General features: G+C 49.8%; 1 pseudogene; it reads left to right on the forward strand.

Annotated features, from left to right (window-relative positions):
• The first annotated feature begins 39018 nt into the window (after positions 1-39018).
• LOC147117667 (uncharacterized) lies at positions 39019-108009 on the forward strand (annotated as a pseudogene).
• Positions 108010-143220: the final 35211 nt, after the last annotated feature.

Consider the following 143220-nt stretch of genomic DNA (forward strand, 5'->3'; position numbering starts at 1 on the left):
CCAGGGGCCGTGTAGCCTGATCCTGCTCCTATTTCATGTGTCTAATTCTGTTAAATTCAGGAGATGGTTCTGTGATAGTAGATTGGCGGTTAGGATCAGATCAGCCATGATCTTATTAAATGGCGGAGCAGGCTCGAGGGGCCGATTGGCCTACTCCTGCTCCTATTTCTTATGTTCTTATGTTCTTATAAGCAATGGAAGGGGTGAAAATTGATAGGCAGGATGTAGTAGAAAGGCTGGGTATGCTTAGAGTGGATAAGTCGCCTGGTCCAGATGGCTTGCATCCCAGGTTGCTAAGGGAATTGGGGGAGGAGATAGCGGAGGGGCTTGCCATAATTTTCCAATCTTCCCTAGATGCGGGGGAGGTGTCTAAAGGTTGGAAAGTGACAAATGTGACATCATTGTTCAAGAAAGAGTTTAAGAACAATCCTAGTAACTACAGGCCGGTCAGTTTAACATCAGTGGTGGGTAAAGTTTTAGAAACAATAATCAAGGAAAAAATTAACGGGCACTTGGAGAGGTTTAAGCTAATTAAGGAGAGCCAACACGGATTTGTAAAAGGCAGATCATGTTTGACTAATCTAATTGAACTTTTTGATGAAGTAACAGGGAGAATTGATGAAGGGAATGCAATGGATGTTGTCTACATGGATTTTAGGAAGGCGTCTGACAAAGTACCACGGCTGTTAACAAAATTGAGGCTCATGGAATAGATGGGTCAACAGCTGCTTGGATAAGGAATTGGCTTAAGGACAGAAAACAGCGAGTTTTGGTAAATGGCTGTTTTTCAGACTGGAGGATGGTAGACAGTGGTGTTCCCCATGGGTCAGTGCTGGGGCCACTGCTTTTTTGATATATATAAATGACCTGGATATTGGAATACAGAGTAGAATTTCTCAATTTGCCGATGACACCAAACTTGGGAGTGTGGCAAACAGTGAGGATGATACCAATTGATTGCAACAGGACACAGAAAGGCTTGCAGAATGGGCAGACAAGTGGCAGATGGAATTTAATACAGAGAAATGTGAAGTGATGCATTTTGGCAGAAGGAAAAGGGAGAGGCAATATACACTTAATGGCACAGTTTTAAAGAGTGTGCAGGGACAGAGGGACATTGGAGTTAATGTGCATAGTACCTTGAAGGTGACAGGACATCTTTAGAGAGTGGTTAGCAAAGCGTATGGGATCTTGGGCTTCATAAATAGAGGTATTGAGTACAAAAGTAGAGAAGTTATGCTGAACCTTTATAAAATGCTGGTTAGGCCACAACTGGAGTATTGCGTCCAGTTCTTGTCACCACACTTTAAGAAGGATGTGAAGGCACTTGAGAGGCTGCAGAGGAGATTGACCAGAATGGTTCTGGGGATGGGGGATCTTAGCTACAAGGACAGGTTGGAGAAGCTGGATTTGTTTTCATTAGAGCAAAGGAGGTTGAGGGGTGATTTGATAGAGGCGTTCAAGATTATGACGGGTTTGGATAGGCTAGACGGGGAAAGGCTGTTCCCACTAGTTGATGGTACAAGGACTAGGGACAGAGATTTAAGGTTTTGGGCAAGAGATACAGGGAGGACATGAGGAAAAACTTTTTTACGCAGCGAGTGGTGAGCACCTGGAACTCGCTGCCGACGGAAATGGTGGAAGTGGAGACACTCAGGGCTCGGTTTTAATAGACCTGAGGAGGCGGATTTGGAGGCGGGTCAGCTGCAAAAATCAGACAAAATGGCTTCAGCCCCCCAGCCCGTCTCCATCCCACCCCCATACGATTTTCGTGCGTGTCTGTTCAGCTGCACCCAAACTGACCCGACTCCAACATGTAGTTAAGGCAGTTAAGAGCCTGTTAACTGCCTCAATAATCCTATTTTGATAGTGGTTTCCCATTTTCGTGCCTCTGGCTCCTGTTTCCCGTCTTGTCAGAAACAGTCCAGCTGCAAGGAGACAAATTGGTGGAGGACATGATCTGTAGTCATTATTGGTGCAGAACTTTAAAAGTGCTCCTGTAACATTGCTGTCATTCAAATGCAACAACTTTGTTGTTGGAGGTTTGGGATAAGATTTTGCAAATCTACTGACCTTGTGACTGGTCAAGCTGACACCCATCTGCTGTGTGAACTGATTGGAATAATTTCAGGCCACCTTGAGTATGCGCTTGCAATCTTCTTGCCTCAACTGAAATCTATAACAATGGGATGGGAACCATTTACATCCTCTCATCCTGGTCGTCAGATTCGGAGGAAGAGCAGCGCGGCTTAGTGCTGCCGGATGAACAAGTGGCTCAGCACACAGCCTCCTTGGAGGAGGATGACGAGGACGGGGACGGGAACGGGGACGAGGGTGAGGAGGCGGATGGGGAGTGACGCCTTGTGGGGCCGGATGTGGCCAATCCAGCAGCAGGCGACCTTATTGATGGCCGTCAGGCAAGGGGTGCACTCATCCATGCCAGATTCACATAAGCTAATGCTTCAATCACAGGTGGCTGGCACATGGAAATGAATATAAGTCCGACATTCTTAAACCCCAGGCATCATCTGTCCAATAAACGGTGGTTTAAGCTGAGTGTCACCACCAACATTCTACATGGAAATCGCCCTGAGCCCTCACTCTTGAACTTCCATTTCCCAGAACACAAAGGCCACACTTTCGGTGATCTCAGCAGATCATTAAACCTTTTTCCACACTGAACCCATGTGCGTCTGCACACAGACCTCGAACTCACCTCCTCAGCAATTTGCAGCCAAGTTTCCTTGGTTTGCTGAGGAGGCCTCCTTCCGTTTCCAGGGAAGAGGAGCTCCTGACGTCGTCGAACTCCCTCAACAAAAGCATGGAGAGAGCCCTCATTGAACCTGGGTGCAGCCTTAGTTTTTGGGGCTGCCATTCCTGCAGCTCCCAGCACCTTTAAGAGAAAAAAGCATTAATATTACTAAGCAAATGATTGGAACACATCTGGCATCTTTTTCATTTCATAGTCAGATAATAAAGCCATATATCAAAAAATCATGAATCTCGTTCTGGAATAATATGACCAGAACAGACGCTGTCAACTCCCCTTTCTATATAATAAAGCACCAAGCCATCCCAATGACATTTTTTGCAAAGGAGACATGGCCCCTTTAAATTTTCAAACAAACAACATGTCATCAGATGCGAGAAACTGACATGCTCCAAGCAATTGCCTGGAGGGACCTGCACGTCGGCCGTAACGATGCCAATGAAGCAAAAATTGGAAGTGCTGGGAGGCAGCAGCCGGGTGCGGGTCTGAAAGCTGTCGAGCAGCGGGCCCGCCCTCAACCCGCCTCCGTTATTAAAATCAAGCCCTCAATGTTTTCAAGGGGAGACTGGATAGACGCTTGAGGGAAATAGACTTGCAGGGCTATGGGGATAGAGCGGGGAATGGGGCTGACTGGATTGCTCTACAGAGAGCTGGCACGGACCCGATGGGCTGAATGGCCTCCTTTTGGCCGTTATGACTCTATGACCTCTCCCTTCCAAACCTTCTGAACTCTTTCTAGGATATCCTCATCCCAAAAGGTTTCTTGCAGACACAACGGGTCAGTGCCTTTAAAACACTGCAACAACTGTTGCAATTTCTTCTCACTCCTCAGTCCGTTCACATTAATCGAGATGTGCTTGATAATCCCCCCATCATTTAATCTCCTGCCCTTTCCTCCTCTCATGCTCCGTCCCAACTTTTCGGGCAGCTGTTGCTTTCTCCTGCAGCCTCCGGCTCTTTTCCATTTCCAGTTTGAACCTTCCCTGCAATTTCAGCCTCTTCCTTACATTAGGTTTGGGCCGAGGAGCCGCCCCTTCTCCCTCCTTCTGCCCCTCACTAACCTCTCCCTTTCCACACGATATCATCCCACCCCCCACTTCCATGTCTCTGTCCCCCTCTGACTCCTCACTCTCGAGCTCTTCTGTAACCTACTGTCCCTGCTCCCCGTCAGTTACATAATCTCCCTTAGAAAGTCTTCCTGTTATCACGGTTTCTCCAACAGTGCCGCATCCTTCAGCCTCATCTCCATCACTGGCCCTTGCTCCCCGTTTCTTTTCTCTCGGGGACAATGGCGCATCTTCACCTATCTTGCTCCCTTCTGGTGGCTTTGTCTCCCCGCTCCCATCCTGCTGCTCCTTTAAGGCTCCTGCCTCTTGCACCCTCTCCCTGTCTTGCTCCCTCCTGCTCCCCAAGATATCCGACTCCCCGTCTTTCTTTGGAGTATTTACACTTACACCGCTCCCACCTCCGCTCCCCCCAGCACACACCAGATTCTTTAGCGAGAGCCGAGCCGTATTATGGCTCGACTTTGCCCTCGAGCCTTGCTGCCCTCTGCTATCTTTGTCTTTTTCCACTGTACTCGGTGTGTTTTCCACCATCTCCATCCTGTTCTCTGCTCTGCAATTTTCTGCCTCTTCCTGCCCTCTTTTCTCCTTCCATTCACAGGCTGTGTCCTTCACCTGCTCCGCTCCTCCAGTTGCTCCACTCACACCTCCTGCTCCTTCTCCTTCTCCCATCTCCTCAGCACTCAAGGAGCTTCCTTCTGCCGCACACTCACAGCAGGTGGGGCCTTTCTGACACACCCCACAGCTCTCCGCCTTGCAGCTCCGAGCTATGTGTCCAGACTCGCCGCAGTTAAAACAGTACAAGTCTGGACAGCTTCTTACAAGATGGTCTTGTCCAAGACAATAATAACAAACCTTTACCTGGTTATCGTGCAGTACCCGGAAGGACTGCACTCCTTCCATTGTCTCGAATTTCATGTTCAACGGCAATGACCTCACCCCCTCTGGGAACCATACCTTTACATAATGGGTTCCATCTGCTACCCGCATTCCTGGATACTATCTCCTCTTTATTGCCGTACAAATTTTAATGTCCCACGACACCAACATTTTTATTAGCACATTGTTCTCTGTATAAACTGTCAGGCTTAAGAATTAGACCACCACCTCTTCAGAATATAGCAGAGATAACTCCAACCTTCAAACTCTGTAAAAGTCATTCCACCTCCTCTCAGCCAATGACCATCACCTCGAACCCAACATTCGGCTTTGGTCGGCAGGCAAAGCAGCTACCCTCAATGCAGTCCTCATGCGCCGCCTGGATAATATCCCAAGCCCGTATCTCTTTATTCTCGCAATGAACCATCACTGTGTTTTCTTTTCCAAACCTCCTGGAGTCCAGGCCCAAATCTTTGGGCCTTTTATTCTCCCTTCCCCCAACATTTTCTCCCCTGGTTATATTCATCCTGGGAATATTGTCCTCTGAGCGGCCCGGCACCCCAGGCCCCTCAGCAGCCATCTGGCTGCTGTTTATGGACCAAAAAGGCCCTAAAACCTGAAAAAAAATCCCACCAACTTTTTACAAACTCAGTTAAACTCCCTGCAGCAATCAAGCACCCAGCAGCACCTGCTCACTCCTTGCCCCTCCCACCTAGAAAGTGCTACCCACTGAGCCACCACTGACACCGGACATCAGGTGAAGAAAAGGTCATGTGTGACATATGATACATCCCCACAATCGAGCAGCCGATCGACACTTGATGTCAAGGCTCACAGATGAGTCACATGAGCGATGTACCCCTAACATGAATCCACATTTTCACGCGAGGGGGAACAGTCCAATGTGGTGCTCTAGTATGCTGCCAAATGCCACAGCAATATTTCATTCCCCCTGACCCTTTGTATTTACTGAAGAGCTTGCAAAATGTCACCAGCCTTTATCTGTTATGAATTTGTGTCTGAGATTCCTATTTATTCGCTCAGAAAAAAAAAGAATGAAAACTGAGCTGCATCTGCTTTATGATTTCTTCATTTACAGAGCGTTACCTAAATGAAAAATTGTCAGTTAGCTGAAATTAAATTGGAAAAGCTCGCCTCATTTCAGGTTGATGTCACAATGGAGCCATTTTATCGAACCTAAACAAACGCTTATTGTGCAGATAGTATTAATAACTTTTCTTTGGAAATTCCACTTTTCTTGCCATGTTTTAAGCCTAGCTGGCATTTTCTGCATCCAGCATTTTTACAGTGAACTCATTTATGAAAAAGAAAATTGCCTCTTATTGTGCTGTGTATGCGAGCTCCTCTTGCTTGCCTTGTTACAGATTAGTGTATTTGTGGGGAATTTTCCTCTCTTTTACACCCAGGGAATGTGGAGACCCGTTACACTGGGTCCTTGCCCCTTTTGCATTGCCCTGGGATATCCGCAGCTTCCCAAGTGGAGTGGAGTGGAGTGAAGTGGAGTGGAGTGAAGTGACGTGGAGTGGAGTGAAGTGGAGTGAAGTGGAGTGGAGTGGAGCGGAGCGGAGTGGAGTGGAGTGGAGTGGAGTGAAGAGTGGAGTGGAGTGGAGTGGAGTGGAGTGAAGTGGAGTGGTGTGGAGTGAGAGTGAAGTGGAGTGAAGTGGAGTGGAGTGGAGGGGAGTGGAGTGGAGTGGAGTGAAGTGCAGTGGAGTGAAGTGGAGTGAAGTGGAGGGGAATGGAGTGGACTGGAGTGGAGGGGAGTGGAGTGGAGTGGAGTGGAGGGGAGTGGAGTGGAGTGGATAGGAGTGGAGTGGGGTCGAGTGGAGTGGAGTGGAGTGAAGTGGAGTGGAGTGGAGTGGGGTGGAGTGAAGTGGAGTGAAGTGGAGTGGTGTGGAGTGAGAGTGGAGTGGAGTGAAGTGGAGTGGAGTGGTGTGGAGTGAGAGTGGAGTGGAGTGGAGTGAAGTGGAGGGGAGTGGAGTGGAGTGGAGTGAAAGGGAGTGGAGTGGAGTGAAGTGGAGTGAAGTGCAGTGGAGTGAAGTGGAGTGAAGTGGAGGGGAGTGGATAGGAGTGGAGTGGAGTGGAGTGAAGTGGAGTGGAGTGAAGTGGAGTGGAGTGGAGTTAAGTGGAGTGGAGTGAAGTGGAGTGGAGTGGAGTGGAGTAGAGTGAAATGGAGTGAAGTGGAGTGGAGTGAAGTGGAGTGGAGTGGAGTGGAGTGAAGTGGAGTGAAGTGGAGAGGAGTGGAGTGAGAGTGGAGTGGAGTGAAGTGGAGTGGAGTGGAGTGGAGTGGTGTGGAGTGAGAGTGGAGTGGAGTGGAGTGAAGTGGAGGGGAGTGGAGTGGAGTGGAGTGGAGTGAAGTGGTGTGGTGTGGAGTGAGAGTGGAGTGGAGTGAGAGTGGAGTGGAGTGGAGTGAAGTGGAGGGGAGTGGAGTGGAGTGAAGTGGAGGGGAGTGGAGTGGAGTGGAGTGAAGTGGAGTGGAGTGGAGTGGAGCCTTTATCTGTTATGAATTTGTGTCTGAGATTCCTATTTATTCGCTCAGAGGGGAGTGGAGTGGAGTGGAGTGGAGTGAAGTGCAGTGGAGTGAAGTGGAGTGAAGTGGAGGGGAATGGAGTGGACTGGAGTGGAGGGGAGTGGAGTGGAGTGGAGTGGAGGGGAGTGGAGTGGAGTGGATAGGAGTGGAGTGGGGTCGAGTGGAGTGGAGTGGAGTGAAGTGGAGTGGAGTGGAGTGGGGTGGAGTGAAGTGGAGTGAAGTGGAGTGGTGTGGAGTGAGAGTGGAGTGGAGTGAAGTGGAGTGGAGTGGTGTGGAGTGAGAGTGGAGTGGAGTGGAGTGGAGTGAAGTGGAGGGGAGTGGAGTGGAGTGGAGTGGAAGGGAGTGGAGTGGAGTGAAGTGGAGTGAAGTGCAGTGGAGTGAAGTGGAGTGAAGTGGAGGGGAGTGGATAGGAGTGGAGTGGAGTGGAGTGAAGTGGAGTGGAGTGAAGTGGAGTGGAGTGGAGTTAGGTGGAGTGGAGTGAAGTGGAGTGGAGTGGAGTGGAGTAGAGTGAAATGGAGTGAAGTGGAGTGGAGTGAAGTGGAGTGGAGTGGAGTGGAGTGAAGTGGAGTGAAGTGGAGAGGAGTGGAGTGAGAGTGGAGTGGAGTGAAGTGGAGTGGAGTGGAGTGGTGTGGAGTGAGAGTGGAGTGGAGTGGAGTGAAGTGGAGGGGAGTGGAGTGGAGTGGAGTGGAGTGAAGTGGTGTGGTGTAGAGTGAGAGTGGAGTGGAGTGAGAGTGGAGTGGAGTGGAGTGAAGTGGAGGGGAGTGGAGTGGAGTGAAGTGGAGGGGAGTGGAGTGGAGTGGAGTGAAGTGGAGGGGAGTGGAGTGGAGTGGAGTGGATGGGAGAGGAGTGGAGTGGAGTGAAGTGGAGTGGAGTGGAGTGAAATGGAGTGAAGTGGAGTGGAGTGAAGTGGAGTGGAGTGGAGTGGAGTGAAGTGGAGTGAAGTGGAGAGGAGTGGAGTGAGAGTGGAGTGGAGTGAAGTGGAGTGGAGTGGAATGGAGTGGAGTGGAGTGAAGTGGTGTGGTGTGGAGTGAGAGTGGAGTGGAGTGAGAGTGAAGTGGAGTGGAGTGAAGTGGAGGGGAGTGGAGTGGAGTGGAGTGGAGGGGAGAGGAGTGGAGTGGAGTGAGAGTGGAGTGGAGTGGAGTGGAGTGAAGTGCAGTGGAGTGAAGTGGAGTGAAGTGGAGGGGAATGGAGTGGACTGGAGTGGAGGGGAGTGGAGTGGAGTGGAGGGGAGGGGAGTGGAGTGGAGTGGATAGGAGTGGAGTGGGGTCGAGTGGAGTGGAGTGGAGTGAAGTGGAGTGGAGTGGAGTGGGGTGGAGTGAAGTGGAGTGAAGTGGAGTGGTGTGGAGTGAGAGTGGAGTGGAGTGAAGTGGAGTGGAGTGGTGTGGAGTGAGAGTGGAGTGGAGTGGAGTGGAGTGAAGTGGAGGGGAGTGGAGTGGAGTGGAGTGGAAGGGAGTGGAGTGGAGTGAAGTGGAGTGAAGTGCAGTGGAGTGAAGTGGAGTGAAGTGGAGGGGAGTGGATAGGAGTGGAGTGGAGTGGAGTGAAGTGGAGTGGAGTGAAGTGGAGTGGAGTGGAGTTAGGTGGAGTGGAGTGAAGTGGAGTGGAGTGGAGTGGAGTGGAGTAGAGTGAAATGGAGTGAAGTGGAGTGGAGTGAAGTGGAGTGGAGTGGAGTGGAGTGAAGTGGAGAGGAGTGGAGTGAGAGTGGAGTGGAGTGAAGTGGAGTGGAGTGGAGTGGTGTGGAGTGAGAGTGGAGTGGAGTGGAGTGAAGTGGAGGGGAGTGGAGTGGAGTGGAGTGAAGTGCTTTGGTGTGGAGTGAGAGTGGAGTGGAGTGAGAGTGGAGTGGAGTGGAGTGAAGTGGAGGGGAGTGGAGTGGAGTGAAGTGGAGGGGAGTGGAGTGGAGTGGAGTGAAGTGGAGGGGAGTGGAGTGGAGTGGAGTGGATGGGAGAGGAGTGGAGTGGAGTGGAGTGGAGTAGAGTGAAATGGAGTGAAGTGGAGTGGAGTGAAGTGGAGTGGAGTGGAGTGGAGTGAAGTGGAGTGAAGTGGAGAGGAGTGGAGTGAGAGTGGAGTGGAGTGAAGTGGAGTGGAGTGGAGTGGAGTGGAGTGAAGTGGTGTGGTGTGGAGTGAGAGTGGAGTGGAGTGAGAGTGAAGTGGAGTGGAGTGAAGTGGAGGGGAGTGGAGTGGAGTGGAGTGGAGGGGAGAGGAGTGGAGTGGAGTGAGAGTGGAGTGGAGTGGAGTGGAGTGAAGTGGAGTGGAGTGAAGTGGAGTGAAGTGCAGTGGAGTGGAGTTAAGTGGAGTGGAGTGAAGTGGAGTGGAGTGGAGTGAAGTGGAGTGGAGTGAAATGAAGTGGAGTGGAGTGAAGTGGAGCGAAGCGGAGCGGAGCGGAGCGGAGCGGAGCGGAGCGAAGCGGAGTGGTGTGGAGTGAGAGTGGAGTGGAGTGGTGTGGAGTGAGTTTGGAGTGGAGTGGAGTGAAGTGGAGTGGAGTGGAGTGAAGTGGAGTGGTGTGGAGTGAGAGTGAAGTGGAGTGAAGTGGAGTGGAGTGGAGTGGAGTGGAGTGAAGTGGAGTGAAGTGGAGGGGAGTGGAGTGGAGTGGAGTGAAGTGCAGTGGAGTGAAGTGGAGTGAAGTGGAGGGGAGTGGAGTGGAGTGGACTGGAGTGGAGGGGAGTGGAGTGGAGTGGAGTGAAGTGGAGTGAAGTGAAGTGGAGTGGAGTGGAGTGAAGTGGAGTGGAGTGGAGTGAAGTGGAGTGGAGTGGAGTGGTGTGAAGTGGAGAGGAGTGGAGAGGAGTGGAGTGGATTGGAGTGAAGTGGAGTGGAGTGGAGTGGAGTGAAGTGAAGGGGAGTGGAGTGGAGTGGAGTGAAGTGGAGTGGAGGGGAGGGGAGTAGAGTGGAGTGGAGTGAAGTGGAGTGAAGTGCAGTGGAGTGAAGTGGAGGGGAGTGGAGTGGAGGGGAGGGGATTGGAGTGAAGTGGTGTGGAGTGAAGTGCAGTGGAGTGAAGTGGAGGGGAGTGGAGTGGAGTGGAGTGGAGTGAAGTGAAGTGGAGTGGAGTGGAGTGGAGTGAAGTGGAGAGGAGTGGAGTGAGAGTGGAGTGAAGTGGAGAGGAGTGGAGTGAGAGTGGAGTGGAGTGAAGTGGAGTGGAGTGGAGTGGTGTGGAGTGAGAGTGGAGTGGAGTGGAGTGGAGTGAAGTGGAGTGAAATGCAGTGGAGTGAAGTGGAGTGGAGTGGAGTGGAGTGGAGTGAAGTGGAGTGGAGTGAGAGTGGAATGGAGTGGAGTGAAATGGAGTGGAGTGGAGTGGAGTGGAGTGGAGTGGAGTGGAGTGGTGGAGGGGAGTGGAGTTGCGTGGAGTGGAGTGAAGTGGAGGGGAGTGGAGTGGAGTGGAGTGACGTGGAGTGGAGTGGAGTGAAGTGGAGTGGAGTGGAGTTAAGTGGGGTGGAGTGAAGTGGAGGGGAGTGGAGTGGAGTGGAGTGACGTGGAGTGGAGTGGAGTGAAGTGGAGTGGAGTGGAGTTAAGTGGGGTGGAGAGAAGTGGAGTGAAGTGGAGTGAAGTGAAGTGGAGTGGAGTGGAGTGAAGTGGAGTGGAGTGAAGTGGAGTGGAGTGGAGTGAAGTGAAGTGGAATGGAGTAGAGTGAAGTGGAGTGGAGTGGAGTGGACGGGAGGGGAGTGGAGTGGAGTGGAGTGAAGTGCAGTGGAGTGAAGTGGAGGGGTGTGGACTGGAGGGGAGTGGAGTGAACTGAAGTGGAGTGGAGTGAAGTGGAGTGGAGTGAAGTGGAGTGAAGTGGAGTGGAGTGAAGTGGAGTGGAGTGGCGTGGAGTGGAGTGAAGTGGAGTGGAGTGGAGTGGAGTGGAGTGAAGTGGAGAGGAGTGGAGTGGAGCGGCGTGGCGTGCAGTGGCGTGGAGTGGAGTGGAGTGGACTGAAATGGAGTGGAGTAGAGTGGAGTGGCGTGGAGTGGAGTGGAGTGGAGTGGAGTGGAGTGGAGAGGAGTGGAGTGGAGGGGAGGGGCGGGGAGGGGAGTGGAGTGGAGAGGAGTGGAGTGGAGAGGAGTGGTGTGGCGTGGAGTGAAGTGGAGTGGAGTGGCGTGGAGTGGAGGGAAGTGGAGTGGAGTGGAGTGGAGTGAAGTGGAGTGGAGTGGAGTGAAGTGGAGTGGAGAGGAGTGGAGTGGAGAGGAGTGGCGTGGTGTGGAGTGAAGTGGAGTGGAGTGGAGTGGAGTGTTGTGGCGTGGAGTGGAGTGGAGTGGAGTGGAGTGGAGTGAAGTGGAGTGGAGTGGAGTGGAGTGAAGTGGAGTGGCCTGGCGTGGCGTGGAGTGGAGTGGAGTGGAGTGGAGTGAAGTGGAGTGGAGTGGAGTGAAGTGGAGTGGCGTGGCGTGGCGTGCAGTGGCATGGAGTGGAGTGGAGTGGATAGGAGTGGAGTGACGTGGAGTGGAGTGGAGTGGAGTGGAGTTAAGTGGAGTGGAGTGAAGTGGAGTTGAGTGGAGTGGAGTGAAGTGGAGGGGAGTGGAGTGGAGTGGAGTGGAGTGACGTGGAGTGGAGTGGAGTGGAGTGGAGTGGAAAGGAGTGGAGTGGAGTGGAGGGCAGTGGAGGGGAGTGGAGTGGAGTGGATAGGAGTGGAGTGACGTGGAGTGGAGTGGAGTGGAGTGGAGTGGAGTTAAGTGGAGTGGAGTGGAGTGGAGTGGTGGAGGGGAGTGGAGTTGAGTGGAGTGGAGTGAAGTGGAGTGGAGTGGAGTGGAGTGGAGTGACGTGGAGTGGAGTGGAGTGAAGTGGAGTGGAGTGGAGTTAAGTGGAGTGAAGTGGAGTGAAGTGGAGTGAAGTGAAGTGGAGTGGAGTGGAATGAAGTGGAGTGGAGTGAAGTGGAGTGGAGTGGAGTGAAGTGAAGTGGAGTGGAGTAGAGTGAAGTGGAGTGGAGTGGAGTGGACGGGAGGGAGTGGAGTGGAGTGAAGTGCAGTGGAGTGAAGTGGAGGGGTGTGGACTGGAGGGGAGTGGAGTGAACTGAAGTGGAGTGGAGTGAAGTGGAGTGGAGAGAAGTGGAGTGAAGTGGAGTGAAGTGGAGTGGAGTGCAGTGGAGTGAAGTGGAGGGGAGTGGAGTGGAGTGGAGTGAAGTGAAGTGAAGTGGAGTGGAGTGAAGTGGAGTGAAGTGGAGTGGAGTGGAGTGGAGTGAAGTGGAGTGGAGTGAGAGTGGAGTGGAGTGGAGTGAAGTGGAGAGGAGTGGAGTGTAGTGGAGTGAAGTTGAGTGGCATGGAGTGGACTGGAGTGGAGTGGAGAGAAGTGGAGTGGAGTGAAGTGGAGTGGAGTGAAGTGGAGAAGAGTGGAGTGGAGAGGAGTGGTGTGGAGTGGAGTGGAGTGGAGTGGAGTGAAGTGGCGTGGAGTGGAGTGGAGTGGAGTGGCGCGGAGTGGAGTGGAGTGAAGTGGAGAGGAGTGGAGTGGCGTGGCGTGGAGTGGTGTGGAGTGGAGTGGAGTGAAGTGGAGAGGAGTGGAGTGGCGTGGAGTTGAGTGAAGTGGAGTGAAGTGGAGAGGATGGAGTGTAGTGGAGGGAAGTTGAGTGGCATGGAGTGGAGTGGAGTGGAGTGGAGAGAAGTGGAGTGGAGTGAAGTGGAGTGGAGTGGAGTGAAGTGGAGAAGAGTGGAGTGGAGAGGAGTGGTGTGGAGTGGAGTGAAGTGGAGTGGAGTGGAGTGGAGTGAAGTGGAGTGGCCTGGCGTGGCGTGGAGTGGAGTGGAGTGGAGTGAAGTGGAGTGGAGTGGAGTGAAGTGGAGTGGCGTGGCGTGGCGTGCAGTGGCATGGAGTGGAGTGGAGTGGATAGGAGTGGAGTGACGTGGAGTGGAGTGGAGTGGAGTGGAGTGGAGTTAAGTAGAGTGGAGTGAAGTGGAATTGAGTGGAGTGGAGTGAAGTGGAGGGGAGTGGAGTGGAGTGGAGTGGAGTGGAGTGACGTGGAGTGGAGTGGAGTGGAGTGGAGTGGAAAGGAGTGGAGTGGAGTGGAGGGGAGTGGAGGGGAGTGGAGTGGAGTGGATAGGAGTGGAGTGACATGGTGTGGAGTGGAGTGGAGTGGAGTTAAGTGGAGTGGAGTGGAGTGGTGGAGGGGAGTGGAGTTGAGTGGAGTGGAGTGAAGTGGAGGGGAGTGGAGTGGAGTGGAGTGACGTGGAGTGGAGTGGAGTGAAGTGGAGTGGAGTGGAGTTAAGTGGAGTGAAGTGGAGTGAAGTGGAGTGAAGTGAAGTGGAGTGGAGTGGAGTGAAGTGGAGTGGAGTGAAGTGGAGTGGAGTGGAGTGAAGTGAAGTGGAGTGGAGTAGAGTGAAGTGGAGTGGAGTGGAGTGGACGGGAGGGGAGTGGAGTGGAGTGGAGTGAAGTGCAGTGGAGTGAAGTGGAGGGGTGTGGACTGGAGGGGAGTGGAGTGAACTGAAGTGGAGTGGAGTGAAGTGGAGTGGAGAGAAGTGGAGTGAAGTGGAGTGAAGTGGAGTGGAGTGCAGTGGAGTGAAGTGGAGGGGAGTGGAGTGGAGTGGAGTGAAGTGAAGTGAAGAGTGAAGTGGAGTGGAGTGAAGTGGAGTGAAGTGGAGTGGAGTGGAGTGGAGTGGAGTGAGAGTGGAGTGGAGTGGAGTGAAGTGGAGAGGAGTGGAGTGTAGTGGAGTGAAGTTGAGTGGCATGGAGTGGAGTGGAGTGGAGTGGAGAGAAGTGGAGTGGAGTGAAGTGGAGTGGAGTGGAGTGAAGTGGAGAAGAGTGGAGTGGAGAGGAGTGGTGTGGAGTGGAGTGAAGTGGAGTGGAGTGGAGTGGAGTGGAGTGAAGTGGCATGGAGTGGAGTGGAGTGGAGTGGCGTGGAGTGGAGTGGAGTGAAGTGGAGAGGAGTGGAGTGGCGTGGCATGGAGTGGTGTGGAGTGAAGTGGAGAGGAGTGGAGTGGCGTGGAGTTGAGTGAAGTGGAGTGGAGTGGAGTGGCGTGGAGTGGAGTGGAGTGGAGTGGAGTGGGGAGGAGTGGTGTGGAGAGTAGTGGAGTGGAGTGGCGTGGAGTGGAGTGGAGTGGAGTGGAGTGAAGTGGAGAGGAGTGGAGTGGAGAGGAGTGGCTTGGAGTGGTGTGGAGTGGAGTGGAGTGGAGTGGAGTGGAGTGGAGTGAAGAGGAGTGGAGTGGAGTGGAGTGGAGTGGAGTGGAGTGTAGTGGAGTGAAGTGGAGTGGAGCAGTGGAGTGGAGTGGAGTGGAGTGGAGTGATGTGGAGTGGAGCAGTGGAGTGGAGTGGAGTGAAGTGGAGTGGAGTGGAGTGGAGTAGAGTGGAGTGGAGTGAAGTGGAGTGGAGTGGAGTGGAGTAGAGTAGAGTGGAGTGGAGTGGAGTGGAGTGAAGTGGAGTGGAGTGGAGTGGAGTGAAGTGGAGTGGAGTGGAGTGGAGTGGCATGAAGTGGAGTGGAGTGGAGTGGAGTGAAGTGGAGTCAAGTGGAGTGGAGTGGAGTGAAGTGGAGCGGAGTGAAGTGGAGTGGAGTGAAGTGGAGTGGAGTGGAGTGGAGTGGAGTGGAGTGAAGTGAAGTGGAGTGGAGGGGAGTGGAGTGGAGTGGAGTGGATTAGAGTGGAGTGGAGTGAAGTGGAGTGGAGTGGAGTGGAGTAGAGTGGAGTGAAGTGGAGTGGAGTGGAGTGAAGTGGAGTGGAGTGGAGTGGAGTAGAGTGGAGTGGAGTGGAGTGGAGTGGAGTGGAGTGGAGTGGAGAGGAGTGGAGTGGAGAGGAGTGGCGTGGAGTGGATTGGAGTGGAGTGAAGTGGAGTGGAGTGGAGTGGAGTGGCGTGAAGTGGAGCGGAGCGAAGTGGAGTGAAGTGGAGTGGAGTGGAGTGGAGTGAAGTGGTGTGAAGTGGAGGGGAGTGGAGTGGAGGGGAGTGGAGTGGATAGGAGTGGAGTGGAGGGGAGTGGAGTGGAGTGGAGTAAAGTGGAGGGGCGTGGACTGGAGTAGAGTGGAGTGGGGTGAAGTGGAGTGAACGGTAGTGGAGTGGAGTGAAGTGGAATGAAGTGCAGTGGAGTGAAGTGGAGTGAAGTGGAGGGGCGTGGAGTGGAGTGGAGTGGAGGGGAGTGGAGTGGAGTGGATAGGAGTGGAGTGAAGTGGAGTGGAGTGGAGTGGAGTGGAGTGGAGTTAAGTGGAGTGGAGTGAAGTGGAGTGAAGTGGAGGGGAGTGGAGTGGAGTGGAGTGAAGTGGAGGGGAGTGCAGTGGAGTGACGTGGAGTGGAGTGAAGTGGAGTGGCGTGGAGTGGAGTGGAGTTAAGTGGAGTGGAGTGAAGTGGAGTGAAGTGGAGTGAAGTGGAGTGAAGTGAAGTGGAGTGGAGTGGAGTGAAGTGGAGTGGAGTGGAGTGAAGTGGAGTGGAGTGGAGTGGTGTGAAGTGGAGAGGAGTGGAGAGGAGTGGAGTGGAGTGGAGTGAAGTGGAGTGGAGTGGAGTGGAGTGAAGTGAAGTGGAGTGGAGTGGAGTGGAGTGAAGTGGAGTGGAGTGGAGGGGAGGGGAGTAGAGTGGAGTGGAGTGGAGTGAAGTGGAGTGAAGTGCAGTGGAGTGAAGTGGAGGGGAGTGGAGTGGAGGGGAGGGGATTGGAGTGAAGTGGTGTGGAGTGAAGTGCAGTGGAGTGAAGTGGAGGGGAGTGGAGTGGAGTGGAGTGGAGTGAAGTGAAGTGGAGTGGAGTGGAGTGGAGTGAAGTGGAGTGAAATGCAGTGGAGTGAAGTGGAGTGGAGTGGAGTGGAGTGAAGTGGAGTGGAGTGAGAGTGGAGTGGAGTGGAGTGAAATGGAGTGGAGTGGAGTGGAGTGGCGTGGAGTGGAGTGGAGTGGAGTGGAGTGGAGTGAAGTGGAGTGAAGTGGAGTGGCGTGGCGTGGAGTGAAGTGGAGTGGAGTGGAGTGGAGTGGAGTGAAGTGGAGTGGAGTGGAGTGGCGTGGAGTGGAGTGAAGTGGAGTGGAGTGGAGTGGAGTGGAGTGAAGTGGAGAGGAGTGGAGTGGCGTGGCGTGCAGTGGCGTGGAGTGGAGCGTAGTGGACTGAAATGGAGTGGAGTAGAGTGGAGTGGCGTGGAGTGGAGTGGAGTGGAGTGGAGTGGAGAGGAGTGGAGTGGAGGGGAGGGGCAGGGAGGGGAGTGGAGTGGAGAGGAGTGGAGTGGAGAGGAGTGGCGTGGCATGGAGTGAAGTGGAGTGGAGTGGAGTGGAGTGGAGTGGCGTGGAGTGGAGTGGAGTGGAGTGGAGTGGAGTGGAGTGAAGTGGAGTGGAGTGGAGTGGAGTGAAGTGGAGTGGAGAGGAGTGGAGTGGAGTGGAGAGGAGTGGCGTGGTGTGGAGTGAAGTGGAGTGGAGTGGAGTGGAGTGGAGTGGAGTGGCGTGGCGTGGAGTGGAGTGGAGTGGAGTGAAGTGGAGTGGAGTGGAGTGGAGTGAAGTGGAGTGGCCTGGCGTGGCGTGGAGTGGAGTGGAGTGGAGTGAAGTGGAGTGGAGTGGAGTGAAGTGGAGTGGCGTGGCGTGGCGTGCAGTGGCATGGAGTGGAGTGGAGTGGATAGGAGTGGAGTGACGTGGAGTGGAGTGGAGTGGAAAGGCGTGGAGTGGAGTGGAGGGGAGTGGAGGGGAGTGGAGTGGAGTGGATAGGAGTGGAGTGACGTGGAGTGGAGTGGAGTGGAGTGGAGTTAAGTGGAGTGGAGTGGAGTGGAGTGGTGGAGGGGAGTGGAGTTGAGTGGAGTGGAGTGAAGTGGAGGGGAGTGGAGTGGAGTGGAGTGACGTGGAGTGGAGTGGAGTGAAGTGGAGTGGAGTGGATTTAAGTGGAGTGGAGTGAAGTGGAATGAAGTGGAGTTGAGTGGAGTGGAGTGAAGTGGAGGGGAGTGGAGTGGAGTGGAGTGGAGTGGAGTGACGTGGAGTGGAGTGGAGTGGAAAGGGGTGGAGTGGAGTGGAGGGGAGTGGAGGGGAGTGGAGTGGAGTGGATAGGAGTGGAGTGACGTGGAGTGGAGTGGAGTGGAGTGGAGTTAAGTGGAGTGGAGTGGAGTGGAGTGGTGGAGGGGAGTGGAGTTGAGTGGAGTGGAGTGAAGTGGAGGGGAGTGGAGTGGAGTGGAGTGACGTGGAGTGGAGTGGAGTGAAGTGGAGTGGAGTGGATTTAAGTGGAGTGGAGTGAAGTGGAATGAAGTGGAGTGAAGTGAAGTGGAGTGGAGTGGAATGAAGTGGAGTGGAGTGAAGTGGAGTGGAGTGGAGTGAAGTGAAGTGGAGTGGAGTAGAGTGAAGTGGGGTGGAGTGGAGTGGACGGGAGGGGAGTGGAGTGGAGTGGAGTGAAGTGCAGTGGAGTGAAGTGGAGGGGTGTGGACTGGAGGGGAGTGGAGTGAACTGAAGTGGAGTGGAGTGAAATGGAGTGGAGTGAAGTGGAGTGAAGTGGAGTGGAGTGAAGTGGAGTGGAGTGGCGTGGAGTGGAGTGAAGTGGAGTGGAGTGGAGTGGAGTGAAGTGGAGAGGAGTGGAGTGGAGAGGCGTGGCGTGCAGTGGCGTGGAGTGGAGTGGAGTGGATTGAAATGGAGTGGAGTAGAGTGGAGTGGCGTGGAGTGGAGTGGAGTGGAGTGGAGTGGAGAGGAGTGGAGTGGAGGGGAGGGGCAGGGAGGGGAGTGGAGTGGAGAGGAGTGGAGTGGAGAGGAGTGGTGTGGCGTGGAGTGAAGTGGAGTGGAGTGGAGTGCAGTGGCGTGGAGTGGAGGGAAGTGGAGTGGAGTGGAGTGGAGTGAAGTGGAGTGGAGTGGAGTGGAGTGAAGTGGAGTGGAGAGGAGTGGAGTGGAGAGGAGTGGCGTGGTGTGGAGTGAAGTGGAGTGGAGTGGAGTGGAGTGGAGTGGCGTGGCGTGGAGTGGAGTGGAGTGGAGTGGAGTGAAGTGGAGTGGAGTGGAGTGGAGTGAAGTGGAGTGGCCTGGCGTGGCGTGGAGTGGAGTGGAGTGGAGTGAAGTGGAGTGGAGTGGAGTGAAGTGGAGTGGCGTGGCGTGCAGTGGCATGGAGTGGAGTGGAGTGGATAGGAGTGGAGTGACGTGGAGTGGAGTGGAGTGGAGTGGAGTGGAGTTAAGTGGAGTGGAGTGAAGTGGAGTGAAGTGGAGTTGAGTGGAGTGGAGTGAAGTGGAGGGGAGTGGAGTGGAGTGGAGTGGAGTGACGTGGAGTGGAGTGGAGTGGAGTGGAGTGGAAAGGAGTGGAGTGGAGTGGAGGGGAGTGGAGGGGAGTGGAGTGGTGTGGATAGGAGTGGAGTGACGTGGAGTGGAGTGGAGTGGAGTGGAGTTAAGTGGAGTGGAGTGGAGTGGAGTGGTGGAGGGGAGTGGAGTTGAGTGGAGTGGAGTGGAGTGAAGTGGAGGGGAGTGGAGTGGAGTGGAGTGACGTGGAGTGGAGTGAAGTGGAGTGGAGTGGAGTTAAGTGGAGTGAAGTGGAGTGAAGTGAAGTGGAGTGGAGTGGAGTGAAGTGAAGTGGAGTGGAGTGGAGTGGAGTAGAGTGAAGTGGAGTGGAGTGGAGTGGACGGGAGGGGAGTGGAGTGGAGTGGAGTGAAGTGCAGTGGAGTGAAGTGGAGGGGTGTGGACTGGAGGGGAGTGGAGTGAACTGAAGTGGAGTGGAGTGAAGTGGAGTGGAGAGAAGTGGAGTGAAGTGGAGTGAAGTGGAGTGAAGTGGAGTGGAGTGCAGTGGAGTGAAGTGGAGGGGAGTGGAGTGGAGTGGAGTGAAGTGAAGTGAAGTGGAGTGAAGTGGAGTGGAGTGAAGTGGAGTGAAGTGCAGTGGAGTGGAGTGGAGTGAAGTGGAGTGGAGTGGAGTGGAGTGGAGTGAGAGTGGAGTGGAGTGGAGTGGAGTGAAGTGGAGAGGAGTGGAGTGTAGTGGAGTGAAGTTGAGTGGCATGGAGTGGAGTGGAGTGGAGTGGAGAGAAGTGGAGTGGAGTGAAGTGGAGTGGAGTGGAGTGAAGTGGAGAAGAGTGGAGTGGAGAGGAGTGGTGTGGAGTGGAGTGAAGTGGAGTGGAGTGGAGTGGAGTGGAGTGGAGTGAAGTGGCGTGGAGTGGAGTGGAGTGGAGTGGCGTGGAGTGGAGTGGAATGAAGTGGAGAGGAGTGGAGTGGCGTGGCGTGGAGTGGTGTGGAGTGGAGTGGAGTGAAGTGGAGAGGAGTGGAGTGGCGTGGAGTTGAGTGAAGTGGAGTGGAGTGGAGTGGAGTGGCGTGGAGTGGAGTGGAGTGGAGTGGGGAGGAGTGGAGTGGAGAGTAGTGGAGTGGAGTGGCGTGGAGTGGAGTGGAGTGGAGTGGAGTGAAGTGGAGAGGAGTGGAGTGGAGAGGAGTAGCTTTGAGTGGTGTGGAGTGGAGTGGAGTGGAGTGGAGTGGAGTGAAGTGGAGTGGAGCGGAGTGAAGTGGAGTGGAGTGGAGTGAAGTTGAGTGGAGTGGAGTGGGGTGGAGTGGAGTGGAGTGGAGTGGAGAGGAGTGGAGTGGAGTGAAGTGGAGTGGAGTGGTGTGGAGTGGAGTGGAGTGGAGTGGAGTGGAGTGAAGTGGAGTGTAGTGGAGTGAAGTGGAGTGGAGCAGTGGAGTGTAGTGGAGTGGAGTGGAGTGATGTGGAGTGGAGCAGTGGAGTGGAGTGGAGTGAAGTGGAGTGGAGTGGAGTGGAGTAGAGTGGAGTGGAGTGAAGTGGAGTGGAGTGGAGTGGAGTAGAGTAGAGTGGAGTGGAGTGAAGTGGAGTGGAGTGGAGTGGAGTGGAGTGAAGTGGAGTGGAGTGGAGTGGCATGAAGTGGAGTGGAGTGGAGTGGAGTGAAGTGGAGTCGAGTGGAGTGGAGTGGAGTGAAGTGGAGCGGAGTGAAGTGGAGTGGAGTGAAGTGGAGTGGAGTGGAGTGGAGTGGAGTGAAGTGAAGTGGAGTGCAGTGGAGTAGAGTGGAGTGGAGTGAAGTGGAGTGGAGTGGAGTGGAGTAGAGTGGAGTGGAGTGAAGTGGAGTGGAGTGGAGTAGAGTGGAGTGGAGTGGAGTGGAGTGAAGTGGAGTGGAGTGAAGTGGAGTGGAGTGGAGTGGAATGGAGCGGCGTGTAGTGAAGTGGAGTGGAGTGGAGTGGAGTGGAGTGGAGTGAAGTGGAGTGGAGTGGAGTGGAGTGGAGTGAAGTGGAGTGGAGTGAAGTGGAATGGATTAGAGTGGAGTGGAGTGAAGTGGAGTGGAGTGAAGTGGAGTGGAGTGGAGTGGAGTGAAGTGGAGTGGAGTGGAGTGGAGTGGAGTGGAGTGGAATGGAGTGGAGTGAAGTGGAGTGGTGTGGAATGGAGCGGCGTGTAGTGAAGTGGAGTGGAGTGGAGTGGAGTGGAGTGAAGTGGAGTGGCGTGGAGTGGAGTGGAGTGAAGTGGAGTGGAGTGGAGTGAAGCGGAGTGGAGTGGAGTGGAGTGGAGTGAAGTGGAGTGGAGTGGAGTGAAGTGGAGTGGAGTGAAGTGGATTGGAGTGAAGTGGAGTGGAGTGGAGTGGAGTGAAGTGGAGTGGAGTGGAGTGGAGTAGAGTGGAGTGAAGTGGAGTGGAGTGGAGTAGAGTGGAGTGGAGTGGAGTGGAGTGGAGTGAAGTGGAGTGGAGTGGAATGGAGTGGAGTGAAGTGGAGTGGAGTGGAATGGAGCGGAGTGGAATGGAGCGGCGTGTAGTGGAGTGGAGTGGCGTGAAGTGGAGTGGAGTGGAGTGGAGTGGAGTGAAGTGGAGTGGATTGGAGTGGAGTGGAGTGAAGTGGAGTGGAGTGAAGTGGATTGGAGTGAAGTGGAGTGGAGTGCAGTGGAGTGAAGTGGAGTGGAGTGGAGTGGAGTGGAGTGGAGTGGAGTGAAGTGGAGTGGAGTGGAGTGGAGTGGAGTGGATTGGAGTGGAGTGGAGTGGCGTGGAGTGGAGGGAAGTGGAGTGGAGTGGAGTGAAGTGGAGTGGAGTGGAGTGGAGTGAAGTGGAGTGGAGTGGAGAGGAGTGGAGTGGAGAGGAGTGGCGTGGTGTGGAGTGAAGTGGAGTGGAGTGGAGTGGAGTGGAGTGGCGTGGCGTGGAGTGGAGTGGAGTGGAGTGGAGTGGAGTGGAGTGAAGTGGAGTGGCCTGGCGTGGAGTGGAGTGGAGTGGAGTGAAGTGGAGTGGAGTGGAGTGGAGTGAAGTGGAGTGGCGTGGCGTGGCGTGCAGTGGCATGGAGTGGAGTGGAGTGGATAGGAGTGGAGTGACGCGGAGTGGAGTGGAGTGGAGTTAAGTGGAGTGGAGTGAAGTGGAGTGAAGTGGAGTTGAGTGGAGTGGAGTGAAGTGCAGGGGAGTGGAGTGGAGTGGAGTGGAGTGACGTGGAGTGGAGTGGAGTGGAGTGGAGTGGAAAGGAGTGGAGTGGAGTGGAGTGAAGTGGAGTGGAGTGGAGTGGCGTGGAGTGGAGGGAAGTGGAGTGGAGTGGAGTGGAGTGAAGTGGAGTGGAGTGGAGTGGAGTGAAGTGGAGTGGAGAGGAGTGGAGTGGAGAGGAGTGGCGTGGTGTGGAGTGAAGTGGAGTGGAGTGGAGTGGAGTGGAGTGGCGTGGCGTGGAGTGGAGTGGAGTGGAGTGGAGTGAAGTGGAGTGGAGTGGAGTGAAGTGGAGTGGCCTGGCGTGGCGTGGAGTGGAGTGGAGTGGAGTGAAGTGGAGTGGAGTGGAGTGAAGTGGAGTGGCGTGGCGTGCAGTGGCATGGAGTGGAGTGGAGTGGATAGGAGTGGAGTGACGTGGAGTGGAGTGGAGTGGAGTGGAGTGGAGTTAAGTGGAGTGGAGTGAAGTGGAGTGAAGTGGAGTTGAGTGGAGTGGAGTGAAGTGGAGGGGAGTGGAGTGGAGTGGAGTGGAGTGACGTGGAGTGGAGTGGAGTGGAGTGGAGTGGAAAGGAGTGGAGTGGAGTGGAGGGGAGTGGAGGGGAGTGGAGTGGAGTGGATAGGAGTGGAGTGACGTGGAGTGGAGTGGAGTGGAGTTAAGTGGAGTGGAGTGGAGTGGAGTGGTGGAGGGGAGTGGAGTTGAGTGGAGTGGAGTGAAGTGGAGGGGAGTGGAGTGGAGTGACGTGGAGTGGAGTGGAGTGAAGTGGAGTGGAGTGGAGTTAAGTGGAGTGAAGTGGAGTGAAGTAAAGTGGAGTGGAGTGGAGTGAAGTGAAGTGGAGTGGAGTGGAGTGAAGTGAAGTGGAGTGGAGTAGAGTGAAGTGGAGTGGAGTGGAGTGGACGGGAGGGGAGTGGAGTGGAGTGGAGTGAAGTGCAGTGGAGTGAAGTGGAGGGGTGTGGACTGGAGGGGAGTGGAGTGAACTGAAGTGGAGTGGAGTGAAGTGGAGTGGAGAGAAGTGGAGTGAAGTGAAGTGAAGTGGAGTGAAGTGGAGTGGAGTGCAGTGGAGTGAAGTGGAGGGGAGTGGAGTGGAGTGGAGTGAAGTGAAGTGAAGTGGAGTGAAGTGGAGTGGAGTGAAGTGGAGTGAAGTGCAGTGGAGTGGAGTGGAGTGAAGTGGAGTGGAGTGAGAGTGGAGTGGAGTGGAGTGAAGTGGAGAGGAGTGGAGTGTAGTGGAGTGAAGTTGAGTGGCATGGAGTGGAGTGGAGTGGAGTGGAGAGAAGTGGAGTGGAGTGAAGTGGAATGGAGTGGAGTGAAGTGGAGAAGAGTGGAGTGGAGAGGAGTGGAGTGGAGAGGAGTGGTGTGGAGTGGAGTGAAGTGGAGTGGAGTGGAGTGGAGTGGAGTGGAGTGAAGTGGCGTGGAGTGGAGTGGAGTGGAGTGGCGTGGAGTGGAGTGGAGTGAAGTGGAGAGGAGTGGAGTGGCGTGGTGTGGAGTGGTGTGGAGTGGAGTGGAGTGACGTGGAGAGGAGTGGAGTGGCGTGGAGTTGAGTGAAGTGGAGTGGAGTGGAGTGGAGTGGCGTGGAGTGGAGTGGAGTGGAGTGGGGAGGAGTGGAGTGGAGAGTAGTGGAGTGGAGTGGCGTGGAGTGGAGTGGAGTGGAGTGGAGTGGAGTGGAGAGGAGTGGAGTGGAGAGGAGTGGCTTTGAGTGGTGTGGAGTGGAGTGGAGTGGAGTGGAGTGAAGTGGAGAGGAGTGGAGTGGAGTGGAGAGGAGTGGCGTGGCATGGAGTGAAGTGGAGTGGAGCGGAGTGAAGTGGAGTGGAGTGGAGTGAAGTTGAGTGGAGTGGAGTGGGGTGGAGTGGAGTGGAGTGGAGTGGAGAGGAGTGGAGTGAAGTGGAGTGGAGTGGTGTGGAGTGGAGTGGAGTGGAGTGGAGTGAAGTGGAGTGTAGTGGAGTGAAGTGGAGTGGAGCAGTGGAGTGTAGTGGAGTGGAGTGGAGTGATGTGGAGTGGAGCAGTGGAGTGGAGTGGAGTGAAGTGGAGTGCAGTGGAGTGGAGTAGAGTGGAGTGGAGCGAAGTGGAGTGGAGTGGAGTGGAGTAGAGTAGAGTGGAGTGGAGTGGAGTGAAGTGGAGTGGAGTGGAGTGGAGTGGAGTGGAGTGAAGTGGAGTGGAGTGGCATGAAGTGGAGTGGAGTGGAGTGGAGTGAAGTGGAGTCGAGTGGAGTGGAGTGGAGTGAAGTGGAGCGGAGTGAAGTGGAGTGGAGTGAAGTGGAGTGGAGTGGAGTGGAGTGGAGTGAAGTGAAGTGGAGTGGAGTGGAGTAGAGTGGAGTGGAGTGAAGTGGAGTGGAGTGGAGTGGAGTAGAGTGGAGTGGAGTGAAGTGGAGTGGAGTGGAGTAGAGTGGAGTGGAGTGGAGTGGAGTGAAGTGGAGTGGAGTGGAATGGAGTGGAGTGAAGTGGAGTGGAGTGGAATGGAGCGGCGTGTAGTGAAGTGGAGTGGAGTGGAGTGGAGTGGAGTGGAGTGAAGTGGAGTGGAGTGGAGTGAAGTGGAGTGGAGTGAAGTGGAGTGGATTAGAGTGGAGTGGAGTGAAGTGGAGTGGAGTGAAGTGGAGTGGAGTGGAGTGGAGTGAAGTGGAGTGGAGTGGAGTAGAGTGGAGTGAAGTGGAGTGGAGTGGAATGGAGCGGCGTGTAGTGAAGTGGAGTGGAGTGGAGTGGAGTGAAGTGGAGTGGAGTGGAGTGGAGTGGAGTGAAGTGGAGTGGAGTGAAGTGGAGTGGAGTGGAGTGGAGTGGAGTGAAGTGGAGTGGAGTGGAGTGGAGTGAAGTGGAGTGGAGTGAAGTGGATTGGAGTGAAGTGGAGTGGAGTGGAGTGAAGTGGAGTGGAGTGGAGTGGAGTAGAGTGGAGTGAAGTGGAGTGGAGTGGAGTAGAGTGGAGTGGAGTGGAGTGGAGTGAAGTGGAGTGGAGTGGAATGGAGTGGAGTGAAGTGGAGTGGAGTGGAATGGAGCGGCGTGTAGTGGAGTGGAGTGGCGTGAAGTGGAGTGGAGTGGAGTGGAGTGGAGTGAAGTGGAGTGGATTGGAGTGGAGTGGAGTGAAGTGGAGTGGAGTGAAGTGGATTGGAGTGAAGTGGAGTGGAGTGGAGTGGAGTGAAGTGGAGTGGAGTGGAATGGAGTGGAGTGGAGTGGAGTGGAGTGGAATGGAGTGAAGTGGAGTGGAGTGCAGTGGAGTGGATTGGAGTGGAGTGGAGTGGAGTGGCGTGGAGTGGAGGGAAGTGGAGTGGAGTGGAGTGGAGTGAAGTGGAGTGGAGTGGAGTGGAGTGAAGTGGAGTGGAGTGGAGAGGAGTGGAGTGGAGAGGAGTGGCGTGGTGTGGAGTGAAGTGGAGTGGAGTGGAGTGGAGTGGAGTGGCGTGGCGTGGAGTGGAGTGGAGTGGAGTGGAGTGGAGTGAAGTGGAGTGGAGTGGAGTGGAGTGAAGTGGAGTGGCCTGGCGTGGCGTGGAGTGGAGTGGAGTGGAGTGAAGTGGAGTGGAGTGGAGTGAAGTGGAGTGGCGTGGCGTGCAGTGGCATGGAGTGGATAGGAGTGGAGTGACGCGGAGTGGAGTGGAGTGGAGTGGAGTGGAGTTAAGTGGAGTGGAGTGAAGTGGAGTGAAGTGGAGTTGAGTGGAGTGGAGTGAAGTGGAGGGGAGTGGAGTGGAGTGGAGTGGAGTGGAGTGACGTGGAGTGGAGTGGAGTGGAGTGGAAAGGAGTGGAGTGGAGTGGAGGGGAGTGGAGGGGAGTGGAGTGGAGAGGATAGGAGTGGAGTGACGTGGAGTGGAGTGGAGTGGAGTGGTGGAGGGGAGTGGAGTTGAGTGGAGTGGAGTGAAGTGGAGGGGAGTGGAGTGGAGTGGAGTGATGTGGAGTGGAGTGGAGTGAAGTGGAGTGGAGTGGAGTTAAGTGGAGTGAAGTGGAGTGAAGTGGAGTGAAGTGAAGTGGAGGGGAGTGGAGTGAAGTGAAGTGGAGTGGAGTGGAGTGAAGTGAAGTGGAGTGGAGTAGAGTGAAGTGGAGTGGAGTGGAGTGGACGGGAGGGGAGTGGAGTGGAGTGGAGTGGAGTGAAGTGCAGTGGAGTGAAGTGGAGGGGTGTGGACTGGAGGGGAGTGGAGTGAACTGAAGTGGAGTGGAGTGAAGTGGAGTGGAGAGAAGTGGAGTGAAGTGGAGTGAAGTGGAGTGGAGTGCAGTGGAGTGAAGTGGAGGGGAGCGGAGTGGAGTGGAGTGAAGTGAAGTGAAGTGGAGTGAAGTGGAGTGGAGTGAAGTGGAGTGAAGTGCAGTGGAGTGGAGTGGAGTGAAGTGGAGTGGAGTGGAGTGGAGTGAAGTGGAGTGGAGTGAGAGTGGAGTGGAGTGGAGTGAAGTGGAGAGGAGTGGAGTGTAGTGGAGTGAAGTTGAGTGGCATGGAGTGGAGTGGAGTGGAGTGGAGAGAAGTGGAGTGGAGTGAAGTGGAGTGGAGTGGAGTGAAGTGGAGAAGAGTGGAGTGGAGAGGAGTGGTGTGGAGTGGAGTGAAGTGGAGTGGAGTGGAGTGGAGTGGAGTGAAGTGGCGTGGAGTGGAGTGGAGTGGAGTGGCGTGGAGTGGAGTGGAGTGGAGTGGAGTGAAGTGGAGTGGAGTGGAGTGGCGTGGCGTGGAGTGGTGTGGAGTGGAGTGGAGTGAAGTGGAGAGGAGTGGAGTGGCGTGGAGTGGAGTGGAGTGGAGTGGGGAGGAGTGGAGTGGAGAGTAGTGGAGTGGAGTGGCGTGGAGTGGAGTGGAGTGGAGTGGAGTGAAGTGGAGAGGAGTGGAGTGGAGAGGAGTGGCTTTGAGTGGTGTGGAGTGGAGTGGAGTGGAGTGGAGTGGAGTGGAGTGAAGTGGAGAGGAGTGGAGTGGAGTGGAGAGGAGTGGCGTGGCATGGAGTGAAGTGGAGTGGAGCGGAGTGAAGTGGAGTGGAGTGGAGTGAAGTTGAGTGGAGTGGAGTGGAGTGGAGTGGAGAGGAGTGGATTGGAGTGGAGTGAAGTGGAGTGGAGTGGTGTGGAGTGGAGTGGAGTGGAGTGGAGTGAAGTGGAGTGTAGTGGAGTGAAGTGGAGTGGAGCAGTGGAGTGGAGTGGAGTGATGTGGAGTGGAGCAGTGGAGTGGAGTGGAGTGAAGTGGAGTGGAGTGGAGTGGAGTAGAGTGGAGTGGAGTGAAGTGGAGTGGAGTGGAGTGGAGTAGAGTAGAGTGGAGTGGAGTGGAGTGAAGTGGAGTGGAGTGGAGTGGAGTGGAGTGAAGTGGAGTGGCATGAAGTGGAGTGGAGTGGAGTGGAGTGAAGTGGAGTCGAGTGGAGTGGAGTGGAGTGAAGTGGAGTGGAGTGGAGTGAAGTGGAGTGGAGTGGAGTGGAGTGGAGTGGAGTGGAGTGAAGTGGAGTGGAGTGGAGTAGAGTGGAGTGGAGTGAAGTGGAGTGGAGTGGAGTAGAGTGGAGTGGAGTGAAGTGGAGTGGAGTGGAGTAGAGTGGAGTGGAGTGGAGTGGAGTGAAGTGGAGTGGAGTGGAATGGAGTGGAGTGAAGTGGAGTGGAGTGGAATGGAGCGGCGTGTCGTGAAGTGGAGTGGAGTGGAGTGGAGTGGAGTGGAGTGGAGTGGAGTGAAGTGGAGTGGAGTGAAGTGGAGTGGATTAGAGTGGAGTGGAGTGAAGTGGAGTGGAGTGGAGTCGAGTGGAGTGGAGTGAAGTGGAGTGGAGTGGAGTAGAGTGGAGTGGAGTGAAGTGGAGTGGAGTGGAGTAGAGTGGAGTGGAGTGGAGTGGAGTGAAGTGGAGTGGAGTGGAATGGAGTGGAGTGAAGTGGAGTGGAGTGGAATGGAGCGGCGTGTAGTGAAGTGGAGTGGAGTGGAGTGGAGTGGAGTGAAGTGGAGTGGAGTGGAGTGGAGTGGAGTGAAGTGGAGTGGAGTGAAGTGGAGTGGAGTGGAGTGGAGTGAAGTGGAGTGGAGTGGAGTGGAGTGGAGTGAAGTGGAGTGGAGTGAAGTGGATTGGAGTGAAGTGGAGTGGAGTGGAGTGGAGTGAAGTGGAGTGGAGTGGAGTAGAGTGGAGTGGAGTGAAGTGGAGTGGGGTGGAGTAGAGTGGAGTGGAGTGGAGTGGAGTGGAGTGGAGTGGAGTGGAGTGAAGTGGAGTGGAGTGGAATGGAGTGGAGTGAAGTGGAGTGGAGTGGAATGGAGCGGCGTGTAGTGAAGTGGAGTGGAGTGGAGTGGAGTGGAGTGGAGTGAAGTGGAGTGGAGTGGAGTGGAGTGGAGTGAAGTGGAGTGGAGTGAAGTGGAGTGGATTAGAGTGGAGTGGAGTGAAGTGGAGTAGAGTGGAGTGGAGTGAAGTGGAGTGGAGTGGAGTGGAGTAGAGTGGAGTGGAGTGAAGTGGAGTGGAGTGGAATGGAGTGGAGTGAAGTGGAGTGGAGTGGAATGGAGCGGCGTGTAGTGAAGTGGAGTGGAGTGGAGTGGAGTGGAGTGGAGTGGAGTGAAGTGGAGTGGAGTGGAGTGGAGTGAAGTGGAGTGGAGTGAAGTGGAGTGGATTAGAGTGGAGTGGAGTGAAGTGGAGTAGAGTGGAGTGGAGTGAAGTGGAGTGGAGTGGAGTGGAGTAGAGTGGAGTGGAGTAGAGTGGAGTGGAGTGGAGTGAAGTGGAGTGGAGTGGAATGGAGTGGAGTGAAGTGGAGTGGAGTGGAATGGAGCGGCGTGTAGTGAAGTGGAGTGGAGTGGAGTGGAGTGGAGTGGAGTGAAGTGGAGTGGAGTGGAGTGGAGTGAAGTGGAGTGGAGTGAAGTGGAGTGGAGTGGAGTGGAGTGGAGTGAAGTGGAGTGGAGTGGAGTGAAGTGGAGTGGAGTGACGTGGATTGGAGTGAAGTGGAGTGGAGTGGAGTGGAGTGAAGTGGAGTGGAGTGGAGTGGAGTAGAGTGGAGTGGAGTGAAGTGGAGTGGAGTGGAGTAGAGTGGAGTGGAGTGGAGTGGAGTGAAGTGGAGTGGAGTGGAATGGAGTGGAGTGAAGTGGAGTGGAGTGGAATGGAGCGGCGTGTAGTGAAGTGGAGTGGAGTGGAGTGGAGTGAAGTGGAGTGGAGTGGAGTGGAGTGAAGTGGAGTGGAGTGAAGTGGAGTGGATTAGAGTGGAGTGGAGTGAAGTGGAGTGGAGTGGAGTAGAGTGGAGTGGAGTGAAGTGGAGTGGAATGGAGTGGAGTAGAGTGGAGTGGAGTGAAGTGGAGTGGAGTGGAGTAGAGTGGAGTGGAGTGGAGTGGAGTGAAGTGGAGTGGAGTGGAATGGAGTGGAGTGAAGTGGAGTGGAGTGGAATGGAGCGGCGTGTAGTGAAGTGGAGTGGAGTGGAGTGGAGTGGAGTGGAGTGAAGTGGAGTGGAGTGGAGTGGAGTGGAGTGAAGTGGAGTGGAGTGAAGTGGAGTGGAGTGGAATGGAGTGGAGTGAAGTGGAGTGGAGTGGAGTGGAGTGAAGTGGAGTGGAGTGAAGTGGATTGGAGTGAAGTGGAGTGGAGTGGAGTGGAGTGAAGTGGAGTGGAGTGGAGTGGAGTAGAGTGGAGTGGAGTGAAGTGGAGTGGAGTGGAGTAGAGTGGAGTGGAGTGGAGTGGAGTGAAGTGGAGTGGAGTGGAATGGAGTGGAGTGAAGTGGAGTGGAGTGGAATGGAGCGGCGTGTAGTGGAGTGGAGTGGCGTGAGGTGGAGTGGAGTGGAGTGGAGTGGAGTGGAGTGGAGTGAAGTGGAGTGGAGTGGAGTGAAGTGGAGTGGAGTGAAGTGGATTGGAGTGAAGTGGAGTGGAGTGGAGTGGAGTGAAGTGGAGTGGAGTGGAGTGGAATGGAGTGGAGTGGAGTGGAGTGGAGTGGAGTGGAGTGAAGTGGAGTGGAGTGCTTAAACCTGCAGCAGGTACAAGCAGGGCGAGCCCATGCAAATTAACTCTTGGGACCTGACACTTCCCCCACATTTTCCTCTCTTCATCAGTTGGACGCCCATTGGATGGCGCGTCCAGAGGAAGGTATTAAGCCTTGCGCCTGTTGGGCCCCACCAGAATGTAAGCCCCTCCTTTTACAGATTCAGCTAAAAGATCGTCTACACTGGAGGTCTTCTGGCTGCTGGTATTGGCCAGGTTATAGAGTCAATTTTGAGAGCAGTCATTATGCCATAACTATATTTTCAGATTCAATTACTTCTCTCAGGTTCCTATTGCAAAAGACATTCTTGGTTGCTACTTGTTACGTTTTTAAAAATTAATTCTCAGATATGGGCATCACTGGGAAAGCCGGCATTTATTACACATCCCTAGTTTCCCTTGAAAAGTCAGTCGTGAACCAGGCACTTCCTACCACGCTAATCCCCACACCCCGAATGCTGCCGACAGATATAGTGGGTGGAGTTCCAGTGGGATGTAGCTGGGTGCCCATTTTCTGCTGCCAGCCACTTGTCTTGCACCCCTACAACAGGCAACAAAAATCTAGCTTGCAACTGCTTGTTTACAATTCTTGGAAGTTGATTTTGACTGCCTTCACCTGTCGTAAATGGGGCAATAACAGCCTCAAGATGGGTTCGGTAGCATTTCCTCCCCATTAACACCAGCGATGCAGCCAGCTCCATTTTGAATGGGGCCTACTGTCGGGTATCCAAAGTGCCCGCCTGTTTCAGGCAATAGGCCTCTTTTATTATGGAAATCGGAGTCTTATGATGTAAATAGGCCCCCAATTATAATTTTAGGTCGGACTGGCCAGACGCCGTGCACACTCCAATCAATTCCACGGGTGAAGGAGCCAAAGAGGCCCACCAAAGGTAAGTGTTGAATTATTTCTGTGGGCCCCTGAGGAGCAGGAGTGAGTGGCTGGCCAGCACGCTTTGCTGGTCGGTCATCCAAAAGTCAAAATCGAGCCCTTTGCATCTTTATTACGGCTTTTCCTCTTAGTGTTATCTTTTTGGCCCGAAATTTCCTCAGAGCTGTTCCCGCGCCATTGTCGGAAGTGCAGCAAAAACCCTGATTACACATGTAAACGTCGTTTCCACCGCACTGCCAGCAAAGTTACAGCGGCGGAACAAAAGTAGCTCCAAGGAAATTCCCAGGCAAAATGTTTCCGTTTCAACCCATAGACTTGGTTGGCAGTGGTTTACAATGTTTTTGACTTCTGCGAAAAACAGCTGGGGAAAGGTAAACAGACTAGGAATTAGAATCACTATAAGGAACTTTTAAAGACATGGAACATTTTAGTGTAGAGATACATTCATCAAAATGTCACCTTACTTAAGTAACTAATGAAATGCAGATCTCTGACCCTGAAAGACATGCATTTTATGGTGGAGAATGTAAGTACATACATAATGTAGTGAAACATTGAGTATTAGAGATACTTATAGTGAGATTATTTATCACAATGCCGGAAGTTGGAAAACTAGAATATTTTTTAAAGTGCTTTTTTCAAGGACAAATATCCCAAATTATGGGACCACCTAAAGTTTTATTTGAACTCTGGGATATAATAGGAATCACCTACTGGTGTAAATCAGTTCTACATGGTTATGAACTGGTGCTTAGCCCATCAGAATGGTACTGTGCTAAGAGCATGCAGATGTTATGGATCAGCCTATTTCTCTACTTATTCACAGATATAGGTTCAGAATTGAGTTGGTGTAGAGAAAATATTCCTGCTGAAAGTGGAAAATAGTGTGCATGTTGCTGAAACTTGTTGCCTGCAATTCCTGTGCCATGTGGGAACTCCAGGACACTTCATGTGGAGTGGAGTGGAGTGGAGTGGAGTGGAGTGGAGTGAAGTGAAGTGGAGTGGAGTGGAGTGCTTAAACCTGCAGCAGGTGCAAGCAGGGCGAGCCCATGCAAATTAACTCTTGGGACTTGACACTTCATGTGTCCTGGATAACCACGTGCGCAGTAAGTGCTGTCAGCTGCTGGCGGGAGTCACTGCTGGGCATATGGGAGGCTGAGAATTTTTTGGATCGAACGTTCCAGAGGTGGCCACCCCGCAGTCAGAGAGTTCATGCAGCTAGTAAGTGGGTCGCCATCCGGCAGGGTAGGAAGAGGCAGTTAGTGCAGGAATTCACCAGGAGTGTTGCACTCACAACTGGTTTTCAGTACAGTGAGAGTGATGGCACCTCAGGGGAGTGCAGTCTAGAGCACATCCACTGCATTGTGGGGCATATAGCTGCACAGGGGGAAGCACAGCAAAGTGTAGAAATGCAGCTGTTATAGGGGATGCGATAGTCAGGGGGGATAGACAAGCGTCTCTGCAACCATTGACATGAGTCTTGTATGGTGTGTTGCCTCCCTGGTGCCAGGGTAAAGGATATCACTGAGAGAGTGCAGAATATTTTGCAGCGGGAAGGGAAACAACCAGAAGTCATGGTCCATGTTGGAACCAATGACATAGGAAGGAAAAGGGTTGAGGTCCTGCAGGCAGAGTTTCAGGAGCTAGGAAGGAAGTTAACGAGCAGGGCCTCAAAGGTAGTAATATCTGCATTACTCCCAGTACCACGTGCTAGTGAGTATAAGACTAGCAAGATAAAACAGGTTAACATGTGGCTGGAGAAATGGTGCAGGAGGGAGGGCTACAGATTCCTGAGGCAATGGAACCAATTCTGGGGCAAGAAGGACCTGTACAAGCTGAATGGGTTGCACCTCAACAGGGCTGGGACCAATGTCCTCAAAGGGAGGTTAACAATTGCTGTGACGGAGGGTTTAAGCTAATTTGGCAGGAGGAGAGGCACCAGGATAAAGTATTAGAGAGGAGATACAAGATGCACAGTGAGAGACAAACAGCATTTGAATAAAGCGTAGTTCAGAAATAGGAGGGATCAGACAGGGGGAAATGTGAGGCAGACTAAGATGGGTTTGGAGTGCATGTGCGTAAATGCATGGAGCATGGTAAATAAGGTTGATGAGCTGCAGGCACAAGTAGCCACATGGTATGATGACATAGTGGCAATAATGGAGGCCTAGCTCAAACAAGGAGAGGAATGGGGACTTAATATTCCTGGCTACAATGTACTGAAGAAAGATAGGAAGGAAAAAAAGGAGGGAGTGGCAATATTGATCAAAGAAACTGTTAAAACACGAGAAAGGGATGATGTACTTGAGGGTTCAAAGGCAGAATCTATTTGGTTAGAATTAAGGACCAATAGTGGAGCTGTTACGCTACTATAGGCCATCAAATAGTGGGAAGGAAATAAAGGAGCAAATTTTCAGACAAATTGCAGAAATATGCAAGAACTTTAGAGAAGTGATAATGGGGGACTTCAAGTATATTCTAATATAGCAGTGTAAAGGGCAAAAAGGGGGAGGAATTCCTAAGATGCGTACAAAAGAACTTTCTTCATCAGTATATTTCCAGCCAACGAGAAAGGAAGCAGAGCTGGATCTAGTTCTGGGGAATGAAGTGGGGCAAGTGGAGCATGTTTCAGCGGGATAGTATTTGGGAAACAGTGATCACACTATCATTAGGTGTAGAGTAGATATGGAAAAGAACAAGGAATAATCAAACATAAAAATACTCAACTGGATGAGGGCTAATTTCAGTGAGTTGAAAAGAGATCTGGCCCAGGTGGATTGGTAACAAAGATTGGCAGGTAAACAGTAAATGAGCATTGGGAGGCCTTCAAAGAGGAGATAGTTTGGGTACAGACTAGATACATTCCCACGAGGGGGAAAGAACATAAGAACACAAGAAATAGGAGCAGGAGTAGGCCAATCGGCCCCTCGAGCCTGCTCCGCCATTCAATAAGATCATGGCTGATCTGATCCTAACTGCCAATCCACTATCACAGAACCATCTCCTGCATCTAACAGAATTAGACACACGAAATAGGAGCAGGATCAGGCTACATGGCCCCTGGGCCCGCTCCGCTACCCACAGGGCCATGACCGATCCGAACCTAGACTCATGTCCAAATTCCTGCCCGCTCCCCGTAACCCTTAATTCCCTTTACTTCTAGGAAACTGTCTATTTCTGTTTTAAATTTATGTAATGATGTAGCTTCTACAGTTTTTTGGGGCAGCATATTCCATGGAGCTACCACCCTCTGAGTGAAGTAGTTCCACCTCATCTCAGTTTTGAAAGAGCAGCCCCTTATTCTAAGACTATGCCCCCTAGTTCTAGTTTCACCCATCATCGGGAACATCTTCCCCACCTCCACCCGATCCAACCCCTTCACAATCTTACATGTTTCAATAAGATTGCCTCTCATTCTTCTGAACTCCAATGAGTAGAGTCCCAATCTACTCAACCTCTCCTCATATGTCCATCCCCTCATCCCCGGGATTAACCGAGTGAACCTTCTTTGTACTGACTCGAGAGCAAGTATGTCTTTTCTTAAGTATGGACACCAAAACTGTATGCAGTATTCCAGGTGCGGTCTTACCAATACCTTGTACAACTGAAGCAATACCTCCCTATTTTTATATTCTATCCCCCTAGCAATGAAAGCCAACATTCCATTGGCCTTCTTAATCACTTGCTGCACCTGCATACTAACCTTTTGAGTTTCGTGCACCAGGACCCCTAGATCCCTTTGTACTTCAGTACTTTCCAGTTTCTTGCCATTAAGATAATAACTTGCACTACGATTTTTCCTGCCAAGGTGCATAACCTCACACTTTCCAGTATTGTATTCCATCTGCCAAATCTCTGCCCACTTACTTAGCCTGTCTATGTCCCCTTGAAGGTTTTTTATGTCCTCCTCACTCACTACTTTCCCCCCCATCTTAGTATCATCTGCAAACTTTGATATGTTACACTCGGTCCCCTCCTCCAAATCGTTAATATAGATTGTAAAGAGTTGGGGACCCAGCACTGACCCCTGCGGAACACCACTAGTTACTGATTGCCAGTCTGAGAATGAACCATTTATCCCAACTCTCTGCCTTCTGTTAGATAGCCAATCCTCTATCCATGCCAGAATATTACCCCCAATCCTGTGATTTTTTATCTTAAGCAATAATCTTTTGTGTGGCACCTTGTCAAATGCCTTTTGGAAGTCTAAATACACTACGTCCACTGGTTCCCCTTTATCCACCCTATATGTTACTTCCTCAAAGAACTCCAGCAAATTTGTCAAACATGGCTTCCCCTTCATAAAACCATGCTGACTTTGTCCTATTAAATTATGATTATCCAAATGTCCTGTTACTGTCTCCTTAATAATGGACACCAAAATTTTACCTACCACAGATGTTAGGCTAACCAGTCTATAGTTTCCAGCCTTCTGTCTACTGCCCTTTTTAAATAAGGGTGTTACATTAGCAGTTTTCCAGTCTGCCGGGACCATTGCCGAGTCCAGGGAGTTTTGGAAAATTGTTACAAATGCATCCACAATCCCTACCGCCACTTCCCTCAAGACCCTAGGATGTAAGCCATCAGGTCCAGGTGATTTATCCGCCTTGAGTCCCATTATTTTACCGAGTACCACTTCCTTAGTGATTGTGATCGTGTTTAGCTCCTCCCCCCCTTTAGCCCTCTGTTTGTCCAGTGTTGGGATATTCTTAGTGTCTTCTACTGTAAAGACTGATGTAAAATATTCATTCAGTGTTTTTGCCATCTCCATATTTCCCACCATTAATTTCCCGGTCTCATCCTCTAAGGGACCAACATTTACTTTAGCCACCCTTTTTCTTTTTATATAACTATAAAAACTCTTACTATCTGTTTTTATATTTTTTGCTAATTTACTTTCATAATCTATCTTCCCTTTCTTAATCAATCTTTTTGTTATTTTTTGCTGTCTTTTAAAGGTTTCCCAATCCTCTATCCTCCCACTAGATTTGGCTACCTTATATGCCCTTGTTTTTAGTCGAATACTATCCTTAATTTCTTTACTTAGCCACGGATGGCTGTCTTTTCTTTTACACCCTTTTCTTCTCAGTGGAATATATATTTTTTGGAAGTTGTAAAATAACTCCTTAAATGTACACCACTGATCATGTATCTTCTTACCCTTTAATCTATTTTCCCAATCCACTCTACTCAATTCCGCTCTCATACCTTCATAGTCTCCTTTATTCAAGCTTAGCACGCTTGTTTGAGATCCAACCTTCTCACCCTCTAATTGAATATGGAATTCAACCATGTTATGGTCACTCATTCCAAGGGGATCCTTTACTAGGACATTTTTAATTATTCCTGTCTCGTTACACAGGACCTGATCTAAGGTTGCCTGCCCGCTGGTCGGTTCAGTTACATACTGCTCAAGAAACCCATCCCTAATACACTCAATGAACTCATCCTCAAGGCAGCCCTGCCCAATTTGATTTGTCCAATTAATATGATAGTTAAAATCCCCCATAGTTATAGATGTTCCCTTATTACAAGCCTCAACTATTTCCTGATTGCTACTCCGTCCAACAGATTTGCCACAGTTCGGAGGCCTATAGACTACGCCCACTAGTGTTTTTTTCCCCTTATTATTCCTTACCTCCACCCAAACTGTTTCATTGTCCTGATCTTTTGACCCAATATCATTTCTCTGTATTACAGTGATTCCTTCCTTTATTAACATAGCCACCCCACCTCCCCTTCCTTCCTGCCTGTCCTTCCTGATCGTTAAATAACCTGGTATGTTTAATTCCCAGGCATTGTCACCCTGCAGCCATGTTTCTGTAATGGCCACACGATCATACCCATATGTAGTTATTTGTGCCATTAACTCATCTATTTTGTTACGAATGCTACGTGCATTCAGATAGAGAACTTTCAAAGATGTTTTGTGACACTTAGTTCCTGCTTTTGCCCTTTTTATTACTTTACCTTTTACTCCATACCTTCTGCCCCTTCCTGACATGCTCTGGTTTTTAATTTCCCCACTGCTACCTAAGTCTATGACCTTCTCTGTTATCATTTGTATTATTTGCTCTCTAGGAACCTCCCCCCCACTAGTTATGGCATCGAAAGCTAGAGCTCCCTGGATGACGAAAGAAATAGAGATTAAAATGAAACAGAAAAAGGAGGCTTATGATAAATGCCAGGTTCATAATTCAGTACAGAACTAAGGTGAATAAAAAATGTACAGAAAGAGAACTGAAAAAGGAAGTAAGAGGGGGAAAAAAAGTTAATGAGAATAGATTAGTGGCTAACATAAAAGGGAACCCAAAAATCTTTTATGAACACATATAGGTAAATGGGTAGTCAAAGGAAGGGTGGGGCCGATTATAAACCAAAAAATCTTCTTTTGGGGGCAAAGGGCATGGCTAAGATTCTAAATGAGTACTTTGCATCTGTCTTCACTAACAAAGAGGATGCTGCCAATGTCACAGTAAAGGAGGTGGTAGTAGACAAATGGGAAGGATAAAAATAGATAAAGAGGAGGTACTTAAAAGGCTGGCAGTGCTCAAAGTGCAAAAGTCACCCAGTCCAGATGGGATGCATCCGAGGTTGCTGAGGGAAGTAAGGATAGAAATTTGGGAGGGTCTAGCCACAGCCTTCCATTCCTCCTTAGATATGGGGGTGTTGCCAGAGGACTGGAGGATTGCAAATGTTACACCCCTGTTTAAAAAAAGGGAGAGGGATAAACCTGGTAACTACAAGCCAGTCAGCCTAACGTCAGTGGTGGGAAACTTCTAGAGACAATAATCCGAGACAAAATTAATTGGCATTTAGAAAAATTTGGGTTAATAAAAGAAAGTCAGCACAGATTCATTAAAGACAAATTATGTTTGACTAACTTGATTGAGTTATTTGATGAAGTAACAGAGTTTTGATGAGGGTATTGCGATTGATGTTGTGGAAATGGACTTTCAAAAGAGTTTTGATAAAGTACCACATAATAGACTTGTTAGCTGTGTGGATACAAAATTGGCTAAGGAACATAAAGCAGGGTAGTGATGAGCAATTGTTTTTTAGACTGGAGGGAAGTGTGCAGTGGTGTTGGGACCACTGCTCTTTTTGATATATATTAATGATCTGGACTTGAGTATACAGGGCATAATTTCAAAGTGTGCAGATGACACGAAACTCGGAAATGTCATAAATAGTGAGGAGGATAATAACAGACTTCAGGAGGACATAGACAGACTAGTGAAATGGGCAGAAACATGGCAGTTGGAGTTTATGACAGAGAAGTGTGAAGTGATTCATTTTGGTAGGAAGAATGAGGAGAGGCAATATAAACTAAATGGTACAATTTTAAAGGGGGTGCAGGCACAGAGAGAGCTGGGGGTATACATACACAAGTCTTTGAAGGTGGCAGGACAAATCGAGAAGAATGTTTAAATGGCATACGGGATCCTTGGCTTTATAAATAGAAGCAGAGAGTACAAAAGCAAGGAAGTTATGCTGAACATTTATAAAACTCTGGTTAGACCCCAGCTGGAGTATTGTGTCCAATTCTGGGCGCCACATTTTAATAAGGATGTCAAGACCTTAGCGAGGTCGCAGAGGAGATTTACTAGAATGGTACCAGGGAGAAAGACTTCAGTTACGTGGAGAGACTGGAGAAACTGGAGTTGTTGCCCTTAGAGCAGAGAAGGTTAAGGGGATATTTGATAGAGGTGTTCAACATCATGAAGGGTCATGATAGAGTAAATAAGGTGAAACTATTTCCAGTGGCAGAAGGGTCGATAACCAAAGGACACAGGTTTATGGTAATTGGCAAAAGAACTAGAGGCAACATGAGGACATTTTTTTTACACAGCAAGTTGTTGTGATCTGAATGCACTGCCTGAAAGGGTGGTGGAAGCACGTTCAATAATAACTTTCAAAAGGTAATTTGATAAATACTTGAACAGAGAAAATTTGCAGGGCTACGGAAAAAGAGCAGGAAAGTGGGACTAATTGGATAGCTCTTTCAAACAGCTGACACAGACAGGATGGGCCGAATGGCATCCTTTTGTGTTTTATCTTTTTACGATTCGACGGCCCTGATATTTATTGGGCGGGATTTCCAAGCAAGGGGGAGGAGTTCTGATCGGGAACATGCGTGTTTTTTTAACATGTTCCCCACTCGGACGCCATCTTGATTGACAGGCTTGACTCCCTGTTGGGCGGGGAATGCTCCAGAAGAGGCCGCAGCCCAGGAGCAGGTAGGTTTCCTGCTCCTCGGGGTAGGGATCGTGATGGGGTGGGTAGAGCGTGGTTTGGAAGGTCAGGGGTGATCACGGGGGGTCGAAGAGAAATCGGGGTCAGAGAGGGGGTGTTGGGGGTTGGTGATCACAGTGGGGGGTTCGGTGATCGCAGAGCAGTTCAATTGCGGGGGAGGGGGGAAGGTCTGATCATAGGGAGGGAAGGAGATTAGCTTGGGTGGCCGGGGAGGAAGCACTCCTGCTCCTTCTGCTCCTCCTGGCGCACAAGCAGTGCTGGAAATGCACTTACTTCTTCCATGCAGCAGTCCTCGCCTCCCTTTAGCTGCCGGGTTTCCCGAGGCCAGTGTTTCATGCAAAAATGAAGGGTAAGGAAGTCTAAGGTTGTTTCTGCAGGCATAGGACAGAGCAGTCCAGCACCCGACCACCTGCTTGATGGCTGCTGAAGTGGAGGTGGTGCTGCATGCAGTGATGGAGACCAGCCATTGTCAGTTGGGCATGGCAGTATCTGCAAATATGGTTGGTGGCATCTTGGCATGTGCAGCTAATCAGGTTTTTCTGGCTGATGATCATTCTGACATGCCTTCTTTCATGTAAAGTATCACATGTTGTTATTGGGATGCTTCTGAGGAACCATCCAGCATGACGGTTAGTCAGGCCGTCACACATATCTGTGCCATCAGACCTGCTGTTACAACCTCCTTTGAGAGCTGGAGCTTCAGCTAGCACTCCTCCTCTGTCAAAGCGAGGGATGTTCCTCTCAACTGCAAAGTTACTGGTGGTTCTGCACAGAGCAGCTCTCTTGCACTCTGGCCTGCCTAGCATCCCTTGGTTGTGCCTCCTATTCCAAATATATCAGGTAAGGGAATCCTATCTGGAAACCCAGTAGTGCTGGGGCAAAGAAACAAAGACTGGCTCCAATTGGCATAAAGGCCTATGAGCACTTAAGTGCCAGCTTACAAAAATCAAGATAATTGGGCAAAAGAGGTTTAAGACTGTTGAATGAATCCTCTTATTAGATTTTTCAAACTTATGGCCCTATAGATCTCAGCGCATAGTAACCACAGATGTGTATTTATATGCATGGTGACGTAAGAAAACTACTAGGCACTTGGTCTGAGTATTAAACAAGGCTTTAATCAACTGTTTTTCAACATGGAGGTCTAGTTGTGTCCTTCACTAGTTCCTGTTAAAGAATGTCCTGAGCAAGCTGGGCCCATGCCCGAGTATTTATACTCTCCCTGGACAGCGCCACCAGCAGGCCGCCCAGTATTACTTCATAAGTCATTTCCACATGAATGACAAGATTCATGTCACATGGGATTTGGAAGTAATGTTTATTCGGTGAAAAGATAATAACAAGATGAAGAAAGCATTGTTATGTCACTCTCGTATCATTTGAATATTATAATAATGCTTGCATTACCATGAAGTGCAGGGACTCAATGTAACAAGGGGGATTAAATTGGAGAAGCCCTGAAAGCAGGCGTGAGGATCGCAATCCGTGATTACCTCACACCCGTGCAGGCAGGATGTTAAATTGGTGCTGCCTCCTCTTCTAAATGATAGCTGCTGCAGCCATCGCTTCCCGCACTGTTCATTGGCTGCATGCATCAGCAGGGGGCCCAATATCGCGACTGGGTAGCGCTACTTAAAAGCAACCTGCATCTCTTAAAGGGGAGGTGCATTGTGGCTCCAATAAGTGGTGGGAGTCGTTTGTAAACTGAATCTGATACTTTAAGGAATGGCTGAACATGCGAGTGAGCGAGCATCAAGGTTTTCTGATAATGCACTGGAGGTCTTGGTGCAAAAGGTGGAGAGAATGAGAGACATCCTGTATCCGCAGTGGGAGGCTGCAGGAGGCCCTCCAGACATATGCTCAGGAGGCAGTGGGAACAAATAGCTCCAAGAACATGGATGCAGTGCAGGAAGAAGTTTAACGATCTGACACAAGTGGTCAAGATGAGGGAGTGCAATCTTCAAATGGCATATCCTACCAACTGCACCACTAGCCTCATCCACTGCTCAATTCAATACACCCCGCATCACCCACCTACCAACAATCTCTATCATTCAGTACTCAACCCTTCAATTCATATGGTTTATCTTACTGTCACACACTTAGCACTGTTGCAAGCCTCACACTCACAACTTACACACACTGGCAGCTATTCAACCATGACAGCCACATCACCCAAACATATTGCAGGACACTCACTGACACACTTCCAACTTTCTTGCAGGAAAAGGAGGCACATAACAAAATACTGGAGGAGGACAAGCACGCCTGCATATTTTAACCCCCTGGAGAAGACAGTACTGGCCTCATGTAAAGGTCCATCGCTGAGCCCATGGCCAGTGGCAGCGCTGGAGGGATCGATGAGGAGGGTCTCTGCAGTACTAATCCTTTTCCTCTCTTTTCACTTCTCCCTCATCCCACAACCTCTTCTGACTCACAAGCTGCAGATGGTGTAAGCACGCACTTCCTACTTTCTCCTCTCCCTTCACCACAACCCAACCCTTGTCCCTTTTTCATTTCAAATACCCAAGAACAGAAACCTTCCCAGTCAGAGGAGCAAGAGGAAGAAGACAGTGAAGATGAAGAGACACCGTCACTTGATCTTACACTCGCAGCCACCAGCTCAGGGACTGACACTGCGGCTATTTTAGAGGCTAAGATAGACGGGGATGAGACATCGGGCACAAGTGCTCAGGAGCCAGGACGGAGGGAAAGGATAACGCAGGTGCCAGCTCGCCGGAGGGCGAGGTCACACATTAGTTCTGCTGCAGAGGAGTTAGTTGAGGATTTCGATGGTCCAGGCTACAGAAGAAGGTTGATGGGCGTACACAACCAATTTCTTGGTACACTGGAAAACCTGCCAGAAAGGCTGTACACAATATAAAGGAGCATGGACAAGTCCACCTCCAACGTGGCACAGGGTTTTGCGTAAAGCTTGGAGCCCATCCTTTCCAACATGGAATGGGTGGTCACCATCAGCACATCTGTGGAACCCACCATCTTATGTCACAGCTTTCATTGCAGCATAAACAGCGTCCATCAATGGTCTGAATGCTGCATTGGAATCTCAGACTGCTGCTTTGGAAGATCAGACTGCTGCCATCGTGGCTCTGGAAACCACTATTCAAAGGGGCTTCCAGGGCATCACAGCAGTCCAGCAATCTGCTCTTCAACAGATCAGTAGGATAGCTGAGGCGCCACCCTGGGAGATTGGCAGTGGTTCCATGGAACAGAACCCCGCTGTCCTCTCTCAGGATGATGGCATTTTGTGCTCTCACCCCTGCCACTCTACCAGTTCCCTTGCTGTTGCCTGACAGCCAGCCAGCTTAGACTGCTGCAGCCCAGGCTGAGATGGTACAGTCTGAAGCTGGGCCCTCTAGGCCCAGAGCAGCTCGAGTTCACCCTTCAAGGCCATCTGCAGTCTCCTCAATTGAAGGTCAGCAGCCTTCCACCTCCACTGGGGCCACTGGGGAAGCACCTTGCAGAAGCACTAGGATAGGAAAAGGCACACGGAAGACAGGCACTAAGGGAATGCACAAGGTTGATTAGTTTCATTCTGATGCATTATTTAATGAGTGAATTGATACATTTGGATTTGAATTTGCATTTGGTGGTGGTTTTTATTTCTGTGGTGAACTGAGGGAGGAACCAATATGTGTTGTCAGAAAGAGAGCGATGTGATGTTCAGTGAGAGAGGAAACATAAGGAGTCTGGGACTGTTGGTGAATGGGGAAGTGTAGTTGAAGTTACTGGTATCACTCATGAATAATCTCATCATGTAGAGCCCTGGCAGAATGGGACTATCTACATTGTACCCACCCTTCCTCTTCCTCCACTTCCTCTTGCACGTCTTCCTCCTCCTCTTCCTCATGCTCCTGCTCCTCAGCTTCTCACCTGATGGGTGGTGGCAAGTGCAGTTCCTGACCGGAGTCATGAGCCACATCATGAGAGTTTAACCCTTTTCACCCAGTAGCCAGCCTTTGACTTGCCGTGGTGATTCAAATGCAGGTGGAACAGAGGACTGCCACAGAATGAAAGAATTGTGACTGCTGCCAGGATAATGGGCATTCACCTGCATGATGGTCACACACCAACTGTACATTGAGGCAGTGGAATCCCTTTCTATTGATGAAAATGGCCAAGTTCAGATGAGGCACATACATGGCAATGTGCACGTAGTCAACAGCACCCTGCACAATGGGGAAGCATGCAATCTGTGCAAACCCTTATGCTCGCTCCTCCTGCTTGTCTCTGGCAATAGGGAATGAGTTGAAGCTGTCTCTGTGCAAAAGGATCCTCAATGACCTCCCATCTACAGCAGTGTCCTGCAAACTGTGAGATGTTGCTTCTATCTCCAGCAGCAGCCTGAAAGGAGCCAGAGGCATAAAAATTAAGAGCCACGGTCACCTTGACAGCCACGGGCAATGCTGTCCTTGCCCGGCTTTGAGGCTGCAGTTGTAGCTGCAGCAGTTGATAGATTTCAGTCATGACATCTTTTGTGAACAGAAGACAGCTCATGGACTGGTCGTCGCTGAAGTTGAAGTAAGAGAATTGCTCCCTGAAGACCCTCCGTGGATATGGCCTCCTGCTGAGTGCCCTGCTCCCCCTCCTCCTCCTCCCCTTCTAGCAGCTTGTCGTGATCTGCGTGGTCTCTCTTCATTCTCCCAGTCACGCTTAATTCGCAGAGGAAGCCCTACTAGGCCAACCATGTCTGTGTAGTGAAAACCTGTTCCAAAATCGGCTCCAGCATGTCTGAAGGAAAAGGACTCTTAAAAGGTAATTTGAACACCTGCTGACTTAACTTTATTACATTGTGGACACATTGGCCCCGATATTAATTGGGCGACGCGCTGGGAGCGGGGATGTTTGATATCACGCGGTAAACCCCTAAGTAAGTTCAGCGCATCTGTCAGTGGCTTTTTAACGTAGCCACCTTATTAGCATTTTACTTCCGGGTTTCCTGTCCAATCAGCGGCAGCGGGTGTGGTGTGGATCTGCATGATGCAATATCAACTCCAGTATTCAAAGGGACAATCCAAAGATGCAAGTTGAATGAGTTGGAGTTGTCAGGAAGAAAAGTGGAAGTGTCACAATTGAGTCCAGATCCAGACGCTCAAAGGTTGTGAACTGCTTCACTGACACCTCCCTTGATGTGGTGCTGGGGGTTGTGAGGGGTAGGAGAGAGATACTCTTCCCCAGCAATGGGAGGATGAAACCAGCAGCTGAAACAAAGAAGACGTGGTTGGAGGTTGCAGAGGAGTTCAGCAGCAGGACCATGGTGCCATGCTCCTGGATGCAGTGAAGGGAGCAGTTTAATGACATAACCTAGTCAAGAAAGGTGAGTTCAGTTGCATATTCACCTACATCCTGCTGTGCGCATTACCCCACCCCCTCACTCAGCCTTTTCAAGCCTATTCCATCATATCACTCCTCATACCCACTTCCTTGCACGCCCACCCATCCTTCTCTTTTAATGCACTTCCTCACATCACCATCTATACATCCACCACTGCCACTCACCCGCATCCTTATCCAATTTCGTGCCTCTCCCTCATAGTCACGCTTAACCTCACCTGGTATCTCGCTGACTGCTCACTACCTCACAGCTTCATGCCTCGATGCAGGCATACAGATTGACGGTGAAGCAGATGATCTGGCTACAAGAGAAAGCCATGCTACACTACAACGGTGTCCATCAAAATACATGGAATCTTCCCAACAAGCTTGAGCCAACCATGAGTGCATAGCTTTCATTATGGGGTTAGTCTAAGATAAACATTTGGGCCTGGATTTTGTGGGGCCCATGACGGCGCATGCACGAAAACCCGGATCTTGCGATCTGTCAAGGTTCGCCTTGACAGACCCTCCGAACCAAAAGAAACTCACTTTCGCTGGTGCAGAGTTGGGCTATTTGCCCAACTACTGCCCAGCGAATGCCCACAAAACCCTTACACCTGGTAAAGCAGGTGTAGGGCCTGCTTTCACCAGCGTAAGGGTTAATATAAATGTTAAATTTAACATTTAAAAATAAAATCCACAAATATTTAAAATTAGTCTTTGTAAATTTTGGCCCAAATTAAAATAGTTAAAATTATTTTTTGAAAAATTAAATTTTTATTGTAAATCTTTATTAAAAGGACTTTTAATTAAATATGAAAATGGGAACATTTATTTTATTAGAGTTGTGTAAATTATTTAATTATTTGGGGGTTCCTCATATGCTAATGGAGATTCTGTTTGTAAATGGAATCCCCATAAGCATGATGAGGAATCCTCCTTTCTAATAAGAGGACCTGGCCCACGTGATCCCAGGGACGCTTCTGAACTGCCTGCATCCCTGGGATCCTTGGGCCTTTACGCAGGCGTACGCCTGGAGGCCCAGGACATGAAGCCCAGGTGCCAGCAGGTAGGTTCGTATTTTTTTTCAGGTCGGAGGCTTACTCCGAAGGTACGCCTCCGACTGCAAATCCCGGCCCTTGAGTTCCAAAAGGTTATGCATGTTGAGAATTCAGAAGAGGTTATTGCATTGTTGTTAAAGTAATTCTAATTTGTGCAGAAACCCAAGATGTTTAAATTCTAATGTCAATTATCTAGTGTATTAATAATAAATGATTGTTTTCTTTGTAAAGCCATGTTTTGTGCCTGAAGTTTCTTTAGGAAAAAGAACCCATTAAGTTAAAAATAAAATTAAATCATGTGGAGATAAAAAGGCAGTTCCCCAAATTAAAGTGTAAAATCACTTTGCACCTTTTTACTCCTACATCTGGAAGCAACTTCTTTCAGCACACAAAAAGTACTGCAGGACAAGCCAGACCATTCCCTGTAGAGTATTAAAACTTTAGCCGAGTATAGAAAACCTCCAAAAACGCGTACAATTGCACCAGCAGCCAGAAGAAATAAACCAGCAAATTACCTATAAGTACTTCATGATCCCTTTAAATAACGTTGGGGGGGAGGGTCGAGAGCAGTGGTGGGGGGCAGGTGGCGGTGGTCCTTCATGCCATTTAATATGTGAGGTTAAGACTGTTGGCTGGATTGTGGAGTTCCAAAATTTCCAAAATGGCTTCAAATCAGCATTGCACTCTGATTCGCATCATGATCTCGCTGCCGATGGGAATCCTCCCTTATCGGCTGCACATATTAGGAAATCATGGGTGTGCAGCTCTCAATTTCCTATCCGTTACTGGGCGATAAATGGTGGACAGCGCCCCTGCCATTTCCCAATATTGGTACCCATTGGGCACGGCTCTCCGTTGGCAGTACACACCTGGAAATTTACCCCATATAATATAATTCTAAAGGGAATTGGAAACGGAAGAATATGAAAGAGTACAGGAAAAGAGCAGGGAAATGGGTTTAAAGTAGCTAGTGTTATTTAAGGAGCAAGTGCTGGCAGAGCCATGATGGGCCAAATGGTCTCTTGTGTTTTAAATCTGTAGTGTATGTACTTTGCAGAAGGAACTATATTCTGCAGCCCCTGTATACTGCAGTACCACTAGTGACCACCCCTGTATATAAGCCTGTGAAGTAACTTTGCATAGTAGTTCCAGTTTTGTCTCCACTCAGTAAACACCTGTTGTAACCAGCTCCTGCAGTCCGTGTCTCAATTACACACGGACATAATACTGGCGACGAGCAGATGCGAACTTACCTACAGTCTGCACCACCTCATGGGGATCCATCCCTGAAGCGAAGTTGTCAGAGGTCGAGGGCAAAAGGAAGAAGGAACGAAAAAAAAAAAACACAGCAGAAACGAGCGTCGACCGTGGGCAACCGCCTCTGATTCATCGGATTTGAAGATTGCAGGAGAGGCTGTCGAGAGCGAGGCTTGGTTATCCAATCTATGGTGTTCCAGCTAATCGGGCTGGTGGCAGGTAGTACACTGATCCTTACTGGGCTGCGGCGGGCTAGAGCTCGATCAGGTGGCTTTTCAATGGGGCCGAGCAGCGTTGTCGGGAAGAGGAGAGAGAGAGAGAGGGTGGAGCACACAGGGTGCGGCCGGTGCTACGAAGCCGGGCAGCGTACAGACCCGAGAAGAGGGAGGAAAGTGTCCCGTAGGGTTTGCTCTGACGACGGGAAAATAAAAGAAATTAGAAGCGCAGAAAGCCGCGAGGAGCTGCAGTTGCCACGGGGACCGCGGAGAGTGGCGTTAGCAGCAGCGCGGGGGGAAGTGCGCGAAGACCATAGGGTGTCGCCATCAAGGCATAAAAACGCCAGCAACAGCGCCATCTTAATCCAGCGGGGAAGAAGGCAAAGCGCGGGAGGCGCCATTTTGTTAAATCGGGGAAGAAGGCAAAGCACGGGAGGCGCCATCTTAGATTTCCAAGATGCCGAAGACTGGCAATATCACTGCCTTCGATAATGCAATAGAAGACTGGACCACGTATGTGGAAAGAGTCGAAGTATATTGCAAGGCAAACAAAGTAGCCGATGAGAAAAAGGCATCGGTACTACTAAACTTAATGGGCGCAAGAACGTACGGCCTATTGCGGAACCTGATCACTCCAGCCAAACCGATGGCGAAGAGTTTTAACAAAATTGTTGATATCTTACAGGAACACCTAAATCCTACACCGCTGCTGATAGCAGAAAGATTTAAATTCCACAGGAGAAATCAGCATAAAGATGAGAGCAATGCTGATTACCTTACGGAACTATGCAAGCTATCAAAGCACTGCCAGTTCGGAGCAGGACTGACAGACACTCTACGGGACAAATTTGTCTGTGGACTCCTGAGTGAAGGAACCCAGAAGAGGTTACTCTCAGAGAAAGAGCTGACGCTGGATAAGGCTTTCAGCTTGGCAGTATCGTACGAAGCAGCAGCAAGGGGAGCTGCGGAAATACAGCAAAAGCCACAGGAATACGGCACCCATGAAATGACACGGGGATTTGAAAAATGTTATCACTGCGGCAGAACAACCCATGACCAGAAGGACTGCTGGTCCAAGGACAAAATATGCAGGCAATGCGGAAAGACGGGACACATTGCACGAGTTTGCAGGTCTGGAAAGAGGACTAACGACAACAAAAAGGCTACTAAGGAACAGTACAGGAAAGTACAAAAGATGACGGACAGTAGTTCCGAAGACCAGAAGAGCGATAGTGAATCCGGGAACAAGAGACTAAGCTGTCTCAAACTTCACAACGTCATCGCAAAAGAGGATCACCGAACCATTTGGGTCACCCTCATGATAGCAGGGTCCCAAGTCAAAATGGAATTGGATACAGGATCAGCCCTGACCATCATGAATCGACGAGACTACGAGCGGCTATTCTCACACATACCCTTGAAAGAGACATCCATTGTCTTGAAGACGTATATGGAGCAGAAAGTATACCCCAGAGGGAAAATAAGGGTGCCTGTCGAATACAACGGCAAAGAAATACAGAAATTGTATCTGTACATACTGCAAGATGGTGAACCACCGTTATTGGGATGTGAATGGATCAGAAAGATAAGTTTAGACTGGCACTCCATTCAGGCACTGACTGTGGCTGGTAAAAAGGATGACGACGTCACACCTGGACGGTTGTCAGAAATCTTAGCTAACGCTAAAGAGGTATTTCATCAAGAACTGGGAACTCTTAAAGGCGTAACCGCCTCGATAAAAATAGAAGAGAATGCAATCCCCAAGTTTTTCAAAGCAAGACCGGTACCGTATGCAATTCGCCCAGCTGTCGAGGCAGAGCTGGAGAATCTGGAGAATGCAGGCGTGTTATCTAAGGTAGACTGGAGCGAGTGGGTGACACCCATCGTTCCTGTCATGAAAAAAACGTTAAACAATAAGTCTGAGGAGCCAAGGAAGGTTCGCATCCGTGGGGACTTCAAGGTGACGGTGAACCCAGTCCTTCACACAGTACAGTATCCTCTTCCAAGGATAGAAGATATTTTCGCCTCACTATCTGGAGGGAAGCGTTTTACAAAAATTGACCTAGCACAAGCATATTTGCAGATGGAGGTTGAAGAATCCTCCAGGAAGTATCTCACAATAAACACTCACAAAGGTCTTTACCAGTATAATGGACTGGTATTCGGAGTAGCATCAGCTCCGGCGATATGGCAAAGAGCGATGGAACAAGTCCTGCAAGGGATTCCGGGGACCCAGTGTTACTTGGACAACATCCTAGTGACAGGTGAAAATGACAGTGAACACCTTGCCAACCTAGAGCAGGTGCTCACTGGACTAAGAGAACATGGGCTACGAGCCAATCGCCCCAAGTGCGAGTTTTTTAAGAAACAGATATCATATTGTGGCCACGTGATTGACGAAGAGGGGTTACATAAGTCCCCTGACAAAATTGAAGCGATAGTTAAAGCACCAGCACCTGAAAATGTGTCGCAACTGAGGTCATTCCTAGGATTGGTGAGTTACTACCATAAGTTTTTGCCAAATTTGTCCACAATTCTGCACCCACTGAACGCCCTACTACACACTGGAGTAGCTTGGAAATGGAGCGATGAATGTAAGCGGGCCTTTCAGAAGAGTAAAGACCTAATCACTTCAAGAGAAGTATTGGCTCACTACAACCCATCACTACCAATAAGACTGGCGTGTGATGCGTCTCCCTACGGCATTGGAGTGGTACTGTCACATAAACTCCTTGATGGTTCAGAGAGGCCGATAGCTTTTGCGTCACGCTCGTTAACTTCAGCCGAGCGTAACTATGCCCAGATTGACAGAGAGGCCCTCAGCCTGGTGTGGGGGGTGAAGAAGTTCAATCACTACCTGCACGATCAGAAATTTACTCTACTAACTGATCATCAACCTTTTGTCTCCATTTTCAACCCTCAGAAGGGCGTCCCGATAATGACAACACAACGGCTACAGAGGTGGTCCCTTTTCCTAGGGGCACACCAATATGACATCGAGTACAAAGGAACTAAACAGCATGGGAATGCTGATGGATTGTCGCGCCTACCGTTGCCGACGGTGGAAGAAGCACCTGCAGTGGATCCTGTGGAGATATTCCACTCGACCATAGTCGAATGTCTACCTGTGACGAATGCAAACATAGAAAAGGAAACACGAAATGACCCGACACTCTCCAGGGTCTATGATTTAACGGTGTAAGGATGGCCAGCACATGGCGAACCACTGCTGCCAGCATTCTCGGCGAGAAGAGAACAGCTGTCAGTGTGCAGAGGAACCTTGATGTGTGGATCCAGAGTAGTAATTCCAACCAAATTGAAGGATAGAGTGCTCAATGAGCTTCATGAGGGTCATCTGGGAGGGGTAAAAATGAAGAACTTAGCCAGAGCGTTTGTGTGGTGGCCGGGAATCGATAGAGAAATCAAAGAGATGACCAAGAGCTGTACAGGATGCCAGAAGGTCCAAAACGCCCCACCACAAGCCCCTCTACATCCATGGGAGTGGCCCTCATCTCCATGGCAAAGGGTGCACATTGATTTTGCTGGTCCATTTATGGACTCGATGTTTTTAATTGCGGTGGATGCACATTCAAAGTGGCCAGAGGTAATAAAAATGTCCTCAACCACCACAGAAAAAACTATCACAGTCTTACGAACCATATTCGCCAGAAATGGGCTGCCTGAACAGATTTGCTCCGACAATGGACCACAGTTTGTGTCTGAAGAGTTCCGGAGGTTCTTAAAGAACAATGGTGTTAAGCATTACACATCCGCCCCATATCATCCAGCCACCAATGGATTGGCTGAAAGGTTCGTTCAAACATTCAAGAAGGCTATCAAGGCAATGTGTAATGAAGACATACCCCTACAACACAAGGTGGATAACTTCTTGTTTGCCTACCGGAATGCGACACATGCGGTTACCGACCAAACTCCAGCCATGATGTTCTTCAATCGAAGACTAAGATGCCGCTTGGATTTGGTTAAGCCAAACATCAGAAGAGATGTGGAGAACAGGCAGTTTCAGAATATGAATGAAAGGCCAACCGGGAGTTTCAAGATAGGTCAACCAGTTTTGGCCCGGGACTACTGCACAGAGAAATGGCAGCCAGGAACGATCTGCACACGGCAAGGACCTCTAATGTATACCGTGGACGTTGGAGAGAGCATTGTAAGACGCCATGCTGACCAGATTCTAGAGTCACTGGAAAACGTCAATTCCACACCACGATCCGATACACCTGGTGATGAAACCGAAGTACCAATTGCATCTACCTCAGAATCGGTGATATTGGAAGCAGACGAACCAAACAACGACGTTGATCCCGAATCAACTTTGCCAGAAGAACCGGATACCCCAAAGAGGCGTTATCCAGACAGAATCAGGAAGCCTCCTCAAAGACTGAACTTATAATTGCTTAACTTCAGCTAATGTATCTAGCAACTGTAATTGTAAATATGTTATTTAATTATTAATCGAACGTTATGTACTGTTTAGCTAAAAGGGGAGGAATTGTAGTGTATGTACTTTTCAGAAGGAACTATATTCTGCAGCCCCTGTATACTGCAGTACCAGTAGTGACCACCCCTGTATATAAGCCTGGATAGTAACTTTGCATAGTAGTTCCAGTTTTGTCTCCACTCAGTAAACACCTGTTGTAACCAGCTCCTGCAGTCCGTGTCTCAATTACACACGGACATAATAAAATCTATGGGCTAAATTTGTGTTTTTAGCACTTCTGATGCAGAGTTGTGCATCCCAGCGATGCGTGTGGGGAATGAAAAGTTACCACTGTGATTCCATGCAACTCTATAGAAAGGCATGTTACTGAACACTGAATAAATACAACTTACTGTGAACAAAGCAATGAAGTTCTATTCTGAAAGCAGGTGAAGTCCCACGCCCCTGTGAGTATTATGTGGTGTCAGATGTTAGGAATACCACAGATATAAATAAGCTGAATCCAACTAATTCACAATCTGGAGGGGAGTCTGCCAGAGAATTGAGATTTATATTTTATCAACAGGATTAATACAAAAATCCCAAGAGGATATCAGCTTTGACATTTCTCCCCATGACATGAAAGAAGCATTGGAGCAATTTGGCATTGGCTCAGTTTGGAAATGAAATGAAAACAAACTCATAGTTGTGAAAATGGTGTTTGAAGAGCACTGTAATCACAGAAGAAAATGGAGCTCATGATATCTCATGTCAAGCTTAAGAATGAAATAGAGTTTGAAGTTTTGAAGGATCATCTTATTTAAGATTTTATCGTATGTGCTGAACACAATTCCAGCCAGCCTCCTTCATAACAAAGGCTTGACATTCAAGAGGTTATGACATTCATTTGTCAAGCTGCAGAAATCGGTATCACACAAATAACAAAGAGAGAAATGAGGTCAAAAAGTCAATGTAAGGTAAAAGAAGGTGTAAGTGGCGAATTTGGGATTAAATTACCCTTCTTTTCCAAAAAATTATTAATTCCCATTTTTCTTCGGTCAAATTCAATGGCAGCCAATCAAAATAGTAGTGTAGGATGATTTTGTGAACCTGATTTAGTTAGTGGGCATATGAGAAAACCAGCCAATCATGACACACTTGCAATGATGTTCCGTTCACACTTCTCCAGTAACTAACTAGCTATTTAACAAACATAACTTTAAAAAAGTTTGGTAATTTAGCTCTAGAGCGCATAATACAAATGTATAATAAGAAGAGGGTGAAAATGGCAATTTACCTGCAAGGTCCTGCGTGTAGTGAGAATTTTAGCACCCCCTTTCTGCATATTCCCAGATATTTCTTGTTTTGTTTTGTTATAGAAGATGGCATGGTAAAGGCAGATTTCTTGCTGACGGTAACATCACAAATAAGGTGCCCATTATGGGGTCAATTTTCGTCTTTAGTCATAAATGGTGCTGTAGCAGGCCGAAAATTACAAACTAAAGAATTGCCAACTTACGTTTGGAGGTCCATCTGTTCTGATTTGCGGGCAGACCGTGAATTAGGCAGCCATTACTGCTGCCAGAAACAAGCGGGAGCCTCATTAATATATTTTAAAAGGGGTCAGATGACAAAGTTAAGACCCTGATGCAATTTTGGTGCCAATCAGCACTGCCACTGCTGCTTCCTCAATCCACCCACAAACCATGTCGGGAGGTTATCATTCTCTGCGCTACTTAAAGGCTAACGGTGGAAATAAGTCTGGTAATGGCTTCTTCTTCATTCTTTTTGGGACTTTTAGGGCTGAATTTTTACCTTGGATAGTGTGCGGGTTTGAGAGCGGGTGGGCATTTAAAAGCACTGAAATTGACAGCGTATGGGGAAGCTGGCTTCAACCCGCCACCTTTAATGTGGGCACATTAGTCAGCACGCCAGAGACCCGCTCGGGAGAGGAGTGTGACCTAATTAAAGCAGTTTAGAGATCGTTACGAGGCTATTAACAACCTTTTTAACCTGATGTTGCAGCTTTTACTGGCTGTCTATGGGATTCCCAGGCTTGCTGAACCTCACCAGTGAAAGCAAGGAGAGAGCAGAGCGACCATTGAGGAAGTTGAACAATTGACAGTTAAAGAATCACATAAATACTCACACTTTACACCTGCTTCCTTGCCGAAGGGAATGGCTCTTGCTGACACCATTTGTGCTGAGAATTTGCTTTCAGGAGTTTGGAGGTGATTTCTACAACTTCAGAAGTCACTCTCACTACATTGGAAGTCACTCTCGCTACATTGGAGGATTGTGCCTCTGATCTCCACTTTGCCTGGCTGTTTCGCCTTGGACCTCAGATTCGGACCAAGATGAGCCCCAGCAGCAACAAAACCAAAAGGAGCAGCTACAGCACTGACCTGCCACTCCACAGGAGAGAGGGGATGAGTACAGGGGTGGACCTTGCAGGAGACGATACCCAGACATGACTGAATACCAGTGCCTCAGGAGGCTCAGGCTATCGCGTCAGGTTGTGGCAGACATTTGTAGCCTGCTGGAAGAAGACCTGCTGCCAAGTGGACCTGGTGGACACGAGTTACCATTGGTTGTCAGACACCACCGCCCTCAACTTCTTCACCTCAGGCTCTTTCCAGGGATCTGCAGCAGACATTTCCAGGATCTTGCAGTCGGCTGCCCACAAATGCATCACCCAGGTGACCGATCCCATATTTGACAAGGCAGGTACTTATGTACAATTTTCCACTGTTGAAGCCGGTCAGACTGAGTAAGTGCTTGGTTTTGCGGCTCTGACTGGCTTCCCACAGGTGCAGGGTGTCATCGACTACACACATGTGCCCATCAAAGCACCCGCAGATCACCCAGGAGTGTTTGTGAACCGTAAGGGCTTTAATTCCATCAATGTGCAGCTCGTCTCCAACCACAAAAAATCATCATGCAGGTGTGTGCCAGATTTCCAGGGAGCTGTCATGATTCATTCATCCTGCGCCAGTCGACCCTCCCGTAGCTCTTCGCACCTCTGACCAGACTTACCAGCTGGCTGCTTGGAAACAAGGGGTATCCACTGAAGACATAAGAACATAAGAATTAGGAGCAGGAGTAGGCCAGTCAGCCACTCGAGCCTGCTCCGCCATTCAATAAGATCATGGCTGATCTTCTACCTCAACTCCACTTTCCTGCTCTATCCCCATATCCCTTGATTCCCTTTAATATCCAAAAACCTATCGATCTCTGTCTTAAATATACTCAACAACTGAGCCTCCACTGCCTGCCGGGTTAGAAAATTCCAAAGATTCACCACCCTCTGAGTGAAGAAATTTCTCCTCATCTCAGTCCTAAATGGCCGACCCCTTATTCTGAGATTGTGACCCCTGGTTCTAGACTCCCCAGCCAGGGGAAACATCCTCCCTGCATCTACCCTGTCAAGCCCTGTAAGAATTTTGTATGTTTCAATGAGATCACCTCTCATTCTTTTAAACTCTAGAGAACATAGGCCCAGTCTACTCAATCTCTCCTCATAGGACAATCCCTCCATCCCAAGAATCAGTCCCTCTATGGCAAGTATATCCTTCCTTAGGTAAGGAGACCAAAACTGTGCACAGTACTCCAGGTGTGGTCTCACCAGGGCCCTATATTACTGCAGTAAGACGTCTTGGGGGAAAAATTCAGCATCGCCCCGTTTGGGGCGCCATTATTGGCCGTGTGCAAAGTTTAGCGCCTGGCACTAATTATCGCCTCCGACGGCAAACTTGGCTTTTATTGCCCCTGGAGATGATTGGAGCGCTAAATCAGGCGCTTCACACCTGTCTTAAGGCGCAAAGGACGAGGAGCGTGGCGCTACCTCAGAGCGCTGGCGAAGCAAGGAAGGGCAAATCAAAATGAACCTGCAAAGTGCTGCTCAGTACTCAAAACTCCTTCACACAGTGTTGAATCTCTCCAGAAGTCTCTCTCTCTCTCTCTCAGAATGCGTGGTGCAAAAATGTCACCAACAAAAAAAAAGGCAGGAAGCGGTCGCCTTTAAATAGCGCTCCCCCAGTCCTTTTCTGACAGCAAAACGCTCCCCTCAACCTGTCGTTGCTAGCGGCAGGCGGTAAGGCAGCGGGCGCCACTCAATATCCGGTCCGCGGTGCTAACGGGGCATTGCGCACTCGACTGACGTCACGATCTGCCGGCGCAGGAGATTATGGCGGTAGTGTTTAGTGCCGTCGCAAAATGTCTAGTTAATTTCGCGAGTGGCGCAAACATCGCCGCGCCCGGGTGCTAGTTGCTTTGCGCCCCAATTAGCGCCCTCTTAAGACACTAACGGGCGGCGCAAACAACTGAATTTTTCCCCCCTTTACCCTTATACTCAAATCCTCTTGTAATAAAGGCCAACATACTATTTGCTTTCCTAATTGCTTGCTGTACCTGCATGTTCACTTTCAGTGATTTGTGTAACAAGGACACCTAGGTCCCTCTGAACACCAACATTTCCCAATCTCTCACCATTTAAAAAATACTCTGCTTTTCTATTTTTCCTACCAAAGTGGATAACTTCACATTTCTCCACATTATATTCCATTTGCCATGTTCTTGCCTACTCACTTAGCCAGGCTATATCCCCTTGAAGCCTTATTGCATCCTCCTCACAACTTACATTCCCACCTAGCTTTGTATCATCAGCAAACTTGAATATATTACATTTGGTCCCCTCATCCAAATCATTGATATAGATTGTGAATAGCTGAGGCCCAAGCACTGATCCTTGCTGTAATGTATGTACCCTTAAGGGGGAGAACTACTTTTTACAGCTCCTGTATATCCTGTAGTACCGGCAGTGACGACACCTGTATATAAACCCTGAGTAGTGATCTGTACAGTCAGTTGCAGTTTGAACCCTCATTCAGTAAACACCTGTTGATCGTTCCCTGCAGTCTTTTGTCTGATTATTGAAGGACACAACATTAAGATACACGGATCTAACATTGGCGACGATGCAGATTCGAACCTACCTGCAACTCTGCATCACCTCCCAGGGATTCGCTCCTGGAGAACAGTGGAAGGAGGTCGAGTCTAGAAGCACGGACGTCGACCACGGGCAACCGCCCAGTCATCCAGCGGAGATTTGAGCATCGCAGGGGAGGCTGTCGAGAGCCAGGCTTGGCTTTCCAGTCACGGTGGTCCAGCGAAATGGGCTGGCAACAGGTACTGCGCAGACCCTTCCCGGACAGCGGCGGCTAGAGCACGACCGAGCGGCACAGAAAAAGGCCGAGCAGCGTCGACGGGGGAGAGAGAGAGGGCAGAGCGCACAGCGCGCAACCGGTGTTCAGGACCGAGCGGCGTCAACGGGGAGAGAGACGAGAGAGAGCAGAGCGCAGCTGGTGTTCAAGGGCCGAGCAGCATCAACGGGGGAGAGAGGCGAGAGAGAGCAGAGCGCAGCTGGTGTTCAAGGGCCGAGCAGCGTCAACGGGGGAGAGAGGCACGCAGGAAAACGCGAGGCGCTGCCATTGCCACGAGGACCGCAGAGAGCGACATTGGCAGCAGCGCAGGAGCAGCGCACGAAACCCACAGGGCATCACCATTTGCCACGAGGACCGCCGAGAGTGGCGTTGGCAGCAGCGCGGGAGACGCCATTTTAAGCCACAGCGGGGAAGAAAGGAAAGCGCGGGAGACGCCATTTTAAGATGCAGCGGGGAAGAAAGGAAACCACGGGAGACGCCATTTTAAGCCAGTCTAACCACACCCAAAAATGCCGAAGAGTGGCAGTATCACAGCGTTCAACAATGAAGTCGAAGATTGGACGACATATGTCAAACGCATAGAAGTATACTGCAAGGCGAATGAAGTGCCAGATGACAAGAAAGCGCTGGTATTGTTGAATTCAATGGGTGCAAAAACGTATGGCTTACTACGAAACCTAGTAACCCCAGAGAAGCCAGTAGAAAAGGATTTTGAAAATATAGTGTCAATCCTACAGGACCACTTAAACCCCACGCCGCTGCTGATAGCAGAAAGATTTAAGTTTCACAAAAGGAACCAGCATAAAGATGAAAGTAATGCTGAGTATTTAACGGAACTGCGCAAGCTATCGAAACACTGCCAGTTTGGAACGGGATTAGCAGATACTTCAAGGGACAAGTTTGTGTGTGGGCTTCAAAGTGAAGGAACCCAGAAACGGCTTCTATCAGAAAAGGATCTTACGCTGGACAAGGCTTTCAGCATTGCAGTATCACATGAAGCAGCCGCACGGGGCGCTGCAGAGATACAACGGAGACCGCAAGAATATGGCACAAATGAAATGTCATACGGAACAGTGAAGTGCTATCGCTGCGGCAGAACAACACATGACCATAAGGATTGCTGGTTCAAGGACAAAGTGTGCAGACAGTGTGGAAAAGTAGGACACATAGCAAGAGTCTGCAGGTCGGGAAAGAAAACCAGCAGCAAGAAATCTCCACAGGAGAAGTACAAGAAGGTACATAAGGTGACGGAGAGTAGTTCAGATGAACAGAAGAGTGATACAGACTCCGGAAGAGCTGGGTTGTCTGAAACTACATAATGTGATCAAAACGGAGGATCACCAAACTATCTGGGTCACGCTCAAGATAGCAGGAGTCCAAGTGAAAATGGAATTGGACACAGGATCAGCCCTAACAGTCATAAACCGAAGGGACTACAAGCGGCTATTCTCACATATACCCTTGAGAGATACAAAGATTGTCTTGAAGACGTACACGGGGCAAAAAGTCTACCCCAAAGGAAAAATAAGGGTGAACGTTATATATAACGGCAAGGAAACACCAAAAATGGACCTATATGTATTGCCAGATGGAGGACCACCACCACTAGGACGTGAATGGATCCAAAAGATACAGCTAGATTGGCATTCCATACAAGCACTGACTGTAGATGTCAAAAAGGATGATGACGTCACACCTGGATGACTGTCAAAAATGCTAACTGATGCACAAGAAGAGCTCCAGCAGGGACTTGGAACACTAAAAGGCATAACAGCGACGATCAAAATAGAGGAAAATGCAAGCCCAAAGTTTTTTAAGGCCAGACCTGTACCTTATGCGATCCGCCCAGCTGTCGAAGCAGAGCTGGAAGGTTTGGAACGTTCAGGAGTACTGTCCAAAGTGGACTGGAGCGAGTGGGCTACACCCATCGTTCCTGTAATGAAGAGGTCGTTGAGTAATACGCCTGGGGAACCAAAGAAGGTTCGCATCTGTGGGGACTTTAAGGTGACAGTGAACCCAATCCTTCACACTGTACAATATCCGCTTCCGCGGATTGAAGATATTTTCGCCTTGCTATCTGGAGGGAAACGCTTCACTAAGATTGATCTGGCCCAGGCGTACCTGCAAATGGAGGTAGAAGAAGCCTCGAAACAGTACCTCACGATCAACACTCATAAAGGTCTCTACCAATACAACCGGCTGGTGTTCGGGGTAGCATCAGCTCCGGCTATTTGACAAAGGACAATGGAACAAGTCCTGCAAGGGATTCCAGGGACCCAGTGTTATTTGGACGACATCCTGGTCACGGGCGAAAATGACAGTGATCACCTCGCCAACCTGGTGCAGGTGCTCACGAGATTGAAGGAATATGGGCTCTGAGCTAATCGCCACAAATGCGAGTTTTTCCAGAAGCAGATCTCGTATTGTGGCCACGTTATTGATAAAGAGGGGTTACATAAGTCCCCTGAAAAGATTGAGGCTGTAGTCAAGGCTCCAGCACCGGAAAATGTGTCACAACTGAGGTCGTTCCTCGGGCTGGTGAACTACTACCATAAGTTCTTGCCGAATTTGTCTACCGTACTACACCCACTGAACACCCTACTGCAAACGGGGGTACCATGGAAGTGGAGTGACGAATGTAAACGAGCTTTCCAGAAGAGCAAAGCATTGATCACATCAAAAGAGGTGTTGGCTCATTTCAACCCAGCACTACCAATTCGGTTGGCGTGTGATGCATCACCCTATGGCATTGGAGCGGTGCTATCGCACAAATTCCCGGACGGCTCGGAGAGGCCAGTAGCCTTTGCGTCTCGGTCACTAACCTCAGCCGAGCGTAACTATGCCCAGATTGACAGGCAGGCCCTCAGCCTAGTGTGGGGAGTGAAAAAGTTCAATCACTATCTGCACGGGCAGAAGTTCATCTTGCTGACTGACCACCAACCATTTGTTTCCATCTTTAATCCAAAGAAGGGCGTTCCGGTGATGACTGCGCAACGGCTACAAAGATGGTCCCTGTTTCTAGGGGCGCACCAATATGAAATCGAGTATAAGGGCACGAAACAGCATGGAAACGCTGATGGGCTATCACGCCTGCCACTGCCTACTGCAGAGGAAGCACCAGCAGTGGATCCTGTCGAAATATTTCATTCGACTATAATTGAATGCTTGCCAGTAACTAACGCTGGTATGGAGAAGGAGACCCGAAATGACTCGACACTGTCTCGGGTATATGATTTGACGGTGAAGGGATGGCCAGCACATGGCGACTCACTGTTGCCAGCATTCTCATCCAGAAGAGAACAGCTGTCAGTATGCCAGGGGACAGTGATGTGTGGATCCCGAGTGGTGATTCCACCCAAGTTAAGGGAGAGAGTGCTCAATGAGCTTCACGAAGGTCATCTGGGAGGAGTGAAAATGAAAAGCCTTGCTCGGGTTTATGTGTGGTGGCCAGGGATCGATCAGCAAATCGAGGACCTGACAAAGAGCTGCTCAGGATTCCAGAAGGTCCAAAATGCACCACCACATGCCCCTCTACACCCATGGGAGTGGCCCTCATCTCCATGGCAATGGGTGCATATTGATTTTGCTGGTCCATTCATGGACTCAATGTTTTTAATAGCCGTGGATGCACACTCGAAATGGCCTGAGGTGATCAAAATGTCCTCCACCACCACGGAGAAAACTATTGCAGTCCTACAGACCATTTTTGCCAGGAACGGCTTGCCAGAGCAGATTTGCTTTGATAACGGACCACAGTTTGTGTCCGAAGAGTTTCAAAGATTTATGAAAAGGAATGGGGTAAGGCATTACACATCCGCCCCGTATCATCCAGCCACAAATGGATTGGCTGAGAGGTTTGTACAAACCTTTAAAAAAGCAGTAAAGGCCATGTGCGATGACGACATTCCGCTGCAGCATAAGGTGGACAATTTCCTGTTAGCCTACAGAAATGCGACACATGCAGTCACCAACCAGGCCCCGGCCATGATGTTCTTTAACCGAAGGTTGAGATCTCGTCTGGATTTGCTCAGACCAAATGTACGAAGAGATGTTGAGAGTAAGCAATTCCAGCACATCAATGAGAAGCCGACAAGGAGCTTCAATGTAGGGCAACCAGTGTTGGCCCGCGACTACCGAACAGAGAAATGGCAACCAGGAACGATATGCACACGGCAGGGGCCACTAATGTACACAGTGGATGTTGGGTAGAACATTGTGAGATGCCATGCTGACCAGATCCTAGAGTCACAGGAACGAGTCAACCCCATGTCTCGGCCATATGTACCTGGTGAGGAACCCGATGTACAGGTCGCATCTACCTCAGAAACAATAGCATTGGAAGCTGATGAATCAACTGACGACAGGGTGTTAGAATCGCCTCCACACCAAGAGCGAGACGATCGGGAAAGGCGTTATCCAGAAAGAATCAGGAAGCCTCCCCAAAGACTGAATTTATAAATAGACTATTTTCAGTTAATGTTGCATGTTAAAAGTGTTAATTGTAATTAGTTTGATATTTAATTGTTAAATGAGTGTCACGGTACTGTTAATCTAAAAGGGGAGGAATTGTAATGTATGTACCTTTAAGGGGGAGAACTACTTTTTACAGCTCCTGTATATCCTGTAGTACCGGCAGTGACCACACCTGTCTATAAACCCTGAGTAGTGATCTGTACAGTCAGTTGCAGTTTGAACCCTCATTCAGTAAACACCTGTTGATCGTTCCCTGCAGTCTTTTGTCAGATTATTGAAGGACACAACATTAAGATACACGGATCTAACACTTGCGGTACCCCACTAGTTACAGTCTGCCAAACCGAAAATGACCCGTTTATTCCTATTCTGTTTCCTGTCCGTTAACCAATCCTCAATCCATGCTAGTATATAACCCCCAATCCCATGAGCCCTAATTTTGTTTAATAACCTTTTGTGTGGCACCTTATCGAATGCCTTCTGAAAATCCAATTACATCACATCCACTGGTGCCCTCTCATCTATTCTGCAAGTTACAACATCAAAAAACTCTAAGGGGGAAAAATTCGGTTGGTTGCGCCACCCATTAGCACCTAAAGAGGTCGAGAAGTGGGGCGCTAACCAAATAGCGCCCGGGCGCAGCTAACCCTGCGTCTCTTCCCATATTGAGTGGACATTTAGCGCCGGCACTAAACCGTAGCGCCCGCTCACCGGCGCACGCAGATCATGACGTCATTTCAGTGTGCAACGCCTTTCGGGCGCCCCGGACCAGAAATTCACTGGCGCCCCCCTCCGTTCCGCCTGGTGCTAACAAGGACAGGTTCACAGAAATCACAGAAACCCCACAGTGCAGAGAGAGGCCATTTCGGCCCATCGAGCCTGCACCGACACATATCCCACCCTATCCCCGTAACCCCACGTATTTAATCCCCCTAACACTAAGGGTCAATTTTTATCATAGCCAATCAACCTAACCCGCACATCTTTGGACTGTGGGAGGAAACCGGAGCACCCGGAGGAAACCCACGCAAACACGGGGAGAATGTGCAAACTCCACACAGACAGTCACCCGAGGTCGGATTCGAACCCGGGTCCCTGGCGCTGTGAGGCAACAGTGCTAACCACTATGCCACCCTGCTGCCATGAACCAGGGTTACCTGGAACGTTTCCCAGTCGCTGTCGGACTCGGGGGGCGCTCTTTAAAGGCGACTGTTCTGGATTATTAGTGGCAGCCATTTTTGGACCACAACTTCTTTGAGAGAGAGAGTTGCTCAGCTTCACACGGAGAGCCACTTCTGCAGTGAGCCAGCGCTGGCAGAGGAACTTTAGCCTTCTGAACATCACTTTGCAGTTAGTGAGCTTCTCAAACGGCATAACTTTCAGTGCGCACTTACTATGGGGGCTGCATTGGATGGTAACGTCGTGCTTCTCAATCATATTGACAGAGCACAGAGACACAGGGATAGAGTGGCAGGCATGGCCAGACGGAGGAGGGCCTACAGTCGTCGCCACACGAGACCTTACGCTGCCAGGGTGTTCCGCCAGCAGTTTTCATATATCAACATGTCGGAGGAGCAGTGTTTCCGAAGGCTGCGTTTCAGTAAGGAGGTGGTCACTGAGCTCTGCCACCTGCTTCAGCCAGATCTGCAGCCTCAACTAAGGTGCAGGACATCTCTGTCGGTGGCTGTGAGGATCACTGTGGCTCTAAACTTCTATGCAAGTGGCTCCTTTCAGGCCGCTACTGGGGACATTGCCAACATCTCACAGTTCGCGGTGCATTGCTGCATCCATCAAGTGACTAAGGCCCTCTTTAAAAGGAGACGGAAGTACATCTCCTTCCCGATGACCCCGGACAAGCAGCGAGAGCGCGCAGAGGGCTTTGCAAGGATAGCGGGCTTCCCCATGGTGCAGGGCGCCATTGACTGCACGCATGTGGCTTTGCGAGCGCCTCTAGAGAATGCGGAGGATTTCCGCAACCGAAAGGGGTTCCATTCTTTGAATGTGCAGCTGGTCTGTGACCACCGACAGCTGATACTCGCTGTGAATGCCCACTTTCCAGGCAGCAGCCATGACACCTTCATCAAGTGCCAGACTTCTGTGGCAGACCTTTTCGAGGCCCCGGCTCACCAGGAGGCTGGCTTCTCGGGGACAAGGGCTATCCTCTGTGCCCCTGGCTGATGACCCCGCTCCGTTCGCCCAGCACCCCTGCTGAAGAACGTTACAATGAGAGCCATCAAGCGACCAGGAACATCATTGAGCACACAATCAGCGTGCTGAAGCAACGGTTCCACTGTCTGGACCATTCCGGAGGAGCCCTTCAGTACTCACCTGAGCGAGTCTCCCACTTCGTGGTTGTGTGTTGCATGCTGCATAACCTGGCGATCCTCAGGACCCAGCCAATGCCACCAGACATTGAAGCACCAGCAGAGGAGGAGGAGGAGGAGGAGCAGCACCAAGACGGGAGGGAGGCACAAACTGCAAGGGCCGTCCGTCAGAGGCTTATAGCAAGTCGCTTCTAGGCCCCTCTCAGGGAATGCTTTCTGCCATTCCAAGAACATGAATGGAACCGTTCTGCTACCCCTAAGCCGGTCAAGGGCAAAATTTGTGCAAAGAACAGACATGGCCATTGTGAATAAAGAAAGTTGTTTATTTAACAAAATGTGCTTCCTTCCCGCATGACAAAGCAATGACAACAAAAAGCAAAACAAACAGACTGCCACATAAGTGCCTCTCACACCCAGGAGACTGTCCAAAACATAAGTGACTCTCACACCCGGGAGACTGTCCAAAACATAACTAACATTCAGACCAGCATCCTCGGCCTTGAATGAAACAAATAACAGGAATCAGAAGCACCTTCTACTTTTTCCCCCTCCATGGTGATCTGCTTCCCTTTTGGCATTGGCCCCTTCCCGCCCTGCAGCTCCTCCGTAATGGGACCCCAGTGGCTGCAGCAAGGCTGGGGGAGGCCTGCTGACTGTCCGAAACCACAGATGCCCCTGAGGGACGGCCTGGACGAGCTCTGGACCTGGAGGGGCCCGGCTGCTGACTGCTCCAACTCTACATGGGCAGAAGCAGTCTGTCCTACAGGTGGTGGCAGCTGCAGTGGAGAAGTGCCAGTGGTGGCATCAGGAATGCTGTCATCCTGAGAGCAGAGAGCAGCTCCCTGGTCGGCCGACACACTGGCACTCTGACGGGGCAGCACCGCAGCATGCGCAGCAATCGGCTGGTGCACAGATTGCTGGCCTGTTGTAGTGCGGCAAGGGCCCCGGGGAATCCTGCCTGATCCAGCGAGGGCGGCAGCAGTCAGTGCTCGCGTGGCCTCAATCTGCGTCTGCATGAGACCAGCGAGTGACTGCATGGCAGCACTCAGCACTTGCGTGGCAGGTGCCATTGCTTCGCTGAAGCCCTGGACAATCCTTGCCAGTGCTGTGCCAAAGTCCTGCACACTCCTTGCCTGTGCTGCGCCGAAGTCCTGCACACTCCTTGCCTGTGTTCAAGAGTGGCTTTAGCGAAAGGACAGGGTGGCAGCAAGGGATGCATGAGTGCTGCAATGCTCTGAATTGGGTCGAGAGTGAAAAAGCATGCTGGTGTGGGGAACAAGTGGAAGGAGAGAGGTCAAAAAGGTGATGACCTTACCATCACTGTCCACAATGGGGTCGGCATCTCCAGAGGCGACGGGGCCACTCATCCGGCTTGCGACGATCTGGTGGAATCGCTCCTCCAGGTCTGTAAGGGTCTGCAGGTGAGGCCAGCCTCCTCCGGTCCGAAGCTGTTGCTTGCGGTTACTCGCCAGCTTGGCCTGCAAGAGAAAGGACGGGGTGTGATGAAACATGCTGCCCTGATCTGGTATCACATGCCTCCCATGGTAGAATAGCCCTTACATTATGCTGCCCTGATCTGGCATCACATGCCTCCTATGGTCGAATAGCCCTTACATTATGCACTGAGCTGAATGTGTGTGTGTGTTTCCAGAAAGGGCCATGGGTGCTGGATGACAGCTGGCCATTGGGGCTTTGCACACCCTCTGACCATAAAGTGAGGTGCAGATGGAGGGATGAAGATGATTCTGAAAAAGGCACTCACCCTGACGACCCAAGTGAGGTCGTTGAACTTCTTCCTGCATTGCACAGGAGTCCTCGGAACCATGCTGCTGGAGGTGACTCTTTGGGAAACCTCCTTCCAAGCTCTGCGGTATTTGGTGTGTTGAGGCCTCCTGCCATTCTCCGGGTACAGCACAGATCGCCGGCGCTCCACTGCGTCAACCAGAACATCCAATGCCCCCTCGCTGAAGCGCTGCGCTCTCTCCCTGGCCCTCTCCATGTGGTTGAAGTTTTGCCCACCACAGGTAGGTTGCCGCCGATTTTGAGGCCTACAAGGCGCAGAGTGTGGCTGCAGATGATAATCGATCCGTCCCTTTAAGAGCTGGCCGGCGCCGGCGTGTCTGGGTGAAATCGATAATTGACAGCACCTGCGCTGCGCCCGCCCGCGGAGAAATTGCGTCGCGCCGCCGGGTTAGCGCCTTAAGACTATCGTGCAGCGCCTGATTTAGCGCCGCAATCACCTTCAGGGGCGCAGCTACCCAATATCACTCGAGGTGGCGATAAATTGCGCCTGGCGCTAAACTTTGCGCACCACCAATACTAGCGCCCCAAACGGGGCGATACCGAATTTCTCCCCTAAGAGATTTGTCAGACGCAATTTCCCTTTCATAAATCCGTGTTGACTCTGCCCAATTCTATTATTATTTTCTAAGTGCCCTGTTACCATGTCCTTAATAATAGATTCTAGCATTTTCCCTACTACTGTTGTCAGGCTAACTGGTCTGTAGTTCCATGTTTTCTCTCTCCCTCCTTTCTTAAATATGGGGTTACATTTGCCACCTTCCAATCTGTGGGAACCATTCTAGAATCTATGGAATTTTGGAAGATGACAACCAATGCATCCACTATCTCTATAGCCACCTCTTTTAAAACCATTAGGGGGAAAAATTGGGTTGGTTTGCACCTCTCGTTAGCGCCCCCAGTGCAATCCCCTAGCGCCAGGTCGCGGTGCCGCGAATGCCTCGCTCTGCAACCCCTTAGCGTCCCGCCGCAGCCCCTTACCGCAGCAGAAATTCGGCTGCGCCTCGTGAAGCTGCTGCGAGTGATGTCAGTGACAGCCTCACGGGTCGCGAACCGGGCCGACATCCGCTCGCGAGGCAGTAATTAAAGGGGAAGCCCAGCTGTACCCCGCACCACCATTTCATTCTTTTGGCCAACCTCCGAGTCGACCCCTTGTGGTGGCCTTTGGCATGGGCCACGGCCGCCATCGCACAGCCCGGCACTGCGTCTCGGTGCCGGACTGTGGCCATGGCGCCACGCCGCCCTGGTGAGCTAGTGCAGGCCATCAAATGGCCTGCAGAGTGCGCAGCATCCCTCCCCTTTATCGGAAGGGGTGGGGTGATGAAACGTGTCAACGCTACGTGCAGCAGCCGCGTAGTGCTCTGGTGCTACCATGCTTTGTGTCCCAGACACCGCCCCGAGAGGAAGTGGAGCACCCGAGATAGCACTCCGCTTCCTTACCGGGGCAGTAAGCCCAATTTAGTGGCCCGGGCGGTACTCCCGCACCGGGCGTTAAATGGCTGATGCTAATTTGGTTACCGCCCCCAAATGGGATGTAACCAAATTTCTCCTCCTAGGAATGTAGGCCATCAGGTTCAGGGGATTTATTGGCTTTCAGTCCCATTAATTTCTCCAATACTGTACTATTTTTTTACTGATACTACTTTCTTTCAGTTCCTCATTCTCACTAGTCCCTTGATTCTCCACTATTTCCAGGAAGCGTTATGCGTCTTCTTCCGTGAAGACAGCTACAAAGTACTTGTTTAATTTCGCTGCCATTTCCTTATTCCCCATTATAATTTCTCCTGTGTCAGGCTGTATGGGACCCACGATTACTTTCGCTAATCTTTTCCTTTTTACATAATGATAGAAGCATTTACAATCTGTTTTTATGCCTCTCGCTAGTTTACTCTCATATTCTATTTTCCCTTTCTTTATCAATTTCTTGGTCCTCCTTTGCTGAATTCTAAAACCCTCCCAATCCTCAGGCTTACTACTCTTTTTGGCAACATTATAAGCCTCTTCCTTTGGTCTAATACTACTTTTAACTTCTCTTGTTAGCCACGTTTGGACCACTTTTCCTGTGGGGTTTTTGTGCCTCAAAGGAATGTATATTTGTTGTAAATTATGTATTAATTCTTTAAATGCTAGCCAGTGCTTGTCTATCATCATACCTTTTAGTGTAGTTTCCCAATCTACCTTAGCCAACTCACCCCCTCATACCTACATAGTTTGCTTTGTTTAGATTTAAGACCTTAGTTTCGGATTTAACTAAATCACTTTCAAACTCAATATAAAATTCTATCATATTATGGTCACTCTTCCCTAAAGGCCCCTTTACTACATGGTTATTAATTAACCCTTTCTCATTGCACAATACTAGATCAAAATAGCCTAGTTGGTACCTCGACATTCTGATCTAGAAAACTATCTTGCATACATTCCATGAATTCATCCTCCACACTATTACTGCAAATTTGGTTTGCCCAGTCTATATGTGGATTAAAGTCCCCCATGATTTAGTATTACTCTTGTTACATGAACCTCTAATTTCCTGCTTTATACTCTGCCCTACATTACAACTACTGTTTGGGGGCCGATAAAAAACTCCCACCAATGTTTTCTTCCCCTTGCCGTTTCTTAGCTCCACCCAAACTGATTCTACTTCTTGATTTTCGGAGCTAATATCCTTTCTATCGACAGATCATAATAATGAGGATTGGAGCTGCAGGAGGAGCAAGGCGCAGAGCACAGAGCCTCTTCGGAAGTGGAGGAGGATGAGGAGCAAGTGGAACATGAGGAGGAGCAGGAGGTGTAACCTGAAGTGGACATGGCACCAGCAGCAGTGCACATTGCTGCCCAGGAGGCCCGGGATGGCCTCATGGCGTTCTGGAGCCACATCATGATTCAAAAAGTGACGCAGGCAAGAGGAAGCAGCTGATTGGGTGAGTACGGCCAGGTGAGTATTTATACTACTCTATAGTTTGACAGTTAAGATTAATAGTTTATAAAGTTTAGAAGGTCTTAATTTTTGTAGTTATAGGCCGAGAAATTGGGTATAGCCCCGCTTGAGGCATTAGAACTGGCGCTGTGCAAAGTTTATACCCAGACACAACTTATCGCTGCCTGGCGCGATATTGGGTTGCATCGCCCCCAAAGGTGATTGAGGCGCGAATTCAGACGTTGCACAGGACTCCTAAGGCGCTAAACTTCCGGCGCAACCCAATATCAGCGCGGACGGGCGTAGCGCAGGTGTTCTCAATTACCGATAACCACGAGACTTCCAGGCGCCGGCAGGCTCTTAAAGGGGTGGGTCAGTCAGCCTCAGCTTCCACACTCAGCGCCTTGTAGGCCTCAGAATCGGCGCAGGCCCTTCTCTGGCGCAAAAAACGTGGACCTGATGGAGAAGGTGAGGCAGCGAGCAGAGCGCTTCAGCAATGAGGCTCTGGAGCAATTGGTGGCCGCAGTGGAGCGCCATCGAGATGTTCTGTACCCAGACAATGGCAGGAGGCCGAATCATAAGGACTACCGACGAGCTTGGAGGGATGTATGCCAGAGGGTCAACTCCAGCAACATGGTGACCAGGAGCCCTGTCCAATGCAGAAAGAAATTCAACGACCTCACTCGGGTCGTCAGGGTGAGTGTTGTTTCTGCATACTTCTGCATCCCTTCATTAGCACCTGTCTTTATGGCTACAGGGTGGCCTGTGCCCCATTGGTCATCTGCCAGCAAGCACCGATGGCCCTTTCTGGGCACACACATCCACATTTGACTCAGGGCATCATGTAAGGGCTCTTGCACCATGGGGGGCATGAGATGCTCACTCAGGGCATCATGTAAGGGCTCTTGCACCATGGGGGGCATGAGATGCTCACTCAGGGCATCATGTAAGGGCTCTTGCAACATGGGGGGCATGAGATGATCACTCAGGGCATCATGTAACATAACTTCCCCTCCTTTCCCCTGCAGTCCAAGCTGGCGAAGATTCGCAAAGACCAGCTTCGAACCGGTGGAGGACCTCCACAAGTGGTCACTCTCACGGATCTCGAGGAGAGAGTGCACCAGATTCTTGGAGGACGTCTGAGTGGTCCTGTTACCACTGCAGCTGCCGACCCCATTGTCGACAGCGATGGTAAGGTTCTCACCTTTTACAACTGTCTCCTTCCACTTGGTCCCCCCGCCAGCATGCTTTCTCACTGTGGAGCCATGTCATAGCCTTGCCACAATCTGGTATCCCTTGCTGCCAACCTGTCCTTTTGCTAAAGCCACTCTTCCACCTCCCTGCTTTCAGATGCTGCATCACCAGCTCGGGATCCGGGCCCTGAAGCTGCCAGTGCCAGTGCCTCCGGAGGCGAGGAGCAGGAGGAAGCCGGACCATCCGTTCCAGCCTCAGGGGAGCCTACACATCTGCAGACTGGGGATAGTAGTTCCCTGGAGGGGAGGGGGGCGGCTCTGATGAGGAGCCAGTTGCCGGAGCAAGCGGCCCGCAGCAACGCGAGGGTGATAGGCAAGTTCGGGCACCGGCTCCCCGGAGGGCAAGGCAGGGAACGATGACTGCTGCACAGAGTGCAGAGGAGGTGCGTAGCCTGGCTGAAATGAGCACCCAGGCCTGGCTCAGGCACACTGAGCTTATGGCTGCAGTGGGGAGGATGCCTCAGTCGATCGACACACTGGCAAAGAGTGTGCTGGACTTTGGGGCAGCAATGGAGAGGACTGTCCAGGGCTTCGGGGCAGCAATGGAGAGGACTGTCCAGGGCTTCGAGGCCGCTATGGAAAGGACTGTTCAGAGCTTCGGACAATCCCTGGAAAGGTCTGTCCAGGGCTTGTCCAAGGCAGTGGAACGGACTGCTCCGGCCTTGTCCGAAGCAATGGAAAGAACTGTCCAGGGCTTCTCCGAAGCACTGGCACCTGCTACACAGGTCCTCACTGCTGCCACGCAGTCACTTGCTGGCCTCGTCCACACCCAGATTGAGGCAACGCGAACTCTCACTGCTGCCACCCTATCTGCATCAGCCAGGATCACCCCGGGCACTTCCAGTACCACACGAGGCCAGGAATCAGTGGAGCAGTCGATTGTGGCGGATGATCCGAGCCGGTCCCCTCAGAGAGCCAGTGTGTCGTCCGACCATGGTGCAGGTGTCCTCTCTCGGCAGGTGAGCATTGCTCATGCCACCGCTGGAACGTCTGCAGTGCAGCTGCCACCACCTGCAGTGCACACTGCTTCCAGCCATGCCCAGTTCAAGCAGCCAGCTTCGGCGCCCTCCAAGCCCAGAGGTCGTCCAGGCCGTCCCTCAGGGGTTCTGCGCTTCCAGACAGTCAGCAGGCGTCCCCCAGCCTTGACGCCGCCACTGGGGTTCAATTACGTAGGAGCTGCAGGGAGGGAAGGGGCCGACCGCGAAAGAGAAGTCTGTCTCCATCAAGGGGCCAGCAGTAGAGGGAGGTGCTGAGATGTTTCTTTCTCCAAATTCAAGGACGCCCTCACCTGTTGTGATTGTTTGTGATGGTTTGTTTAGTTTTGCGGCTTTGCCAGAGAGTTAACTGTTATTTTGTTAGTTATGGTTTCTGTTGACATGACGTTGTTATGCTGGAAGGAAGCACTTTTTTGACAATAAAGAATTTTTTTTATTTACAATGGTAATCGTAACTATTTACACTCATGGTGGCCTTCATAGGCTTTGTACGAGCCGAAGTGCGCAGTATGAATGACACCCATCATTCCGTCAGAGGGGCCTAGAACCGAGTCCTTATGAGCCTCTGACGGACGGCCCTTCCAGTTTCAGGAGCCCTCCCATCTTCCTCCTCCTCCTCCTCCTCGTCCACATGCTTCTCCTCCTCCTACTCATCCGCCTGCTCTTCCTCCTCCTCCTCCTCCTCCTCGTCCGCCTGCTCTGCTGGACCTTGAGGGTCAGCTGGCATTGGCTGGGTTCGTCGAATGGCCAAGTTGTGGAGCATGCAGCAGACGACGATGATGCGACCCACTTGCTCCAGCGAGTACTGCAGGGCTCCCCCCAAATGGTCTAGACAGCGGAAACGCTGTTTGAGCACACTAATAGTGTGCTCCACAATGTTCCTGGTTGCCTGATAGCTACTGTTGTAAAGCTCTTCTGCCAGGGTGGCGGGCAAACGGAGTGGGGTCATGAGCCATGGGCAGAGAGGATAGCCCTTGTCGCCAAGAAGCCAGCCTCGTGGGTGAGCTGGGCCCTCAAAAAGGTCAGAAACTGAGGTCTGCCGCAGGATGAACGCATCGTGGCTGCTCCCAGGGAATTGTGCGTTGACTGCCATGATCATCTGGCGGTAGTCACACACCAGCTGGACATTGAGGGAGTGGAACCCCTTGCGGTTGCGGAACTCCTCCGGATTCTCTAATGGCGCCCGCAAAGCCACGTGTGTGCAATCAATGGCCCCCTGCTCCATGGGGAAGTCCGCAATAGCAGCGAAGCCCTGCGCGCGCTCCACCTGCTTCTCCAGGGTCACAGGGAAGGTAATTAATTGACGCCTCCTTCTATAGAGGGCAGCTGTCACTTCCGGATGCAACAATGCACTGCAAATTGTGATATATTCGCGATGTCCCCAGTGGCTGACTGAAAGGATCCGCTGGCGTAAAAGTTCAGGGCAACAGTCACTTTGACGGCCACCGACAGAGAGGTCCTGCACCGTAGACGCGGCTGCAGATCTTCAGCAAGCAGGTGGCAAAGCTCAGTCACAACCTCCTTACTGAATCTGAGCCTTCGCAGACACTGCTCCTCCGACATGGTAAGGTATGACACCTGCCACCTGAAAACCCTCGCAGCGTATCGTCGGATTGGGCGACCTCCATTGCCCCTCCTCCTTCTGGCCAATCCCGGCCCTCTCTCCCGCCGTCTCTGTGCCCCTTCCAAGTGTCCGGCCATGAGGACATTCCCCTCCAAAGCAGCTCCCATTGCTATGCCAGACGGGCAACACGCAGTAATGTCTAACGCTCCAACTGCTCCGGACAGGGCTGCAGGTCCCAAGTCTCCGAAGGCTAAATCCGAAAAATTCTGTGCAACAGTAGATCACCGACTCTCTCCAGCAACGCTCAGAATGACCAGGCCAAGTGGCTGCAGCTTTTATACTAGAGCTGTCCCCTTTAAATAGCGTCCCCCGACTCCGAGAAGGGCCTGGGAACGTTCCATCCAACAGTCACTAATAGCGCCAGGCGGAAAGCTTCCGGGCGCCACCGAATATCCGGTCGGGGCGCCAAAAAGGCGTTGCACACTGAAATGATGTCATGATCTGCCTGCACACGCGAGTGCACGCTAAGAGTTAGCGCAGGCGCTAAATGGATACTCAATATGGGAGGTGGCGCTATCTTCACTGCGCCCGCCCAAACATTGCATAATGCCCCAATTCTCGGGCTCTTTAGGCGCTAATCGCTGGCGCAAACAACCGAATTTCTAGGCCATAGTTTCTAAGGTCCCTGTTGTGTATCAGGGAGTGCTAGTAACCAAGGGCCCTTGAGTTTATCATTTAATTGTAGTGTAATTAGAGGTATCGATTTGATTTAAATTAATTTAAATTAATTAAAGGGTGTTTCATGGCAGGACAGCTTGGCGTTGTGACATGTTCCTCCTGCGCTATGTGGGAAATCAGAGACAATTCCTGTGTCCCTGACAACCAGGTGTGTGGGAAGTGATTCCAGCTGCAGCCACTGACAGACGGCATTGTGGTGCTGGAGCTGCGAATGGATACATACTGGAGCATTCGTGATGCTGAGGACATCGTGGATAGCACATTTAGGGAGTTGGTCACACCGCAGGCAAAGGCTGCACAGGCAGGAAGGGAATGGATGACCACCAGGCAGAGTAGTAGACGCAGGCAGGTAGTGCAGGGGTCCCCTGTGGCCATCCCCCTCTCAAACAGATATACCAATTTGGATATTGTTAAGGGGGAAGGCAGCAGCAGCCAACTTCCTGGCACCGTGGGTGGTTCTGCTGCACAGGACAGGAGGAAAAAGAGCGGGAGAGCTATAGTGATAGGGGATTCTATTGTAAGGGGAATAGATAGGTGTTTCTGTGGCCGCAAACGAGACTCCAGTATGGTATGTTGCCTCCCTGGTGCAAGGGTCAAGGATGTCTCAGAGCGGCTGCAGGGCATTCTGTGGGGGGAGGGTGAACAGCCAGTTATCGTGGTGATATAGATACCAACGATGTAGGTAAAAATCGGGATAAGGTCCTAAAAGTTGAATATAGGGAGTTAGGAGGTAAATTAAAAAATAGGACCTCAAAGGTAGTAATCTTAGGATTGCTACCAGTGCCACGTGCTAGTCAGAGTAGAACTAGAAGGATATTTCAGATTAATACATGGCTAGAGGAATGGTGCAAGGGGGAGGGATTCAAATTCCTGGGGCATTGGAACCGGTTCTGGGGGAGGAGGGACCAGTACAAACTGGATGGTTTGCACCTGGGCAGGAATGGGACCGATGTCCTAGGGGGAGTGTTTGCTAGTGCTGTTGGGGAGGGTTTAAAATAAAATGGCAGGGGGTTCAGAACCTGTGCAGGGAGACAGAGGAAAGGGGAGCAAGGATAGAAGCAAAAGACACGAAGGAGAAAAGCAAAAGTGGCAGTCAGAGAAATCAAGGGTTTAAATCAAACATGGCTACAGTAAATAATAATTCTAAAAGGTCTAAGAGTGTTAAGAAAACAAGCCTGAAGGCTTTGTGTCTTAATGCGAGGAGCATTCGTGTAAAGTCTGCGCCTCAATAATACACGGACTTCGGGAGAACAATTAAACAGGTATTTTACTGAACAGAGGGTAACGTCAGACTGAAGTACAGAAGCCTGCTAGGGCCTTTTATACAGGGGTGGTCACTGCCGGTACTGCAGTATAAAATCAGTTCTTCTCTTAAAGGTACATACACAACAATTCCTCCCCTTTTAGATAAACAGTACATAACATTCATTTAACAACTAAATAATAACTAATTACAATTACAATTTTCTCGGTACTATATACATCAACTGAAATAATCATTTATAAGTTCAGTCTTTGAGGAGACTTCCTAATCCTGACTGGATAGCGCCTTTCTCGAGTATCCTGTTCTTGCGGTGGAGTCGATTCTGGCTCATTGTCATTGGTTGGTTCGTCAGCTTCCAATACCACTGCTTCTGAGGTAGACGTAATCTGTACTTCGGGCTCATTACCAGGTGCACATGCTCGTGGTATAGGATTGGCTTGTTCCTGTGACTCTAGAATCTGGTCAGCATGGCGTCTCACGATGCTCTCTCTAACGTCCACTGTGTACATTAGTGGTCCCTGCTGTGTGCATATCGTTCCTGGCTGCCATTTTTCTGTTCGGTAGTCGCGGGCCAAGACTGGTTGTCCTATCTTGAAGCTCCTGGTTGGCTTCTCGTTGATGTGCTGGAATTGCTTATCCTTAACATCTCGTCTTATGTTTGGTTTGAGCAAATCCAGGCGACATCTTAGCCTTCGGTTGAAGAACATAATGGCTGGAGCTTGGTTGGTGACTGCATGTGTCGCATTCCGGTAAGCAAACAAGAAATTATCTACCTTGTGTTGTAGTGGTATGTCATCGTTATACATCACCTTTATTGCCTTTTTAAAGGTCTGAACAAACCTTTCAGCCAATCCATTTGTGGCTGGATGATATGGGGCAGATGTGTAATGTTTCACCCCATTATTCCTCAGAAACCTCCGGAAATCCTCGGACACAAACTGTAGCCCATTGTTGGAGCAAATCTGTTCTGGCAAGCCATTCCTGGCGAAGATGGTCCGTAGGACTGCAATAGTTTTCTCCGTGGTGGTGGAGGACATTTTGATGACCTCTGGCCATTTCGAATGGGCGTCCACAGCGATTAGAAACATTGAGTCCATAAATGGACCAGCAATAATCAATGTGTACCCGTTGCCATGGGGATGAGGGCCACTCCCATGGGTGTAGAGGGGCCTGTGGTGGTGCATTTTGGACTTTCTGGCATCCTGAGCAGCTCTTGGTCAGGTCCTCGATTTGTTTATCGATTCCCAGCCACCACACATAAGCCCTGGCTAGGCTTTTCATTTTTACCCCTCCCAGATGACCTTCATGAAGCTCATTGAGCACTCTGTCTCTCAACTTGGGTGGAATTACCACTCGGGATCCACACATCAAGGTCCCCCGGCACACTGACAACTGTTCTCTCCTTGGCGAGAATGCTGGCAACAGTGAGTCGCCATGTGCTGGCCATCTCTTCACCGTCAAATCATAGACCTGAGAGAGTGTCGGGTCATTTCGGGTTTCCTTCTCTATACTTGAGTTTGTAACAGGCAGACATTCGACTATGGTCGCATGGAATATCTCAACAGGGTCCACTGCAGGTGCTTCCTCTACCGTAGGCAACGGTAGGCGCGACAGCCCATCAGCGTTTCCATGCTGCTTCATACCCTTGTATTCTATGTCGTACTGATGTGCCCCTAGAAAAAGTGGCCATCTTTGCAGCCGTTGCGCCATCACCGGAACGCCCTTCTTTGGGTTAAAAATGGAGACCAGGGGCTGATGATCAGTCAGTAGGGTGAATTTCTGCCCGTGCAGATAGTGATTGAACTTCTTCACCCCCCACACCAGGCTGAGGGCCTGCCTGTCAATCTGGGCGTAATTACACTCGGCTGAGGTTAACGAGCGCGACGCAAAGGCTGTTGGCCTCTCTGAACCGTCAAGGAATTTGTGTGACAGCACCGCTCCAATGCCGTAGGGAGACGCATCACATGCCAACCGAATCGGTAGTGTTGGGTTGTAGTGGGCCAATACTTCTTTTGAAGTCATTAGGCATTTACATTTCTGAAAGGCACGCTTACACTCATCACTCCATTTCCATGTTACTCCAGTTTGCAGCAGGGCATTCAGTGGGTGCAGAATTGTAGATAAATTCGCCAAGAACTTATGGTAGTAGTTCACCAGCCCGAGAAACGACCTCAGTTGCGACACATTTTCCGGTGCTGGAGCCTTGACGACAGCCTCAATCTTGTCTGGCGACTTATGCAACCCTTCCTCATCAATCATGTGGCCACAATACAAGATTTGTCTCCTGAAGAACTCGCATTTGGGGCGGTTGGCTCGTAGCCCATATTCCTGCTATCTAGTGAGCACCTGCTCCAGGTTGGCAAGGTGTTCACTGTTATTTTCGCCCGTCACCAGGATGTCATCCAAATAACACTGGGTCCCTGGGATCCCTTGCAGGACTTGTTCCATTGCCCTCTGCCAAATAGCCGGGGCTGATGCTACCCTGAATACCAGTCGATTGTACTGGTAAAGGCCTTTGTGAGTGTTTATCGTGAGGTATTTCCTAGATGCTTCTTCCACCTCCATTTGTAGATACGCTTGGGCCAGATCAATCTTCGTAAAACGTTTCCCTCCAGATAGTGAGGCGAAAATATCTTCTAACCGTGGAAGTGGATATTGTACTGTGTGCAGGACTGGGTTCACAGTTACCTTGAAGTCCCCACAGATGCGAACCTTCTTCGGCTCCCCAGGCGTGCTGCTCAATGATTTCTTCATTACAGGAACGATGGGTGTGGCCCACTCACTCCAGTCCACCTTGGACAGCACACCCGAATGCTCCAGACTCTCCAGTTCGGCTTCAATGGCTGGGCGGATCGCGTACGGCACCGGTCTGGCCTTAAAACATTTTGGGTTTGCGTCATCTTCGATTTTTATCGTTGCCATTACTCCTTTTAGAGTCCCAAGTCTTTGTTGGAACACTTCTTTCGCGTCAGTTAGAATTTGTGACAGACGTCCAGGTGCGACGTCATCGTCATTTTTGTCAGTCACAGTTAGCGCCTGAATGGAATGCCAATCCAATTGTATTTTTCGGATCCATTCACGTCCCAATAATGGTGGTCCTCCATCTTGCAGTATATATAGATACAGTTTCTGTGTTTCCTTGCTGTTATATTTAACTGGCACCCTTATTTTTCCTCTGGGGTAGACTTTTTGCCTCGTGTATGTCTTCAATACAATGGACGTGTCCTTTAAGGGTATGTGTGAGGATAGCCGCTCATAGTCTCGTCGATTCACGACAGTTAGGGCTGATCCTGTATCCAATTCCATCTTTACTTGGGACCCTGCTATCATGAGGGTGACCCAAATGGTTCGGTGATCCTCCTTTGCGATCACGTTGTGTAACTTTAGACAACTTAATCTCCTGCTCCCGGAGTCGTTATCACTCTCCTGATCTTCCGAACTACTGTCTGTCATTTTTTTTACTTTCTTGTACCTTTCCTTAGTAGTTCTTGCAGTGTTGGTTTTCTTTCCCAACCTGCAGACTCTTGCTATGTGTCCCATTTTCCCGCATTGCCTGCATACTTTGTCCTTAAACCAGCAGTCCTTCTGATCATGGGTTGTTCTGCTGCAGCGATAGCAATTTTCTGCTCCATACGCCATTTCGTTAGCGCTGTATTCTTGTGGTTTCTGTTGTATTTCCGCAGCTCCCCGTGCTGCTGCTTCGTAGGATACTGCCACGCTGAAAGCCTGTTCTAGCGTCAGCTCCTTTTTCGATAGAAGTCGTTTCTGGGTTCCTTCACTCTGGAGCCCGCAGACAAACTTATCCCGTAAGGTGTCTGCCAGTCCTGCTCCGAACTGGCAGAGCTTCGATAACTTGTGTAGTTCCGTAAGATAGTCAGCATTGCTCTCATCTTTGTGCTGGTTTCTTTTATGGAACTTGAATCTTTCTGCTATCAGCAGCGGTGTAGGGTTTAGGTGTTCCTGTAAGATATTAACAATCTCCTCAAAACTTTTCTCCATTGGTTTAGCTGGGGTAATTAAATTCTGCAATAGGCCATACGTTCTCGCGCCCATCAAATTTAATAATACTGACGCCTTCTTTCCATCGGCCACCTCATTTGCCTTGCAATACACTTCAATTATTTCCACATACGTGGTCCAGTCTTCTACCTCGTTGTCGAAAGCAGTGATACTGCCACTTTTCGGCATCTTGGGTGATTTAAAATGGCGCCTCCTGTGCTTTTTCTTCTTCCCCAATGGAATAAAATGGCACCTCCCGTGCTTTTCCTTCTTCCCCAATGGAATAAAATGGCGCCTCCCGCGCTTTTCCTTCTTCCCCTTGCTGCCACGCTGCTCCTAGTGTTCTACAGGGTAATGGCGGGGACCCGCGGCTTTGGCGCATCTCACTTTTCCTTCCCCTCGTTTATTTTCTCTCCGCTGCCCGGTTCTTGAGCACTGACCGCGCCCTGTGCGCTCCACCCTCTCTCTCTTTCCTCCCAGCGACGCTGCGCGGCCCCTTTTGCAGAGCCGCTCGATCGAGCTCGAGCCCGCCGCAGTCCGGAAGGGTAAGCGCAGTACATGCTACCAGCACGATTTGCTGGAACACCTTGACTGGGGAGCCAAGCTCAGCTCTCCACAGCCTCTCCTGCAATTCTCCGAACACCGACGGATCCTTGGGCAGTTGCCCGCGGTCGACGCCCGTTGCTCAGACTTCGACCTCCAAGAAACTTCTTCTCAGGGTGAGGCGATGCAGTACCGCAGGTGAGTTCGAACCTGCTTGTCGCCACTGTAAAGTCCGCGCATCAATAATACACGGACTTCGGGAGAACAATTAAACAGGTATTTTATTGAACAGAGGGTACTCTTTTGTTTGGACCCAAAAAAAAAACAAATTGGACTGTAAATTAACAAAAGTTCAACTAAAACTTAACAAATCAAATTAAAATTTGGTTTTCCAGGTTGATGATGCACTCCAGTCCCCGCGGCGCCCACCGGTCGCGGAAATACTCAAGCGTGCCGGCGGACACCGCGTGCTCCATCTCCAGGGCCACCCGGGCGCGAAAATGGCCGCGGAAGAGAGGCAGGCAATCCGGCTGGAAGACCCCCTCGACCGCCCGCTGCCTGGACCAATTGATGGCTCTTTTAGCCAGGCCCAGGAGCAGGCCTACAAGCAGGTCCTCCAACCTGCCCGCTCCCCTCCGCACTGGGTGACCATAGATCAAGAGCATGGGACTGAAGTGCAACCAAAAATCGAGGAGCAGCCCCTTCAAGTAGTGAAAGAGGGGCTGCAACCTCTCACACTTGACATAAATGTGAAACACGGACTCCTCCAGGCCGCAAAAAAATGCAGGCGGCCTGGGAGTCCGTGAACCTACTTAAAACCATATTGCACGGGACCGCTCCGTGCAACACCCTCCAGGCCAAGTCCCCGATGGAACAAGGGAGGACTCCCGCGTAGCGAGTCCTCCATTGGGGACCTCCGCCGGTTGGCAAGACGCCACGCCAAGGCGTGTCTGGACGGCAGACGAAGATGGCAAAGTGGAGAGTGTGCAGGAGCAGCCCGTACAGGAAACCCCTCCGCGCGGAATGAAAAGGCACGGAGGGTATTTCCTCGAGATGGCTCAAGTTGTGAGGCGCCGGTTCCCGAGGGGAGTTTCGGGGCCAGGCGCCGATGAGGAATTCCGTCCGAACGGGGGTAAGCTCGGACGGGATCGCCCCACATGCTTGAGCCGCCTCGATACACCTAGTGGAGTCGGGGCCCAGTGCCACTTTCACTGACTCGATGGCTTCGACTGCGAGCCGGACATTAGCCCAGGACAGGCGCCACGCCAGCTCCTCCGGTGCCATCTAGCCCGCTCCTCCGCCATCGAGCAGGTCCCCGACTCTGGTCACCTTGCCAGGCACAGCCCTGCCCTCCACCAGCCGCCCGAACCTGCGGTCGTGGAGGTGCGGATTCCTGAGCAGCAGCTCCCGAAGGAGAGCCGCCGCTCCTGACGGGGGAAGAGCTCCGCCTGGAAGCGACGTAGTTCCAAACCCATAGCAGTTCCTGGTAGAAGACAGGCAGCTCCCGCAGGCCGGCACGCCTGCAGCCCATTTTCACAAACAGGAGCTGCGTGTCGTAATTGAGGCCGTGCAGCTGGCGGAAGAAATATGTCGCCAGCGCACACCATCTCGGAGGATTCTCGACGTACAGGTATCTCTGCAGCGTCTGAAGACGGAAAGTCACAGCCTGGGTGCGAAGGCACACCAGCGCCCGACCGCCCTCCCTAAGCGGGTGACTCAGAACCGCGGCAGAGACCCAGTGCTTCCTTTTGTCCCAGAAGAAGTCGATGAGCTTCTTCTGCATCTTGGCGACAAACGCAGGGGGAGGGATCAAAGTGACCAACCGGTACCACAACATGGCGGCCACCAGCTGGTTTATGACCAGCGCTCGACCCCTGTAGGACAACACTCGGAGCAGTCCTGTCCAGCGTCCTAGGCGAGCGGTGACTTTGGCCTCCAGCTCTTGCCAGTTCGCCGGCCAGGCGTCCTCGGCAGGGCTAAGGTAGACTCCCAAATAGAGGAGGTGCGTGGTGCTCCAGGCAAAAGGCCTGAACTCCTCCGGCAGGGAGTCCACCCGCCACTGACCCACCAGGAGTCCGGAACATTTCTCCCAGTTGATCTTGGCGGAGGATGCGTCCGAGTAAATCTGCTGGCATTCCCGCATCCTCCGCAAGTCAGCGGGATCCGTGACCGTGAGGAGCACGTCATCGGCGTAAGCCGAGAGGACCACCTCCACGCCCGGCCCTTGCAGAGCCAATCCCGTCAACCTCTTCCGCAAGAGGCGCAGGAAAGGCTCCACGCAAAAGGCGTATAACTGACCGGGCATGGGGCATCCCTGACGCACCCCCCTCCCGAAGCGAAGGGGCGCCGTCAAGGACCCGTTAACTTTAATCAGACACTCCGCGGCGGCGTACAGAAGTCGGATCCGGGCAACGAAATGCATCCCGAACCCGAATGCGCGCAGAGTCCCGAAGAGATACTCGTGATCCACCCTGTCGAATGCCTTCTCCTGATCCAGGGAAAGGAAGGCGACCGACAGACCAGCCCTCTGGGAGTGGTGGACCAGGTCCCGGACCAGATGGATGTTATCGTGGATGGTCCGGCCCGGGACCGTGTAGGACTGGTCGGGGTGGATCATGTGGGCCAGCACGGTGCCAAGGCGAGCAGACATGGCCCTGGCAAAAATTTTATAGTCCGTGCTGAGGAGGGAGACCGGGCGCCAGTTCTTAAGGAGGCAGAGATCGCCCTTCTTAGGCAGCAGGACAATGACCGCCCTGCGCCAAGAGAGGGGCATCTCCCCGGTCGCCAAACTTTCCCCCAGGACCTGCGCGTAGTCGCCCCCCAAGACGTCCCAGAACGCCCTGTGGAACTCCACGGTCAGCCCGTCCAGCCCCGGGGACTTTCCCTGGAGGGCTGGCGGAGGGCGCCGGTCAGCTCCGCCAGGCTTAGCGGAGCGTCCAATTTTTCAGCGTCCTCCGGGCTGACCTTCGGCAGGTCCACCCACAAAACTCTGCGCGCATCCTCGCTGGACGGATCCGTTGAGAACAGAGCCCCGTAATAGGCGCGGGTCTCCGCGCTGATTCCCTCCAGATCCGAGACCAGAGATCCATCGTCGGCCAGCAGCCCCAAGAGCTGCTTACGGACCCCCCGTCTTTTTTCCAGCGAGTAGAAGAAGGGGGAGCCGGGGTCCAGGTCCCGCAGGAGCTGGATCCGCGACCTCACTTACGCGCCTCGGGACCCGACGAGCTGCAGGTCCTTCAGCGCGCCCTTCTTCTCTTCGTACACCTTCCGCAGGGCTGGGTCCTCGATGACCTGACCAAGACGGGACTCCAGGTCGAGCACCTCCTTCTCCAACCGCCCGACCCGGGCCTCCCGCCTCTTGGTCGACCCCTCCGCGTACTCCTGACAGAAGAGACAGACGTGAGCCTTGCCCACATCCCACCATAGCCTCAAGGAGGGGAAGCCCCACCAGCTTCCTTCTCCAGTCGGCCCAGAACCGACGAAACGAATCCCGGAACCGCGCGTCCTCCAGCAGCAAGTTGTTAAATTTAATGTACGCGGACCCCCCCCCCCGCGTGCGCAGCAGAGCGAGCTCCGCCCACACCAGAGAGGTGACTCATGCTGACCCCTCCTTGCCACTCCAGGAGCCACATGGCTTCGTCTCCCGGAACGGTGTGGGTTTCTTGCAGGAAGCACACCGCATACTTCCCGTCCCGAAGGACCGAGAAGTTATTGAATCTGCGGCGCGCCTCCCTGCTGCCGTTGATGTTGAGGCTGGCTATGGTTATCTTCATGTCAGAAGCATAGTGCAACCTCTACCTACACCTAACGGGGGGAGGAAGTGCAGCCGCTGGTCAGCCGGCACTTCCTCAGCAGCCCAGTGAGGAACGTTCTGAGCCGACGCAGCTCGAGCGGGTTCACGCCCTCATCCGCGCCCATGATCTTAACGGTGGCGCGGACGGACACGATGAGCAGCTGTCGAGGGCCAGCCGGACCTTATTGCGCCGACCCAGGCACGTGGCCATAAAATCCCGGCGTTCCCTTACGGGAATGAGGGGAGACTCGGCAAGGGGCACGAGGTCACCCATCGCCTCATCGGCGCTGGAGTCCAAATCATCCTCCGTGCCCATCACCGAGTCCCCATCCTCCTCCGGGGGGTCGTCACCAGCGGCCGACCCGTCCGCCGCGCAGTGCGCAGCGAACGGCTTGGCCGCACCAGCCAGCCCCGCCTCCGCCCGGATCCCACCCCCAGGATCAGCGGCAGAGGATTCCCCCCTGAGCTCCTCTAGGGGCACCGGGCCAGAAGACGGCGGCGGTTCAGAGCTTTCTCCACCTCAGACGCCGGAACGACCGGAGAAACCGGGGAGAGAACGATTCCCAGCTCCTCCAGTACGTCCGGCACCAGAGACACAGCCAGGGGGCCATCCTCCTCCCCGCCATCAACCTCCGGCCCAGCGGATGGGGTGTTTTGGATTAAAACCTCTACCAGGTCGAGCAGCCCCTGGGAGATGTCCGGGTCGCATTGGGCGAGCTCATTATCCTCAAGCTCGCCCGACCCAGACCCCAGGCCACCCGACCCGGCAAGGGGTAACGGCACCGATAAAATGTCAATTGCCGCGGGTTGTCCCGTGCCCACCCCCACAGGCAGGGTCTCGTCCCCATCCCCGGGAGGCACGTGCCGGACGGACACATCTGCCTCAGCCTCCCGAGGGACAGGCGACCCCCGCCAATCGCCGGTGGTGATGACAGCGGGGGGGAGGAGCGCAGTACCCGCGGCGGGCGATGACTCCCCCTGCTCGGAGGGACCTTCCTCCTCCCGGTCCTCCTCCTCTTCCAGGGGGTCGCGCCTTCTTTTTAGCACGGAGGGAGCGAGGGAGACCTCCATGTCTGCAGAGGCCTCCTCCTCAGCTCCCTCCGGCGGAGCAGGTTTGTCGGGTTCCTTGGGCCCGAGCCCAGCCGCAGGTATTGGCGTTTCCGCTACGGCGGTTACGGCCACAGGCTCGGGCACGAGGCCCCTCCCACTCATGTCTGCCCCGATTAACTCCGCGAGGAGCGCGGGTGTAAGGGGCTTAAGGGGCAAGGGCTGGCCCTTCACGGGGGGACCCACCCTAAGGTGTTTTGATTTTTTCCGCGCCTTCTTTCCGGCCGAACGCGCTCCCTCCCCCCTGCCGGAGGCCTTGGTGGCATCGGCCTCCGACGTCGACCGCGCATCAGCGGTTCCCGACGCGCGGGCAGATCCGGGGGGAGAAGCGGCAGCGGCGCCAGCCTCGGCCGCACTAGATGATCTGGTGGCCTTGGAGGCAGGGCAGTTTTTCCGAATGTGCCCCACCTCCTTGCAGGCATGGCACCGCACACTGTCCGACATCCAGAAGACGCGATAGGCGGTCCCCTCATGGAGGACGACGAACGCCCCGTCGGTGTCCTCCTCCCGCGCCAGCTGGATAAACAGCTGGCGCCGGAAGGAGAAGAAGTGGCGAAGGCTGGCCTCCCGGAAGCCGAGCGGGATGGGTGTGATCCCCGACCTCACCTCCCCAAGTTGGCGTAAATGGGGGAGGAGGAGCTCACCAGGAACATAGGGCGGGACGTTAGAAATGACGATCCTCTGCGCGGTGGCCTCGAGAGGATCCACCGGCAGGAAGGTCCCGCCCACGGTGAGCCCCTTGGCGACGGCCAGGGACACCGCCCGCTCCGACCCCAGGATGAACACAGCCTTCCCGTACATTTTTGAGGCCACTACGATGGCTGAGGGGCCGACAACCCCAGCCATGGCTTTAACGCAGGCCTCAATAGTCATAGTGGGGTGAGTGTAGCTCTTCACCCCAAGCTTTTTTGTCATCAGTCTGAATGGTGACGGGGCAGCAGAAGCATCGGGAGCAGCTGTGGCTGTGGCTGCCACTCCCGCATACGTCTTGGCTGGCCCCGTCACCGGCTAAGATGCAGTCGCCATTCTGGGGTGGTATTATAAAGGGCTACACTCACCCCAAGTCACAGGCCTGAAGGTGGAAATGGCCTCAGGTATTTTTTGGTCCTCTATTGAGCAGAGGGAGCTGTTTAAAATGAAGGCACACCTCTCCCCTTATTGACTGAGATTGGGACAGGGGCCTTCTCCCCTCTGCTCAATAGGCAATTAATTAATAGAGTAAATTGAGGTGCCTTAGAGAAAGAGGCAGAGAGAGACAAAGAGAGAGAGAGAGGGGGGGTGGGAAGGAGGGAGGCCGCAAGGGCAGGTTTGCCACTCAGGATGGTGGGTGGGTGGGTGTTGGCAGGGGTGCACTCTCCTGATGGAAATTTAAGGTCTTTGATGGTGGTAGTCTTCTGGCAGGGGGAGAAGATGTCTTCACCTGGGAAAGCTGGAGATGCCCAGGCTCAGTCCTGCACCAGGTCTTAACGATGTTTAATGGAATTAAGGACTTCACCTAGGCAGCACCAGCTGTCCCAGGCCAGGCAATAGAAGGGGGTGTTTGATAGTGGTGTGTGTGGCCTAGTATTCTACAAGAGCCACACACACACACAGACACCCCTTGGTGTTCCGGTCTTCTTTCCTCCCCCCACCTACAATACAAAGTCTTTTGGAGAGTGCACCAAATAACACCCACCTGCAGATGTTCAGTGAAGATGTTATCCTTCCCTCCTTCCAAGCAGTTGATGGTGGGCGTTGGTTGTTGCTTCTCTCCCCTCTCTCCCTCTCCTGGAATGGAGGCCGATTTGGGGAGGCAGTGGTGGAAAGGCCTCTCCTCTGGTAGGTGTTGGCCTCCTTTTTCCCTCTGCTCTCCTCTGTCCTCTCTCTCCAGGCACCTCAGTAGTTGTTGTTGTGATAGTGGTAGTGGTGGTCTGGCGTTCTCCTTCTCCTCCTCTCCCTGGTCAGGAGACCACCACTTTCCACTCTCCACTCTCCTGGTCTGGCTGCTCCTTCTCCTTGTGTGCTGCTGCACAGCCAGCAATGCTGAGAATGAGCTCTGTACAGAGGGTAACGTCAGACTGAAGTACAGAAGCCTGCTAGGGCCTTTTAAACAGGGGTGGTCACTGCCGGTACTGCAGTATAAAATCAGTTCTTCTCTTAAAGGTACATACACAACAATTCGTAATAAGGTGGATGAATTAACTGTGCAAATAGATGTAAACGGATATGATATAATTGGGATTACGGAGACATGGCTCCAGGGTGACCAAGGCTGGGAATTCAACATCCAGGGGTATTCAATATTCAGGAAAGACAGGCAAAAAGGAAAAGGAGGTGGGGTAGTATTGCTAGTTAAAGAGGAGATTTACACAATAGTAAAGAAGGATATTAGCTCTGATGATGTGGAATCTGTATGGGTAGAGTTGAGAAATACCAAGGGGCAGAAAACATTAGTGGGAGTTGTATACAGACCTCCAAACAGTAATGTTGAGGTTGGGGATGGCATTAAATGGGAAATTAGAGAAGCGTGCATTAAGGGCACAGCAGTTATCATGGGTGACTTTAATCTACATATAAATTGGGCTAACCAAATTAGTAACAATACTGTGGAGGAGGAATTCCTGGAGTGTATACGAGATGGTTTCCTGAACCAATATGTCGAGGAACCAACTAGAGATCAAGCCATCTTAGACTGGGTATTATGTAATGAGAAAGGATTAATTAGCAATCTTGTTGTGCGAGGCCCCTTGGGGTGGAGCGATCATAATATGATAGAATTCTTCATTCAGATGGAGAGTGAAGTATTTAACTCAGAGACTAGGGTCCTGAATTTAAATAAAGGAAACTACGATGGTATGAGGCACAAGTTGGCTAGGATTGATTGGGGAACGTTAATTAAAGGGTTGACGGTGGATAGGCAATGGCAAACATTTAAAGATCACATGGATGAACTACAGAATTTGTTAATCCCTGTTTGGCATAAAAATAAAACCAAGAAGGTGACTCAACCGTGGCTAACAAGGGAAATTAGGGATAGCATAACATCCAAGGAGAGGACATACAAATTGGCCAGAAAAAGCAGCAAACCTGAGGATTGGAAGCAGTTTAGGATTCAGCAAGGGAGGACAAAGGGATTAATTAAGAGGGGGAAAATAGAATATGAGAGTAAACTTTCAGGGAACATAAAAACTGACTGTAAAAGCTTCTATAGATATGTGAAGAGAAAAAGATTGGTGAAGTCAAGCATAGGTCCCTTGCAGTCAGAATCAGGGGAATTTATAATGGGGAACAAAGAAATGGCTGACCAATTAAATACATACTTTGGTTCTGTCTTCACAGAGGAGGACACAAATAACCTCCCAGTGATGTCGGGGAACATAGGGTCTAATGAGAGGGAGGGACTGAATGAAATCAGTATTTGTAGGAAAATAGTGTTAGGGAAATTGACGGGATTGAAGGCTGATAAATCCCCAGGGCCTGATAATCTACATCCTAGGGTACTTAAGGAATTGGCCCTAGAAATAGTAGATGCATTGCTGGTCATCTTCCAAAATTCTATAGACTCTGGAACAGTTCCCATGGATTGGAGGGTAGCTAATGTAACCCCACTATTCAAAAAAGGTGGTAGAGAGAAAACGGGAAAATATACATCGGTAAGCCTGACATTGAACAGAACAGAAATGGGGAAAATGCTAGAGTCTATTATAAAAGATGTAATAGCAGAGCACTTGGAAAACAGTGACAGGATTGGACAAAGTCAACATGGATTTACAAAAGGTAAATTGTGCTTGACTAATCTACTGGAATTTTTTGAGGATGTAACTGGTAGAATAGATAAGGGAGAACCAGTGGATGTGGTGTATTTGGACTTTCAGAAGGCTTTCGATAAGGTCCCACATAAGAGATTAGCTTGTAAAGTTAAAGCACATGGGATTGGGGGTAAGGTACTGACTTGAATAGAGAATTGGTTGGCAGACAGGAAGCAAAGAGTTGGAATAAACGGGTCTTTTTCCAAGTGGCAGGCAGTGACGAGTGGGGTACCGCAGGGATCGGTGCTAGGACCCCAGCTATTCACAATATATATTAATGATCTAGATGAGGGAACTAGATGTAATATCTCCAAGTTTGCAGTCGACACAAAGCTGGGTGGGCGTGTGTGCTGTGAGGAGGATGCCGAGAAACTCCAGTATGATTTGGACTGGTTGGGTGATTGGGCAGATGCATGGCAGATGCAGTATAATGTGGATAAATGCGAGGTTATCCACTTTGGTGGCAAAAACAGGAAGGCAGATTATTATCTGAACGGCAATAGATTGGGAGAAGGGGAAGTGCAACGAGACCTGGGTGTCCTTGTGCACCAGTCGCTGAAGGTAAGCATGCAGGTGCAGTAGGCGGTTAAGAAGGCAAATGGTATGTTGGCTTTCATAGCGAGAGGATTCGAGTACAGGAGCAAGGATGTCTTGCTGCAGTTGTACAGAGCCTTGGTGAGACCACACCTTGAGTATTGTGTTCAGTTTTGGTCACCTTATCTGAGGAAGGATGTTCTTGCCATGGAGGGAGTGCAGCGAAGATTCACCAGACTGATACCTGGGATGGCAGGAATGAGGTATGAGGAGAGATTTGGTCGATTGGACTTATATTCGCTGGAGTTTAGAAGAATGAGAGGGGAACTCATTGAACCGTATAAAATTCTAACAGGACTAGACAGACTAGATGCAGGAAGGATGTTCCTGATGGCCGGGGAGTCCAGAACCAGGGGTCACAGTCTAAGGATAAGGGGTAAGCCATTTAGGACAGAGATGAGGAGGAATTTTTTCACCCAGAGAGTGGTGAACCTGTGGAAATCTCTACCACAGAAGATAGTTGAGGCCAATTCAATGGCCCTGAAATTAGATCGGGGGCTTGCCGCGCGTGCAAGCCCCCGATCTGCACTCACCCTGCGCGCCGAGATCTGAAGCCCGGGCCTGCTTGCATTTCCTTTCACAGGCCCGGTTCAGCTGTCGGCGCGCTGTGCTAACCTGATCCAGCGGCGTAGTTAGTGCGAAGTGCCGGCTGGGATCAGGTGAGCACTGTGCAGCCAATCAGGGGAGGGGAAACTCATTCATGAGTTTGACAGTAAGAGCTGTCAAACTCATGAAAACTACGGGGGCCCAAAACACTATTTAAACTTTAAATAAAAATTTAAAGAACATCCCAATCATTAAATTAAGTATAAATAAGTTTTAAAAAATAATTTAAACAATAATTTTTTTTTTTGAAAAAAAATAAATTTTTAATAAAAAGGGTCAAAAACTAAACTTACCTTATTGTAGATTCTTTAAAATAATAAACCTGTGGAAAAAAAGTTTCTAAGTTGCACCACTTACCTGTAAAAATAAATACTTACGTGTGCTTTTTACAAGCGTAAAGACCGGAGGCCTTTACACATGCGCAAATCCCCCAAAACAGAGGAAATCCAAGATGCACGCGCTGCCCCCTACAGCGCACGCGCTAGCCTCTTCACCTCTTGGGTTAGAGGAGAGGAAATGCCGGTTTTCAGCGCATGCGCTGTGCATGCTGAAAACCGGCATTTCCTCCAGCCAGACGCGTGAGTACCCCTTCCATACTCACGCATTTGGGGAGGAATTACTGCCCCATTAAATATATTCAAGAAGGAGTTAGATATATTTCTTAAAGCAAAAGGGATCAAGGGATATGGGGAGAAAGCAGGGACCGGGTACTGAATTTGGATGATCAGCCATGATCTCATTAAATGGCGGAGCACGCTTGAGGGGCCAAATGGCCTACTCCTGCTCCCATCTTCTGTGTTTCTATGTTTCTATAATGGCACGATTTAGTTAAGTTGAACCAGTGCACCAATATGGTACCCAGATGCTGAATCAACTCCCTCCGCCACCAGCAAAAGCAGTCCTAAAATGACCAAACTATACCTGTTACACATACCCATTGCTCGAGGTTAAGTAATGTCTTACCATTCACTCCAACTGACAAGGCCACTTGCCAGGCAGTAGGCAAAAATGGACAAGGCAAGAAGGGTAAGTGGTGCAAAGAAATAATTTTACGTGACTCACAACCTCAACAGAAACTTAACCATCTAACATTTTATAACAGCCATATGCATAACCTTGTGTATTTACAATTGTGTCTTCTTTCTCTTTCTACAACTATGTGGCTTCAGCAGACGTAGAGGCAGGCTGCTCACTTCCCTGCTCTGACTGCTTAGACACTTTTGGTGGATGTCCTTTGGGTTTTGGAGCCTGTGATGGCCCCACCAAAGACTGCTCCTCCTGCACCTGTGCAGGGGCAGACTCAGCCATTGGGGCTCTGACTGGGGAGGGTGGGGCAACAGGGGAGAAGTGGAAGCGCTTTGAGCAGATCCCCCACTTCCATGTCCCTTCTCACCATCATTCCTCTCATGGCCCACCCGCACTCCCCTGCTAACAAGGAGCTGGAGAGCACTTTGCTGCACATCAGTCGGGCGATTAAGGGCCAAGTCTAGGTTTCTATCCATCCTAGATATGGCTGCAATCAGAGTCTGCAAGCTGTTGTTTACAGCAAGCATGCACTCGTTCAACTGGCGCATTTGATGCTCCATGCAGGTGGCCACCCTTTCCATGGACGAACACACCATAGCCATGGCCTGCGTCATCGTGCTGCTCATGTTGAAGATGGACTCCTCCATTCTCCCTACAATTGAGCACATCACGGCTGGAAAAGCTGCCAGATCGTCCTGCATTTTTGATTGCTCCTTGAAAATCATCCGCTTTGTCGACAGCCCCGAGGTTCAGCATCTTTGTCCGGATGAGCACAGCTTGGAGCGTCCTGTGCCCTTGTCGAGGACTCTCCACTGCTGTCGCTGTCTCCACCATCTGCTCTTGTTCACATATGATCTGTGAGACACCAGGTGACAACACTACTTTCTCTCTTACTGGATCCACTGACGTGTGTGTATCTGCGCTGGTGCTGGGTGTGCATGGGTCGTGTGACGGTGCACGCTCAGAGTCCATGACCTCCTCTGAGGGGTCATCTTCCTCCTCTGGCTGGACAATGGGCGGGGGGGGAGGACACTTGATGGGCTGGTGGGAGAATAAAGACATGAATTAGAACTGTTATGATAAGAATGTTTTAAGCAGGGGTGAAATTAAAAAGGAAATAAGGAAAGCAAAGAGAGGGCATGAAAAAATATTGGCAAGTAAAACCCAAAGATGTTTTATAAATACATTAAGAGCAAGAGGATAACTAAAGGAAGAGTAGGACCTATTAGAGACCAGAGGTAACCCGTGTGTGGATGCGGAAGACATGGGTGTGGTTCTTGATGAATACTTTGCATCTGTATTCACAAAAGAGAGGGATGATGCAGACATTGCAATCAGGGAGGAGGAGTGTGAAATATTAGATGAAGTAAACATAGTGAAAGAGGAAGTGTTAAGGGGTTTAGCATCTTTGAAAGTGGGTAAATCCACAGGCCCAGATGAAATGTATCCCAGACAGTTAAGAGAAGAAAGGAAATAGCAGAGGCTTTTGTTACGTCCATGTAATAATAAGAAAAGGACTGCAGAGAACGGTACAACAGGTGTTTACTCAATGTGGTTCAAACTGCAACTGAAACAACAGATTACGACTCAGCGTTATATACAGGTGTGGTCACTGCCGGTACTACAGTATACATGAGCTGTAGAAAGTGGTTCCCCCCTTAAAGGTACATACATTACAATTCCTCCCCTTTTAGATTAACAGTACCATAACACTCATTTAACAATTAAATATCAAACTAATTACAATTAACACTTTTAACATGCAACATTAGCTGAAAATAGTCTATTTATAAATTCAGTTTTTGGGGAGGCTTACTGATCCTTTCTGGATAGCGCCTTTCCCGAGTGTCTTGCTCTTGGTGCGGAGGCGATTCTGGCCCCCTGTCGTCGGTTGGTTCACCAGCTTCCGATGCTACTGTTTCTGGGGTAGATGCTACCTGTACGTTGGGTTCATCACCAGGTACATATGGGCGAGGCATGGGGTTGACTCGTTCCTGTGACTCTAGGATCTGGTCAGCATGGTGTCTCACGATGCTCTCCCCAACGTCCGCTGTGTACATTAGTGGCCCCTGCCGTGTGCATATCGTTCCTGGTTGCCATTTCCCTGTTCGGTAGTCACAGGCCAACACTGGTTGCCCTACATTGAAGCTCCTTCTCGGCTTCTCATTGATGTGCTGGAATTGCTTACTCTCAACATCTCTTCGTACATTTGGTCTGAGCAAATCCAGATGAGATCTCAACCTTCGGTTAAAGAACATCATGGCCGGGGCCTGGCTGGTGACTGCATGTGTCGCATTTCTGTAGGCTAACAGGAAATTGTCCACCTTATGCTGCAGAGGAATGTCGTCATCGCACATGGCCTTTACTGCTTTTTTAAAGGTTTGTACGAACCTCTCAGCCAATCAATTTGTGGCTGGATGATACGGGGCGGATGTGTAATGCCTTACCCCATTCCTTTTCATAAATCTTCGAAACTCTTCGGACACAAACTGTGGTCCGTTATCAGAGCAAATCTGCTCTGGCAAGCCGTTCCTGGCAAAAATGGTCCGTAGGACTGCAATAGTTTTCTCCGTGGTGGTGGAGGACATTTTGATCACCTCAGGCCATTTCAAGTGCGCATCCACAGCTATTAAAAACATTGAGTCCATGAATGGACCAGCAAAATCAATATGCACCCGTTGCCATGGAGATGAGGGCCACTCCCATGGGTGTAGAGGGGCATGTGGTGGTGCATTTTGGACCTTCTGGCATCCTGAGCAGCTCTTTGTCAGGTCCTCGATTTGCTGATCGATCCCCGGCCACCACACATAAGCCCTAGCAAGGCTTTTCATTTTCACCTATCCCAGATGACCTTCGTGAAGCTCATTGAGCACTCTCTCCCTTAACTTGGGTGGAATTACCACTTGGGATCCACACATCACTGTCCCCTGGCATACTGACAGCTGTTCACTTCTGGATGAGAATGCTAGCAACAGTGAGTCGCCATGTGTTGGCCATCCCCTCACCGTCAAATCATATACCCGAGACAGTGTCGGGTCATTTCGGGTCTCCTTCTCTATACCAGCGTTAGTTACTGGCAAGCATTCAATTATAGTCAAATGAAATATTTCGACAGGATCCACTGCTGGTGCTTCCTCCACAGTAGGCAGTGGCAGGCGTGATAGCCCATCAGCGTTTCCATGCTGTTTCGTGCCCTTATACTCGATTTCATATTGGTGCGCCCCTAGAAAAAGGGACCATCTTTGTAGCCGTTGCGCAGTCATCACCGGAACGCCCTTCTTTGGATTAAAGATGGAGACAAGTGGTTGGTGGTCAGTCAGCAAGATGAACTTCTGCCCATGCAGATAGTGATTGAACTTTTTCACTCCCCACACTAGGCTGAGGGCCTCCCTGTCAATCTGGGCGTAGTTACGCTCGGCTGAGGTTAGTGACCGAGACGCAAAGGCTACTGGCCTCTCCGAGCCGTCCGGGAATTTGTTCGACAGCACCGCTCCAATGCCATAGGGTGATGCATCACACGCCAACCGAATTGGTAGTGCTGGGTTGAAATGAGCCAGCACCTCTTTTGATGTGATCAATGCTTTGCTCTTCTGGAAAGCTCGTTTACATTCGTCACTCCACTTCCATGGTTGCCCCTTTTGCAGTAGGGTGTTCAGTGGGTGTAGTACGGTAGACAAATTCAGCAAGAACTTACGGTAGTAGTTCACCAGCCCGAGGAACGACTTCAATTGTGACACATTTTCCGGTGCTGGAGCCTTGACTTCAGCCTCAATCTTTTCAGGGGACTTATGTAACCCCTCTTTATCAATAACATGGCCACAATACGAGATCTGCTTCTGGAAAAACTCGCATTTGTGGCGATTAGCTCGGAGCCCATATTCCTTCAATCTAGTGAGCACCTGCTCCAGGTTGGCGAGGTGATCACTGTCATTTTCGCCCGTGACCAAGATGTCGTCCAAATAACACTGGGGCCCTGGAATCCCTTGCAGGACTTGTTCCATTGCCCTTTGCCAAATAGCCGGAGCTGATGCTACCCCGAACACCAGCCGGTTGTATTGGTAGAGACCTTTATGAGTGTTGATCATGAGGTACTCTTTCGAGGCTTCTTCTACCTCCATTTGCAGGTACGCCTGGGCCAGATCAATCTTAGTGAAGCGTTTCCCTCCAGATAGCGAGGCGAAAATATCTTCAATCCGCGGAAGCGGATATTGTACAGTGTGAAGGACTGGGTTCACTGTCACCTTAAAGTCCCCACGGATGCGAACCTTCTTTGGTTCCCCAGGCGCATTACTCAACGACCTCTTCATTACAGGAACGATGGGTGTAGCCCACTCGCTCCAGTCCACTTTGGACAGTACTCCTGAAAGTTCCAAACCTTCCAGCTCTGCTTCGACGGCTGGGCGGATCGCATAAGGTACCGGTCTGGCCTTAAAAAACTTTGGGCTTGCATTTTCCTCTATTTTGATCGTCGCTGTTATGCCTTTTAGTGTTCCGAGTCCCTGCTGGAACACTTCTTGTGCGTCAGTTAGCATTTTTGAGAGTCGTCCAGGTGTGACGTCGTCATCCTTTTTGGCATCTACAGTCAGTGCTTGTATGGAATGCCAATCTAGCTGTATCTTCCGGATCCATTCACGTCCTAGTAGTGGTGGTCCTCCATCTGGCAATACATATAGGTCCATTTTTGGTGTTTCCTTGCTGTTATATATAACGTTTACCCTTATTTTTCCTTTGGGGTAGACTTTTTGCCCCGTGTACGTCTTCAAGACAATCTTTGTAACTCTCAAGGGTATATGTGAGAATAGCCGCTTGTAGTCACTTCGGTTTATGACTGTTAGGGCTGATCCTGTGTCCAATTCCATTTTCACTTGGACTCCTGCTATCTTGAGCGTGACCCAGATAGTTTGGTGATCCTCCGTTTTGATCACATAATGTAGTTTCAGACAACCCAGCTCCTCGCTTCCGGAGTCTGTATTACTTTTCTGTTCGTCTGAACTACTCTCCGTCACCTTATGCAGCTTCTTGTACTTCTCTTGTGGAGATTTCTTGCTGCTGGCTTTCTTTTCCGACCTGCAGACTCTTGCTATGTGTCCTACTTTTCCACACTGTCTGCACACTTTGTCCTTGAACCAGCAATCATTATAGTCGTGTGTTGTTCTGCCGCAGCGATAGCACTTCACTTTTCCGTATGACATTTCATTTGTGCCATATTCTTGCGGTCTCCGTTGTATCTCTGCAGCGCCCCGTGCTGCTCCTTCGTGTGACACTGCAATGCTGAAAGCCTTGTCCAGTGTAAGATCCTTTTCTGATAGAAGCCGTTTCTGGGTTCCTTCACTTTGAAGCCCACACACAAACTTGTCCCTTAAAGTATCTGCTAGTCCCGTCCCAAACTGGCAGTGTTTCGATAGCTTGCGCAGTTCCATTAAATACTCAGCATTACTTTCATCTTTATGCTGGTTCCTTTTGTGAAACTTAAATCTTTCTGCTATCAGCAGCGGCGTGGGGTTTAAGTGGTCCTGTAGGATTGACACTATGTTTTCAAAATCCTTTTCTACTGGCTTCTCTGGGGTTACTAGGTTTCGTAGAAAGCCATACTTTTTTGCACCCATTGAATTCAACAATACCAGCGCTTTCTTGTCATCTGGCACTTCATTCGCCTTGCAGTATACTTCTATGCGTTCGACATATGTCGTCCAATCTTTGACTTCATTTTTGAACGCTGTGATACTGCCACCCCTCGGCATTTTTGGGTGTGGTTAGACTGGCTTAAAATGGCGTCTCCCGCGCTTTCCTTTCTTCCCCGCTGCGGCTTAAAATGGCGTCTCCCGCGCTGCTGCCAACGCCGCTCTCGGCGGTCCTCGTGGCAAATGGCGATGCCCTGTGGGTTTCGTGCGCTGCTCCTGCGCTGCTGCCAACGCCGCTCTCTGCGGTCCTCGTGGCAATGGCAGCGCCGTGCGTTTTCCTGCGCGTCTCTCTCCCCCGTTGACGCTGCTCAGCCCTTGACCACCGGCTGCGCTCTGCTCTCTCTTGCCTCTCTCCCCCGTTGATGCCGCTCGGTCCTGAACACCAACTGCATCCTGTGCGCTCTGCCCTCTCTCTCTCCCCCGTCAACGCTGCTCGGCCTTTTTCTGTGCCACTCGGTCGGGCTCAACCCGTCGCTGTCCGGGAAGGGTCTGTGCAGTACCTGTTGCCAGCCCGTTTTGCTGGACCACCGTGACTGGAAAGCCAAGCCTGGCTCTCGACAGCCTCCCCTGCGATGCTCAAATCTCCGCTGGATGACTGGGCGGTTGCCCGTGATCGATGCCCGTGTTTCTGGACTCGACCTTCTTCCACTGTTCTCCAGGAGCGAATCCCTGGGAGGTGATGCAGAGTTGCAGGTAGGTTCGAACATGCTCGTCGCCACTGTTACGTCCGTATAATAATAAGAAAAGGACTGCAGAGAACGGTACAACAGGTGTTTACTCAACGTGGTTCAAACTGCAACTGAAACAACAGATTACTGCTCAGCGTTATATACAGGTGTGGTCACTGCCGGTACTACAGTATACATGAGCTGTAGAAAGTAGTTCCCCCCTTAAAGGTACATACATTACAGCTTTGACCATCATTTTCCAATCCTCTCTGGCTACAGGTGTGGTGCCAGAGGACTGGAGGACTGCTAACGTGGTATCTTGGAGTGCATGTCCACAGATCCCTGAAGGTAGCAGGACAGGTAGAGAAGGTGGTTAAGAAGGCATACGGGATACTTGCTTTATTAGCCGAGGCATAGAATATAAGAGCAAGGAGGTTATGCTTGAACTGTATAAAACACTAGTTAGGCCGCAGCTAGAATACTGCATGCAGTTCTGGTCACCACATTACAGGGAGGATGTGATTGCACGAGAGGGGGTGCAGAGGAGATTTACGAGGATGTTGCCTGGGCTGGGGAATTTTAGCTATGAGGAAAGATTGGATAGGCTGGGGTTGTTTTCTTTGGAACAGAGAAGGCTGAGTGGAGACCTAATTGAGGTGTCTAAAATTATGAGCGGCCTAGATAGATTAGATAGGAAGGACCTATTTCCCTTAGCAGAAGGGTCTATAAGCAGGCGGCATAGATTTAAAGTAATTGGTCGGAGGTTTAGAGGGGGTTTGAGGAGAAATTTTTTCACCCAGAGGGTGGTGGGGTCTGGAACTCACTGCCTGAAAGGGTGGTAGAGGCAGGATCCCTCATCACATTTAAAAAGTACTTGGATATGTACTTGAAGTGCCGTAACCTACAGGGCTCCGGACCAAGAGCTGGAAAGTGCGATTAGGCTGGATAGCTCTTTGTCGGACGGCATGGACAAGATGGGCCGAAAGGCCTCCTTCTGTGCTGAAAATTACTATGATTCTATGACTCTGCATAATTAAGGATTTAGTATTGTCAAAGTATTAAAGCGCAAACAATTTCCCCCCGTCAGAATCTAGCTTCAACCTTCAAGCGATATCTGTGCATTGCTCCTTTAAGTAGCTCAGCTGAAGTCGAGTCATCCGTGACGTCATCGGACCCGCTCCAGTTAATTGGTCGGGAAACCCAGAAGTCTGACTCAATTGCAGTGGTTTTGTTAAAAAGCAACCGCAAAACGCGCCTCTCCAACTTCCGGGTTCCCGACGTGATCCACGGTCCCCCTGCACACATCGCGACTCCAAGGTAAAAATTCAGCCCTTAAGGTTTAAAGACCTCCTTCAGTTTAATTGCTTACGGCTTGGCGTGCATTTACATTTCCCTGCTGCTTTAATCTGCTGCTGCATTGACTGGCCAATCTTGTCCACCCCCCCTTTTAAGGTGCAGCTGCAGGCCCAGGTCAGTCTCTGCCCTGTCAGATTTGCTGCCCACCCCAATGATGAGCTGCCTATAAGCAGTGCAATTAACACTGCCAGCTGGCCTGTTTTATTTAATTAAGGCACAACCATGAAAACCGATGAGGCAGTTTTGGATTTTGCTCCAGACCTCATTACAGCCTTGGTCCAAACATGGACAAAGGAGCTGAATTCCAGAGGTGAGGTGAAAGTGACTGCCCTTGACATCAAGGCTGCATTTGACCAAGTGTGATATCAAGGAGCCCTAGTAAAATTGAAATCAATGGGAATCAGGGGGAAAACTCTCCACTGGCTGGAGTCATACCTAGCTAAAAGGAAGATGGTTGTGGTTGTGGAAGGCCAATCATCTCAGCCCCAGGTCATCGCTGCAAGGGTTCTTAAGGCAGTGTCCTAGTTCCAACCATCTTCAGCTGCTTCATCAATGACCTTCCCTCCATCATAAGGTCAGAAGTGGGATGATGATTGCAGTGTTCAGTTTCATTCTCAACTCCTCAGATAATGCAGCAGTCCGTGCCCGCATGCAGCAAGATCTGGATGATATTCAGGCTTGGGGTGATAAGTGACAAGTAACATTCATGTCACACAAGTGCCAGACAATGACTATCTCCAACAAGAGTCTAACCACTGCCACTTGACATTCAACGGGATTGCCATCACCGAATCCCCTACCATCAACATCCTGGAGGGGTCACCATTGACCAGGAACATAATTGAACCAGTCACATAAATGCTGTGGCTACAAGAGCAGGTCAGAGGCTGGGTATTCTGCGGCGAGTGACTCACTTCCTGACTCCCCAAAGCCTTGCCACCATCTACAAGGCACAAGTCAGGAGTGTGATGGAATCCTCTCCACTTGCCTGGATGAGTACAGCTCCAACAACACTCGAGAAGCTCAACACCATCCAGGCAAAGCAACCCGTTTGATTGGCACCCCATCCACCACCTTAAACATTCACTCCCTCCACCACCAGTGCACCGTGGCTGCAGTGTGTACCATCTACAAGATGCACTGCAGCAACTAGCCAAGGCTTCTTCGACACCACCTCCCAAACCCGCGACATCTACCACATAGAAGGACAGGGACAGCAGGAGCATGGGAACGCCATCACCTCTAAGTTCCCCTCCAAGTCACACACCATCCTAACTTGAAAATATATTGCCGATCCTTCATCGTTGGTGGGTCTGAATCCTGGAACTCCCTCTCTAACAGCACTGTGGGGGTACCTTCACCTCATGAACTGCAGCGGTTCAAAAAGGCGGCTCACCACCACCTTCTCAAGGGCAATTAGGGATGGGCAATAAATGCTAGCCTTGCCAGTGATGCCCACATCCTGTGAACAAATAAAATAAAACACTGACTCATAGAAGAAAAATGCATTTATAGCGACAATTCATCCTGTTGTCTCTGTGTAAGGTGCAAACAACACTAACACTAATACTGCAAGAATTCAATCTTGACAAAAGGCTTTATTATAGAACCTACTTAAATAATCAATTTATCTTCCAGCTCTTCCACTGCCCTGCAAAAGCATCATCAGGACCAGATGTGATTGCCAGCTTGCAGTACAGAACTAATCATTTTGCAGGGAATCAAGGTCAGGTTGCTGAGATTATCTGCCAATTTGATTCGCAGCAGACTTCCTATTAATTTCCATCACAGCAAATCTTACAAAGGAATAAGAGTGTTCCTTCAATTGGTATCAGCTGTTTGTAAAACAGAAAGCAAAAATTTATAAGTTAAAGGTAAACATAGAAACATAGAAGATAGGAGCAGGAGTAGGCCATTCGTCCCCTCGAGCCTGTTCTGCCATTTAATGAGATCATGGCTGACCATCTGAATTCAGTACCCTGTGACATAAGTAAACTACTAGGCACTTGGTCTAAGTATTAAACAAGGCTTTAATCAACTGTTTTTCAACATGGAGAACTAGTTGTGTCCTTCACTAGTTCCTGTTAAAGAATGTCCTGAGCAAGCTGGGCCCATGCCCGAGTATTTATACTCTCCCTGGACAGCGCCACCAGCAGGCCACCCAGTATTACTTCATAAGTCATTTCCACATGAATGACAAGATTCATGTCACCCTGTCCCTGCCTTCTCCCCATATCCCTTGATCCCCTTAGCCTTAAGAAATATATCTAACTCCTTCTTGAATATATTTAATAAGTTGGCCTCAACTGCCTTCTGTGGTAGAGAATTCCACAGGTTCACCACTCTCTGGGTGAAGAAATTGCTCCTCATCTCAGTCCGAAATGGCTTACCCCTTATCCTTATCCCTGGTACTGGACTCCCCAGCCATCAGGAACATCCTTCCTGCATCTAGTTTGTCTAGTCCTGTTAGAATTTTATAAGTTTCAATGAGATCCCCTCTCATTCTTCTAAACTCTAGCGAATATAAGCCTAATCGACACAATCTCTCTTCATACATCATTCTTGCCATCCCAGGTATCAGTCTGGTGAATCTTCATGGCAAGAACATCCTTCCTCAGATAAGGTGACCAAAACTGCACACAATACTCAAGGAAATAACAACAGGAAATGATGGAAAAATTTAGCAGGCCAGGCAGCATCGGTGGAGAGAGAAACAGAGTTCCTGAAATGTTAACTCTGTTTCTCTCTCCACCGATGCTGCCTGGCCTGCTGAGTTTTTCCTGTTGTTATTTCGGATTTCCAGCATCCGCAGTATTTTGCTTTCACAATGCTCAAGGTGTGGTCTCACCAAGGCCCTGTACAACTGCAGCAAGACATCCTTGCTCCTGTACTCGAATCCTCTCGCTATAAAGGCCAACATACCATTTGCGTTCTTAACCGCCTGCTGCACCTGCATGCTTACCTTCAGCAACTAGTGCACAAGGACTCCCAGGTCTCGTTGCACTTCCCCTTTTCCCAATCTATTGCCGTTCAGATAATAATTTGTCTTCCTGTTTTTGCCACCAAAATGGATAACCTCGCATTTATCCACATTATACTGCATCTGCCATGCATCTGCCCAATCACCCAACCTGTCCAAATCATACTGGAGTTTCTCTGCATCCTCCTCGCAGCACATACACCCACCCAGCTTTGTGTCATCTGCAAACTTTGGAGATATTACATCTAGTTCCCTCATCTAGATCATTAATATATATATTGTGAATAGCTGGGGTCCTATCACCGATCCCTGCGGTACCCCGCTAGTCACTGCCTGCCACTCGGAAAAAGACCCGTTTATTCCAACTCTTTGCTTCCAGTCTGCCAAACAGTTCTCTATCCAAGTCAGTACCTTACCCACAATCCCAAGTGCTTTAACTTTGCACGCCAATCTCTTATGCGGGACTTTATCGAAAGCCTTCTGAAAGTCCAAATACACCACATCCACTGGTTCTCCCTTATCTATTCTACCAGTTACATCCTCAAAAAATTCCAGTAGATTAGTCAAGCATGATTTACCTTTTGTAAATCCATGTTGACTTTGTCCGATCCTGTCACTGTTTTCCAAGTGCTCTGCTATTACATATTTTATAATGGACTCTTGCATTTTCCCCACTACCGATGTCAGGCTTATAATTCCCCGTTTTCTCTCTACCACCTTTTTTAAATAGTGGGGTTACATTAGCTACCCTCCAATCCATGGGAACTATTCCAGAATCTATAGAATTTTGGAAGATGACCAGCAATGCATCTACTATTTCTAGGGCCACTTCCTTAATTACCCTAGGATGTAGATTATCAGGCCCTGGGGATTTATCGGCCTTCAATGCCATCAATTTCCCTAACACCATTTCCCTACAAATACTGATTTCATTCAATTCCTCCCTCTCATTAGACCCTATGTTCCCCGACATCTCTGGAAGGTTATTTGTGTCCTCCTTTGTGAAGACAGAACTGACGTAATAAAGACTCACTACGCACTTGGTTGAACATAAAGCAAGGCTTTAATCGACTTGTAACAAAACATGGAGGTCTAGTTAGTAGTCGCTAGCTTCCTGTTTCCAGATTGTCTCTGGCCAAGTTGGGCCCACGCCCGAGTATTTATACTCCTCGGACGGCGCCCTCAGCTGGCCGTCCAGTAGTACTTCCTGAGTTACTTCTTGTAGAAGTTGCGATTTATGACATTCTTCCTCCCTAAAAGGTTTGGAAGTCCTTTAATGGACTAGGCGGACCAAAAATAGCCATAGTCATTTAGTTCACTCGACATAAAGGAGGGACCCCGATCCGTGTGGATAAAATTGGCCGTCCCGCAAAGGGAAAAGACCTGATCGAGGCATTTAATTACCATAGAGGTAAGCATATTAGGACAGGGGAAGGCAAAGGGAAAGCGTGAATACTCGTCTACCATCGTAAGTAGGTAGGTGTTCCGCGTCGACGAAGGCAATGGCCCTTTAAAGTCTATGCTGAGCCTCTGCATAGGCTGCATTGCATGTATGAGTAAGCCATCTGATGGGCGGAAGAATTGTGGTTTCAATTCTGCACAAATCCTACAGGAGGAGCATGTTTTCTTTACATCCTCCGTTGAGAATGTTAGATTTTTGGAGTGCACAAAGTGCAACATATGGGTAACGCCAGGATGGCATAAGTCCATATGCAGATCCGCCAGAGTCGACATTGACATTGAAGAGCAAAATGCCCGTGTGAAGGTATCTGGGGCCACATTCTGTTTGCTGGGTTGGTAACGGATAGTATATCCAAAGGTGGCCATCTCCATCCTCCAGAGTTGAATTTTATTATTTTTGACTTTCGTGCGCTTCCGGTTATCCAACATGAAGGCCACAGAGCGTTGGTCAGTTATGAGCGTGAAATGACGCCGAGCAAGAAAATGACTCCATTGGCATACAACCTCGATGATGGCTGTAGCCTCCTTCTCGACGGGGGGGTAATGGAGCGCGCTACCCTGCAAGGTTCTGGATAGGAATGCCACGGGTCGACCACCTTAATTCAAGGTAGCCGAGATCGCCACCTCCGATGCATTGCATTCGACCACAAAAGGAAGGTTTTCATCAATGGAGCGAAGCGTGGCTTTCTCCAGCTGTCGTTTGAGGAGATTGAAGGTAGAAATAGCCATTGCTTCCAATGGAAAAGGCTTCACATGAAGCAGGGGCTGTATTTTATCGGAGAAGTGAGGTATCCACTTTGCGTAATAAGCAAACATGCCAAGTGCCCGACGAAGAGAGCCGAGATTGGTAGGGGGAGGGAGCTCCTGAAGTGGACAAAGTCGCTCTGGGTCCGGTTTAATAACACCGTTGCCCACCCAGTAGCCAAGAATGTTCACTGATGGCACCGATTTCACCGATTTGGATTCGTTTAACGTTAAGTGGCGATGACGGAGAACGCCAAAAAATCTCTGAAGATTGGCGTCATGCTCCTTTTGATCATGGCCGGCAATAGTGATATTGTCTAAATACGGAAAGGTATCCATCAAGTTCTCTTGCCAGACTAGGCCATCCATTGCCCGTTGGAAGACGGCCACCCCATTGGTGACCCCAAATGGAAGGCGACAAAACTGATAAAGCCGACCATTGGCCTCAAAGGCCGTATACTTTTTGTCAGAGTCTTTCAGCGGTACCTGATGGTATGCGCTCTTTAAATCGAAGGTTGAAAATACCTTGTATTTGGCAAGGTTGTTGAACATGTCATCTATGCGTGGTAGCGGGTAGGCATCCAGATCGGTATATTGATTAATAGTCTGCGAATAATCAATACACAGACGTTTCTTATGTTGTTTTAAAGGGTTTTTCACAACGGCGACTTGAGCCCGCCAGGGAGATGAACACGGCGCGATAATACCGTCAGCTAAAAGGCGAGAGATTTCTGCCTCGATAAATGCTCGGTCGTCTTGGCTAAAGCGCCATGATTTGGTGGCTATGGGTTTACAGCGGGGGGAGAGATTGGCAAACAGGGAGGGCTCACCGAGTAAGGCCGCCGAGAGTGCACAAAATGGCACCTTAGAAATGGTAAGCTCCGGCTTCGACCCTCCAAACTCAAAAGTGAGTCTTTTGTGCTGCTTCTGGAAGTCCTGTCCCAGAAGCACATCGCTGCATAAGTTTTTGAGTACTCCGAGCCGGGTGGAGAGATAAGTGCGGCCATTGAGGATGAGGTTGACAAGACAGAAGCCAGAAGAATTGGTGGTCAGAGTCGTCAGAACCATTGCAATCTCCCTGTCCGAGGGATAAATGCGTAGTTTTAACCTGCTGACAGCCCGCTTACTAATGAAGCTGTCAGAGCTGCAGGAGTCGATTAGCGCACTTAGAGTGTGCCCATTTACTGAAACCTTCGTGGCTGCATGGGACAAACTTTGGGGAAAAACAGCTGTGATAGGAGGAGGGGCAATTTTTCCTTCGGCAGCTGCAGCCTTAGCAGTGGTTCTTGGGGGAGGAGCAGCTCCATAGATAGCAGCCGTGAAGCTAACAGGAGCTCTCGACCGGTATACTTTAGAGGAGCGGCCTTTCTTGTTAGCAGAGGCCCGTGACTGGCATACCTTGGAAAAGTGTCCTTTCTTGCTGCAATGATTGCAGGTCGCATTACAAGCCAGGCAAAATTTTCTGTAATGGAACATACCTCCACAAAAGAAACACTTTCTTCCTGATTGCCAGGATGTTGCTAGGGCAGGGTCGTCATCAGCGAAGGCCTCTAGGGTAGGGTCGTCGCCCGTTAGAGTAGAGTCATCATCAGCGGGGGCATCCGTCCGAGACATATCGAAAGACTCATTAAAGGTGATAGCCGCCGCCCGTGCACGTGGTGGGAGATAAGTGTCTGCATTCTTCTTGGCCAAGTCCAGGGAACACGCCTGGTCATAAGCAGCCCATAAATTGAGGGTTTTATTTTCCAGCAGGCGCTGACGTATAAAAGGGGACGCAATCCCATTGATAAAGGAATCGAGGATTAGTTCCTCTTGATACTGTTCAGCTGTAACCGCTTTAAGGTTACAATCTTTGCCGAGCCTGCGAAGTTTCTGGAGGAATTCATCGAGTGATTCCCCAGGCTGCTGCTGAGTTGTGGCCAGTAGGTGTTGAGCAAATATTTCATTCGGGGACTTGACATATAGCTGCTGTAAAATTTGGATAGCAGCATCGTAGTCTATACAGTCCTCAATATAATCATACACGTGAGGGGATACGTAGTTAATAAGCATTCATAACTTATTAGGGGCATCCGCCCCACGTTCTTCAAGAAAGTTGCTAAAAGGTACGAAACCAATGCTTCCAAAACTTCGCTGCCACAGGTGCATTCGGGTCCAGGTCGAGACGAGTGGGTCTAAGGAGTTTTTCCATGATGGATCAGTTTCTTGCCCAAGTTCCTTTCTGCGGTTCGAGTTGAAGCTGGTTGCTCCGAATCACCCAAAGCATGGAGACGATAACAAGTCAATTAAATTGATGTAATAAAGACTCACTACGCACTTGGTTGTACATAAAGCAAGGCTTTAGTCGACTTGTAACAAAACATGAAGGTCTAGTTAGTAGTCACTAGCTTCCTGTTTCCAGATTGTCTCTGGCCAAGTTGGGCCCACGCCTGAGTATTTATACTCCTCGGATAGCGCCCTCAGCTGGCTGTCCAGTAGTACTTCCTGAGTTACTTCTTGTAGAAGTTGCGATTTATGACAAGAACCAAAGTATGTATTTAATTGGTCTGCCATTTCTTTCTTCCCCGTTATAAATTCCCCTGACTCTGACTGCAAGGGACCTACACTTGACTTCACCAATCTTTCTCTCTTCACATATCTATAGAAGCTTTTACAGTCAGTTTTTATGTTCCCTGCAAGCTTACTCTCATAATCTATCTATAACAAATTCTGTAGTTCATCCATGCGATCTTTAAATGTTTGCCATTGCCTATCCACCGTCAACCCTTTAAGTAACGATCCCCAATCCATCCTAGCCAACTCGCACCTCATACCATCGTAGTTTCCTTCATTTAAATTCAGGACCCTAATCTCTGAGTCAACTACTTCACTCTCCATCTTAATGAAGAATTCTATCATATTATGATCGCTCCGCCCCAAGGGGCCTCGCACAACAACATTGCTAATTAATCCTTTCTCATTACATAATACCCAGTCTAAGATGACCTGATCTCTATTTGGTTCCTCGACATATTGGTCCAGGAAACCATCTCGTATACACTCCAGGAATTCCTCCTTCACAGTATTGTTACTAATTTGGTTAGCCCAATCTATATGTAGATTAAAGTCACCCATGATAACTGCTGTGCCCTTATTGCACGCATCTCTAATTTCCCGGTTAATGCCATCTCCAACCTCAGCATTACTGTTTGGGGGTCTGTTTACAACTCCCACTAATGTTTTCTGCCCCTTGGTATTTCTCAGCTCTACCCATACAGATTCCACATCATCAGAGCTAATATCCTTCCTTACTATTGTGTTAAGCTCCTCTTTAACTAGCAATGCTACCCCACCTCCTTTTCCTTTTTGCCTGTCCTTCCTGAATATTGAATACCCCTGGATGTTGAATTCCCAGCCTTGGTGAACCTGGAGCCATGTCTCCATAATTCCAATTACATCATATCCGTTTACATCTATTTGCGCAGCTAATTCATCCACCTTATTATGAATGCTCCTCGCATTAAGACACAAAGCCTTCAGGCTTGTTTTTTTTTAACACTCTTAGTGCTTTTAGAATTATTATTTACTGTAGCTCTGTTTGATTTACACCCTTGATTTCTCTGCCTTCCACTTTTGCTTTTCTCCTTCCTGTCTTTTGTTTCTATCCTTGCTTCCCTTTCCTCTGTCTCCCTGCACAGGTTCCCAACCCCCTGCTATTTTAGATTAAACCCTCCCCAACAGCACTAGCAAACACTCCTCCTAGGACATAGGTCCTGGTCCCGCCCAGGTGCAAACCGTCCAGTTTGTACTGGTCCCACCTCCCCCAGAACTGGTTCCAATGTCCCAGGAATTTGAATCCCTCCCCCTTGCACCATTCTTCTAGCCACGTATTCATCTGAAATATCCTTCTATTTCTACTCTGACTAGCACGTGGCACTGGTAGCAATCCTGAGATTACTACCTTTTGGAGGTCCTATTTTTTTATTTACCTCCTAACTCCCTATATTCAGCTTTTAGGACCTCATCCCATTTTTTACCTATATCATTGGTACCTATATGCACCACGACAACTGGTTGTTCACCCTCCCACTCCAGAATGCCCTGCAGCCACCCCGAGACATCCTTGACCCTTGCACCAGGGAGGCAACATACCATCCTGGAGTCTCATTTGCGGCCGCAGAAATGCCTATCTATTCCCCTTACAATAGAATCCCCTATCACTATAGCTCTCCCACTCTTTTTCCTCCCGTCCTGTGCAGCAGAAACACCTGTGGTGCCAGGAAGTTAGCTGCTGCTGCCTTCCCCCAATAACCCATCTCCCTCAACAATATCCAAATTGGTATATCTGTTTGAGAGGGGGATGGCCACAGGGGACCCCTGCACTACCTGCCTGCACCTACTACTCTGCCTGGTGGTCACCCATTCCCTTCCTGCCTGTGCAGCCTTTACCTGCGGTGTGACCAACTCTCTAAACGTGCTATCCATGAAGTCCTCAGCATCGTGAATGCTCCAGTATGTATCCATTCGCAGCTCCGGCGCTGCAATGCGGTCTGTCAGTAGCTGCAGCTGGATACACTTCCCGCACACATGGTTGTCAGGGACACTGAAGTGTCCCTGATTTCCCACATAGTGCAGGAGGAGCATGCCACGGGGCCGAGCTGTCCTGCCATGACTTACCCTTTAATTAATTTAAATTAAATTAAATCAAATCAATACCACTAATTACACTACAATTAAATGATATACTCAAGGGCCTTTGGTTACTAGCAGTCCCCGATACACAACAGAGACCTTAGATACTATAACCACAAAAATTAAGACCTTCTAAATTTTATAAACTATTAATCTTAACTGTCAAACTATACAGTAGTATAAGTACTCACCTGGCTGTACTCACTCAATCAGCTGCTTCCTCTTACCCATGTCACTTTTTGAATCGTGACGTGGCTCCGGAACGCCGCCGCCAGTCTGTGAGATTGGTAAGCCTCTGAAAGAAAGCCCGCGAAAGTGAGTTTAAGTACTCACTGTACTGCCGCTCTCTGCTCCTCCCAACACTGGCCTCTGTAAAAAAGCCCACAAAAGTGAGGTTAAGGACTCACTGTACCATCGCTCTCTGCTCCTCCCGACACAGGCCTCTGTAAAAAAGCCCGCAAAAGTGAGTTTAAGTACTCACTGTACCACCGCTCTCTGCTCCTCCCGACACTGGCCTCTGTAAAAAAGCCCATGAAAGTGAGGTTAAGTACTCACTGTACCACCGCTCTCTGCTCCTCCCGACACTGGCCTCTGTAAAAAAGCCCACGAAAGTGAGTTTAAGTACTCACTGTTCCCATATGTACAAAGAATTAGTTAGATATTGAATTGATTAACATTAGCAATGAGTAGAGTCCAAAGTATAGTCTGTAATATTTTGGACTTTAGATCAATTGGATTCCAGAGTCTCGGAATTGTGATACTCCGGTCACTCAATGGGAGCACAGATTGCAGAATCGATTTTAACTGAACCCACCGGGCTGGAAAATGGGTGGGTTTGCGTCGGATGCCCGTTATACTCCCCGCCCAATTTTACTTTCCATTAAAGTTAATGTCAAAACCGGCTGGAATGGAAAATGGGCTATTGGTTCACTATTAGCTGTTTTGCACTACTGCCCAAGGCAAATTTCAGCATAAGGAAGGGAAATATAACATTTTCAACATTTGAAAAACAGCTTAGTTCTAAAACAGAATTAATATTACAACACAAGTTAGTATTTTATCTATGTAACAAATGCCCCGATCTTAACCCAACCCAATAACAGGGATGGTTTGGATTGAACGCCCATTTTACAATCTCACCCGATTTTACACTCCATTGAAGTTTTTTGTTTTATTTTTAAATGGACTTTTTATTGGTTTTATAAGAGGAATATATAAACAGAGTTTGTTAAATGTATTGCACTCATTTGGGGCCCATTATAGAAGTCATTTTTTATATATGTCATCTTAACAATACATGTTGAGATTTCTTAAAACACAGGACTCCACATGATTTATGAAACTAAAATAATTTTTTAATGACTACACCTGTGGCAAAACAACATTGTAGATTATTAATCTGCATCTGAATTAGGCCAGTTCATTGGATGTAAATTCTGTGGTTGTTCCAACTGAGAAAGTGCCAATTACACAATCCCTGCAGTCTTGTGCCAGTAATTTCAGGGCCTGGAGATGATAACATCTCTGTGAAATCAACTTAGTACTGTACATGCCACCCTTCAATTGGTCTTTTGTGGAATTTAACCATCTTACATATCTTACATACAATCTTGGCGTCCTTTGTTCCTTTTAAAAAGCCCAGACCTCATATTTAGAATTCTCATGCGTATTTGATGTCTCTGTGTTGTTCACTTTAGAATTACGTGAAAGGGCTGAATGAAATACACAAATGATTGGTCTTATTTTCATTCTGCTGATACTGATTTATTGTTGCGTGTCTCTACACAGACCACTTTTGAACAGCTGCAATAGTTTTGTTTCTTCAACAGTGGACTCGATTTATCAAACCATTGGGGGCTGAAAGATCTATCCAGCTTTCAAAATGCGATCATCTTCTTTCACATAATATCTGCGCAAATTAGTTTCTGCCACTTTCTAATGATCAAAGCTATAAAGTAAAATTAGGGAAATGTCTAGAGCCTTCAAACAGTTTTAGGTTCACAGTAGTCTTTTGATTGATGTGAAAAAATAATGTTGGCATATTTTGATTCTGAAGCTTGAATGCTACCGAAACCCTCAAAGAGTTGATTTGTTACCACTGCCACACCCTCCCCGCACCCCCACCCCCCCAACCCCAGCAACCCCCGCAACACAGGGCAACCTAATTCCAACTTCTTTTGTTTATTTTTGTTACTTCCATCTTGTGGTCTCTCAAGTCACTATAATGGTCTCCTTCATGTAGGGCTGGAGGAAAAGTAGAAGGGGGCTACAGTTTTCTCAGTGGAGGAGGAGGGAGTAGAGGGGAGGGAGGAAGGTGGAGTTGTTTCCAGTTTTTCTCTTTTCACTTCCACAGAGCACTCCACCAAGTAGCCAGATCAAGAACTGACAAAATTATCAGATAGATGACCTGATGGATGGAGCTGAGAATTTGTGACTTTGGTTTTGGCTTCAAATTGTCATTTCAGACACTGATAATAATCAATACTTTGCTTTGAGCTCTGCGAAGCTGAAATAATTGGGGAATGCCAAACTGAGTACCTTAACCACACTAATACTGGATAATAATCTACTTACGATATTTGAGAAGGATTATTTGTAACTTATAAATAAAAAGTACCAACCAGTGTTTTATTTACTAACCTTCAGACATCTTTCAAAGAATGTGAAAATTCCTAATAATTCAATTCTGACTCTTTTCCATACTTGCCGCAGTTCTTTACATGTTTATTTTAGCCTAGAGATGGTCAGGAAGGTAAGGTACTCAGTTTGAACACCAAAGATCATGAGCCATTAGGAATAAGCACCCATAATTTGGGTTTTGATTAGAAACCACGCAGTCAGAAGTTAATTTCTAATCTGAATATTGGGTTTCCTTAATAACTTCAGATTGTCCTGGGCACTTAACAAAGAATTACTTGGCTAATAAAATTGCAACTTACACAATTTCTGAAGGGGATGGAACATAAAAAAACGAAAAGAAAAACACAGTTATTGATAAAACTAGTAAGTCAACAAAAATAACTATTGTCTTCCAAGATAACGTCACCAAAATTCCTGGGGCTGGAGAGGGCGAAAGTACCAATAATGCCTGAAAGTGAGTGGAAAGTGGGTTGAAACCTGGCTCCACCAAGATTCCACCATATTTCGACTATACCTAGAAATTTCAGTCGGGAATACCATGGGAAATACCTTCCAATTGTTATGTATTGTGTGTTCTCCTCCCACCTGTGGTGGCGCTGTCACAGCAGATAAATGGTTGGGTGTTCTCTTGGTTAAGTTTAGCTCTCTTTGTTCGGAACTCTCCAGAACTTCCCTTTCCCTTCGAATAAAGTACTTCATGTTTGAATCTCTGAGTTCTGAGTTCTAATTGTGTCTAGGTAAAAAAGGTACCGACACAACAAAGTGGCGACGAGGAGCGGATGAATCTGCGTACGTTACGGGTGCAGTGAGTAAACAGAAATTTAAATTTGAAACATGAGATGGCTACTATATTAGGAAACATCAGTGATTTTGATGAAAATGTGGAGCAATGGAGCGCTTATACGGAATGTTTTGACTATTTTGTCTTGGCGAATGCGGTGGCAAACGAAAAGGTCGTGCCTACCTTTTTGAGTGTAATGGGGCTGAAGACATTCAATTTACTTCACAGCCTTGTGCAGCCAGATAAGCCAGGAACTAAAACATATAAGCAACTAGTAGAAATTCTTGGAGCACATTTTTCACCAAAACCTCTGGTTATTGCTGAGAGATTTAGATTTCACAAACGGAATCAAGAGGAGGGGGAATCAGTGACGATGTTTATTGCTGCTTTAAAAAGGTTGTTGGAACACTGCCAGTTCAAGGAGGTGCTGAATGACACCATTAGAGACAGACTCGTGTGTGGTCTGCAAAGTGCAGCCACACAGAAGCGCCTTCTTACTGAGGACAACCTTACTCTTGAAAAGGCCATTGAAGTGTCTCCATGGAGATGGCGGAAAAGGAGGCTCACCAGTTGAGTTCAACAGGGAGAGTTCACAAGGTGTCGTCTGAGCCTAAAGGTGTGCGGAACGGCACATGTTACCGTTGTGGGAAAATGGGCCATCACGCTAATGACTGCTGGTGTACGGAGCTGGAATGCCGAAATTGTGGCAAAAAGGCTCACATTGAACGCGCCTGTAGAGGTAAAAAAAAGAACAGACAGAGCTGGGAAGCATGGAAGCAAAATGTCTGTATTTGGACAAGAGAGGAAAAAGAGTGTTCATTCAGTGCAGTATGATGGAACAAGCAAAACAGAGGGGAGCAACACCTCTGAGGAGGATGAGGTGCACATACTGACGGTTGCAGGTGGTTCAAATGGCTACTGGGTGTCACCACTGGTGGAGGGACAATCAGTGTGGATGGAGGTGGACACAGGCGCGGCTGTGTCCCTTGTTTCAGACACTGTCTACAACAAAATGCTAAAGCATCTTACCCTTCAGCCAACAAACATTGTGCTAAAAACGTATACCGGTGAACCTGTGGCCATGAGAGGCGCCATTGAGGTGACAGTTAAATTGAATGGACAGACTGCAAAACTGCCACTATATGTGGTAAAGGAAAATTACCCATCGCTACTGGGACGTGCATGGCTAGAGAAAATCACACTGGACTGGCCTGCAGTCCGCATGATGTCAAAAGGGGAGTCAGGTCTGACTGCAGTGTTAAACAAACATGCAGAACTCTTCAATGGGGACCTTGGGAGCATGAAAAAGATCAGCGTGAGACTGGACATTAAACCTGACAGCAAGCCAAAGTTTCACAAAGCCTGACCTGTACCCTATGCAATTAGGCCAAAAGTTGAGGCTAAATTGGAGGCCTTAGTCGAGAATGGAGTCCTGGAGCCTGTGAGCGTGAGCAAATGGGCCACACCCATTGTTCCTGTCCTGAAAAAGGATGGATCTGTTCGAATCTGCGGGGATTTTAAAGTGACTATTAACCCCGTGCTGTCTGCGGAACAGTACCCTCTTCCCCTCATTGATGATCTTTTTACGGGCCTGGCCGGAGGGCAAAAGTTCAGCAAAATAGACTTATGCCAGGTTTATCTACAAATGCATGTCGATGACAAATCAAAGGAGCTGCTGACAATTGTGATACACAAGGGGCAACATTGCTGAAGCCGTTACATCAGTTGCTATGTCAAAGCAAAACATGGAAATGGACTGAACTGTGCAACGAAGCTTTCGCCCAAGCAAAGAAAGCATTGCTGAAATCAGAGGTCCTGACACACTTCGACCCAAAGCTACCCGTGCAGCTAGCATGTGATGCATCACCATATGGTGTGGGAGCAGTCATATCCCATATCATGCCTTCGGGTGAAGAGAAGCCTATCGCCTTCACATCACGCACCTTGAACAAGTCCAGGAGTAACTATGCGCAGATCGAGCGCGAGGCCTTGGGAATCGTTTTTGGAATTCGAAAATTTCATCAGTACCTGTTTGGGAGAAGGTTCACACTCCTGATGGACCACCGTCTATTGACGTCAATCTTCGGGCCCCACACCGGAATTCCGTCTCTCGCTGCAAGCAGGATGCAAAGGTGGGCTTTACTGTTGTCAGGACACACATACGACATCAAATATCGCAAATCTGACTTGCACGGCAACGCAGACAGTCTCTCGAGGCTACCCTTGCCTGTTACTCCCCCAGAGCCTCATCAGATAGACATCCTCTACTTTAGACAAGTGGAGGGAGCACCTGTCACTGCAGTTCAGGTGCGAAGGTACACCCGCAACGATCTAGTCCTGTCTGAGGTAATGGACGATGTCATTCGAGGGAGAGCTATAGGAGATTCTCCTAGTTTGAAACCTTACGTTTCAAAAAGAAATGAGCTCTCTGTCCAGGCAGGTTGTCTTCTTTGGGGACGCCGTGTCATCATTCCGCCACCTCTGAGGGAACCTATACTGCAACAACTTCTTACAGGCCACAGTGGGATGGTTCAGATGAAGGAAATGGCAAGAAGCTACTTCTGGCGGCCAGGTCTCGATGGGAATATTGAGGAGAAAGCCAAAACATGTTCCCCATGTCAAAGGGTCCGGAATGTTCCACAGCTGGCAACCCTACACCCCTGGAATTAGCCTGCAGAAGTGTGGCAGCGAGTACATGTGGACTTCGCCGGTCCTTTCGAAGAGAAGATGTTTATGGTGGTTGTGGACGCTCGTAGCAAGTGGCCGGAGGTCGCTGTGATGAGGTCTACCACGGCAGAGAAAACAATTGAGAAACTTGGTGAGATGTTCAGCCGTTATGGCTCACCGGAACAACTCGTAAGTGACAACGCTCCAAAATTTGTATCACAGGAGTTTGCAACCTTCCTGCATGTGAATGGTGTCCAACACATCAGGTCTGCGCCCTATCATCCCTCTACTAACAGCCAGTCAGAAAGGTTCATGCAAACTTTGAAGCATGCCTTGAAGGCATTGCAAGGTCAGGGCTCAATCCACCAATGTCTGAACAGCTTCCTGTTGTCCTACAGGAACGAGCCGCATGCCACAACCAAAACTTCCCCCGCTTCGCTCATGATGAAGAGGCAGTTGTGGACAAGTTTTGACTTACTCAAACCTCCAAGGGCAGAGCAGGTTGTCCATCGTCAACAACAAGCTCAAGTTGAAAAGAGAGAGAAAAGAGCCAAGGAGAGACGGTTTCACCCGTGAGAGCACGTCCTAACTCGAAACTACAACACTGGACCGAAATGGGTTCCTGCTACGGTGATTGCACAGATGGGCCCTGTGTCTTACACGGTTGAGACTGCTGAGGATGTCGTCTAGAGAAGACACACAGATCAACTGTTGTTAGGAGCAGAGACAGCCACAGAGGCTCCAACGGCTGGTTGGCCTGAACTGTTTCCGGATGATACCGCAAACCAGCATCCTTTGCCACAGTGCTCTTCTCCAACACAGGAAGTCAAAGAGACTGTTCCACCTGTGCAAACTCCTGACTTTCGACTGACACAGACACCTTCTCCATCTAGGCCTGTGTCAATGCCTACTGCTGTGGAAGCCAGCGATGACCGCCGGTATCCTGTCAGAGAGCAGCGGCCTCCAAGACGCTTGGATCTGTAGGCTTAGCGAATTACCCACAAGACTGGGGCAGAATAAACCCCAGGGTAAAGTCAGGGGTTGAGGCAGTCTACCTCTACCCTAGGTTAGTTGAGTGCATTGAAAGTAACTTACCTGTTGAGGAATAATGTGGACCTTCCATTTAAAAGGGGAGGAATATGTTATGTACTATGTGTGTGTTCTCCTCTCACCTGTGGTGGCGCTGTCACAGCAGATAAATGGTTGGGTGTTCTCTTGGTTAAGTTTAGCTCTCTTTGTTCGGAACTCTCCAGACCTTCCCTTTCCCTTCGAATAAAGCATTTCATGTTTGAATCTCTGAGTTCTGAGTTCTAATTGTGTCTAGGTAAAAAAGGTACCGACACAACACCAATCACCCCCTCTACATCGAGAGGGTATGTCGCAGGGGGTGGGGATGGTGGGGGGTCGGGGGGGCGGGGTGCAGGGGGGTCTTCCCAGGGAAATTCCTCCCTTTATGCCTTTGAAGGTCCTTAGCTGAACTCACGCCATTGAAGATCTGGCATAAGTCCCTTTGAGGCCTTCTAACAGTATCAACCCTTTACTAAAAGTGAGGTAATCAATACCAGAAGGAATTGATTACATTCTCAGCACTGTGGCTCCAGTGGGAGCTGAAGAATTAAAAGAAATTTCCTTGGCCCATTTGGGCCTCCTGAGACTTTGCTCTGGCAATGCAAATACGGGGGGACGGGGGGGGCTCCAGCCTTGGCCGAGGATGGGCAAGGGTTTCACTCCACTACATTTATGCCAGCAGAGTGGGATCTCAGGAATTTCCAGGCATACATTTCAGGGCTAGTTTGAGTCCATTGTTAAGTCAAGTGTCCAAATATACTCCTGATGTGTTCAAGGAAAATGTATAAAAATCTTTACCACGTAAAGCCTCTTTGAGAAACTGTGGTGAAAGTACAAAGTTAAAAATCAAGTAACTGGTGCACTACTACATTGCCTAGTTTCTCACACTCAGGAGACAGTATAGTCAATGTTATCAAAGCTATTAAATCACAATCCCTGTGTACAAATTCTTTAAATATCATTTATTTGTTAAATTGTGTTGAAACATTTGGTACTTTTCATCACTGATGTATACGTATTTGTGCCAAATACTCTACCTGGGAGCTTTCAAGGTATTTCTGATGTATACAAGTCAAAGTAGGAACCAAATAGACAGTACTTAAGCTTGTGAGAAGGGTGTGAAATCAAGACAAAATGAATTATTAAGGAAGTGAAGTACATCTTCTATCTTCTTCTTAGGCAGTCCCTCGGAACCGAGGATGACTTGCTTCCACACTAAAAATGAGTTCTCAGGTGACTGATGAGTCCAATGCGGGACCTACAGTTTCTGTCACAGGTGGGGCAGACGGTGGTTGAGGGGGCAGGTGGGTGAGGTGCTTGGGTTCATGTGCGCTCCTTCTGCTGTTTGCGCTTGGCTTCCGCTTGCTCCCGGCGAAGAGACTCAAGGTGCTCGGCGCCTTCCCGAATGCTTCTCCTCCACTTTGTGCGGTCTTGGGCCAGGGATTCCCAGGTGTCAGTGAGGATGTTGCACTTTTTCAAGGAGGCTTTGAGGGTGTCCTTGAAGCGTTTCCTCTGCCCATCTGGGGCTCTCTTGCCATGTCGGAGCTCCGAGTAGAGCGCTTGCTTTAGGAGTCTCGTATCGGGCATGCGGACGATATGGCCCGTCCATCGGAGCTGATCGAGCGTGGTCAAAGCTTCAATGCTGGGGATGTTGGCCTGAGCGAGAACACTGACATTGGTGCGCCTATCCTGCCAATGGATTTGCAGGATCTTGCGGAGGCAGCATTGGTGGTACCTCTCCAGTGCTTTGAGGTGCCTGCTGCACATGGTCCATGTCGTTGAAGTATACAGGAGGGTGGGTATCACTACTGCTCTGTAGACCATGAGCTTGGTGCTGGGTTTGAGGTCCTGGTCTTCAAACACTCTCTTCCTCAGGCAACCAAAGGCTGCACTGGCAAACTGAAGGCGGTGTTGGACTTCATCATCGATGTCTGCCTTTGTTGATAGTAGGCTCCCGAGGTATGGAAAGTGGTCCACGTTGTCCAAGGCCTCGTCATGGATTTTGATAATTGGGGAGCAGTACTGTGTGGCGGGGGCAGGTTGGTAGAGGACCTTTGTCTTACGGATGTTTAGTGTAAGGCCCATGCTCTCGTACGCTTCAGTGAAGGTGTTGATGATGGTTTGGAGTTCGACCTCAGAGTGTGTGCAGATGCAAGCGTCGTCTGCATACTGTAATTCGATGACAGAGGATGGGACGACCTTGGATCTGGACTGGAGGTGATGGAGGTTGAACAGTTTCCCGTTTGTTCTGTAAATTAGCTCCACTCCAGCGAGGAGCTTGTTGAGGGTGAGATGGAGCATTACAGCCAGGAAGATCGAGAATAGCGTTGTTGCGATGACACAGCCCTGCTTGACCTCAGTCCGTACGTGAATTGGGTCTGTGGTTGGTCAGGATCACGGCTTGCATGTCACCATTCACACCTTTGATTGCTGTGATTATCTCTCTGCTGAGGTGTGATAAATGGCAGTTAGAAAGATTACCTGTAATCATCTGGCATTATTCTCTGACTTAATAAGCTGTGTCTTTATGCATCTCCCACTTCACCTGATGAAGGAGCAGCGCTCTGAAAGCTTGTGATTTCAAATAAAACTGTTGGACTATAACCTGGTGTTGTGTGACTTCTTACAATCATGAAGCAGGCGGAGGAGGGTGACAAACTTTTGAGGGCAGCCGAATTTGAGGACACTCCATAATCCCTCACGGTTGACAGTGTCAAAGGCCTTTGTGAGGTCAAAGAAGGCCATGTACAGCGGTCGGTGCTGTTCCCTGCATTTCTTTTGTAGTTGACGCGCGGTGAAGATCATATCCATTGTGCCCCTTAGTGGGCGGAATCCACATTGTGATTCTGGGAGGAGCTCGTCAGCCATTGGGAGAAGGCGCTTGAGGAGGATTCTTGTGATGACTTTCCCTGTGGCAGACAGCAGGGAGACTCCTCTGTAATTACCGCAATCGGACTTGTCACCTTTCTTGAAGATGGTCACGATTATGGCTTCTCTGAGATCCCCTGGCATGCTCTCCTCCTTCCAGATAAGAGTAATGAGTTCAAGTATTCACGCCAATAGTGCTTCTCCGCTATGTTTTAAAACCTCGGCGGGAATTCCATCTCATCCTGAGGTCTTGTTGTTCTTCAGTTGTCGGATGGCCTTTTCAACCTCATGCCGGGCTAGGGTTGTGCTGAGGTGGTGGCGGGTAGCATGCTGTGGGATGGAGTTGAGGACACATGCGTTGAAGACAGAGTCTCGGTTAAGGAGAGCTTCGAATTGCTCCTTCCAGCGGGCACTGACTGCCTCTCTGTCCTTGATGAGTACCTCTCCATTCTTGGCCCGCAGTGGGGTAGGACCTTGGGTGCTTGGGCCGTAGGTGGTCTTGACTGCGCAAAAGAATCCACGCATGTCATGATTGTCAGCTAGCTGCTGGATCTCGTGTGCTTTCTCCAGAGCCTGGTCTCCAATCATCTTGGATTCCCTTGCCATTGGACCAAGACCTTGCTCTGTCAAGCCCGTGTGGTAGCTGGTGTGCAATGGCCACCCCACGTTAAAAGAATTCATGCACAAGCATCTTCCACCCTTTAAGATGAAGTTCGGGACCTGGAATGTCAGGACCCTCATGAACAACCCCAACAGCGACAGACCGGAACGCCGTACTGCTATCGTTGCCCTGGAGCTCAGACATTTCGACATAAACATCGCCGGCCTAAGCAAAACCCGGCGGGCAGGGGAAGGCCAGCTCAAGGAGCAAGGCGGTGGTTACACCTTCTTCTGGAAAGGCAAACCTGAAGAAGAACACTGCCTACATGGGGTAGGCTTCACCATAAGAAATGAGCTAGTTGAACATCTCAGAGACTCCCCTTGTGGAATAAACGAATGCCTCATGAATCTACGGCTCACCCTAGCCCGGAACCAGTGCGCTACAGTCATCAGTGCATACGCCCCAACACTGGAAGCCACAGACAAGACCAAAGAGGAATTCTATTCCAGCCTCGAACAATCCCTGTCCCGAGTCCTAACGGGCAACAAGCTGATCCGCCTTGGTGACTTTAACGGCAGAGTTGGAAAGGACGCAGACCTCTGGGGAGGTGTGATCGGCGGAGCGGGGGTAGGGAAAGCCAACCCCAATGGTACCCTCCTCCTGATGAAATGCTTAGAACATGGCCTTGTCATAACCAACACCTTGTTCCTTCAGAGGGGCAAGTACAAGGCTTCATGGCAACACCCTCGCTCCAAGCACTGGAGGGACCGCATGGATGTCCACATCACCCGCGCCATGACAGGTGCCGACGACTGCTGGACAGACCACCGCCTAATCCGCTCTGTCATCTCCATCAACGTAGCCCCAAAACAACGGTGGCAACATAAGCAATGCCACAGGAAAATCAACGCTGGAGCACTCAAAGACCCTGCAAAGAAAGCCCTATTCAGCCTGCGCCTCACCACCAACCTAGCGACTCCCAGTGATTCAAATACACAGAGTGCCCACAGTGCCTGATCTGCTCCATAATCAGTACCTGTGAAGAGACGCTCGGTCACTTGACCAGGAAACACGAAGACTGGTTCGACGAGAACGACCAGAAGATCCAGGAGCTAATAAGTCGCAAGCGCAAGGCATTCCTGATCTGGAAACAGCAACAGAACTCGAGAGCAAGAAAGCAGCTCTACAGATGCCTGAAGGCCGAGTTCCAACAAAAAGCTCACGACCTAAAGAACAGATGGTGGGTGGGTGAAGTAAATAAAACATTCCACTGGGACCAGAACGAATGGCTCTCCAAGTACTGAAGGAAATGCATGTATATGTAACTAGTACCATGGTGAGAATTTTTGCAATGCTCTACACTCAAAGAAACAGGATCAGAAAATTTAAAAATAGCTAATAACATTCCAGTCTTCAACGAAGGATGCACATGTGATCTAAACAGAATATTATAGGTTAGTTAACATGTCATCAATTTTGGATTTTTCAGATTTATTGGGATTGATCAAGTTAGAGGGTGATGGTAATGTGGTTGAATTTATATATTTTGAAGCATACAAGCCCTTCAGATAAATCTTGGCCTAGAATTTGGGCATGAACCCAGCAGCAGCAATGATGCGCAAGAGAACTATGCAAAATTAGTCCTCTTGCATTATCAGGATGTCACCAACATGCTGAGGGCGCCAGTCACACCCCAAGAGGCAGTGTGCTGGTCACGAAGAGGATGGAAGTTGGCCGGCAGGAATGCCGGCACCAGGCTTACTGTGAGTCTGGTGGGTTGGTAAGAGGAGATTGAGAATGGGGGTGAGTGGTGGCTGGCAGTGGCCCTCAGTTTCAATGTGGAGTTCCTCCTGGCTCCACACTCAGGTAAGTAAACTTACTTTTTTGGTGTCAGCCTCCAATGATCCCTTTAAGGACCTCTGGTTTGACTGCTGTAGGCCTGAGAAAAAATGACCTCAGCAAGCACAGCACATGATGCGTACAGTCACAATTGGAGAGGGGCCTGAAACTGGCTTTAAACCTTGGATTTGCATAGGAAATGGCCTAACACTGGTTTTAGGCATGCGCTGTTGAAGACTCCGGGGCACCTTAACTCATTTGGCAAGTGGCGCCCTCCCAGTGCGGAATGAGTACACGCACGGCATATGCCATATTGGTTATTTCAGCACCCTTTTTTCACCCAAAAACAGGTGCTGCACAAGCTCATTTCTAGGCTCTTGTGTCTAAAATGAAAGTTCAAGGGGCGATAGAGGAGATTGCAAATTGGAAAATGGATTGGTTGCATAACAACTACAACATCTTGCATGTATATAGCGCCTTTAACGTAGTAAAACATCCCAAGGTGCTTCACAGGAGCATTATCAAACAACACTGAGCCACATAAAGCAATATTAGGACAGGTGACCAAAAGAAAGGTTTTAAGGAGTGGCTTAGAGCAGAGAAAGTTAGAGAGGTGGAAAGGTTTAAGGAGGGAATTCCAGAGCTTAGGGCCTAGACAGCTGAAGGTACTGCCACCAATGGTAGAGTAATGAAAATTGGGGATGCGCAAGAGGCCAGAATGGAGGTGTGCAGCGATCTCGGAGGGTTGTAAGGCTGGAGGAGGTTACAGAGATAGGGAGGGGCAAGGCCATGGAGGGATTTGAAAATAGGAAGTTAATAGATTTCAGTATTAATCTATTAGAACATATGCCATTGCACTTGTGGTCAAAAAAGGTGGTAGAGAAAAAGCGGGGAATTATAGACCGGTAAGCCTGGCATCGGTAGTGGGGAAAATGCTAGAATCTATTATAAAAGATGTAATAGCAGAGCACTTGGTAAGCAGTGACAGGATCGGACAAAGTCAACATGGATTTACAAAAGGTAAATCATGCTTGACTAATCTACTGGAATTTTTTGAGGATGTAACTGGTAAAATAGATAAGGGAGAACCAGTGGATGTGGTGTATTTGGACTTCAGAAGGCTTTCGATAAGGTCCCACATAAGAGATTAGCGTACAAAATTAAGGAACCTGGGATTGGGGGCAAGGTATTGACTTGGATAGAGAACTGGTTGGCGGACAGAAAGCAAAGAGTTGGAATAAATGGGTCGTTTTCCGAGTGGCAGGCAATGACTAGTGGGATACCGCAAGGATCGGTCCTAGGACCCCAGCTGTTCACAATATATATTAATGATCTGGACGAGGGAATTGGATGTAATATCTCCAAATTTGCAGACGACACAAAGCTGGGTGGGAGGGTAAGCTGTGAGGAGGATGTCATGAAACTCCAGTACGATTTGGACAGATTGGGTGATTGGGCAGAAACATGGCAAATGCACTATAATGTGGATAAATGTGAGGTTATCCACTTTGGTGGCAAAAACAGGAAGGCAGATTATTATTTGAATGGCAATAGATTGGGAGAAGGGGAAGTGCAAAGAGACCTGGGTGTTCTTGTGCATCAGTCGCTGAAGGTAAGCATGCAGGTGCAGCAGGCGGTTAAGAAGACAAATGGTATGTTGGCCTTCGTAGCAAGAGGGTTCGAGTACAGGAACAAGGATGTCTTGCTACAGTTGTACAGGGCCTTGGTGAGACCGCACCTTGAGTATTGTGTGCAGTATTGGTCACCTTACCTGAGGAAGGACGTTCTTGCCATGGAAGGAGTGCAGCGAAGATTCACCAGGCTGATACCTGGGATGGCAGGAATGACGTATGAGGAGAGATTGTGTCGATTGGGATTATACTCACTGGAGTTTAGAAGATTGAGAGGGGATCTCATCGAAACCTATAAAATTCTGTCAGGCCTGGACAGACTAGATGCAGGAAGGATGTTTATGATGGCCGGGGAGTCCAGAACCAGGGGTCATAGTCTAAGGATAAGGGGTAAGCCATTTAGGACTGAAATGAGGAGGAATTTCTTCACCCAGAGAGTGGTGAACCTGTGGAATTCTCTGCCACAGAGGGTGGTGGAGGCCAGTTCATTAAATATATTCAAAAAGAGTTGGATATATTTCTTAAGGCTAAAGGGACCAAGGGATATGGGGAGAAGGCAGGGACAGGGTACTGAATTTGGATGATCAGCCATGATCTCATTGAATGGCGGAGCAGGCTCGAAGGGCCGAATGGCTTACTCCTGCTCCTATCTTCTATGTTTCTATGTTTCTATGTAACATGCTTTAGATGCCCAAATGCTGGGTTTATTTGCTCAAATTAAAAATGAGTTGACACTATTATCTATTTTTAAAAATTCCAGTTAATGACCTGATTTTTTATCCTTATATTATGCACTTCAAGTAGACAAAAAGCAGTTAAACATGGACAACATGATTGAATAAGAATCAATTTGATTATCAGGCCATTCAACAAACACCAAGGGCTGGACTTTCCGTCCAGAAGCGGGTTTGCGTCAGGTTCAGTGTTTGGTGGGCTCTAGACCCGCTGCTGGTTCCATCCACACTGAGATAACGATTTTGAGTAGAATTGGCTTATTAAGCCGGCTGAGCGCGTTACCCGGCCCAATCAGTGGGTGCAGGTCTGCTGCTCGCCTTTGATAACATCTTTGAATCAGTTGTATTTAAGGGGGCCATGTACCCTTCGCCTTTCATTTACATTTTGATGCTCCTGAGTGCCGGTGTTTGCCGAGATGACAGCACCTAGACCAAAGGTTGCTCCCCGTTTTGATGATGACTCCCTCCATGTTCTTGTGGACGGAGTAAGAGGGCGCAAGGAGGTTCTGTTCCCTTCGGATGGAAGGAGGAAGCCTCCTCAGCACACCAAGGCAGCCTGGCTGCAAATAGCTGAGGAGGTGAGTGCGAGGTCCGTCTGTACACGTAACTGGGTCCAGTGTAGGAAGAGGTTCAATGATCTCTTGCATTCAGCAAAAGTGAGTGTAACAGCACACTTAATTTCATTCTGCTGTGCCTGTCTTCACATCCCATCACTCTGCATTGCCAGCCCTACTCCTGCACATCCTAACTCACCCCAACATCCCTTGCACCCTCACCCATCCCTCTCTCCATATGTACAGAATCATATCCCCATCTTACTATGCACCCCTCACACTCACGCGCAATGTTATGCCATGACAACAAGTAACAACTCACGAGGAGGGAAATTGGTATTGGCACCTCACTCCATCATAGTCTCCCTCCAAACATCTATCCTATCCATTCTTTACACTCATTCCATCACTTTCACTAAAACTGCACTTTTGTCCCTCTTTGCAGGAAAAGAGACCCCACAATAAGAGGGAGAGGGAGAGTACAGGAGGAGGATGACCATCTGTGGCGCAGCTCACCCATGCTGAGGAGTCAGCTCTGGACATTGTTGGAGGTGCTGAGGAGCTTGAAGTGGGGGACGGAGAGACGGGCTCAGCCGAACAACCTGGTGACAGAATTACTTTCCAAACATTTGATTTGGCATTCAGGAGTGACTCATATGAGATCCGATGTTCCTAGAGATTGAGTGCTAATTACTTGCACAATGGGATGTGTGTGCAACCTACATCTCACATGTCTAAATCATGTCTTTACTCTCCCACAGGACCATCAAGAGCCCCCCTCCCTACTGTCCAGGAGGAAGAGCAGGAGGACTCCTCAGAGGAACTTCCAGCCTCTGAGAGAGCAGCTTCAACAGAAATGAGCGCACCCTGCACCAGCACAGAGACGCACATCTCGGTGGATCCAACGCGAGATAGAGTCGTGTTGTCACCTGGTGTCTCAAAACTCACAAGTGAGCAAGAGCAGATGGTGGAGACAGGGACAGCAGTGGAGAGTCCTCGTCGGAGGCCGCAGGACTCTCCTAGCATTGCTGAGCTGCATACAGACGCTGAGCCTTCCAGAAAAAGAGTGGTGCTGGAGCTTCAGGAACAAGTGCAGGAGGCTCTGACTGGGTTAGCAACCACGGTCACTGCGAGTATGCAGAGAATGGAGGAGTCCATCTCAAATATGAACAGCACCATGGTGTAGGCTCTGGCAAATATAGGTCCCGCCATGGAAAGGATGGCAACCTCCATGGGGGATATAAATCACCAGACACAGGAGAACATGGTAACACTTCTAAATAGATGGTCAGCTATGGAAGACAGATGGGCAGCTATCGAGGAGAGAAACCAGAGCTTCATGGACGTCCTTGTTATGAGGAATGTCAGCACAGACATGGGTCCTCATGGCCCCACTGATGTTCAGCAAGGTGCTCGCCAGCAACTTGCAGGCAGAGAAGTGCGGGTGGCCCATGAGAGGGATGGTGGTGGAAGGGGAAATGGAAGTGGGAGCTCCTCTCCAAACGCTCACACTGCCATCCCATTACCAACCCCTTGGTCAGAGCCCCAGATGCCTCACCCAACAGAGGTGGCTGAGTCTGCCCCTGCTCAGTCGCAGGAGGAGCAGACTTTGGCGGGGCCCTCACAGGCTCCACCACCCAGAGGACAGCCGCCAAAGGTGTCTCAGCAGGCGCAGCAGGGAAGTGAGCTGGCTGCCTCTGCATCTGCTGAAGTCACAGGGGAAGCACCACGAAGAAGCACGCGTAAGAGAAAGTTAACACACAAAATAGTCACTTGGGTGCTTTCATATAAATCAGTGTAACGTTTGTGTTCTTTTATTTTATTGTACTAAAGTAATGTCATGTGAATGTTTCAAAGTGTTACCCTATGTGTGCTCACAATTGAAGGCAGCACAGCAAGGGGTGAGGGCGCCTTTCATCTGAAGCAATGGTGGTGAAAGAGCTAGGAATGCACAGTTCATTGTAGGGCTGCTCTATAGTGTGGAAGTGGGGTCATGCGAACCTTCATGTGCATGTGGCAGCCACATGTAAGTGATGCCTAAAGTTAGTTGAATCTGGCATGGATTAGGCCACCCCTTGCCTGACGGGCAGTAATGTGCTCACCTGCTGGTCGCACTGGGTTCCTCATCTGCAACCTCATTTGGCTCCTCCTCTCCTCTGAGGAGACTGTGTGCTCTGCGACCTGTTTCTCAGGCAGCGCTAATTCCCGTTGCAGTGCAATGTTGTGCAGGGCACAACAGACCACGATGATTCTCGAGACCCTGTCTGGTGCATACTGTAGGGCTCCACCAGATCTGTCCAGGCATCTGAAGCGCATTTTGAGCAACCCTATTGTTTGCTCAATGACACTTCTGATGGAGATGTGGCTCTGATTGTAGCACTCCTTGGACTCACTTGATCAGCATCATTAGCCACCTCTTCAGGGGCTAGCCCTTGTCTCCAAGGAGCCGTCCGGAAAGGTCATTTGGCAGAGCGAAGAGCTGAGGCACAGTGGACTGGCGCAGGATGCAAGAGTCATGGCAGCTGCCAGGGTACTTTGCGTACACATGCATGATGCTATTCTTGTGGTTACACACCAGCTGCACCTGGTTCACAAATACTGCTGGGTTGTTATGGGGTGCCCTGATGGCCACATGGGTGCAGTCGATGATGCCCTACACCCATGGGAAGCCAGCCAAATTGACAAAGCCTAGCGCCCTCGCAGTAACACTTGCTTCATCAGTTGAAAAGTGGATGTAATTGGCAGACTTTGCAAAGAGGGCATCGGTAACCTGCGTGATGCATCTGTGGGCGGCTGACTTGGAGATGCTGCTAATGTCTGCTGCTGATCCCTGGAAGAACCCTGACACAAAGAAGTTGAGGGTGGTGGTGCCTTTGACAGCCACTGGTAAGGTGTGTCTACCCGTTCCTCTGGGCTGCAAGTCTTGGTCCAGCATTGTGCAGATGTCTGTGACTACCTCTCGTGAAAGTCTCAGCCTCCTTTGGCAGTGCTGCTCACTCATGTTGAGGAAGCTCATCCTCTGCCTATAAACCTTGTGTTGGGGGTTTCTCCTGTGGCGCGGGCCAGCCAAGCCCTGACGGCCTCTGCCCTGTGCAGCATCTGGTGGCTGAGGAGAAGGTTGGCGCTCTTGTTCTTGGTGCTGCTGGTGTGCCTGGTTCTGCTGCTCCGGATGATCCTCTTCAGATTCTGAGGACCAGGATGAGAGAGTATAAATGGTTCCCATTCTGCTGTTATACCTGGCAGTTGAGGATTAGATGTTATCAGGAGTAAGTCAATGGGGAGGGAGCATATTCCAAGGAGGTGACAGTGCATATAGAGTTCATAGTACACACTTACAACCTTAATACTGTTCAAAGGTGTCCTCCAATTCATGAATTCAGCAACTTCGGCCGTTTGAAAATGAACTGGTGTGATAGGTAAGTTTATATGCGGCACTTGCAGCGGTGAACTATTCAGCTCGTTGGAAGACCCGAACGACATGAAACATGTTGAAAATGTGTGAAAATGGAATTACCCTGGCAAAATAGCATTTAACAAGGAGCTTACAAGCTGTTAATAATCTTAAATGTCTCTCCCGACACTTTGGAAACTGGCGTGGAGGTGGGTTCCAAACCCACCGTCACTCATTTTGAATTTAACACCTGACCCGCCTCCGAACCCGCCCTCTAAACGCCAGCAAAATCGCGGCCCAAATTTCAGCTCAACCTTCAGACTAAGGGCTCTTGATTTTATTAATTTACAGGCTATTCTCATTACAGGAAATTAGGCTTACCTTAATTTAATATTTCAGTTTGGATAAAGGTCTTGTGAAATAGATGTATTAAAGCAGACTAGAGCATTGCAGAATGGGAAATGTATCTAAGCTTTTCAGTGATTCAGGCTATGTGCTGATGTGCAGAATGTGAGAAAACTTAGCACTAACCCAGCATTTTTAAGTGTCATTGTAACCTGGGATAATCGATTTAATTTACATGGAACAGCAAGTATCGACCATATGGGTCCTCTGAATCAATAAACGTTAATACTCTGAATGAAATGTAAATGCTTAGTACAAATTTGTTTCAGAAATCATTCTTATATGACTATTAAGTACATTTGAGACAATAGGGATTAAAAAGAAATACATTTCAATTACATGTATCAACTTTGCATTTATATATTAACTTGATCACAGGCAAATCTGTTTAATTATGCTACAAGATGCATTCCTGATTCAACTCCATGCACCAGTATTTCAAACTCCCAATACATCAGTTTTCCCCTACTTATGATTTTCCTGCACTAAACTACAGGAAACTTGCGATTTACCGGCACCTAAATAACCGGAAATCTCGGTTAACCGGCAAAATTCAGGAGTAGGTTCAGGTAAGTTTTACTTCATATTGTACTTGCCTTCCTCGGTCTGTTGCTGTGCAAGGGTGTGGCTGCAGCTGTTGCTAAGCTACAGAGACGCTTGGAACTTGTGGCCATTGTTCTGCACTTTTTGCTAAGCAACAGGGTTTGTTGTTTTATACGGAGCTGTCAGCTCTCCGTATCTTTTACTATAGCTTTCGGTTATCCGGAATTTTTGATGAACCGGCACCACGTCGGTCCCATCGGTGCCGGATAAAAAAAAGTTCCCTGTACTGTGCTTACCCACTGTTTACAACCTCTCCTCCCATACTTTATGAGGCATGTCGTACCAGTTGGTTTTGTCCTTGTAGAGTTTTCCCCTACTTCCAAAGTTGTACCCTACACTTTGAATTTTTCGCACACCAGCTTTTTCTCTGGCCTACTTTCTCTGGTCTTTGAAATGACAAGCACAGCTTCTGACCGCACTGGACTTGCCATCACACACTACAAAAATATAAATTTGCAAAGTAGATGAGTAAATGGCAGTTGTGAATTTGCTCACCAGTCCACTTCTGCTCCAACAGCTGAGCCAAGGGGAAAGAAATGCACACAAAGTGCCTGCCTACAGCAGAGGCAGTTGTAGCAATCTACTCAGAAAGTGCATTGAGCAAATGGATCTACATTTCCTGGTGAGTTGTTTAGACATGGGGTGTTGCAGGGAAAGCTTCTCAATTCAGTCCTTGCCAGTGAGACTCAGGATACGAGAGACTAGATTCTCCCACCGTTGACGGATTAGCGGTGGGGCAGGACTTCTGCTGTCTAAGTGACTCTGTCACGAACCCGCTCAAAGCTCCCTTAGAGGGATCTAATTAAGTATGCGGGGTTGGATGGCAGTGCTGAAATGTAACAAGAAAGCTACAGCTGTTATGTATTCAGACTGTGATCCTCAATGCCAATTTGGTGAATAAAGGCTCAGCATACATGAGCAGAGATTTTCCAATTGGGGGGTAGACATGCAGCATGTTCAGATCTTGCTACTTCCTCTCCTGCCATCGCCACTTGCTCCTCATCACTTGTTACTTGTGGTTCACTTGATGCTTCTTTCTCAAACTCATTGGCCCAGAAATTAGGCTCGGGGGCTTGCCGCGCGTGCAAGCCCCCGATGTGCACTTACCCGGCGCACTGACATTTCAATCCTGGCCCGCATTGCATTTCCTGTCACTGGCCCGCTTCAGGTCCTGCCGCGCTGTGCGTGCATGACCCAGCGGCGTACTTAGTGCGATGAGCCGGCTGGGATCACGTGAGCACTGGGCAACCAATGGGAGGTTGCAAAAGTTCATTCATGAGTTTGATAGTAAGAACTGTCAAACTCATGAAAACTCCTGGCCCCAAAACACTACTTAAACTTGAAAGAAAATTTTAAAAAACATCGCACTACTTAAATAAACTATAAATAACTGTAAAAAACTATTTTAAACAATAATTTTAAATTTTGAAAAAAATTATTATATAAAAAATTGGGGCTAAAAATACACTTACCTTACTGTAAAGTCTTCAAAAAAAATGAACCTGTGGAAAAAATTTCTAATTTGACTTAATAGACCACTTACCTGTTAAAAGTAAGTACTAACGGCTGCTTTTTCCATGCGTAAAAACCGGAGTCTTTTCCCCACGGGCAACTCTTCAAAAAAAAGGGAAGTTCAGCGCGCACGCGCTACCTGAAACCTCGTACGCGTTCCGCCTCTTAACCCCTTGGGTCAGAGGAGAGGAAATGCCGGTTATCCCCGCATGCGCTGTGCATGCTGAAAACCGGCAATTCCTCCGGGCCCACGCATGAGTACCCCGTCCGTACTCACGCGTTGGGACAGGAATTACTGGCCCAAATTGGCCCAGAAATTCGGGTCTCCACGGGTGAGTACGCACGGGGTACTCACGCATAGGCCCAATGGAAGTGCCGGTTTCCTGCATGCACTGCGCATGCGCAGGAAACCGGCACTTCCGTTCCCCTGAAAGCAAGGGTTAAGAGGTGGAACACGTGCATGGGAGAGGCTGCGCGGGAGAGGCTGCGCGTGCGCATCGAACTTACGTTTTTTTTGCAGGTTTTCCCAGGAGGGAAAGTCTCCAGAAGTTACACATTTATAAAGCAGGTGTAAGGCCTGCTTTTTACAAGGTAAGTGGTGAATTAATTAAAATTAAAACTTTTTTTCCACAGGTTTATTATTTTTAAATACTTTAAAGAAAGTTAAGTTTATTTTTAGCCCCATTAGAAAATAAAATTATTTTTTTCAAAAATTTAAATTATTGTTTAAAATAGTTATTTCATGTAATTTATAGTTTATTTAAAAAATGTGATTTAAAAAAAATTTATTTGAAGATTTAGTGATGTTTTGGGGCCCGTAGTATTTATAAGTTTTGACAGCTCTTCCTGTCAAACTTATGAATGGAGCATTCCCTGCTCCGATCGGCTCCCCATGGCCCACGTGATCCCAGGGGACGCATCGAACTAACTGCGCCCCTGGGATACGCAAGCACTGCGTGCCGGCAGCTGGACCAGGCCCCGGGTCGGAATTCCACGGGGGCCCACAGCTCAACACCCGCCGGAAGCCCCCGACCCGAATTTCTGGGCCATTGATTCTTCCTTTCTCTTTTTCTTACTGTGTTGATATTGCATGCGGGCTCTTGTATTACTCAGCTGGTTTTAATCCAGAGATGGCCCCCAGTCCAGGTGTAACCAAACTTTTGTCTTCATGCGGACCATGGAGTCTTGGGGATACATGTAAAGTTTAAATCCAAGTCCCCATTAATTTGCATATATCTGAAGTTGCTGACAATAACAGATCTTGGTGTTCTAGTTGAAAATTGATTCCCTAATTAGTGTTAAAAGCAGCCATTTCCAAACCTCCAAGCCCACAAAATCAAATAGGAAAAGCTAGCAAATAAGAAACAGAGGTGGAGATACCATGATCCCATGCTCCCAACAGGCGGTTGCACTCACTGTGAGTGCTCTTCAAAGAGACAGGTCTGTAGTATTGCAGCCGTACATCCATCCCATGCTTCATGTGAGTGTGGCCCCTGCTGCAAGCATAGAGTCATAGAATTACCCCAATAAGTTCAAATAGCACTGAATTGTCTGGGCTTCAAAGGCCAATTGCCAGGGCTCAGGGACTGCATGTGGCCCTAGGGCCATGTTTTGAACACCCCTACACTGGTTCCGACAGTAGATGCAGTAATAACTCATTACATGAGTACAGTAGTTATAGTAGGAAAGCACATTTCATACTTTTTACTGCAGTTTTGCAACATTATAAACTCTAATGACCAATTATAAAATTGATGTAACAACAGAAAACGCTGCTGCCTGGCCTGCTGAATGTTTCCAGCGTTTTCTGTTGTTATTTCAGATTTCCAGCATCCGCAGTATTTTGCTATTGTATAAAATTGATTTAACTGCTACATCATCTGACTTTCAAAACTATATGGGTAAAAGTCCTTCTGTTTGAAAAATCCATCAGAAAAGTATATGTTTATAAAAAGTGTTGGAACCTGGGAGAAGGTGCCAAATATGCATTTATCCATGTTTAGTACATAGCTGACTATTCTTGTAAAATATTAGTAAAAAGGTAGAAAAGCTATTCTGCATTTATAAGGTCTTGCTAAAGGCAAAGGGAATCTGTGAACAACTGTACACCAGTGGAGTCTTGTCAAAGAGTAAATATTTCCATTAACTTCAATGGAAAAGAAAGTCGGGCAGAGTAAAATGGGCGACCAATACACTATTGCTTGTTTTGCGCTACTGTCCAAGGCAAATTTTATCCCCAGCATGTTAATTGTTGGTCAACAAATTATAATTATTTGCTTATTATTTTGTTTTATTGGCAGCATTGGCACATGAATTTTTGGTAACTCCACAGCTTGCCGGGAAACCCGACCTACCGGGTTTCCCGCCATCTCCCAGGTCCCGCCGTACCGTGCGGGTGGGACCCAGGAAAATCCAGCCCTATGTGGTTGTGAAGTAAGATATTAAAATTTGACATAACAGGGCAAGACAACCAGGATTCAATTGCAACACCAATGTACAAGGTGGAGGTAATGGGTTAATTCATATTCTGAGTTCAACGATATAGAGTTCTGTATATTGCATTCACCCAGCTAAGTTTTAAAAACATGATTAGGTGACTTCAACTGCTGAGAGATTAAACTGCAGAGCAACTCGTGGAAAGATTAGAGAGGATGTCTGGTCAGCCAGGCGAGGCGGCACATATACAAGATAACACAGGAAGAAGTTGTTTGTTATAAATTACAACAGGGTTGCATTCCTCAAAGTATGGTGGGACTAATTAGGATGTGCTTGCTTTGTAGGAGTAACCTGAGACAAGGCCAAAATCTGTGCTTTGCACGCCTTAACGAGGACTGTTATCTTAAGGAAACATGTAACGAGCAACACCACCTGGCTACGGGCAATTAGATGGTTGTAAAGCAACTAAAATGAGGCCCATAGTCACAGGACGTGATGGGACCAATTGATAACTGGAATGTGGGATTTGGGGGTGGCAGGAAGAAGAAATGTCACGGTTTTATAATTGCAATTTAGCTATAACTCTGTATATGCTGACAAGCTTACCCCTGCCCCTAGGGCAGGGCCTTAATTTTTGTATAACTGTGTGGACTTTGAGAGGCTCATTGGAGTTGGATTCAGACAGTGATCTGAAAGGTTCTCCCCAGGCCTGAATAAACCGTTGTAACTTCAATTAGTTGGTCTGTCTTTCTTACAACAAGCCGGTGACGTCAACCTTTTATATCACTTGGTACGCACTTTGGGGGCTTACATCAGTTGACAATATTCTCTGAACTGGCCCAGCAAGACACATAGTTCCAAAAAAAAATAACACTAGGAAAAGGCCCATGACCTTCAGGGTGTTCAATAAATCCGTCCTTGCCATCGTACCCACAAATTAGTAACTCCATTTAATTTTACTGCTTGAAAAAAATGTTTTGCTTGGAAATAGCATTCTCAGTCCTCAGCAATTTTTCATAGAGGAATAAAACAGTCCCTTGTACATATAATTTACATAATTTTTGCTGTCAAACATTACCTCACAAAAGGAACAAAAGTTCATGCCTTATGTTATTTTGTTGTTTTTATAGCTTCCTGCCTTAGATGCCATTTCTTGTCAGTTACTGTGCAAGGAGGGGGATGTGTGACTTGCAAATAACAAGTGCTGGTATGCTCTGTGAATGGACAATTTTACTGTCAAATCTGAAAAGAATTCTAGGAATTGTAGCTACAGATGCATACTGTAAGTGTTAGTTTGCTAATTGTTGAGTTTCTTCAGCTGAAAATAAGAACTCCGGAAAGTCTTATGAGCTAATGCTCAAGCTTCTCAGAGAGTCATAAGACTCGATTTTGCCAGGCCTGAGGAGGCGGGATTGGAGGCGTGTGAGTTGTTAAAATCGCCAAAAATGGTGGGCAGGCCCGGTCCCACCTCCATCCCACCTCAGAGCAATTTTCCCAAATGCGTGTTTTCTGACCCCCTTTCCATCCCGCCTCCAAGAGGTAGGATAGGCCCTTAAGACCCTTAAAACCACATAATAGCCTCTATAATCCCATTTTAAGTGGCCTTTCCAATTTTTAGTCATTCCCCCATCCTTCACGCCTCCTCTGGAGCATGCCAGGTAATCCTGGTGGCCTCACAAGTGGATTGCTTACTCACAGCTGCAGCTCCACCATTACAGAGGAGTTTTCACCAATGATCATTTGCAGGTGGAAGAACTTTGTTGTTTCAGGTCTGGGGGAACTTTTAGTGGCCTACTGATTGTTGTGGAAGTTTGGAGCCTGACACCCATCTCCAGTGTGACCTTCTGGGAAACCCCTCTCCCCACCTTGACTAAGCGTTTCCTCAACTGAGGCATACACCAGAAGCATGATGAACATTTAATTCCTTTCCTCCTGGACATCAGATTCGGATGCAGACCAGTCGCGGCAGCAGCAGAACCCTGAACAACAGGAGCACCAACAGCAGGAGCATCAACAGGAGCGCCAAGCTGCTAGTCACCCACCTGAAGATGCACAGGCCAGAAGGCGCCAGCGTGTGACAACATTGCTGCCCGGGATGCAAGGGACGCACTCATCCTGGCCAGATTTGCTTAGCCTGCAGAATCAAACACTTTAGTCTCGCTCCTTCATACCAGAGCATCGACAATGGAGAAGAACCTGCGGAATCCTATCACTCTGACCACCATTCTGACAATCGCAAAACGCCCTAAGCCCTCAATGTGAAAGTCCCATTTGCAAAATGACACAGGCCACAACTTCAACAGTTTGCCATCAAAACACTTTATAATACAATCACAATGATGGCTGCTCCAAAAACAAAACAACACAGCACCCAAGTGACTAACCCTTGTGACTACTTGGGCTTTATCTTCCTCTTATGCGTGCTCCTACGTGGTGCTTCCCCTGTGGCTTCAGCAGATGTGGAGATCCCTTGCTCACTCTCTTGCTGCTCCTGTCTCGACGCCTTTGACGGGTGTCCTCTGGGGTGGCGAACCTGTGTGAGCTCGCCAACAGTCTGCTGCTCCTGCGGCTGTGCAGGGGTTGAAACGCCCATCTCAGTTGGGTGTGGACTCTGATGGGGCTCTGACCGAGGGCTTTGCTGTGGCATGGTCATATGAGCGCTTGGAGAGGAGCCCCCACTTCCTTGTTGTCTGCCACCAACATCCCTCTCATGGGTCAGCCCCACTTCAGAGCTAGCAAGTGGCTTGACAGCACCTTGCTGCACTGCAGGGGGGCCACGAGGACCCGTTTCTGCACTGGAAGTCCTGCTCCAGAGAACTTGCATGAAGGTCTGGTTTGTTTGCTCAATAGCTAACCATCGCTCCTCAAGAGATGTCATTCTATTCTGAACAATGACCATGTTTTCAATACCCTGGCGACTAAGCTCTTCCATGGATGTAGCCATCCTCTCCCCTACTGTAGCTATCGTTTCCATGTAGGTTGCCATTCTTTCCACGGTTATGCGTTCATGCGCCAATGCCTCCACAAAGGCTGTGCTCATGTTTGCAATGGACTCCTCCATTCGCTCCACACTCGCAGCGACCCTGGAGACAAAACATACCAGAAACTCCTGCACCTGTTCCTGGAGTTCCATCACCGCTCTCCTGGATGGACCCGGAGGCACAGGGTTGGCATGCAGCGGAGCCGAGCTGGCAGAATCCTGCGCCCTCCGACAAGGACTCTCCACTGCTGTCCCGGTCTCCACCATCTGCTGATGTTCACTTGTGAGCTGTGATACACCAGGTGCCAACACTACTCTATCTCACGAAGGTCCCACCAAGGTGTGAGTGTCTGTGCTGGTGCTGGGTGCGCTGAATTCTGCTGACGCTACGCCCTCAGAGGTTGCAGCTTCCTCTGAGGAGTCTGGAGGCTCAGGCTGTTCCTCCTGGATAATGGGGACGGGGGCTTTCGATAGTCCTGTGGGAGAGTAAAGGAAAGAGTTAGAGATGGGAGGCCAAGGTTATGCACATTGAATATTGCAGATGATCATAAGTCAATCTGTTAGAGTATCAGAATCATTATCAGTGACTCATGCTGTCAATGAGAGAGATTCCAAACTATTTTGTCACCAGCTTGTTGTGATGCGCCCATCTGTCCATCCCCCACTTGGATATCCTCCTCAATCCCGGCGATTTCCAGGGCCGCCTCCTCCCAGGGGGTGAGCTGCGCTACTGAGGGTGGCCCTCCTCCTGTCATGGCTCTTTCCCTCTTATTGTGGGCTCTCTTTTCCTGCAATGAGGGACACCAGTGGAGTTTGAGTGAGAATGAAGGAGTGAGTGTAGAGAATCCATAGCATAGATGCTTAGAAGGAGACAAAGGACCCTCCCTGTGTGTTGAAAGTTGTTGTTGTCATGGCATCACAGTGCTAGGGAGTGTGAGGGCTGCATGGTCCAATTGTTAAATGAATGTGACCTTCGAGAGAGAGGGAATGGTTAAGGGTGCAGGGATGTAAGTGTCAAGTGGCATGTGGAGGAAGAGGTTGGTAAAGCAGAGTGCTGGTGAGGAGAGGCGATGGGGATCAGATTGAGGGTGATGGGAAAGTCATATTCACTTTTCCTGTGCAGAGAAGGTCATGAAACCTCTTCCTGCATTGCAGCCAGGTTCTGTGGCTCAGCAAAATGGAGTTGACCTCCTGGGCCACTTGTAGCCACACAGCTTTTGTCTGCTGGGGTGGGTTTTTTTCTCCCTGAGGAAGGGAACAGCACCTCCTTATTGCATCTGGCTCCGTGCACCAGAGCTTGGGGGGAGGGCCCATCAAATCGAGGAGCACACTTTTGCTTGATTGTTGACATTTTCCACAATTCAGCTCCTTCATATAAATTGCAGAGCCTTTGCAGTCTCCAGAAGAATCAAGGCTACTTGCAGGCCTTAAATCCAACAGCATTGATGACGTCATCGGAGATGACTTTCTGTATGAAAAGACTCATTGGGCCAGTGGTTTCCACACGCAGGAAATCAATTGCCCAATTAGGGGAAAATCCCACTTTTTCAACACATCACTTAGGAGTCGGGGTCTTGACACACCCCAGCCCGCCCACACTGACAAAATCCAGCCCATAGTCATAGGCCTAAAAAGTCAGTTGCTTTGCGCCTCTAAGAGGCCGCTAACGGGGCGCAAAGCAACTAGCGCCCAGGCGCAGCACCGCCAATGCCTCCCACGAAATTCAGCGGGAGGTTCGCGGCGGCAGTAACCGTTAGCGCCCCGTGGCGCTGCACCATCGGTTACCGCCATCGCTGTGCGCAGCGCCCCATTCACGATCTTCGTAGCGCCCCCTGACTTACCGCCAGACGGGGTCAGGGGGGCCTACCTACGGCCGGGGCGGCGCTAATTAAAGGTGAGGTGCCGGGCAGCCACTTTTGTTGCTGGCCGCCTGCCAGGGCCTGCCCCCGTTACCATCTCCGGCCTACTGACCAGCCCCCCCGCGGCGTGCCAGCTGAGCCCCGGGTCGCGCTGCGCAAGGCCCCTCCCCTTTAAGATATTCACTCACAGCGCCCCAAGAGGGAGGCGGGGCGCTTCCAATGGCACCCCTCTTGGGGCGCTACCGATGAATTTCGACCACGGGGGCGATAATTTTTTCAGGCACTAAAAGTAATTTTTTCGTGCCAGCTCTCTGTAGAGCAATCCAGTCAGTCCCATTACCCCGCTCTATCCCCATAGCCCTGCAAGTTTATTTCCCTCAAGTGCCTATCCAGTCTCCCATTGAAAACATTGAGGGTGCGATTTTCCCAATTGGAGGCGGGTTTTGGTTTGGGTGGGTTCCAAACCTGCCTCCACTGAGAGATGGGAAAAATTTGCGATTTTCCCTAATTGGCCAGTTGATTTCAGAGGTGTGGGTTCCCCTGGGCCAATTAGTGTTTTGGGACTGAAACTCACCTCTGTTGACGTCACTTATCCAGCTTCATTTAAGGGCTGCTTGCTGCCTTGGCTCATTCCACTGGTTTTTGGTTGATGCTGCACCACCTCCAAGCTGTTATCTCCTTGAAGAATGGGCAGCTCCAAGGCAAGGGCCTCCCCAAGAAACCAGGGCTGTGTGGGTCCAGCTGGCAAGGGATATAACCACCAGATCTGTGTGCAGATTGGGTGATTGTTTCTGTTTATTGATGAAATGCCATCCCTGTGGGAATGTATTAAAATTAGGTGGTAGCAAACTGTTGGCGTGACGGCATCTGTTATTTCGGCTTAGGCAGGTCCACATTGCGGGCTCCGCGACACTTGCATGGTCAGGTTGGTGTTCAGAGTGAAAGGAGGCCAGAGAGTCATGTCCATTGCTTATTATGTGTTAAGAAGGAGCCAAGCACATGTGCCACAATGGGCAACCTATGCAAATCTGGCCAGGATGAGTGTATTCCTTGCACGATGTGCTTCCATGCGCTGGCACCTTCTGCCCTGTGCAGCATCAGGTGAGTGAGCAGGAGGTTGGGGCTCCTGCTGCTGTTGCTGCTGAGCTGCCTGGTTCTGCTGCTGCCGTGGTTGCTCCTCATCCGAATCTGAGGTCCATGGTGAAAGGAAATAAATGGTTCCCATGCTGCTGGCAGATACCTCCGTTGGGGAAGCGCTCAGTCCAAGCGGGGCGAGGGTCTTCCAAGGAGGTCCCACAGTTGAGAGATAGAAGCTGCAGCACCTCCGACTTCGGTAGGCCTGCTAAAAGTGCTGAAAGTCCTGTGGAGCAAAAGTTCTGCCACCTGCAACTGCTCCCTGACGAAAGCTCCGTTTTAATGGTGGAGCTGAAGCTGTGAGGAGGCCACCCACTTGTCAACCCACCAGGATTAGCTGGCGTGATTTAGGAGGGTCATGCAACACGCAGAAAATGTGGTAAAATAACGAAGGCCTGTTAAAATAGGATTATAGAGGTTCTTAACTACTATTTAAGGGTCTTAACTACCTCTCCCAATTGATGGAGGCGGGACCGAATCACACCCATCAAACCCGCTTCTGGCAAAATTGCGCGGTGGCGGGTTGGAGGCAGGTTTCGAACCCGCCCTCAGTTTTTGCCATTTTGCCAACTGTCCCGCCTCCAAACCCGCTTCCTCGTGGCTGGGAAAATCGCCCCGAGTGACTCCGCTTCCACCACTTCCGTCAGCAGCGAATTCCAGGTCATCACCACTCGCTGCGTAAAAAAGTTTTTCCTCACGTCCCCCCTGTATCTCTTGTCCAAAACCTTAAATCTGTGTCCCCTAGTCCTTGTACCATCAACTATTGGGAACAGCCTTTCCCTGTCTAGCCTATCTACATCCGTCATAATCTTGTACACCTCTATCAAATCACCCCTCAACCTCCTTTGCTCTTACGAAAACAAATCTAGCTTCTCCAACCAGTCCTTGTAGCTAAGATCCCCCATCCCCGGAACTATTCTGGTAAATCTCCTCTGCACCCTCTCAAGGGCCTTCACATCCTTCCTAAAGTGTGGTGACCAGAACTGGACGCAATACTCCAGTTGTGGCCTAACCAGCGCTTTATAAAGGTTCAGCATAACTTTACTTTTTTACTCAATACCTCTATTTATGAAGCCCAAGATTCCATATGCTTTGTTAACCACTCTCTCACTATGTCCTGCCACCTTCAGGGACCTATGCACATTAACTCCCAGGTCCCTCTGTCCCTGCACACTCTCAAAGCTGTGCCATTAAGGGCTGGATTTTGTCAGGCCTGAGGAGGCAGGTTTGAAGGCAGGTCAGGTGGGAAAGTTGCAAAAAATGGCGTCGGGCTCCGATCCCTCCTCCAACCCGCCTCTGCGCAACTTTCCCAAATGTGGGCTTGCAGACTCTGTTTCAGTCCCGCCTCCAAGCGGTGGGATAGGCCCTTAAGGCACTTAACAACCACTTAAGTGCCTCTATAATGCCATTTTGAGAGGCGTTTCAGAGTTTCCCACATTTCCCGCGTGCTGCACATCTCCCCTGGAACACGCCAGCTAATCCTGTCGGGTTCACAAGTGGGTGACTTAATAACAGCTGCAGCTCCACCATAAAAATGGCGTTTTCCACAATGATCATTTGCAGGTGGCAGAACTTTACTTTTCTCAGGTCTTGGAGAACTTTTTGCAGGTGTACTGATTTTGGGAGTGTTGAAGCTGAGATCCATCTCCACTGTCACCTCCTGGGAAACCCCTCTCCCCACCTTGACTGAGCGCTTCCTCAACTGAGGTATATACCTGCAGCATGCAAACCATTTATTTCCTTTTCTCCTGGACCTCAGATTCAGATGAAGACCAGCCGCGGCAGCAGCAGAACCCAGAACAGCAGCACCAACAGCAGGAGCACCAACCTGCTGTTCACCCACCTGAAGCTGCACAAGCCAGAAGGCGCCAGCGCAGGGAAGGACGTTGCCAAAGGAGATACCCCCAAAACAAGGTTTACAGACAGAGGATGAGCTACCTCAACATGACTGAGCAGCAGTGCCAAAGGAGGCTCAGACTTTCACGAGAGGTAGTGGGTGACATCTACACAATGCTGCAGTAAGACCTGGAGCCAGAGGAGCAGGTGGACACACCTTACCAGTGGCCATCAAAGTCACCACCACACTCAACTTTTTTGTTTCAGGCTCATTCCAGGGATCAACAGCAGACATCAGCGGCATCTCCCAGGCAGCCGCACACACTTGCATCACGCAGGTAACCAATGCCCTCTTTGCCAACGCGCACAATTACACCAAGGATCAAGCAAGTGTAACCACCTGTGCGGTTGGATTAGCTAATCTGGCAGGCTTTCCAAGGGTGCAGGGCGTCGTTGACTGCACACATGTGGCCCTTAAGGCACCCCATCACAATCCAGGTATTTGTCAACCGCAAGGGCTTCCACTCCCTCAACGTGCAGCTGGTGTGTAACCACAAGAAGGAAATTTTGCATGTTTGCGCCAAGTGCCCTGGCAGTTGTCATGACTCCTTCATCCTGTGCCAGTTTAGTGTGCCTCCGCTCTTCAGTCCACCAGACCAACTTTGCGGATGGCTACTTGGAGACAAGGGCTATCCCCTGAAGACGTGGCTAATGACGCCGTTCAGGAGGCCATCCAACGAAGCTGAGGAGCGCTACAACTCCAGCCACATTTGCACCAGATCCATTAGTGAGCAAACCATCAGCGTGCTGAAGATGCGATTCAGATGCCTTGATAGATGAGGTGGAGCCCTACAGTACTCAGCAGCCAGGGTCTCCAGAATTGTTGTGTTCTGCTGTGCACTTCACAACATGGCACAGCATTGTGGCTTGCAGCTGCCTGAGGTACAAGTGGCTCATCGCATAGCCTCCTCAGATGAGGATGAGGATGAGGATGAGAAGGAGGAGGAGGAGGAGGGGAGCGAGAACGAAGAGCTTGCAGAGGCGCATCAACCAGCGGCAGCAGCACACGAGAACATTGCTGCCCGGGATGCAAGGGATGCACTCATCTTGGCCAGATTTGCTTAGGCTGCCCAATCAAACACATTGGCTCGCACCTTCTTACCACACCATCGACAATGGACATGAACCTGCGGCTTCCTATCGCTCTGACCACCATTCTGACAATCCAAGTCGCCCTGAGCCCGCAACGTGGAAGTCCCATTTGTGAAATGACACAGCCCACAACTTCAACAGTTTGCCATCAAGTCATTTTATAACATTCAGTCAAGGATGGCATTTCACAATTAAACACAACAGAACACCCAAGTGACTACGCTTGTGACTACTTGGGCTTTATCTTCCTCTTATGCATGCTCCTACGTGATGCTTCCCCTGTGGCTTCAGCAGATGCGGAGGCCCTTTGCTCACTTTCATGCTGCTCCTGCCTCGATACCTTTGGCGGGCATCCTCTGGGGTTGCGAGCCTGTGAGGGCTCGCCAGCAGTCTGCTGCTCCTATGGCTGTGCAGGGGCAGAGACGCCAATCTCAGTTGGGTGAGGACTCTGGTGGGGCTCTGACTGAGGGCTCTGCAGTGGCATGGTCATGTGAGTACTTGGAGAGGAGCCCCCACTTCCTTGATGTCTGCCACCAACATCCCTCATGGGTCAGCCCCACTTCAGAGCTAGCAGACAGCTTGACAGCACCTCGCTGCACTTCAGGGGGGGCATGAGGACCTGTTTCTGCACTGGCAGTCCTACTCCCGAGGGCTTCCATGAAGGCCTAGTTTCTCTGCTCAATAGCTGGCCATTGCTCCTCCAGAGATATCAGACTATTCTGAACATTCACCATGTTTTCAATACCCTGGCGACTAAGCTCCTCCATGGCCATAGCCATCCTCTCCTCTACCGTAGCCATCCTCTCCTCTACGGTAAGCAGCCTTACCACGGAAGTAGCCATCCTTTCCACGGAGGTTGCCATCCTTTCCGTGATGATGCGTTCATGCGCCAGTGCCTCCACAAAGGCTCTGCTCATGTTAGTGATGGACTCCTCCATCCGTTCCACACTCGCAGCGACCCTCGAGACAAAACCTGACAGAGACTCCTGCACCTATTCCTGGAGTTCCATTACCACTCTCCTTCTGGATGGACACGGAGGCACAGGGTCAACATGCAGCTTAGCCGAGCTGTAGCGTCCTGCAGTCTCCGATGAGGGCTCTCCACTGCTGTCCCTGTCTCCACCATCTGCTGATGCTCACTTGTGAGCTGTGATACACCAGGTGACAACACTACTCTATGTCCCGAAGGTCCCACCGAGGTGTGAGTGGCTGCGCTGGTGCTGGGTGCGCTTAATTCTGGTGACGCTGCACCCTCAGAGGTTGCAGCTTCCTCTGAGGAGTCTTGAGGCTCGTGCTGTTTCTTCTGGACAGTGGGGGGCGGGGCTGTCGCTGGTCCTGTAGGGGAGTAAAGGAAAGAGTTAGACATGTGAGATGAACGTTGCATGCACATGGAATTGTGCAGATCATCATAAGTCAATCTGTTAGAGCATCAGAATCAATATCAGTCAATCAATGAGAGATGAAAAACTATTCTGTCATCAGCTTGCTCTGATGCGCCCGTCTGTCCGTCCCCCACTTGCGCATCCTCCTCAGCTCCCACAATCTCGAGGGCTGCCTCCTCTGTGCTGGTGAGCTGGGCTATTGAGGGTGGCCCTCCTCCTGTCCTTCGCCCTTTCCCTCTTATTGTGGGCTCTCTTTTCCTACAATGAGGGACACAAGTGGAGTTTGAGTGAGAATGATGGAGTGAGTGTAGAGAATCCATAGCATAGATGCTTAGAAGGACACAAAGATGGAGTGAGGTCCCAAGACCAAGGGCCCTCCCTGTGTGTTGTAAGTTGTCATAGCATAACAGTGACAGGGAGTGTGAGGGCAGCATAGTTGAATAGTTAAGTGAATGTGCACATAGAGAGAGAGAGGGAATCGTTAAGGGTGTAGGGATGTAAGGGTTAAGTGGGATGTGTAGGAGGAGGTTGACAATGCAGAGTGCTGGTGATGAGAGGCGATGGGGAGCAGATTGCGGGTCACGGTGATGTCATACTCACTTTTCCTGTGCGGAGAAGGTCATTAAACCTCTTTCTGCACTGCAGCCAGGATCTGCTGCACATTGATATTGCACTGATCTCCTGTGCCACACAGCTTTGGTCTGCTGGGGAGATTTTTTCCTCCCAGAGGAAGGAAACAACACCTTTTTCTGAGCTCTGGCTCCCTCCACCAGAGCTTGGAGGGAGTTCTCATCAAAGCGGGGTGCGGCCTTGGACCATGAGTTTGATATCTCTGCACCACAAATCCCTCAGAACAATCCCAAATAAAAGTTGGAAGGCAGAAAATCAACCAAGGCTGCTTGCAGGCCTTAAATGCAGCTTCCATCAGAGGCAGGTTTCAGGACCAAAAGACTCATTGGGCCAGGGGTTCCCACACGCTGGGAATCAAGTGCCCAATTAGGGCAAAATCACTAAATTATCTCGTATCACATCGGAGGCGGGGGAGGGGTCGGGACCCGCCGACCACCTGGCCTGTCCCCAACCCGCCCCCATGACAAAATCCAGCCCTATGTGTATATTGCCTCTCCCTGTTCCCTCTGCCAAAATACATCACCTCACACTTCTCTGTATTAAATTCCATTTGCCACTTGTCTGCCCATTCTGCTAGCCTTTCTATGTCCTGTTGCAGTCGATTGGTATCATCTTCACTGTTTGTCACACCCCCCAAGTTTGGTGTCATCGGCAAATTTAGAAATTCTACTCTGTATTCCAATATCCAGGTCATTTCTATATATCAAAAAAGCAGTGGCCTCAGCACTGACCCTTGGGGAACACCACTGTCTACCATCCTCCAGTCTGAAAAACAGCCATTTACCACAACTCGCTTTTTTCTGTCCTTCAGCCAATTCCTTATCCAAGCTGCCACTGCCCCACCTATTCCATGAGTCTCAATTTTGTTAACGAGCCTTCTATGTGGTACTTTGTCAAACGCCTTCCGAAAATCCACATAGACAACATCCATTGCATTCCCTTCATCAATCCTCTCTGTTACTTCATCAAAAAATTCAATTAGCTTAGTCAAACACGATCTGCCTTTTACAAATCCGTGTTGGCTCTCATTAATTAGCTTAAACCTCTCCAAGTGCCCGTTAATTTTTTCCTTGATTATTGTTTCTAAAACTTTACCCACCACTGATTTTGAACTGACCAGCCTGTAGTTACTAAGATTGTTCTTACACCCTTTCTTGAACAATGGTGTCACATTTGCCACTTTCCAATCCTCAGGCACCTCCCCCACATCTAGGGATGATTGGAAAATTATGGCAAGCCCTTCCGCTATCTGCTCCCCCAATTCCTTTAGCAACCTGGGATACAAGCCATCTGGACCAGGTGACTTGTCCACTCTAAGCATACCCAGTCTTTCTAGTACATCCTGTCTATCAATTTTCACCCCTTCCATTGCTTCTACCTTTGCCACTTCTACCAATATTTTGTCAGCATCCACCTCCTTAGTAAACACCGATAAAAAGTACTCGATGGGCTTGATTTTGCCAGTGTGGGCGGGCTGGGGCGTGCCAGGTGTTTTTAGAGTCCTGAGCCCGACTCCAGTGTGATGTGGGGAAAAAGAGCGATTTTCCCCTAATTGGGCGATTGATTTCCAGCATGTGGGAACCCCAGGCCCAATTAGTCTTTCCATCCTGAAAGTCGCCTCCGATGATGTCATCAGTGCTGCTGGATTTAAGGCCTGCAAGCAGCCTTGCTTCTTCTGGAGACTGGAAAATCTTTGGACATTGTATGAAAGACTTCATTTACTGACCATGTCCACCAGCAAGCAAAAGTGTGCACCTCGATTTGATGAGCCCACCCTACAAGCTCTGGTGGAGGGAGCACGATCTAATAAGGAGGTGCTCTTCCCTTCCTCAGGGAGAAAAAAGCCACCACAACAAACTAAAGCTGTGTGTCTGCAACTGGCCAGGGAGGTCAATGCCGTCTCTATGTTCCGCAGAACCTGGCTGCAGTGCAGGAAGAGGTTTCATGACCTTCTGCACACTGGAAACGTGAGTATGACTTTCCCTTCACCCTCAATCTGATCCCCATTGCCTCTCCTCACCAGCACTCTGCTTTGCCAACCTCTTCCTCCACATCCCACTTGACACTTACATCCCTGCACCTTTACCCATTCCCTCTCTCTCGAAGGTCACATTCACTTAACTATTCGACCATGCAGCCCTCACACTCTCTATCACTGTGATGCAATGACAAGGGTGGGCCCTTTGTCCCCTCCTAAGCATCTGTGCTATGGAATCTCTACACTCACTCCTTCATTCTCAC

This window comes from Somniosus microcephalus, chromosome 5 (assembly GCF_052327205.1).
Source record: "Somniosus microcephalus isolate GS21.2 chromosome 5, FLI_Smic_1.0, whole genome shotgun sequence".
NCBI classification, from domain to species: Eukaryota; Metazoa; Chordata; class Chondrichthyes; order Squaliformes; family Somniosidae; genus Somniosus; species Somniosus microcephalus.